Source organism: Parasteatoda tepidariorum, chromosome 10 (genome assembly GCF_982258835.1).
Source record: "Parasteatoda tepidariorum strain Cologne lab strain chromosome 10, Ptep-v5.0, whole genome shotgun sequence".
Classification (NCBI taxonomy): domain Eukaryota; kingdom Metazoa; phylum Arthropoda; class Arachnida; order Araneae; family Theridiidae; genus Parasteatoda; species Parasteatoda tepidariorum.
The window spans coordinates 46,329,867-46,474,045 of NC_141764.1; the positions used below are offsets into that span (position 1 = coordinate 46,329,867).

Consider the following 144,179-nt stretch of genomic DNA (forward strand, 5'->3'; position numbering starts at 1 on the left):
AAATAGAAATCTTCTGAATTCAGAAAATTTATATTCTGAAATATAAAAATCTTTATCTTTTTCACGTGGGCTCGATAAAATGACATCTAGGTTTGCTGAAAAGCTCTCAGTGTTTGCCACTGTTTTTCTTAACTTCGTTTGCTACCTTATAAAACACTATAGTTAGAGATAATGAGGTTACCCGTGCTTTCACATAACGTTAAAAGCTAGGGAAATTTCCTTCGGTGGTTATTAGATTATATACAGTACCGATCAAAAGTTTAGTCTCACTTGTATTTATTTCAAAAATAGTTAAATATTTCTGACTTATCATACATCAAACATAAACTTCGCAAAACGTTGTTTCCATTTAAAACTGTTAATTATTTTTTCGTTTTATAAGTAGTATTATTCTATTCTGTAGTTGATTACGAAATGAACGAAAGTGCATGTAAATATCTATTTTAAAATAGTATAATTTATTAAAAAAAAATTTTAATAATTTTTAGTCTATAAACAATTTACTTTTAATCTTCTCTTGTAAGGTTTCTCATAAGTTAAGTTCATAACACATTTAAAATATTGATATAATAGGTTTCATTTGACAGAATAACTGGTACATATAAAAAACAAAAGTTAACATTATTTTGTACAATTTGTTACAGAAATATGGGTCAAAAACCAGAAATAGGTGTAGTTATTATTGCACTTCATAGAGAGGGCTATTCAGGTAGACAAATCGCCTCTAAAACTAATATTTTCCAGACCAGAGCTTTGCAAAGGAAGAAAGAAACTGGTCAAAATAAGAACCGCCAGCGATCAGGGAGACCTAGGATAACATCCAAAAGTGAGGATAAGTTTATCTGCATTTAAAGTTAGCGGCATCGGACTGAAACAGCAGCAGAAAACCTTGTCAGTAACTACTGTAGAAAGTCGACTTCGTGACTATGGTTTGAAAGTTTGTGCAGCTCCGAGAAAACCTCTTTAAAAAAACATAGTTAAACGACTGAAATGATATAAAATAAACATGTAAACCAGTCTTTAAGACGGTAGTCAAACGTTTCGTTTACTGATCGAGGAATCAAAATTTGAGTTACTTGGAAGCAAATGAAGGCAGTATGTTCGACGTTTAGCTGGTGAACGCATGATAAATCAATGTTTACTACTAACTAGGAAGCATTATAGAAGTTCAGTCATGGTTTGGGGAGTTTTTCCACTGACAAAGTTGGAGATCTTGTAAGAATAGAGAGAATTACGGATAAAAAATATTGTCACACACAGAATATTGCAGCGTTACGCTTTCCCATACATGGCTCCCTCAATCCCAATATATATTGTGGGATTCACTCGATTGAAATACTAGAAAAATGCGATGTACCAATCAAAACAAACTTAGGAAATCTTTATTTAGTTGCTGGAACCAGATTTCAACTAGAACATTGCAAAAACTAATAGAAAGAATGCTAAAAATATGTGCTGCTTTGATTAAGGCTAAAGGATATTTCGAAAAATATAAGATTGGACGAAATTCATAAAATTATAGTTCTTAGCGCATAAGTGTACCTATAATTATCAAAATAAAGTTAATTAGTTGTGATTTTCAATATAAGAACTTAGTTATTTCTTCATTTTTAAAAACTCAAGAGTGTGTCTAAACTTTTAACCGGATTGTATATTTATAAACACCTTCCACCTAACGACTCTTTATAAATGATCAAACTTTCATCTAACAGACTCTTTCTATCTTACTATTTTCAAGTTTTATCAACACAAAATTCCAACTGAAAATAATTTCTTGATGATCATAAATATATATTTTAATATATTTGCGCTAAATAATTTAAATAAATAGCTTTTTCTTTTCCGTTCTTATATCAAACATCTGCTGTTATATTACAATTTCAGCAAAAGGAAATTTCAATTATAAAGTTATAATTTAAATATAATATAAAGTTTTTATTAATTATAATTATTACTATCTTTAATAACTATTTGAAAGCAAGGGAGCCACCGCTTAACAGAACCACATATGATCAAAATTGCGATGGCATATTCCATCACAATTTTGACATCCCTGGGGATTGTCCGAAGACATATGTCTACATAAATCAAATTTAATTTTTATCAATAATCTTTTACAAGAAGTCTTTTAAACACATATTTAAAAAAGAAATAAAAATTTTCTAAAATGTGACACGTATTTGTTTTATAGTATGTCAGAAATGCAATAGAATGGATTTAAGTTCCTTGAAGACATGGAATTTAATTTTAAATATTAGTTGTTTGTTCACTAAATTACAGTGAATTTACATTTTTCTTTCTCTTTTCAATGTACCTCTTATTTCACGCTTTTGCGCATAAAATAAACGCTATATGTCTTGTGGCAGATAAAATAAATAAAATTACAAATACATTTATTGGAACATGCCAAATAGTTATTAAAGAGAGCAATAGTTAATTACTACAATACAGGTCGCCTCGTTTACAGACAGGTCGTTCATAAAAAGTCGGTAAGAGTAATATCTGTTTGTTTTTTTTCATGCTGAATCTAATGTAACCTCTGAAGGAGATTTCCTGCACTTTTCGAATTACCAAAGAAGTAGAAACCACACCTGGTGGTTCTTCTACTATTCCTAACTATGGAGGTACCAAAAGCGCCAGTTCTGGATTTTGATTAAAGTGGTAGCATTGTAAAGAGCTTGTCTTGGGAAACGATAATGTCAATGGAACTACTCATCCACGGGCAATAGTTTTTGAGACACTCGCAAATGAAAAAAAGGGCAAATGCATGGGCGAGAACATTGCATCTTAGGATTCATGTTCCATCCAGGTTCTCCAGTACGATAAAAGTGCAAAAGTGGCATTACGAGCCGGGTCCAGAATTCGTATCGACCAGCCATTGTTGGGATTCGAACCCGGTCTCATTGAAAGGCGTACGCTCTATCCCCTAAGCCACCACAGCTCATTTCAATGGGCTTTTGAAACTCTGTTTCAAAAGTTAGCAAGTGTCAAAATAAACACAGCACATCTTGCCCTCCAGATGCAGATATATTTTCGCTGCATTTTTCGAACAGATGTTGTTCTGCTGGTGTGTTCTGAAAATCCACAATATGTTAAATCCTATTGAGAAAAGGATCACAATATTAAAAGACCGACAAACTGACCTTTAGTATGGTTGTTAAAAAAAGCTTTAAAAAACTTTTACCATGAGCTCCACTTTGGAAGAGTGAAGAGAAAATTATAATTGATAATGTGAAAAAGAGAAAAACAAATAAACCTATTCACTATGCAGCCAATATTTTGTATTCTAAATTTAATTGAGTAAATTTAACAAGTAAATCAAACTGCATTCACCAATTGGCAGTATCTGTACAAGACATGTCAGTAGAGGAAGTTCTATCGATAACTTGGTGGAATATAATATGTATCAATGTCAAGTTGGCCAAAATTGCACTGATAGAAGTAACTATGCCTTTAACAACAGCAGCAACAGAACAAGGTTTTAGTACTATACTGTACTTTATAACTTTTAGTACTATACTGTACTTTTTTAGTACTTTAGCTGTATTTAGAAAACTAAAAATAATAACACATAATTTATCTGCAAATATACACATTTATTTAGGAAAATGAGGATAACAAAATAAAAATAATTTTTTTTTAGGTTATATAGATTTTAAAATTCTGCAATAAACTAAAATATATATTACAATAATTATTTCTGAAAAAAAAATGGTTAAAAAATTTCACTTTCTTTTATTAAATTTTATTTGTCTTAGAATTTGAACTATTCATTAAACAGGTATTGTAAAACAATCATATTTGGTCACTTACTTCCATTTCATTAGCATCTTCAGGGTTTTTCTTCTTTCTTCCAGCGTTATGGATGAAATAGATTTCTTTCAGACAAAATACCAACCCTGATTTCAAATTAGCTCAAAAAAAAAAAAAAATAAATAAATAAATAAAAAAGGGGGATGCATAAATTTTTTGTATTTATACATATTTTATAGAACAATTTAGTTTTATTTTAGATATAATTGCCAATTGCCTGTATAACCAATGAAGGGAAAAATTGGAAATAATGTAAAATTATATTTTTAGGTTAAATATTCAAGCAATAATTCTAGTATGTTTACTTTGCATAATTTATGGTAGTTATAATATAATCTGTGTAATAAAATAGCAGATATATACAAATGTAATTTCCGTTTAAAAAATCACTCCTTTATTTTAAAATCTTCTTCTTCAAAATTAATAGAGGAATGTGAAATTAAAACTTAAATTAAATGAAATAAAAAATTAATGATTAAATGAAATTACTAGATAAAAATTTGTCTTTGGATTTCACTGGTTATATTGCAAGTATAGATATCAGCTCTAGTTAAAAGTAAGAAATCATATGCAATAATTTTGAAACAACCAGAATTTAATAAATGTTTGACTATATCCACAAGCATTCATATTTAAAATTGATAAAGGTCAACCAGTTTTATCCCAAGGAAATGATTTTTAGAGAAACTTCAGAGGGAGGAATAAGGACTTCAATACTTTTGCTCTGCGGAAAATTAAATCCCTCATAAAATATTTAAACTTGTGTAAAAAAAAAATTTCTGCGGAAATTAACGGAAAAATCTGGAGAAAAAAAACTAAAATCCATGGAAGAATCGCATCCCTGAATTGGTACAAAGTAGATTCATAATTATAAAAACAATTCACAGTAAAAGCAAGGAATTATAATGAAATAATTCAAAATACATAACTGATATTGAAATAAATGGGCATAGGTCTCATTCCTCTGGGCAGGGTTAACAGGGCACAGCAACCTGCTGCCCTCCCCCCCCCTCTAGATTTTCACTAGAGCCCAATCGAAATAGGACAAAATGAAATTTTGGCATTATAATTATTTTGGCATGTATAATTAAAAGTGAAATCAATTTAAATTAATTAGTTATTCAGCTAATTAAATTAAAAATATATAAATAGATAAAAAAAAATTTCATTAATTTTTTAATTTATTAAGCTATTTGTCATTTTTTTTATTGAGCCCCCCCTCTAAATTCAAACATATGGGCGCCCCTGAAAATAGCCATCACACCCCCTTGTTGCACATGTCTTTGAAAGTTTGCAGTTACTTCCACTATCATTAAATCATAATTATTATTAATTATTAAATCATAACTAGAGACACTCAAAAACATACATTTATTATTTTATTAATCTATACCTGCATTTTAAATAAATTTTCTAAGCTCATTAACTCGATATATATGTAAATTTATTAATAAAAATTAGTATTAATAAGATTGCTTTGCTACTTTTAGTAAAGTCTAAAAAAAAATTCTTTTACTAATTGACAATATTATTTAATAGGACATGCAATGCAAAGCCCATAGAAAGAAATTATTGCCTTTTTAGAATAATAATGCCCTTTTTTCTGCCTAGAATGAGTTCTGTAAGTAAAATGGCATATTATGGTTGAGCTAAGTTTCTCCACATAAGTTAGAATGTTAATTATCATGAAGTTAATTAAACACAGAGTCATATCACACATCGAATTTATTAAATACAATCCTTTTCCCTTCTACGACTTTTACTTAACTCAAACTTATAATTTTTTTACATATTTCATTATTTTTAATATTTAAAAACACTGCATTTCAACCTAAGCATTTTTAAAAGGGCGATCCACTTTGCCTGCCCTTTTAACTCTATAAATATACTCTCTGTCTTTTTTGAAAAAATAGACTGCATATCTCTTAAAAACACTGCCTATTTATTCATATTCTATTTAAAAGAATAATTTTTTTTAAAATAATAATTACATACTGGTAAAATTATCTGTGCTTATAGGTTTATTTCTGATTAACTATTACTAATATTCACTTTTTTAGGATTATTCTCATCTCCTTAAGTTTTTCTTTTCTCAGGGGAGAGATATTAACAACTTTTTTAATGGTTCTAATTTTTAAAAGAATTTTTTTTAACTTTAAAAAAGAAACTTTGCTGCATAATTAGTTTGTTTATGTTCTACAGGGCTTCATCTTGTCTTTGTGTTGAGTAACGAAATATATAGTGAAATAATTGAAATCTTTGCGTAAGAATATAGAATGTGTCACTTCAAATAATAGATACTTGACAAGCTTGGCTTACTAGAAATAGAATGGAAAAAACATTCGCTAATGTAAACAAATGCCCCATTACAAAAACCAATCCGGATCGAGATACCCACAGTACGTTACTTGCAGATATCCCATTATGAATTGTGGCAGTTACACTTCATGTACATGACAATTAAGCCCTGTGGCAGAATTTTTTCTGACTTTCTGCGACAAACCTAACTAGAACCAATATCTTTCTGCAAGATATTTTTATCGTTATAAATGTATGTGTAATGAATTTATAATAATAGATGAAATTCGTGTTTATAAAATAAGTCTACATGCATAGAATAAAACTGTGTAGATTTTTTTTCTTAATTTCATAATATAAGTTTTCATTTCTTAATAAGTTTAAATTGTTTAAGTATAAATTTGCATAATCTTCGATAATAACGAAAAGTTATAAATGTATAGATCTGCAGACAAAAATGCTTACTAGAGCATAAATAAAGATTACCCAGAACCTGTAATAAGATAGAACTTATAGAAATAGCTAAGAATGAACAAAAAGAATAAAGTTATAAAACAAGATAACTGAATTTGAAGTATCAGTTTAAAACAGTATCAAAATTAAATTATTAAAACAGTTTAAAAAAGTATGATTTAATGTTTCATTATAGTAGTTATATCAGGTACAGAAACAAATCAGGTGAAAAAATTAATATTGAAGTTGAGTAATCAAAGTAATAAAATAGAATTGACTATAACCGAATTCTAAAAGCAAAATAATTAAAGCAATGTTTGTTTAAATTTTTTCTACATCTAATTAATTTTATCTAATTAATTATAGATTAATTAGATTCGATTAATATTGTACTGACTTATTGAAAGATTTTTTTTTTTTAAAAAGGAGGTAAATAAAACTTTTTTCGTGATCAGATTAAGTTCAGAACGAAAAAAAATACACAGCGCTTGTGATTTCGCACTGTTTTGTGTAAATATATAGCATTGATTCCACACGAAGTATGCAGAAGCGGTTTCCGACTCAATATGCTCTCAAGTCTATTCAACATCTCGAAACGAAATAGTCCTTATCAGTACTGAAACATCGGTATTAGAGCCATACTCATTGGATACGATTTTTTTCGCAAGCGTATGGAAACCTGGTTGAAAGTGTTTCACCAGTAAATATTTTCCACCAATCTGGTTTTCATTCGCATGCCAAAAAATCGTAGATAGTGAGATATCTTTCTCCTTCCGCGGTACGCTAGAAAAAAAATATTTAAAACAATTCTGTAAGAAAATTTTTTTGCAGAACCATTATTGCTTCTGCAGAAATTTTTTGTTTCTGTAGAAAATGTTTTTTTTTGTTTTTGTTTTTTTTTGGTAAAACAGCCTCTGCTTCTGCAGAATTTTTTTGAGAACTTTTGTTTGTGGCAAACCAATAATTTTTATTTCCCAAATAAAAAAAATCTTTCTGCAAGAACTCAGTCGCTTTCTGCGACAATGTCGCTGTGTCGCCGTGTTTCTGCCACAGGGCAATTAAGTATTATAATTTTTTCATACAGTATAAAATTAAATATAAATAAAAAAATTTCAACAAAATATTACTAATTTTTTGTTTCAAAAACAGGGTTTACAATGGAATTGCTTATTTGTCTGGTGATTTTTAAAATTTTTTCAGCACTAGTAGCTCTAAAAAATACTGAAATAATAAGTTTTAGTAACAACCAATAAAACTTTATTTATAATTTAAAGATTTTGAATAAGAATAGTATTATCACAATCAGGCATGAAAAATAAAAGCAAATTTGAATAAAAATTATAAAGACACTCTTTCAATTAAATAAATATATTTTACCCTAAAACAATAAATTTTCCTTTGTTTTGTTCATTTATAAACTTTTATTTTGAAGTATAAAACTTCATTCCCTTAACTACAGGCTTCTCCTGAAGCTAAATTTTTTTTTGATGCAGCTTGATCAATAATTTATTTTTTTCTGGCACAGGCAAATCCAAGCCTTCTTTACTACTTGAGTTTTCACTTCCAAGTGCTATTAATCTTAGTTTGCTATCTGGGATTTTATTTTGAGATAGTATAAATCCGATTTTGCTATCTGTATTTTCATTTTGAGGTAATGCAAGTCTAATTTTAATCTTTGCAGTTTGCTTTGTGTCTGAAATAGTTACTATTTTTTTACACCATTTAGAGTGATTTTTGAGTATATCATGTCCAGTGAAACATTTATTGCAAACCTCACACACATATGGTTGTTCACCAGTATGGATTCTCATATGATACTTCAAATAATGCAAAGATGTATATCTTTTGTCACACATTGTGCAAGCATGTATTTTCTTTTCAGTGTGACTACTCATATGTGTATCAAGCAAAGATTTGAGTAAAAACACTCGAGGGCAAACTTCACATTTAAAAGAATTGTCTTGTTCATGGATTGCTGCTTTATGCAACTTAACAGAATATTCAGAAGCAAACACTTTGTTACAAATTTCACAAGGAAAAACCTTACATTCATTAGAATGCATTGCACGTTTATGTCTGAGTACTAAATCATTTCTACTAAATTTTAACCCACATATATCACATTCACACTTTTCATTAGCATGGGTACGAGTATGGCGTTTAAGAGTGAATATCGTTTTAAATTGTCTATTACACACTGTACAAATATGTTCTTCACTATCATCTGCAACATTTTCATAATCCTTAACTAGATATTCAAACTGTTTAAACTCTTCGAATTTCCTATGATGCGCTAGATTCGTTTTACTACTATAGTGGTATTTAAGAGCATTTTTACGACGAAAATTTTTATTACACATTTCACATTTATAAGGTTTTACTTTAGTGTGAGTGATCATATGAAGTTTAAGAGTGCAAGAATTTTTAAAGTTCATAGGACAAAACTCGCACTGAAAGGCTTTTTCAAGTGAGACATATTTGCAATGTTGGTATAATCTCTCTTTAGATGCAAATTTTAGGTTGCAATGATCACAAGGTATTAGTTTTTCTGTGGAATGTACACTTCCATGCCTACGCAGATCACATAATCTTCTAAACCATTTTTTGCATATACCACAAACATGACCTTTTTTTACCTTTAACGGTCTTCTTACATCAGAAGAAATTGGATTTTGATGATCTAATGTTTCTTCTATCATAATTCTTAATGTTATAATAGTATTTTAAAAAGATCATTACATGATAGATTGTTTACTACCTTTTTCTGCCCTTTTAAATTCTAATTCTATAATGGAATTTGCGATGGGTCTCTATCTTTTAAGGAATTGGTAACTAATTTTAAACCATAGTTTCTACTACAGAATGGCAACAAGGAAATGATAACGTCGGATCAATGGGCTTTTCGCATTGTGATTGGCTGTTGACTATCACTCATGGTTGCAAGAATTTGGGAAGTTATCGCGTTTATTGTGAATTAAAATAAAAATTTCAATAATTTTGTGCACGCCTATCAGTGTTCTCGCGTGATCTCGTATTTGGTGTGATAAAACAATTGATTCATTGATGGATTGTGTTTACATTTATTTCGTAAACAGACACTGGAAAAGAGGAGATTTGTGTTTAAAAAAGAAATTAGGCGAAAATGTTTTCGAATTTTTAGATATTTATAAATGTAACAATAAAAATGAATGTTTTCTTTGCTATGTTTATTATTTGTTTTTTAAATAAAAGTATGTCATTTTGATATTAAGAGTATGTTAACGGGTGCTCTTAAATACTTTTACATTAAGTATTCTCTTATAAAAGCTTAGCTGCAATATTTATATAATTTTCTTACGTTCTGTTGTAAGGAAAAGAAAATTCGGATCTAAATTAAAAGAATAATTATGCCATGTAATGTCTAATCATCCTATGCATATTTCCTAACATTTGTACTTAATTATTAAGCATTATAATTGTAACATAAAAAATAATTCTGGAGTAAAGTTCAAATTGATGTTTAAGTGTTTATATATTATGTTTATTCGACATTAAAAGTGTTTCTACTTCTAATATTTTATAAATGAATTTGTAACCCGCAGTTTTAATAAAATAAAATTATCGCTAGTTAATAAAACTATGGCAAGAGAAAAATTATCGGTAAAATTTTTATGTGGTTATCAATTATTATATATTTATTTGGAAGTAATGAAAAGTAATAATATATTTGTGAATCTAAGCACATCATGATAAGCAATAATATTGAAATGATAAAAATTCTGTGGAAATAACAATAATATTGGAAATGAATAAAATTCATGTTACATGAAATTTATTTTCGAATAGTTGACTACTTACTTTTATGATGATATATTAGATTTTTGATTACATATTATTTACTGCTGTGTATTAAGAGTTAGGTCAAATGTGCATCAAGTAGCTAGTATAAAAATGTTGCTTTTTTTAAACTTACCACTGCTTTATTAGAAAAACAATTTTGTAACAATCAAATAATAAATATATAAAAATCTATATTTGAAGCATATAAGAGTAAAATTTTTTATTTTTTGATTTAGAAACTATCAATCATAAAGATCCTTTAAAATTTGAATTATATTTATATAATAAGTAGAAAGAAATATTAGTAAAGGAAAAATTTCATAATGAGTCATTGAACAATATATCAATCACTTTTGAACTGACCCCCCTACTATTTTAATGAAATTTGGTGGAACATGCACACATGATAAAGTAAACAATTCGAACAGTTTTTAATTTGAAATTTGTCCAAGTTATAAACACTTGAAAAAATAAAATTTTCACTGAAAAAACCACTAACTTGCATACATATAAATAACTGTATTTTTTTTTTTACTTAAAAAAAGTTACTTTAAGAACTTTTATTTTATAAGTTACTTTTTTTTAACTTTAGAGGAAAGTAAATGGTGTTTAAAAAAAGATTTGAAACACCATTGCAATAAACCTTTCATTTGATACCTTATATGACTTTCTGAGGCTAGGTCAACTTTCAAAGCAACCTGATTTGACCTGTGATATGTGGTCTCAAAGAATTATGAAAGAAATATTTTTTGAGAAATTGAAATTTAACATAGAAATTGAAATTTAAAAAAAAAAAAAAAAACATTAATTATTGCAAACCAAAATTTTTATTAATTGAAAGTGGTATGGTGTACAACTTTTTTCCCCTTTAAGACATTTCATACAATATACATGGAAAACTGAGTAAAAAGCCTAAAATTCTTAAACCAATATATAAATCAATGATCATTCATATCAAAAGTAGTATTTATCCCATACTTTTGTCTCCTAAAATGTATCGAAAATAACATTTTTATTTTTAGCAAGTGTATTATATTTTTCTTATTAAAAAATGGTTTACCTTTTGATATGCAAAAAATATGTGAAATAGTTACAAGATATGAATAAAATTTATTTCATTGAAAATATTTTTTAAAATTATGATTATTAACTCTGTTACAATATGTTTTGAACAGAATTAGTAATTTTTTAAACATATAAGCATTATAAAATTTTATGAAATAGTTAGGAATGATGTAGTGCTATTTTTTTGTTAATTATTTTTATCTCATTAGACGGTATGAAAAAATCTTAACCTGTTGTTGTTAGTACTTCAACCTTCTAAATGATCTGTGATTTATTTACTTTCAATATCAAAGGCTTCTGTGGGTACGAGTATGACAGTGAGGGTCCATGAGGCTGTAGAAAACGTATCTTAACTTCTTCGTAGTTTATATTTACATCTAAAATACATCGTATCCACCATTGGCTGTACTGCAAAATTACAACATACCCTCTAATATCTTCTAAGAGCAGTTCTAAAGGATGTAACACCACTGACTGGATCTTACTTTCAGATGAATTTTAATACATTTTCGTTTTAATTGATGTGTGGCTTTCGTGTCTGTTTTCATATATTTTTTTGTGTACCGGAGATTGTATGGCTTTTCAAAAAAGTGTCTCTATTTCTCACAATCATAATATGATTTTATAATACACAAAATTTGTTTATTGAACACAATATTAAAAAGTGTAAATAATTTACTCTAATTTTTATTTCATCAAAGTTTTTTTTAAAATTTTTTATAGGATTGTTTTGTGTTGAATGAATATCTAATTTAAATTGGTCTAAATGTTGCTAGCATATATATATATATATATATATATATATATATATATATATATATAGATTTTTTTTTCTGAAAAAGTTATGTATGAATGCTGAAACATGAAGGAAGAAATTTTTTTTGCAGTACAACTATCGTTTTATGTTAAAAGGGCATTTATTTTTTATGCTTTGTTTAGAAACATAAAGAGACCAAAGAACATCTTAAGGGATTGTGGATCTCATTTCAAATCAGCTTAAGTAAATAGAATTAAATTGTTTTTTATTATTTGGATTAACAGTATTTGTTTATGCTTACATGGTTACTGCTACTTTATAGCCTAAAATAATAATTTCTTGTTTTGTAATCAAATGGAGAAGTGTATTATTTCTTCTTAGTCTAAATCAACTACAGTTTAAATGGTCATAAAAAGTATATTAAATTCTTAATTTATTTACCATTTGTATCAATGTTAATGTACTCAAAGTTTGGTATGAAATAAAACCTAATATAAAAAAGAAGCTGCTTTTGTACATAGTCTTAAAAAAAAGCTACAAGTAAAGTAAAGTTTCATTTTTTCATAGCATGTTACACATATATAATTTTTTTTTTCATTTTTTTATCATGGCTAAAATAAATTTTCATAAATTTAATACAGAAAATGAGATTTGTTAAATATTTAGTTAATTTTTTACTCATGAAAAAAAAATATATATATATATAATTTTTATTTTATTTGCATGTATAGAATTGGCATTTTATGTATAATCTGCACTAAGGCTCTTTCTCATACTGTTTAGCAGTTTTGGAATTTTGACATTTTTTTCAAAAAAATTATTGAATATAGCTTTTTTTATTTTATTTATTTTTGTCATTTCTTAGATGACCCTTTGACTATCCTTGGGCTGCAACCCGCAAACAGTAAGCCTGTACTTATCCCCATGATTCATGCATAGAATAAAAAGGCATACCCCATTAATTTAACAGTACTTTTTATTATTTATTTTTAATTGTTTATTTGTAAAATCGCTGTTTGAACTCTAATGCACCATTGAAAAAGATATTCCTTAGAGCATGAGTGGTGAGTTTTCATTGCTTATTACTAAGGAAAATAGTGAGGTTAACTGGTAATCAATAAATAATGTTTCAATTTTGATTTGCTACGTTTTATATATGAATTAATTGTATTTGAAGAGAAGTGTGCTTAGGATAAAGCTCAAACTGGACTGACTCTTTCTAGATGAAATTTCAGTTATAGTTTAATGACAGCATTACCAGAATCGACTACACTGTTCCAAACATCAATGATATTAAAGAAAGCTCATCAATATTTGCAACATGCCTGATAAACCTAGTATGAAACACAAGGATAAAAGCAGCAGAATTTTATTTATTTACTTTTTTTTTTTTTTTTCCAGAGTGCCTTCGACATTCTAAATGCTCCTCAATATCGTTTGAACACTAAGTTGTTCTTTTTTTCGTAAAATCTATGCAACTTTTTACAATAGCTCATTCTAAAGAGCGGTCGAAAATATGAGCACAAATGCTATGACAATTCGCATTTCCGTCGTATCTATGAAGTTAAATTCAAGAATTTAAAAATATTTTCACATTACAGTAAAATTTATTTGTCCAAAACTAATGTTGAATGTTAACCTTTAAGAATTAAATATTATTTGTATTTTATTCATTAATGATTATAAAAAGAAGTGTATTTTAAAAGGTATGAAACATTTTATATCATTCTTAACATCATAAATTTTCAACATAATTTTGAAGAGACGTAGTAATTACAGGAAGTTAAAAAATTATATTTTTAAATTTTAGGTATTAGAAAAGCTATTTATCTTATTTAAATTTGATTGTGAAAATTACCTAATTAATAATCACGTAAAATACTGTACATCATACAGGGTGTTCTGTAATTACATCTAACACGTTGTAAAAGCTGCAAATTGATATTTCATAGAGGAGAAAAAATGACAACGTCATCGTATCAGTTAAATTAATTGTTAAATAGGCGGTATGAAAAATAGAAAATCAGTTTGAATGACCGATGACACACGAACGTGTTAAGTTTTAATCGCCTTCTAAGTTTTGTTTTCTCTAGTAATCACAAGTTTTTAGCCAATCCCACCTTCATCAGTCATGATTCATTAAATTTTGATTTTTTTTTCCTTGCCTAATTATTAATTTATGACAATGTGTGTACTCGTTTTTTACTTAAATTTCATCAAGGATTTTAAAAATATACATTATGGTTGAACTTTATGAAATGCCCTGTTTAAGTTGAAACCTTTTATTGTTTTTAAATGAAATTATTACGACAACCAGTTTCGACAACAATGACTGGAGTAGGATGATTTGAATGCAGTCATCCAACTCCATCCAAACTCAAATATGTTATGCAGTTTAAGTAATGATATTTAAGAGCTTTAAATCTGACTCTAAAAAAAAATCGGGATATTATTGAAAAATGTGATTGGAGCGCGTGATTTTTATTTTATTTCATAATCGTCGTTCAACAGCCGACCCAATTTTGGGTTTACTGTTACCAATGTTCAACAACGTCGCCTTGTAATTTTGTACCCAATCCAGAAGACCAGGGAACTCTTGGATCAAGTGTTGGGAAAAATTTTTATTGAAACTAACCCGCGTTTGCGTTACATGAAGAAAAAAACCACGAAATCCCATAATCCGTCTACCGTGGAGGATATTTTGCATCAGCACTGTAGTAGGTGCGAGCCGGGTGCGGAATTCGTATCGACCAGCCATTATTGGGATTCGAATCTGGTTCACCTCATTCGGAGGCGAATACTTTTTCCCTTGGTTCCATCTTCACTGAGTATTAACTCTACAGGATGTTCCAATTTTATTGTTTTGTCTAAATTTAGTCATCTTCAAAATGTAAATAGCAATTCAAGCGTAATTTATGGAAATAAACGGTTTTTTTCTCTTAATCCGCAACGATTAATGAGAAGCAACCATGAGGGTTGATCAGCAACGTAAGCAAGGGGCGGAACTTTCCAGTTTTTAATTATAAAATTACAAAACTACGGAGTTGAACATTAGTGGTCGTAAACCCAAAAAATGGGTCAGCTGTTCAACGACGGTTATAAAATAAAATCTATATTTTAAATAAGGCGAGTGAAAAAGTCCACAGCCGGCCGAAGACTTCCCGTATAGTAAATGGTGACTGATGCAAGTTAAATCTATCGAGTTGCAAAGTCCTCCATGTTCCTATAACAAATCAAACAAAAATTTCCTTGTCTACTGAATTTGTTCAAAATTAAAAGGTTACAGAGTTGAACATTAGGAGTCGTAAACCTAAAATTGGATCGGCTGTTCGACGACGGTTATAAAATAAAATCTATATTTTAAATAAGGCGAGTGAAAAAGTCTTTCTCACAGTTCAAATAAGAGGGGAAATCAAAACTGTTACTCAATGCATGATTTGAAACCAAAAGTAGATTACAAGACAGGATGTGAATATTAAAGTGCAAAAGCGTTTAGTTTAGAATAGTAAATTAAGAAAAGGACTTCGACAAAGGAATAACATAAAAAGATAAGTTGAAGCGTTTTATGTCACACACACATATATATATATATATAGGGAGGGGGGAGAGACTCCCCCCACTCTATAAGTACTGCCGCGATCATAATTTTACTGCTTATTATCTTAGCTTAACTAAATTACGCCGAAGGAAAAAAAATGTAGCTTTAACTTAAACTAAACTCAGTGGCGCGACAGCCCCTAGGGGGCCAAGGCCTACTAGGCCCAACTCAGTTTTCTTGACATTGGGCTCTGGGGTGCAGGAGCAGATGTTCCAGTTAGGTGGTCAGCCGAACGCGGAACCCCCAGTGCATGTTCCCAAGCATGCTTGGTACTCATTTGTCTACCCACTAAGGGATGAAAGGCTGAGTCAATCTTGCCCGGCCTGAGGATCGAACCCAGGACCTGTGGCACGGGAGCGCGAAGCACTACCACTCAGCCACCGGGCGTCTAGCTTTAACTTACGATAATTTAAAATCTGTTCTCCTATTTATATCCAATTATGTTAGAGGCCATGTGTCCTTTTCGCTCGCACTCACTTGTTTTTTCCTATATTTTAAAAACATGAATGTAATTATAAATGGATGCAGAATTTAACAGAGTATTTATAGTTTGTCTAAGCTAAGAACTCCCCCCGCCACATGGTCTGAGACCGTCTGCTGCTATGGATACAAGAATAGCGTATTTCAGGGAAGGTAGCTAGCCGACCGGCCTGTGGAAGGGTTAGGGAACTGCCCTTGCACCAGAAAGGTTCTGGGATCGAATCCCGGGCAAGGCATGGATGTTCTTTTCTTCTCTGTACTATCTGTCCTTACTGTGGGAGCAACGTTGGCCCACCTAATATGGTGCCCTGTTAATGTCCGAATTGACGAAAAATGTTAACACAGGCGGGCATTGGGGGGGAGGGAAGGTAGCTTCTCTTCACTCTAGGGCTAACACAATAGACCGAAAAAAAAGTCCTCTTACTCTCACCGAATCTTAGCCAAAATCTGTCCTAAGCAATGACCCCACACTCCTTGAAATAGTTAGACCTCGTTACCATAGTCACCGCCAAGGATCTTGACAAATGGCTAGGCGAGTTTTTACTTTAGACAAACTATACGTTAACTAGTTCATTAAACATTTTTTTAGAAAAAATTGCACGTTGAGACATAAAGGTTTGCCACCCCTGGACTAAACCATCCGACAGAGAGCAATGAAATTTGGCATACTAATAGTTCGTCGCACGAAGGTTACTGTTGACATTAAAACATTCTATTACAAACCGTTCGAGTGAAAAACGGATTGGAACTTTCTTGCGTCATGTCCACTTAATTGCATGTCGGATAATCGAATAACCCGCTTACACGAATGGAACCAAATCATTTTGTATGCAACTAATGTTAAATTTCCCCGTTTAAACTGACATTCTTTGTTTTTTGTCCCCGCCTAATTGCATGAAGAAGAGGTACTGAAATGAAAAAAAAAAATTATTTTGGAGAAATGCTTCACTAACTAAAATGAAATTTTCGTTTTTCAGTTAAGATAAGGATACAATAGGTGGTCACTTCAAAAGGGTCCTGTTCATTAGTTGGTCTAAGCAGGTGTTAGGGGTAAAATTGAAAAAAAAAAATCAAATCTTGCTGCTAGTTATACATTGAAGTGAGCGACGAGTGTTTTACATCTCATTGACTTATAGTTTGTTTACGGTAAGAACTCCCCCCGCCACTAAATCTGAGGCCGTCTGCTGCTAAGGAAACAAGAATAGCGCATTTCAGGGAGGGTAGCTTCTCTTTACTTTAGGACAGTGTTTTCCCAAACTCATGGGCGGATCGGGATTTTGTGGGGCCCTGGGCTGAAACTTCTTTAGGGCCCTAATAGCCATTTTGTCAAAAAACTGTTTTCTATAGGAATGTAGATAAGCATATAGAAAAAAATTGGACACTAAAATAATTTTATTTATTTTTTTATTTATTTATTTTTATTTGTCTATACAAACAGCAATTGTACAACATTATTGCAAAAGAAATTGACAGGTTATGTGTAGTTATGTTATATAAATTATAAAGCAATCTTTCTGCATTTTGGTGCTGCAAATTCCTTTATTTGCTCATCACATTGTAAGTCCTTCGTTAAATCACAATTTATGGAAAGAACTGATAAATGATTTAGTCGATGGTTCGACATTGTTGTTCTATATTTGTTTTCTATATATGACATCCTGGAGAGAGAGAGGGCGCTCAGCTTCACAGCTAGTAATTGGCAAAGTTTAAAAAATCTTCTAAACAGTGTAGCAATTTGGGAAAACATCAACAAATTTCTTTTCATAAATTAGCATAAAAATTTCACTGCAAGAGGTGTAAGACTCTGGCTTAGACTGAAGTAAATAAGATTTTAACTGAATGCACTCATTCACTAAATGCTCGTCTACGTCATCTGGATAATAATCAACAATATTACGTACACTTTCCAGATCTATGTTTTCCATATTTTTGTCTTGCAAGTCCATTAAAAATTTGAATTTCTTACTATACATCTCATAGACTTGGCTCTTTTTATTTAAATCCATCCATAATCAGCTTATCCAACGCAACGTTTAGCGTGTCTCTTTTAAATTTTTCTGCGCCGCGTATACTGAGTATTTATTTGTAGACTTATCTGAAAATTTTGGAGTAATGCGTCTCTTGTTTATGTCATTGTAGTCTATTCCCACCCTAGTACTTAATTTTTTAACTTTCTGTTCGTATTCCTTTTGCTTCTGATCTGATTGGTGCCTTATGTTGTTCACGAAGTCTTTTAATGATACAATTAACTTGTTGCCTTCACGTGTCAACCACACTGACATTGATTTCTTATGTTCATCAGAATTTTCATCATTTTCTAAACAAGTTCCTATGTGTTTCCAATCAGAAAATCCGGTTGTGTATTGAGAAGGAATTTTAGAAAAAAGTTTGCAAGTCAAACAAAAAACAGTACCAACCCTGGTTGAATAACATAACCAAGATCTTTCCAATGATTGACCATTTTTCCTTTTCTTAATGAAATACTTATTTGAAAATGTTCTGTTTTGTTCTTTGTATTTCTTTATTGAAGCTGAATATATATTTTTCGGATCTTTATTTTGAAAGTCAGTCATTTCATGTGAGAGTATGTCATTAATAAAATCATTATTTAGCAATTCTGACCACAAGCCCACGTCAATATATTTCTCAAACTCAAACTTAATATTCTCTAAATTTCTTTCCGTCTAAATATCATGCAGGGCCCCCTGGCAAAGAAATTCTTTGGTCCCTTATCTTATAACATGTCATACTACTTAAAATCGAACTAAAAAATTTGAACAAATTTAAATACAGTTTGATTTAAATGTATTTAAATTTGTTTTTAGTAGACCCCCCCCCCCAAAAAAAAAAACTGAATTCACATAGAAATTTCATTGGAAGGTAGAAAAATTGATTTCGGTTTGCCTTTTTAAGTTTCCCGGTGATAAACTATTCAAATTATTGTTGTTTGCAAGATAATCAATCACTATTTGTAGAAAGAAAAGCAAAATACACATTTTATACAATATAATATATTTATTTTAAAAAAAATATATAAGGTAATTTTGTTTAGTCTTAGTTCTTTTTTAAACCAATTTATAAAAAGTGAGATTCCTTAGGGCCCCCTGAGTGCCTGGGGGCCCTCGAGCACTACCCGGGTGTGTCCATGCGTAAAGACGGTACTGTCTTGCTGAACACCAATATAGTTTTCAGTGAGATCAGAGGGTTTCTGGTAGTCAAGACAGTTATTAGTAAACTAAACAAGTTTGTCACTTTGACGACGAGAACAGAAGTGCGGGAAAAAAACAAAATTGCGATGGGCGTTAAGCGGCGCTGCGGGAAGTCCCTCATAATAGACGCGAAAAAATACACTGACCAAAAACAAGCGACGGGTAATTCCCCGTTCCGTTCGAAAGACGCGCACATGCATGGGTTGATTGATCTCAGGGTTGCCAACCTTATAATATATATTTTTTTTAATATTAGATTTTTTTTAATTCAAAATATCACCTATTGTTTCCAGTGGGGACTGGGGCCCTTTATATCCACGGGGCCCTGGGCTGTAGCCCAAAAAGCCCTTAAGTAGATCCGCCCCTGCCCAAACTTATGACTTTAGTGTACCTTTTCTAAATTTTTCGTAACGCTGTGTACCACTAATAAAAAATGAGTGCATTTTTTACTATAAAAAAATTGCACAAAAGTTAAAAATCACAACTGGCTGTTGACATCACTAATTATTAACTGCTAACTCCGTAAATTTTCATGACTAGCTTTGTTTTTAAATAAGTTTGTTTGAAATTTTCGTTTATTGCAAGATATTTCGCATAAGGACGCGTACCCTCGCTAAACTGTTCCCGTATCCCTGGGGGTACGCGAACCACACTTTGGGAAACTGTGCTTTAGGGCAATATGAAGAAAAAGATTCCCTCTCTCTCTCCCACCCGAGACAAAATATATCCTAAATAGTGACCCACACCCCTATTTGAAATAGCTATACCTTGTTACCATAGTCACCCCCACGGGTCCAGACGAATAGGGGAGTTCTTACTTTAGACAAATTGTACTTACTTACACATCATTTAGAATTTTAAAAAGGCACAGAGTGATTTGTTTTGTAGTCAAGATTTGTGGTCCCCTCCTGGTGCGCTATTAGCTTTCATAAGAAAAAATTTAAAAAACGTAACAAATCAGTATACAGTGTGTCTTTCTCTTAAGTAAGAATAATTATTGCTTAATCCAGAGAATAACTCTGAGAATGATTGCAAGTTCAGCGAGAAAAGGATGGATTTGACTTAATCGAGGGGGGGGGGCAATGAATCTGGGAAACGATATATTAAAAAAAATTCCAAACTAAAATAGCTCATTAATTTGGAAATTCTCAAGACGAGGTTAGAAAAAAATTTTTAAAATAAATAATCTGACTATGCGTTTGAGAGGAATACGCAATTATTCATGAAAGTCTTAATAGAAACTGAAAGGGAAAATCTAATTTTGATAAATTGACGAATTAAACGGGTATAAAAATAGTCTTCAATTATAGATTTTTTCGGAAGGGATCAAATAATATTTTAGTACCTATATATTATACTATTCACTAATATTGATTTATTTTTATATAACTTTAAATGACATTTATATTTTATGATACTAACACAGATACTATTAATCAAAATTGTTTATTGATCATAAAACTAAGTTTATTTAATCAAAACACTATAATTTGCATTAAATACCATTAAAAATAAAATTTCGCAGAAATTTAGGATAGAATATTGCACTATCCTTTTAATCGAATAACCCGCTCAATTGCATAGATTTGGCTGGAACTGATGATATTCCTTTAAGCGGGGTTGACTGGTTAAGCCTTAGCCGTTGTTTCCTCAAAAATCTTAAAGATAACATCATCGATACTTTATAGCTCTATTTAATAACAATAAAAAAGAGTTATTGCTTGTACTTTATTTAGTTTTTTTTTTCTCGCTACGTCATAATTTCAATCAACAACAGTTCCGCAATTGACTGATTGTTGTCACGTTCTCAGCAGATCACCGAAGTCGAGCATATCTGGCCGCTGTCAGCGTGCGGGTGAAAAACTACTTGGATCAATCTGTGAAGGGACCGAGGGTGTGAGGTATTGGTTCTCTTTAAAATGTTATACGTAAGTACTTGACTTCACGCGCATGTCGTCGGTCTATCGAAGCGAAGGGAGCCTCACCTCGGCAGAGTTCAAAATTGTGATGGCATGTCTTCAGATGATTGTCAGGAATGTTTACCAGACCGTTACCAATAGCCCATTGAGCAGCTTTAGTGCGACGTAAACAACAACAATGAAAAAAAAATTTACGTGGTAGCAATATGTCACCAAATTATCTCTAAAGTTATCTGAAATCACGTATTTAATTTGTCACGTCTGTCAAAATGTGTTTCGGTGTAAGTAAATAATTTAAAAACAGCGGTAATTAAAATTTAAAAAAAATTCTTTTGCAATGAAAGGCAAAATTAATGGGAAAGTGGTACTAATTTGCTTAGGAAAAACGTAGAAAATTACTTCAGTTTTATTAACCGCGGTCCCTCTTTTCTTTTTCTCTGTCCTTTTAATTCCTAGTAAGAATATATATATTTTTTTGGTATTCTCTCTTTAAAAATAAAAAGTCAAACAGCTGATGAAAAATATTTGTTAGATTACGGAATTATATATTTTACTGAAATATAAAATTCAAAATAATTAGTTTGGAAAAATCTTTTTTTGATTCATATTCGAAAATATATTAATGATTTTGTAAATTAAAGAAGTTTCAATTATAAATAACTGTTTCGCTAAGATTTAAATAACTGCATATTAGTTAAATTGTTTGGAAGTGAACCGCGTTTGAAATATTTGACTTTTTATGCAGGAAAAGACATGGTGTTTCACGTTATATTTCATCTCACCAAATATTATTAAACTTCTAAATTTATTTCTCACCTATCCTGACATGAATAAATAAAAAGAAATAATGAAAAAAAATATATTTAATGAAAATTCTGAGTCAAAGTGTTAATGCTGACGGTCAGTTCATTTAAGTAGTGTAATAGATGCATATTGAAATACTAAAAAGTAAGCCATTATGTTACAAAAAGCAACATTATGGAGTTCGTAAGCGTATAGATTAATCGTAAACAAGCGCCATACTATTATTGTCGCCAATGATGCTTAATTAATATGGGTAATTCCTATTATATAAATTAAAAAAATTACTTATTTACAAAAATTCCAAGTTAATGGTTAATTTCCTAATAAATATGCCTAATAATGTTGAATACAGTTAATCTCAATTTTAATGGGCTGAACAACAAAAAACAGGTTTTGTTATGTTTTTGCTTATTAATTTTGTCAGTATATACCGTTCAGTTTTGTCCACGATTTCATTGGGTTGTTCAGTACCGAGTTATTGTTTTTTTGATTTTATTAATCCTGTTCGAAGAGTGGATATTCAGCTAGTTGAAAATAAAAAAAAGTTGAATTACAGTTCGTTAAAAATAAGTTAACTAACGCTTTTCGTTTCCCGAAACTCTTGTTTTTTTCACAGGTCAAGAGCTAGCCCTTGTACAATACTTATCAATATTTTAGTCAAATAACTTCTAAACGTACTATTGGACGTATTTTCAAAATTTTAATTAAATATAGTAGCATTAAATTCTAACTTGAGATTCATTTAAACTGAAATAGTTGCAGTGTTATAGTAGTAGCACCTTGGATACATATGTACTATAAAATAGTATCTTTCTCTTGATATACATCTTCAAGAAAGAATAAATAAATGAGATAAATTTTCTTTTGAATATATTTATTTTTACAGCATATGTAAAAAGTATAAAAAAGGAAGAAAAAAAAATTATTCAAGTTGGATCTGAGAATTTGAAGCACGTATATTTGTTTTTGTTCTTACACAATAGACAGAGTATGGTAGCTAGCTTGACTCTATGAAGGTGCTTGCAGATGCAATCATATAAGGTCTATGACCACTATCAGTGGCATCATCCTGAGAAAAAGAGCAGCTAAGTCTTTCTTTATAACTATTGCATAGCTGCCAACCTTAAGATCAAAAATGAGGAACACTATATGCGACAAAATTATACGCACTAATTACGAGAGTAAGATAAAAATTTAATTATTAAATCATAACATTAATAGACATATATTTAAATATGTAAATTAGTAAAACAAAACTATAAACACTATCTTTTGTGGGAAACTTATAATATTAATGTTTTATAATTAGGAATACCGGTATAATATATTAAAAACAAACATTACCTATTAATATATAATTATTTATCTCCAAATTATAAAACACTGGTAAATAACAATCTACATCATAAACAAATATTTCTGATGCAAGTGTTTAAATACTAAAAAAAATTTTTTTTCCAAAAATAATAATTTAGTGAAATAATCAGCAACAGACAGCTATTGGAATAATATTTTCCAATAAAAAGCTACTAAAAATTACTTTAGCACAATAATCACAGGATGCATGCTTGTGGCGATCAGAAAAAAGGATTGGTTTAAAATCAAAAATTTTATGAAAATTCAGAATTTTTATAAAAATATCAGATTGGATTTAAAAATTAGGAACAAATCCGAAAAATTCTGAACAGTTGGCAGCTATGCTATTGTCTGCTTAGCCAGCCGTAAAATAAAAGCATTTTTCTAGATAAAAAAATAGAAATCGTGTTACTTTAAAATTCTACAGTGGATCAGAATCCAATCAAAGACTTCAGTTATATTAATAACTGACAACCGTGCCGGAAAATAAAGAGCTTAATTATTTTTATGAATTTAAAAAATATACAATTATATTTAATACATATAGCAAAATCAATGACTGAAATGTTATCTTGTTACGGTACAGAGATATTTTTCAAACTAAATGAGACTCTGCATAAACCATTGTAGAAAATCAAGTCCTGGTAAATATATCTCACAGAAAAGCTTTAAGCAGACAATGCTGTGAGACCATTCCCCGGGACAAACATGAATCATCAGCAGAATCCAGGCAAAAGCTAGAAGAGAACAAGTTGCTTCAAATTAATATTGTAATCAAGATACCTTGTTAAAATTTCAACCAATGGTTAAGTATATAGATAAAAGCACAACTCTTCAAATTGTGAATCTAATAAAGGATTGCATACATTAGTTTGAATCAATTTGAATTACAGAGTGAAAGAACATTTAGCACAGAAGTATAAGTTTTAAGTTATAAGCACAGATTAACAGAAATTTTTTTATTATTATTAAATCTGGCATATCCATCTTTTTCGACGCATATGGCATACTTGCGACACTTTCAGAGTGGTCTCACAACTCTTTTGGGTGGAAGCATCACTCAAACTCATACTCGGGGATTTGACACATCTGTCACTTTAAAATCAAGACATAAAAAAGGAGTGTAAATTATTGCAACATTAGCTTTGTTGCTCGATTTTTTCTTTTTGCAGATCCCCAATTTAGTCAGGTTACTTACATCTGAAAGAGAGGGAAAGTGTCTGATTAATATTATTTAATATTTCTATTGCAGCATCAATCAGGGTTTACATATAAAGACTAATGGCTTTAAGAACAAGACAATCACAGGACATTACATCACAGCATTTAATAGTTAGTCACAGCACAGATTTTATTATATTTTCTTTACACAACATAAATGACCCCACAGCCAATTGTTCAGTTGGTGTGTGCACTGTTGAGTCACCGTTTACCCTAGAGACAGCCACGTAGGCTTCTTAAAGGCACGAGTCCATGATGGATCATGGAATGTGCATGTTGTGTTATCCCCACGCTGACTTTTAATGATGAGCCAGTACATGTTGATGTGTTTGTCCATTGTTCAGGTTTGATTGCACTGTTCCCAGTTTTTTAGTATCTAATCATCTAAAATCTGTCGACATCACCAGTTCCTTAATGAATATTATTTTCTAAACCTTTTACAAGAATAAAAAAATAAAATCATAAATCAATTTTCTAAACTTATAAGTATCTAGATCAAACATTAAATTAGTTTTTATTTAGAAAGCAATAAATGCCACTGATAAAAACAAAAGTAATAAATATTTTTGAAATAATCAAAGTAAAAGAATATATATTATTAATAAAAGAGGAATATACTAACTGGTAGGGCACTGTCTTTTCCTTAACCACGGTGTGATTAAAGACAAATACTGATAAACATTAAAAGATCATTTAATTCATTCTGACTTTAATTATTTTATTAATACTGTAATAATTTATAAACAGCGCTGTACTAACAGTAAACAATCCGTACTATAACAATACAGTTGGGGAAAAAAACTCACAACGATTAAGGTATAATGCCACTGTTAAAAATATACAATTCTCCGAATAATCAAAACATTATAGTAATAAAAGAGAAAGATACTAACTGAGACACTCATATTAGCTTCTGTTGAGTCTAGATCTCATTTAAGCTAACAAAGAATAGAATTAGATCAATCTCCGTGCAATCTAAAATTTTTTATAATCTCTTTTAGTGTTGAACATATACCCATTGCTATTTAGAAATAGCAATTGGCATTATTCATTAGCGTTATTAGCATTATTCATTTAGTATATTTTACCAAAGGCATTTAAAGTGGAAGAGTATTTATAATTCAGGTACAATGCTCTAAACAATCTTCCCTCTGTCCTTTAAGGGTAGAACCAGAATCATTGAGAGAGAGAACTAGTCATAAAATATTCTATTGCAGCTAAAAAATTTTCTGCATTGTGTAAAGTAGCACAGATAAGAATATTAGAAAAAAACATTCTCTACTGAATATTTTTCTTTACAGCATCATAGTACTAAATCTGTTCAAGTACTGTCAGGGATCTGTCCAGACATTCTGTAAAAGGTCCGTATTTGTAAAATTGGGAAAAAATTACTTGTAATTTGTGAATATAAAATAAACGTTAAGTCACATTCTTTCAACCAGGGTCCTGCTTTTGTGAATTTGTGCAAATAGGGTCTGTTATTGCAAAAAAAAAAAAAAAAAAAAAACTTTTTCAAGGAGTTTTTAAATTGTAAAGACTTACAAGATTATGCCCAACACTGTAAAATTATAATTAAAAAAATTAAAATTTAAAAAATAAACAGCAATTGCTGCTACTAAATTAGAGATGCAACATACAAATATTTGGTATTTTGCCTATACTGCTGAACGCAGAATATTCATTTCGGACGAATAAAGGAAGAAGTGTCTGCCGAAGACAGAATTTATTTAGATTACATCTGTCGTTCTCCCCCCCCCCCGGGAAGGGTTTATTCGATTAACAAAACAATAATGAAGATAAACGAATTTGTGAAGGGTCTGAGTAAAGGATAAATTATTTTGTGAATAGTTCGTTAACGGACCCAAATCTCTTCTAAACAGATATCTGAATGTGACTACTCTTTCTTTGTATGGGATGAGTTCTGGTTATCTGGCTAAATGTCAAGACAAGATTACAATATTTTTATATTATTAGTATATAAAGTTGTGTATAAATACACTTCTTTTTTTGTCAACTTTGCTATGCATTCTTCAAAGATGTTTGCCAGTTGAATATGGCCCTGGCAGTTTAAATGTATGTGATCTTAACCAATACATTCATCCACAGATAAAGCTGATTCACAGAACATTAGTCCAAGTAAAATTCACAAAGTTTTAATTACTTCATTGAATCGCTTTATAGTGACGTTTTCAAGATTAACAAAATGTTGATGCATACACTGATCTTTCAGCAAGAGAAATTTCTAAACTCTTCGTTCGAGAAAAACAACTCAGAAATATTTCTGTATTGTGATCTGCCGTGCCAACTACAATCGCCAAGGTGCTAAACAGATTTTAAACTTGCAAATTTAATAAAAAAAAAAAAAAAACACATGTAGATAGTTGTCCGGGGGTGGTTACGAGTTATACCTTTTGAGTTCCCTTCTCTTTTTATTAGTTCCTGGCGGCTGGCTACCCAGAATTATTCTTCCACAGATAACCAAACCAAATCTCCCCAATAACCCCACAAATTTTATTAGTCACACAAGCCAGTTTTTTAAAGTTGGGCATTGTACCCAATTGCACATCATTAGTTCCTTTATTTTTAAGAAAAGCAAAATAAATTATTATTTTATAGCACAACCAAAAGTAATATTAATAAAAAAATAAATAAGTATCTGAATTAGAATAGTTACACAAGATACTAACAATGCCAACAAATGGTTTAGATACATAATCATTAAATATGTAAATAAATTACATTTCAACTTACCAACATGAATTAAGACAAAAACACAATCGTCCCTTCACAACTGCACACTTAATTTGTCCACACCGATTCCAGGGTGTGCAAACATCGATATCCCATTTTCATTCAGCATTTAAGTAATTAGCCAAATACTTTGCCAGGGAATCACCTAGTAAAAAAGTATTTTATGAAGAGAAAGAAGAAATATGAAAAGTTTGCTTTACATTGTCCACATAAACTGTCAAAAAACTTAGGGTAATGAAAAAAATACAATTATAGATATAGTTTGAGAAGTTAAATAATTGAAAAAATTCAATTTCATATTAATATCCAATAAAGATAACTTAAATTTAAGATAACTTGCTAATCTGAATTATCTTCTAATTTATTATAGTATTTGTATTTTAAATAAAACAAATTATTGAGTACAAATTGTTTTGCACATAAATGTGATACACCTATAGAATAAAAAATTTTTTTGAAAGTATGCATGCTCATAATTTATTCAATAGTTAAGACAACCTAAAAGAATAATAATGAATGCAGTAACTGTGAATGAAAATGATAAATATTATCTAAATTTGTTCCATTTCTCTCAGAATTTTTTTTTAGATTAGTTTACAATAAAATTGAAACAAATTATTTTAGACATGATCAAAACCCTCTTCACTATTTTTAAGAAAATTCAATATTAATCTTTCTATATACAATAAATTTTAATTAGCAATATATTTCATAGAAAAAAAAGATACCTCTGTATTATGTCACTAAAATAAACATAAATCAAGTAATTTAACTAAATGAAATTTCATTACTAAACTGCTTCACACAATTTCGGCAGATCAAACAAAGGATTTCTAAGGAAGCAGAGAAAAACTTTGATAAATGAATTTTTATAACGATTTTCTTAAAATACATACATTTTACAAACTATTTACTTTAAAATCTAACGCGTGGTATTCACAGATATGTAATAAAATTCATTAATCTTTTTAAAAATTTCATGTAATTTTTTTATATACTGCTATGAAACGTACACTAATATTATAAATCTTTAATTAATAAGAATTACCTGTAATTAAAACTTTCATGATGATAAAATATGAAATCCCGCGCAGACAAATACAGAAAATGGCTTCCTCTAACAATAGCTTTTGTTTAAACAACGCCAATTGCTTTGGCGAAAAAAATTGGTCACACAATCAATATAGGGTTATAAGAAGATTGATGGATAAAAGCTAGCGTCAAGCTCACTCCGCCCAGTTACCAATTCCTAAATTGACCAAATATCATTTGGGGTAGCACCACAACGAAAACTACTATTAATAAACACTTCTACTTCGAATTTATCTACAAATTATTCTCGCTGGTGAGATTTACGCAACTCTAAGCACTGACTAGAAGAGCGGTTACAGGAGTTAGCCCTTCTCCCTTCCCTCTCCTCCTCTTTTCAGTTATATAGGTTGTTGTTGTTAATTTACGTCGTACTAGAGCTGCACAATGGGCTATTGGCGACGGTCTGGGAAACATTCCGGAGGATGATCCGAAGACATGCCATCACAATTTTGATCCTCTGCGGAGGGGATGGCACTCCCGCTTCGGTAGCCCGACGGCCTGCTCGCGAAGTCGAGAACTTTACGGTAGAACAGTTTAACGAGGACCAATACCGCACACCCTCGGTCCCTACGCAGACTGATCCAAGTGGTCACCCACCCGCACACTGACCGCAGCCAGTGATGCTTGACTTCGGTGATCTGCTGGGAACCGTGTCTTAACGATCAGTCCACTGCGGGACCAGTTATATAGGAATGTACTAATTAATTTTCCCTTTCTACTTAATAAAAATATTTTCTAAAATTTCCGTGATACTTTTCTTTAGAACTATGTTTAATGTAGTTTTCAGTTCCATATAGTTTTTCAAGTTAAAAGATTTTAAATCTATATGAAAATCAAGAAAGAAACTAACGTACTTCCTTCCTCTATGACTTTCCACACGCTAATGGGGAAAGCAGTGAAGTGTTGCCATAGGAAAAGAGTTCTGCTCTACGCCACCTGCAGCCCATCTCGATCGCCAATACTTATAACCAATGGCCAATTAACAATCCGTAATTCGTTTAATTTCGGCAGTCAATATGAAATTATTTACCTGAAATTAATTTTTTTTCAATAACAATATATTATAAAATGAATGACAATTATTAAAAAACTAAATAAGTATTTTTCATCGATTATTTCAATTCAAAAAACAACAAATAACATCAAAAATGAAGAATTATATTTCTCTGATTATTCTCAATGCTCTCAAGTTATTTATTTTCCTTTTGAAATTCATTTTCGGCAAAAGCATACATCAAGATTTCTATCTTTCTCTTTTTGATAAGTTCACAGCTGTATGTTCAAATTCTAACATCTTGGAAAATCATGAATAATTTGTTATTCCATTCAAATTCTATTTTCAAAGGTAATAAAAAGAAAACAATCTTTGCTTTATTCCCGTCAAAAATCAGCCCCAACAGCAACAACAAAAAAAAAAACGGTCTGTTGCCTATGGAAACATTTTTATATTAACTATAAAAGATAAGTTTTTTCGAGATAACTGAAAACGATTCAATTCTTAATTCATTATTTTTTATTATAGGTTGCTTAGACGTGGAGAAACAGTAGATGTTTCTCTCTTGTCGATCACATAGTTCGTTCTCATATAATTTGTTAAGTTATATTTCTCTTCCAGTTACGGCGATATTATTTGGCTATATGGGGGAGGGATAACATCTAATATATATAACTTCCTAGCACCCGAATTTATAGCCCAACTTTTTCGATCCCCTATATTTAAAAGGGTAGGGAATCCGGGTATTTTAAAAAAAATTATATGTTTATTCTGAGGAAGTAGGTTTTTGCGTCTGTCGTAATTTAATTAATAGTTAGTACTTATCAATTTAGCATATTTGTGATCACCCCCTTGAAGCACTAAGATTGAAACCAGATCATTAGAACGAAAGTTATTCAGGGTGATATTTGTTTTTTTTATTTTGCGTACTGTACAAAATCATGCATTTGGTGTTTTTATTTCAATTTTCACTGTGATTAACTTCAATTGATTTTAGTAACGTTTTACTTTTCAGTCATTTAAATAATAATCTTCATTTGAAAATTGGTATTTCTCTTGCTTATAACTTTTTTATAGAAATACTTTTTTTTTCTGTCATAATCCAAAAATCCCGTTAAAAAAAAAAAAAAAAAGATTTTGTTTCTTAATTCAAATTAACTAAACCATTCAAAAACATATCATAGTAATTAACTATTCCATTTAACGTTTAATTCCAAAATATCCACTTTTGTTCCATTAGAGGACGCCAGACCGTGGAAGAAAATTTTCTTTCTTCATTACTAAATTAAAATTTAAAGTGTAGAAAAAGTGAGTTCAAACAAACCTAGAGTAAGTCACTGAGTTTCAAATACTGAAAAGAACATTTTAAAATATACAAATGAAAATAAATTATGAGATGATAACGTAGGATTACGCAACAGAGAAGTTCTCTTCTAATAATTTGTATGCATTTAAATATTTTGAAGTATTTTTTTCAACAATTGTAACTTCATGGTTACACTAGGTTTGCCTGAACTTACTTTTTCTTTCTTTTAAATTAGTAATTAAGGAGGAAGAGAGTTTGGCGTCTTCTTTAATATGCTAACTTGATAATAAAAAAAAGAACTGAATATTTTAAATATGCGTACTTAATTTAAAACTTAAGAACCTTACAACTTCATTTAACGTGTAAATAAGAACTTTATAAATATAGATTTAGTAATAATAGTTAAGAAGTGATTCCTCTCTTTGATTACCTATGATGTAAAAATGCAGTACGTTAGAATTATATATTTAATATCATAATTTAGCTGATTACAATTAATAATATTAGTATGGATTAAGTTATATGAAATATTTTTATCTTATTTTTTTTAAAATCCATATGATTAAAAAATATGTGAGGCAATATATGGTAGTTTATCTCAATAATGATTTAAAAAAAATAAATAATAATACTTGAAAATAATGAAAATTCACAAAAATGACGTAGGTTGCATATAAAATAGTAAAAGTAAATTTCAGTGCTAATGGTTTAATAATGAATTATGAGTAAACTACTTTTTTCCCCATTTATTTTAATATTATAGAGCTTTAGGTTGAATGATATCAGAGTAGTAGTAGTCCTGAAACTTCTAATTTTCCTTACAAAAAATATTTTGCCATTATCTGTTCTTTGATTTTAGTATTTTTTTCTTGATGTTTCTGATTTGTATATCCAGAACATATCATTTTCTAGGTATTCTAACGCAGTTCTTAAAATAATCGGAGTAAATAAACCAAAGAATTAGAATTTCGATCTTTTTATTTTAAGAAAATTCTTTTCCGTTCATCCAGAAAATTCTTTTTGAACACAAACGCTAAGACGTATATTCACTGTGTTTTCATTTCGAAATTATTGAAACCCCAAAAGTACTTGATTAAAGAAGTCATGAACTTGATTGCAAATTCTAAATAAATAATGATATTTAGAAATATTAACAAATTGATACTGATTATTTTTGTAATGAACAGTACCATTAAATTTTCCTAAATATTGATATCAAATTGTTATGAATCGTTCAGGGATTTTTCAATAGAATTCTACAGGAAAAAAAGTTAAAACTCCTTTTCTTTTCAGAATAAAGTAAGTTTGAAATTGAAAATTCTATAGTCGAGTTTCAGTAGTTTTTTTGCAGTAGAGAAAATTGTGATTTTTTTTGTTTATATTTTTTTAAAAGTAGTCTGGTACTTGTTTGCAATATCAAAAATTGTTCTGGTTTTTTCTTTAGCCTATCAAGAGGTCTGCGATTTGCTTATTAAGATGATGCAGATGATTAAATAAAATGAAATACAATGAAAATATTGTAAATGAACTCAGCCTATTTTCTGCTAAAATTGTTTTTTTAATAAAAAAACGCATTTTGTAAATACTATGATATAAAAGTGAATAAAATCACAATACAATACTAATTACTTCACATCAATAACAGAAAAAATTCTAAACATAAACTGAGAAGTAAGGTATGAAACTTAGAACAGCAATTTACTTCCATTTATGCTAACCTGTATGCAATATATGTAAATAAAATATATTTTTAAAATTGCGCATTATCTATTAATTGCATTTATTATTCTAATGTTGAAAGAGTATCAAGGTATCTATGACCTCCATAATAAATGAAGTATTTACGCACTTTTTTATATATTAAGGAACTGAATTAATTTTTCACGAAGTTTAAGATCTCATCTCATTGCAAAAAAAGCAATTTAATAAATATTTTTTTACAATAAATGCTTCTAGTAATGAAACAAACGCTTTCAAATTTAATTTTTTATACAGTTTTACTGAAACTTGTTTTAAGACTCAGGTAAACTCCAGGTTTTCAGTCTGAACTGACAAAATAAAAACACAGTCAAAACTTACAATTGTTTTCTTAATTTACTTTTAATCAATTCTCATGAAATCAGATACAATTAGATATCATTTATATGAAATCAGATATTTTGATAGATTCAGATAAAATTTAGGTAAGATGAATAAATATCATTTAGAGTTTAAAACTAGTGACATAGATCATTAAAGAAAAATCCCTTCATTTGTACATTTTTTCCCTCTTGAAATTATTGCACATATTTCTTTTTTCACTAGTGAATTTCCGATTACTTTAAAAATATCGATTATTTCATTTACAAGAAATTATTACTTTAAAGCATGATTGTTTTTTAGTAAATAATATGTCTTTGTCAATTTCTAAAAAAAAAAAAAAATCTTCACAAAAAAGTTTACATTATTCTTTTATCAAGATTGCTCTAATAGAGAATATCACTAAAATTAAACAGGTTATGTTTACTAACAATAAAAATTAAATAGAATTAATTCTTCAAAATAGCATTCCAAAGAAACATGGTGTTAAAATGTTACATCATTTTTTGTGATTGGTTCATTAATAAAATATTTTTATTTCCTCGCAAACACAATTCCTGTAAAAAAAAATTAAATCTGTTATATCATAAAACAAGATCGTTTTATAAAATATAAATTATTGTGTTTAATAAAATATAAATACAGTGTATTTGTAAAGTGATCCTCACAATAAAAAGGTTTTTTTCTTTTTTAATTCCCTAGGAAAAGGAATTAATGAGTTATTTTTACAACAATTTTTCATCACACACTAACAATTTAATTTCCAGATGAACAACATGAGCTTACATTAATGCAAATTGCATGAAAAAAGTTTTCTTTCATATATATATTACTTTAAAAAAACTACAATTCCAATTAATTTCTAAAAGAGATAAGATGAATAACTTGTTTTGAAAAATTGAAATTTTAACGAAAAACACCTGCAGAAGCGTTTATTAATTTATTTATATATTTTATTCATCATGGCTAGTCGAGGAGGAGAAATAGAATATCAAATTGCGGTTTAGGTTAATGTAATTATTTTGCTCTCCCACCACATTTACGTGTTATCATCGCCAATTGCAACTGCAATCGCCAAGTTTCCAATACGCAGTATGGTTTGCTTATACGTGTACCCCATACCGTCACCAATAGAGCATTGTGCAACATAAATAAAGTACTACAACCATATTTCCAATTACCAAAAAATTAATCATTGGCATCAATAATAGTTTGGCAATTTATAATTGATAATAGTTTCGCCTAATGAATTAATAATTTTGCTTTATTTAATACATAACTTATTTTTTGAAATTCAATTTCCGTTAATTTTAAGTAATTTTGTTTCGTAGAAACACATTTTAAAAGCATAACTAACTATATACAAAATAAACACTTATTTTCAGTATTATACTTTTATGGTAACCTAGTCCCCCTATGCTATCACGTTCAAACTCATCATTTAGTTTACCTGATGACAAATAAAAAATAATTAGATAATAAAGTACATGCAACAAACTCCTTTTAATATGATATATTTTATTTCCTAAGAGCTGCACAATCAGTCTTCTCAATGAGCAGACCTGGTGTGCTTTCCAGAAGAGGCATCCACTCTTTCAAGACCACCACAATGGGTGAGATACCATTGACCATGTTAATTTGGACGTCTAGTTTCTGCCACACTAGAAGGCAGCACCGAGACTCTATTTGGATGCTAAAGTGCACTAGGAATTTAATTTTGCCGAAAATGCCAAGAGCCAATAAGGCACTCCAGGGATCTTTTACATGCCGCATAATCATACGACATGGCCGCTGAGGATTTTCTGCATCCCGAAAATCCGGTGTCTGAGCCGGGGATTGAACCCGCAGACTTGGTTAATATGATATATAATATAGCGAACATCACTTATGTTAACTTCAAAATATTTGAAAAAAAAAAATAAAAATACAATCGTCTAACATTTAATTTAAAATGATGAATACTTAACCAGTTTAAAAATTCCATTTCTGAAAAGGCTTTATGAAACAATTTGAAAATTTTGAATGAATTTTGGGATCGGGGGCAAAATTTGCTCTTTGCAGCCGATGTCTAAATTTTGGAATGGTAGTGCAAATGGTTCTGAAATTATAAAAGGGGCAAACTCTTAATTTTATTATTATAGATTTAACAAATTTTGGGGAAAAATACATTATCGAATAAAAAAAGATGTAATAGAAACACAACAAAGAACTGAATAAATAATACAAATGAAAAAATTTACTTAATGGGTTTCCTGAGGAAATACAATCTGATTTGAATTTATATCCCCAGGGTTTTATTATATTTCTATTAATATGCATTTTAAATAATTAGATATCAGAAATATGATAAATATTTGGAATTAAATAAAATCCACACTTTAAATAATACTTATTTACCACCACCAATAAAAACATACTATCATCAATAATATCTAAAATCATCAATGCAGTTAGTTCTAAAAGTGGATTGTATGGCCCTGTTTGTCCTTTCTTGTTCATATCCCCATGGGCACTCAAATGAAAATATCTTTAGTATAGTGTTTTTGCAATACACGGGTTTTGAATTTCAGTTATCACTTTTTTAACTGCTGGATTTGCAACGATTCCCTCATAAATACACATCATTTTTATACATATTTTTATGCGGTTTCTCATTTCTTGATATTTTTAATTACAAACGAAGCACAATGTTATTAGCATACCCAAATTTTGGATTTAAGTGACGACTATTTGCTAACGCTTTACTCGAAAATCACTTTTAGAAACGCCAGATTTCATAATTTTTTCCCCGGTCACTTCTAATTGTTTTTTTTACTAATTTTGATATATTAAATACAATATTATTACAACAAACGTTTGTAACATTTTAAGGTATAACCTTAAATGTGATCTCTCTGCACAGATTCTATAGTAAATCTTATCATTTAGATTTTTTGTCAACCCTTTCAACATGGCATTTTCGATTCCAATATTTAATACTTTTTTTATAACAAGTGAATTTCGTTAATTTAGTAACATTAATTTTTAATGCCCGCAGTTGAAAGAGGGGGCCAAAGTCACGTTTTTCTGCTTAATTAATATTATTAGAGTTTTGGAGCAGCTTCAAGCAATTTTTGGGGAAAAAACAATGGCATTTGAGAGAAGAAATTTTATTTTGAAGCAATTATTCTAACCCTGCAAATAACTGCCTAATTTAGAAAAAAAATGAGATTTCATCAAAAAATTAGTGGGGTGCACCTGTAGGCCTTTACTACCCTCTTGCTGCAGACCTAACTGTGACTTACATAATAAAAAACACATAGATAAAACAAGACTTTTATAATTGGCATATATAGACATTATTTTCAATGGTGACATATTTAAATATATCAACAACACGATTGTGGCAATGTGGTCAGCACTGCCCACAGGCTGCCTTTACTTCCCGACAAGCTGTTACCTATCAATCCAAAGCTGAATGGGCTTCAAGCCACAGCTGGGGATCGAACCCCAGTTCTTCATGTCAGTTCAGCGCCTTAATCACTGAGCCATCACGGCTTTAAGTCTGTTAAGACTTTAGATAAATTTCAATAAGTATAAATGTGTATATGATTACATAGCAAAAACATTTACTTCCACATATCAAACATATTACACACACATACAATATTTGTAGAAACAATTTTAGTTTGACCTCTTGAAAAAGAATTTTTTACTTAATTTTCCTTAAATAATTTCTGAAATTGATTTTTCTGCACATAAAAATTTAGAGTGATTTTCAGTTCAATTTAGAGTGAAGTGTTAGCCAGAACTGTTGATACATTTAGCCAGGTTCCAGGCAAATCATTTTGTGAGATCCCTTTAAATATTCTCTTTTCACAGTACCACAATATTATTTGAATGCATATTATTTAAGAACTAAACTGACTTTCTATGAGTGTTTTGTTTTTAATAAATATTTATTTTCATCATGATTTACCTTTCGTAAAGATTTGCATTAATTATGATTTACCTTTAGTAAAGATAATTTTAAAAAAACAAACAGATAAATATTAAAATAAATAAAATATATGAGTGACCCTCAAAGGTTTAATTTCTGGTACATATTCACAAGCATGACTTTCCTTAGTAACTTGCGACTAGTATCGACTTTAGGGCTACCCAGCCCTAAATTAGATTTTTAATCTACTTTTTTGTGTGTATCATTTGTTGGAAGTAAACTGTCTTTCAATGGGTGGTTTTTCCTTGCATTTTTCATCAGGATTTGAAACGGACGAAAGATTAATTTCCATCATGATTTACCATCTGTAAAGAATTATTTTCATCATGATTTGCAGTTTGTGAAGATTTATTACCCCTAGGATTTACCTTTAGTAAAGAACTATTTTTGTCATGAGCTTTGTAATGCTTTTTGAGCGTTCCTAATCGTGAAAAAGTGTTATTACAAATTTCACATATATATGGTCGTTCTCCTGTATGTAACCTGGCATGAAACAGCAGACCACAAAATCGTGCAAAGGTTTTCTTACACACTTCACAGGCAAAAGGTTTTTCGTTATTGTGAATAATTCCATGTGCAATAAGAGTAGTTTTAGTTTTAAATTTTGCTGGACACACTGTACATTTATAAGGTCTCTCTGAACTGTGCACAACACTATGTTTATTTAACTGACTTTTTGTAATAAATCGTTTTTGACAAATTTTACAAATATGAGATTTTTCATTAAAAAAGTGATATGTTTTGATATGCAAATTTAAACCAGTTTTTCTTGTGAATATTTTATCACAAGATACACATTTATGATGTCTATTAGACTCATCATGAACATATTTTATATGTTTTGCAAGTTGTTTTGCTGATTTTAATTCCTTATTACACAATGCACATATTTGTGGACAATCGTTGTCAACAGGTTTATACTTTTCAACTAAATATTCATATTGTTTAAAATCTTCAAATTGCCTATGGTAATTTAAATATGTCTGACTTGCATAGTGGTAAAAAAGTGCATTCTTGCGACCAAAAATTTTATTACACATTTCACACTTAAAAGGCTTTTCTTTTGTGTGGGTAGCTAAATGACTTTTAAGAAGTCCAAGTTTTTTAAAACTCAATTTGCATAACTCACAATTGTAGGATTTCGTAAGTGTGAGATTCTTGAGATGTAATCGTAAATGTTCCTTAGTTTTAAATCTCTTTTCGCAATGATCACAAGGAACCGGCTTTTCTTTGGAATGCACATAACTATGTCTACGTAGATCACTTGATTTTTTGAACCATTTTTGACATTGTTTACAAATATGACCTTTCGTTCTTATGATAGGTGATTGCTCACAATCCTGTTCAGGAGATATTACATTTTTCTGATCAAAAATTCTCTCAGTCATAATGAATAAAATTTATAAACTACTTTAGATTTATAACATAGCGATGTATGAAAAAAAAAAAAAAAATCGAGATTTCTGCCAGAGCCAGGTTTTTGTTTATGTTTGTTGATTAGTGGCGCAGTGGTATGCTTGCAGCTCTGTGGATTTCTATAATTGATTAACCTGATAAAACTCGAAGCAGATGGCGTTAGTGGCGAGAATAATAAGGAGGATTCTAGTTTATGGTTCATGATTATTTATAAATTTCATGATTAGAGTTTAAGCCATCATTCAACTTTCAAGGTTTGTATAGATCTATTGCAAAACTATTCCAAGAGAGACTAGTGTTTTTCTGGCTTTTTCAATTATTTAAAATGATTTCGAGACAAAAGCTAGCAAACTATATATCGAAAGTTGTAAGGTTCTATATATCGAATGATGATTCTAATATCTTTAATTAAATTAAGACCTCACAATCTGATTAAATACATAAGAATCCAAAAAAATTTCATTAATGTAATATTAAATGAAAACTTAAATTCTTATCTTATTGATAAAATTTTCTAGAATATCGAGACTGCTCACACGACTTTTCCTTGTAAACACAAATCCATATTTTTGCGTTTATTTTCTAACAGAAGGTCGCAAAGTTCGTTCAAAATAATTTATTTAAGCAAACCTTTTATTCATTTGATTGGCTTCCATAGTTTTGAAAATTATTTAAGTTTCCAGGATTATAAATGGTTACCATCTCAACTTTTTTAAAAATTATATGTATCATAAAAATTAATTTCATTCATGTGAAATTTTTGTAGTTCGAGGCCCTGCATATGCCATTAAAACGGCCCTGTTTTTAATATGGGATAGATAAGGTGAGATAGAACGAGGAGTACCTGGTTTAAATTATGTTTTAAAAATAGTTCATTAAAAGAACTGCAAATGAACAGCTTATACTTTCATCCTAAAAATTAAAAAAATATTTTTTTTATTTAAGAAACGAAATATTTTTTATTTAAATTTTTTTTATTCAGTTCTCCGCCCTGGCCAAGATATGGGGCAGGGCAGAAGTTTAGTTTTTTTCCCCTTTCTTTAAAAAAAAACAACATATGTTTAAAAAATAGAAAAACATACAAATCTCTTAGAAACACATACAAAAAGTTTGACCTATATTTGGGTAAAAGTGTTAAAGAAACAATTTCAAAAGGGTCCAACTCTTCAAAACCGTGGTTATTAGAGAGTATGGGTGAGATATTATCAATGTATATGTATGTACGTGGTAGTGAATATATTTTAAACCATGCTTGAACTAAGAAAACATTTTCTGAGATACAAATTTCAGTTAAAAAAGGAAAAAAATCTCGAATTCACAGCTGTTTCATTATAAGAATATATAGATTGGATGAAGTACTTCTTCTTTCTGCACTAGTCACAAGATTCAGGTTAAAAAAAAGTAAGACCACTTCAGAAATATATGCAAATGAATGCTTACTACATAAATACCGATGACTCTGTACGATGATTCGGTTATCGGTACTTATGCACCGATGACTGTTACTTCGCATGTATTAACTATGATTGTAATGTTAACATGTATGTGCACATTACCTTGGTAACAAAATCATCGGAAGTTATAATACCAGGATTTTCAGTTTTTTTAATTTTACTTTTGCTTTTTTCCCTCTTTCTATAGGAGTTTCCTTCTTTTTTTATTTTCTCTTTTTCAGTCTACTGGGAAAAAAAAGGTTTTTAAAATTTTAATTTAATTTTATTTTTCTAGTTTGAACATGCTTTCTACAATGACAGTTCTTTTTTAGTCTACTTGCAAAATGTAGCTGTTAAAACTTTTATCTACTTTAATATTTTTCTCTAGAATGATAGCCTATTTTATCTTTTTTTATAGGTTATATTAAAAAAAAGGTTGTTTTTTAAATTTTATTTTACTATTTCGAGATTTTATATTCCATCGTTATAACAAAAGTATATTTTCTTTTCTTTTTTCAATATTTTATTTGATTAAGTAGTTTTTAAAATTTTTTAATCTATTTTATTATTTTTAGCTTCAACCTCTCATCTCTGTAATGATAGTGTTTTTCAAAATAAATGAAATCAGTGGGAGACAATGAGTACATAATTTGCTAATGTTTAGAAACAAGCATGAAAAACACAAAGGGCGCGGCTTTTTATTAATTCTAAAAAAGTAAATTGGGTTTTAAACAATGAGTTCTATAAAATAAAATTAATACAAATGCTTTGTTTCCAATGTTGACATTGTTGCAAATCTGAAAGGTGGGGAATTCTCCAGATTTAACAACATTTTGACATTTTAACAATTATGAGAGAATTCTTCCTATTGTTAAGCACTTAGTTACGTTTATTCAAACAAAAAGATCTAACATAATCTTGGAATTTTTGATAAAAACAACCTCAAAGCAAACACCATTTATTAGGATACAATAAAATGCTGGTAGATTTTTTAAGCGGAAACAGTAAACTTCAAAGTAGGTTCAAGTTAATTTAAAATAAGTTATTTATTTTAGTATAAAATATAATGAAATATCGAATATATGATTAACTTCAACAAGAGGAGGTTCAATTAAGATTAGATTAATTGATTTTAGCAAATATATTTAGCACACTTTTAAAAAAGTTGTACTGAAGTAAGATTATTATCGGTGAACTTTTTATTTTGAGAAATACCTCAAATTGCGTATTAAAGAATATAGACATAGCTTGATATGCATGTTAGTTGAAATGAATATACCTCTAAACAAAATGCCCGTTTTAAAATATGAATATAGGTTGAATGTTTAACGTTTCAAAAATAGATTAAGGATCATTCAAAGCGGATTAAATTTTTTTTAAAACGCGCTTTTCAGACAGTCTATTTCCTTAAATACACATTTTGAGCTATGACCATTTTATAAAACAACATTTCAAACTATGTTCATTTGAGCAGTGTCCATCTTTTCACATGTGCGTACCAAGTAGTTTTTATTTTCTTCAATAACGCGCTTTTTGAGCTGTATCCATTTTTTTTAAACGCGTGACGAGCCATACGCGAAAAGAACAATATTCTCCGTTCATTTTGACTGAGATATCACAATGTTAGATAAGAACAAAAAATATCTAACTGGAATAAATAAATTATTTAAATAACAGATTTCGCTAAACTGAGACTCGTAAAATTTGATCAAAGTTGCATTGCTTTAAAGAGTATTTTGCCTAATATACAACGAAGAGCCATCACATTATGACCACCCTGCTAATAACATGTAGGACCACCTTTAGCCCTCAAAACTACTAGCATCCGCCGTGGCATTGATTCCACAAAGTGCTGATAGGTAGTTTGAGGTATCTGGTACCAAGCACTCACCAACTGGTCCTGCAATTCCCTCACATTGTGAGGAGGTAGCGTGGCAGCACGAATTTGGTTTACCAAGTAGGACCACAAATGCTCTATTGGATTAAGGTCAGGTGAATTTGGGGGCCAAGACATGACTTGAAAGTCACTGGAATGTTCCTCGAACCAATCCATGACGATTCGACCTTTATGACGTGGTGCATTATCCTGTTGGTAAACACCATTCCCCGCAGGAAAAACTGTTGCCATGAATGAGTGAACCTGGTTTGCAACTATGTTCAAGTAGCTTACAGACGTCAGGGATTGTTCTATGAGGATTATTGGTCCTAATGTGCCCCATGAAAACATTGTTCATGGGTGAGAAACCATGAAAACCTGGGTGAGCCCATTGTTATTGATGGAGGGTGGTCATAATGTAATGGCTCTTCGGTGTATAAAGCTTATAGTTACATTAGTTTCCCAAAATTAATTAGTTTTATTGTTATGGTCTCAATAGATCTACACCGATGCGCTGTCGGCGACTAGTATTCCTTTAATTAATTGAAAGTCCACAAAAGGGCAATATTTGAGAGTTGTATGCGAACAAAAGATAAAAAAAAGTATGATTCAGATAATTTATTGCCTTATGAAATAAGTTAGGATCTGAATAAAAAAAAATTAAATAAATAAATATTATAAGCAAAGAGTAAATAGTTTTTACTTATAGTCCTTTGATCGATGCATTACATCTCTCCTGAAGTTTTACTCAGGTTGACTTAAAACACTGGGAAAAAAATACTCTTAACTAGTTAAAATACTAGATTAAAAAAATTAATAAGAAAAAAATTATTTTGAAATTTCAGAACCCTGTTAGTGCCCAGTTTATTTTTGGGAACGATTCGAAAAATGCATAGTGGGCAGTTTTTAACTGCGATTCTATTATTCGATTTCATGTCTGTGTGGTTAGAACCGAGCAATCGAACTTTTAACTACCTTCTGATTCGCTATAGCATTCAAAATCGCAATAGCGCTCTGCACAACCAATGACAATTCAAGTTTCATTCGTTTTCTGAACACAATAAGCAGATTTTCTAGCGATGTTATCACCAAAGAGTATTTAGCATCAACAGAAATTTCAACTAGTTGGAGCACTCTTAATTTTTATTGGAACATTAGCATCACAGATTTCAATTGCTTTTATACTGTTAATCTAAATCAGGGCTCGAAGAAAGTCAGAAATTTTACCCGTCCCCGAGGACGGTTTGTCCAACAATGTACCCGTCCTCCGTTGAAACTAACCCGTAGCTTCTAAATAAATAAAAATATAATTTTCTCTTATTTATTACAAACATTTATATAAATTGTACAATGAATTAGTAGTTACTAGGAATACAAATACTAGGTTACTAATAGTAAAACCTAGTATTTATTTTATGAAATAATTTATTTCTTTTATGAAATAATTTAAATGACAAAGGTCAAGTTATCTGGAATGTCAATTTATCCGAGGGTACTTCGTTTATTAAATGAAACAAATATGACGTTTGCCAGTTCCACAATCAAGCCAATGATTTACAGAGGTTTCTGCACAGAAATCTGAAAGGGGTTTTCCATTTAGGTGGATGTTCATAATTGCGTTTAACGCTTCTTGTTTAAGACCAGTACGTAATGTGTTTTTTTGTAAGTTCATTGCTGAAAAGCCTCTTTCAACCACTGCAGTACTCCCAGACAGAGAAAACATCAATTCCACCAAGCGCAGTATGTTGCTGTAATTCTAGATTATAGGGTCATTTTAGAAGTGAGGCGCTAGACTCTTATTGAAAATGTATCACGAATATTAATGGGAAAATGGCCGTCCGCGCGGACGTCGGATTCGAGATATTTGTTGTCCCAGGGAATTTTTGACCGCCGAGGACGGGCGGACCGGTGGTTTTTCGAGCCCTGATCTAAATCATTTACGATCCCAGTGCATTTCAAGAGAATCACTTACTATAATTCCACCTCTGTCAATATGCATGGGTTTCCAAATACTTATCACGTATACTTAGTGCGGTGATTCATCGAAAAAGCAGCATTATTACACTCCTATTTATTCCATTCAGGTCCCACAGTGGAGTCTATAGATAGCAAGACACAGTTCACTTCAAGTATCACTGACAGCGGTCAGTGAGCGACCACATTATCTGTCTGTGAAAGAACTGAGGGTGTGCGGTATCGGTCCTCGTTAAACTGTTCTATCGTAAAGAACTTGATCTCGCATGCAAGTCGTCGAGCTACCAAAATGGGGGAACCCATTCTTTCTGCAGAGGTTCAAAATTGTGATGGCGTGTCTCTGGAACAATCACTAATAGCTTATTGAGAACACCGACCACAGTGCTGACATAAAAATATCCTCAGAGGTAGACGGATCATGCATTAGAGTATCCTTGCCGTCAGGCTAACCGTGGAAGGTTTTCATGGTCCTCCTCCCTATTTAAAGCAAATGCGGGTTAGTACCATCAAAAAGTCCTCCACGAAGGCAAATTTCTCTTAATTCTAGATATAGGAGTTCCCTTGTCTTCTGGATTGGGTTCAATATTACAAGGTTACGGAATTGAACATTAGTCGTCGTAAACCCACAATTGGGTCGGCTGTTCAACGACGGTTATAAAATAAAATAGCCTATTGAGAGTCGTGTAGGCTCAGGGTATAGAGCATTCGCCTTTCAATTTGGTGAATCGGGTTCGATCCTAGCTATGACTGGTGGATACGAATCCCGCACCCGATGAACCGACAACAGTGCTGAAGTAAAATATCCTCAGTGGTAGTGGGTTAGAGTCTCTTTGCGTCAGGCTAACCGTGGGAGGATTCCGTGGTTTTCCTCTCCACGTAACGCTAATGCGTGTGAGTTCCATCAACAAGTCTTCCACACAGGCAAATTTCTCCCAATATTTGATCCAGGAGTTTCCTTGTCTTCTGGATTGGGTTTAAAATTACAAGGCTACGGAGTTGAACATTGGTAGTCGTAAACCCAAAATTGGGTCGGCTGTTCAACGATGGTTATGAAATAGCCTATCGAACAGCTCTAGTTCGATGTAATCATAGCACTGCTACAACTACTTTTTCTATTGAGTCTAAAAAAAGAACAAATATACCTTTTTTTATTCCAGACCTTTTATGATAGCCCCTTCTTTGAAATTTCTCTGCATTTATATTCTTGTGCTTGGAGTTATGCAAATTTTCGTGAAATGTGCGGCTAACAAGCTAGATTCATCTTGGGACATCAGAGAAGAACCAAAACTTGGAGATATTTATCTCACAGTTCCTTCCGAAAGTGATGAAGAAGACAGATTTCCGATTTCAGAAGAAGAAATTGTACCTACAGAAACTATGACCGTCGCTGCGGATGAATTCATCGGGCTTCCCACAGCAAGTTATGAAGAAAACAACTATGTGACGGAAGATACTACCACATCCGAGAGCTCTTCATCTGTTACCCTGAGTTGGGCAGAATTATTCATGATTTTGCAAAAAAAGGCCTTTCCTTCAGAAGCAAAAACTTTGCATCACTCGTCGCAGCATTCCCTTACGATGTCCACTACTGAATCTCGTGAATCTATTGCAAGCACTGAAGTTTTAAATGATGTTCAAACCATCGTGGAAAATCTTCTGAAGTACAATCGTGAAACTGGAGAGCAATTAGTGAAGTTGAAGAAAGCCCTTCTCACGTAAATAAAACAATTTTTAATCTATTTGTTACCATATTCATGCCATATCATAAAGATATGTCATATTCATAATGATTACTCTTAATATATAACTTTACAATCCTAGTAGGAAAGGAAGTCAAAGAAAAAAAAAGTTATGCACAATTGTGATAATTAACTTAAGTAATTAGATCAAGCAAAGCACTATTTAGCAGTACATCCCATCAAAACAAAGATTAACTGAATTTAGTATCACCTGGCATAACGCTGATGCTGGAGGCATGATATTTAAAATTTACGACAATCAAGCTTTCTCCCGTACAAGGGGATGTAAAAAATCTATCACAAAAATGTGTAGTATACATGCAGCTGTTATCGGCACCAATTTTACTCATAAATTGCTATGTATCGATCTGCGCCAAATACAATGATGGCAGTAGTGCCTGTTACAAAAATTAAGCATGGTCGTGTCAGCAATAATATGGCAACTCTTTACGGTTCCCCGTAACGAATAAGTACATTTTCTCCATCCCTTTTTATTTCATAGCTATTTTTTATTTTTATTTCATGCGAATTCCGCACCCGGTTCGTACCGACCAGTGTTGACGTAAAATATTCTCAGTGGTAGGCGGATCATGGGTTAGAGTCCCCTTGCCGTCAAGCTAACCGTGGGAGGTTTTCACGATTTTCCTCTCCATGTAACGCAAATGTGGACTAGTCCCAGAGAAAAGTCCTCCACGACGGAAAATTTCTCCCAATACTTGATCCTGGAAATCCTTTGTCTTCTGGGTTGGGTTCAAAATTACAAGGCTAAGGAGTTGAGCATTGGTAGTCGTAAACTCAAAATTGGGTCGGCTGTTCAACGACAGTTATAAAAAAAAATGAGTACCTATTACCAAAATTAATTAAGCATCATTGACGTCAATAATAATTTACATTCTCTTAAACAATATAATTACATTTCTCCGTTAGTATATAGCTAATTATTTTATTTCAATAAGTAACTATTACCATAATTAATTGTCATTTACGTCAATAATAATCTTGGTGTTTTTTTTTTAGAAAATATTTTTTAATGGTAATGCAATTTTTAATAAATTATAATTTTTTCCATCATTACATATAAGTGATTTCTGTAGATATTAGATATATCAGGGTATGTTCATGCTCCGAAGTGTTGATAAAACTTTTGTACAAATATATATACGTTTTAAAATTTTCGACTTCAGTTCTCTATCACTGATAAATATATTGCGCACAAAGCTGAAATGTTGAAGAGTATATCATAAAAATACTTTTCTTAAAAATATATTCTTATTTTTTGTCATATAAGTTTGAAGTCAGTAACTTTTTCTAGAATGAAGTTCCAAATGCTCCTTTACAAAAGCCCTTTAAAAATGATAGTCACACAAAATATTTTTCACGCATTTCCCTCTCTAAGAAATTTTAAGCAAAGTTTTTCAATTTATAAGCGATTTATTAGAATAATTTTCATTTTCAATAGTGATTATTTGTTTTTTGATGATTTTAGTAATGAATGTAAACTTCACAAAGCGTGGCCGAGATAGTCTGGTTGGTAGGGCGTTGGGCCTATGTCCAAGAGGTCGTGAGTTTGAGAGGTCGTGAGTCTCCCATGTAGTAAATAAAAATCTGTCTGGTCACAAAGTCCTCCAAGCTGAATTGGAGATTTATCGTTCTCTGGTCCAGGTTAAAATTACGATCTGTGGATGTATGAATGGGTCCACCCTTTAAAACGGGCTGTGATGTGTGTGTGGCTTAAGACCTATTCTTGACCATAGATGGCACCACTGAAAAACAAGAAACGCACCCTCTACCTTAAATTCACGTGTTTTCACCAAGCAGACTTACTGATTAATTGGCATTAGAAACAACAATAACTTTACAGTGCTAAAAAAAAAATTAATGTGATTTATTTCAAATTTAGATCAAGAAAACAAGGAAAGAAAACACCGAGAATCAAAATAAAAATCAACGCACAAGCACCAGTACGTATTAAGACTGAATATGTGAATGGGAAGAATGTTCTAAGTAAAGGAATTATCTCTGTTCTCAAGACGACTCCAAATCACCAAACAGTTAACAAGTAATTCTTCCTTATTAATTTCTCGTGATTATTTCGTTAGTCTGTTTTATAACACATTGTAGACTTGCTATAAAAAAAACTTTAAATTTTACGCATTTGCACGAATACATTAATCAAATTATCGTTCAACAAAAATGAATGTCTTATATAAGTTGAGTTATTAGTAGTAGGATCTGTATATACAGAGTGCTCCAAAATTCGATCATAAGGGTGATAAAGAAAGTCAAGAAGATGAAACTTACCAAACTACATTGAGTTGCGAACCAGTTGTTGAGAGGGTGAAAATCACGAAAAACGCATGCAGGCTCATAGGGCAGATTGTCCTCGCTAAGACAGACTTTAAAAATATCTCTGACATCGTTTAAAACGTTCAGGAATCGTTTTTACGTTGTCGTAGACAGCGCAATGACGTCACTACTTAGAGTAACTCTTCTAATAACTAATCAAAACTTTATATGGTAGGCAGGTTTGTAGTATGCCGAAATCTTTTTGCCATTTTCATCTTCTCAACGTGAAAGAGATGAGCTCAGGCTTGCTTTTGGAAGGTTTAAGGTTTGGAAGGAATTTTAATCCAAGCCCGAGATACATCGGATTACATTGCGCCAGAGTCTCAGATATTCGCTGGATAAAGGCCAAATTTTGCGATCTTGTCACTTTTATATTTAAACAAGGAAATTAGTAAATTAAAAACTTTTCTATCACCAACCTGTGAGAGGAAAAGCGAAGAGAAAAACTGAACCAACTGAAACTCCATGATGACTAAAACAAAAATTAAAAAAGGAAATCAAAACACTAGGCTAAATTAAAGTCATTTGACAATCAGTGCACAATACCTCAAAAAGCAAAAGCTTCCAACAAAAGAAGCAGATCGCAGAAATTAATTTTATAAATTTTTCATACTTAATAAAGAGATTAAAAATTTGTTTAAAAGTTGATGAAAATTTAACCCTGAAACCGAGCTCACCCGATACCTTTTTTCAGTAAGCAAGCCCCAGTTGGGACTACAACTTCTAAAAGGGAGAAGGCCTCATCACGGATCAATTTAGTAGTCTGACCTAAAGAACATAAAGTGCGCAGTGGGGATAAAATAAGAAAGTTATAACTACGTTTCGGCTACTAAGCTGCGCAGTTGGGGTGATTACAAAACATGCAATTACGTTTGGACTACCAAAGGATCAAATTTCTAGTTTATGGTAACAAATGCTGAGGCCTTCTCTCTTCTAGGTCTGGTCCCGGGCTCAGACTGACCACATCACAAAGTTTTATACCCCCTTTTGAATTTGTCAGAGAAGTTTTGGGACATCCTTTAGTTAATCCACTAAAACAATTTTTTTTAGGAAAGAAAAATTAGAGAAGCAAGAAACAACAATAATCGGTCCACCTTTAGAACAAGAAACGAGCGGTGAACTGGAAAAGGCCAGAAAACAGTTCATCAAAAAGGGGGCAATATTCCTCCGCCATGCTTGGAACAGATTTCTGACACAGAAACTAAAACATTCTCTTCGCAACGAAGAACTGGAAACAGATAATTAAAATGAGATTTCTAAATGAAGCATTTTGTTATTATATTTTCACATGAAATTTACATAGTCTTTTTATAATAGCTGTAATAAATACGAATCATTTATTTTATAAGAATCAGTTTGAGTAGTGGTCTGATGACCAATAAATAAAGTTCTATCTAAATCAATACTTAATAATTATTTTAATCTCGGTAGCAGAATTTATAGTCAATATGCAATACTATCTTCAAAGTTGCCAGCCACTTTAACTCAGTCAGGCAAAGATTATATAATAGTAAAAAGTAAGCTTAATCTAACATATATTTAAGCACAATTTGTAATTATTAAATTAAAATTATTAAATAATAAATTTAAATTAAATTTAAATAAAAAGTTAAACATAAAAACTTAATGTAGTTTAAATTTAATTTTATGCAATCATACTTTAGCTTTGCTTTAACGGAGAAAAGACAGATGCTTATACAACGGCTGAACTTAACAGATAAGTTACAGAACTACTTGTCTTGAATAAGCCCAATAAAGAAATCAGAAAGAAAGGATGAACGTTTAAATATTAAAATAAAAAATTTTCATTTTAAAAATAAACATAATTGTAATTTATTGTGTTCTGATTGATTAAAGTTTCTTGAAATAAAATTTATACCCTCACAGGTATTTTACAGATAAATAAAACAGCCAAAAAAATAAACATTGAGTATCATTTGTCGGTATCGAATTTAAAAAAAGGAAAAACTATTCCATATTTTTATAAATGAAAATAGAAAATTCTTTTTAATTTTATTGATTTATTTCACCTGCTCTAGGTTTTTTCTGTTGACATTTTTTTAAATTTACTAAAGAAAAAAAAAATGAGGTGAAAAATAATTTGTAATATTTATTCATTATTTGACTCTTACATTGAAAATTATATCTCAAAACCTATACCTCAATACTTATAACATTTTGTATGAGAAATAAGAAAAATTACATTAAAGTTTAATTTTATAAAAGTGCATAAAATTGGCACTTAATGCAAGAAAAAAAATTACTTTTCATACTATTTTAGGAAAATATAACATAATTCCAAACCATGTCTTGTCTATACATTGTAATTTTTTATCATTAAAAAAAATGATTTCTTTTATAATTAATGTCAAACATTAGCTTTTGTGAGAAATAGAATATAACTAAATAAGAATGTGGATGTTTTGCAACCAGTAATTGCAAAATATTAGAAATATTTAACTTAAAACTCAATAACTGATTAACGTTACCAACAATTCAAAGATCAGCCTTTTTTGTAAGAATATTGTAGGTATTTTTTTAGGTTTTTGTACAGCTTTTAAGAATTATAATCAAATTCTCTGACTATTCCAGGTTTTCCTTGACTTGTGAAGCCCTATTACAAAATTTAACCCTTTCCAATGTAGTGCTGCTAGTCTGGTTGCACTTAATGTTACAAACCACTGTAAATGTAAAACTATTTGCAAACACTATTCTTTGAGCAACAAAGAGTTAAAGTATGCTTAACTAATAAAGTATGCCTAACTAAAATTAACTGTTCCACAATGAGTTAAATACAAAAAAGCAAACCAAAGTTACCCCACTATATAAAAAAAATAAAAACTCAGAAGAGATTCCAATTAACATTTATGAAAAAGTTAATATCTCATGGTAATTTAGACTATACAACATAGATTTAACTAGCTATGTCATTAAATTTCATAGAGCACAATGAATAAAGTAAGGAAGTATTTGTTTTTGGAATAGAATAGTGTTTAAAAGGCATTTGACAACAATTAGTCAATGACAACTTTAGGAAGCCAATTTTTTGATACCATATACTTATACAAAGAGTGTGATTGCTATGCCAGGAACAGTTTCAATAATTTTGCCAGTTAAAAGCTCAATCAAAGTCTAAATGCATAATCTTTATTTTACACACATTTAACAGTGCAACGTGAAAATTTTAAAACTAATTAACCCAAATTAGCTTAAAGTCATTCTCCACTTTCATTGGTTTTACACACGAAATATAGATAAAAATTGTTTCAGTAAAATTATAATTATTTTCTTTTTGTGAGTCAACTGTTTTTTTAATGCTAAACATGCTGGGTGGGTGGACACAATAGACAATCACATTATTTCTTTAAAAAACAAGAAAGTTCAAACAAGTTTTGTTCCATTCAACAATATTAGTCAAAAATCATCACTGTTATTAAAATCTTTTAATCAAGTTTTAGGATGAATGCGGGAAAACACTAAGTGTTTCGAAAATACAGTCGAACCCCGCTATAGTGAACCTGGGATATAGTGAACACTCGGATGTAGTGAACTTTTTTAGCGGTCCCGTCCGTATTCCTATTTAAATAATGTTATTTTTAACGCTTATAGTGAACAGCTTAGAACTTAGAAACTCGGTTATAGTGGACTCAAATTCCATTTCTTTAAATATCTTTTTCAGTCCTCCATCTTTAAACTTGTAGGTGTTGGGACTGAAAATGAATGCCTTCCTATAAAATGTGTCATATTACTCTCCTTTATGCTTATCACTTTTAACTATACTGTAATAAATGTCAAACAGATCATTTATCTTATACTCCCCCCTCCCTGACAAGTCTCGCTTTCTCTCTTTTCCCCAAGCTTGCTCTACAACTAGTTAACTTGGCCACCTGCTGAATTTTTGGAATTTTCTTATCTGTTCAAACCATATTCTTTACAAATCACCCCTTGACAATCAAAAAGGGGAACAATTTAACTCATTCTACAGCTGCTCTCTTCATATTCTTACATTATCTATTTGAGACAAGATTTTTATTTCAAAAGCAGTGAAAATGGCAAATTCTCTAAAGAGAAAAGCGTTTTCGATAGACGACAAAGTTAAAATTGTAAAGCGTATTGATGATCGAACCAATCAATCGACACTGTGTAAGGAATTTTCCTTGTCAAAATCTACAGTTTCAAACATTTAGAAAAATCGAAGTGCAAATCTTGCGGCATACGACAAAAACATGATTTCATCGAAAAAACTGCGTGGAGCTAAAAGAGAAAACGTAGAAGATGCTTTGTTAGGATGGTTCGAAATCTTGTTCAAAATGTAAAAATCTTACATTCTTTGCACATTGTAGATAAGAAAATTGATGAACTCAATTTAAAATCAAATTGTGTTCAATCAAAAATCACAAATTTTTTTCATAAAAAGTGAAAATAAAACTAATATTTAGCGACGTAATTACTTTTTCCATCAATTTTTGCTTTATTATCTGTTAATTAGTTAATAATTTTTTAAATAACTTATGCAAAATTGCAAAGCCAATTTTCAATCATTCAACTGTCTTATGCAAAAAATATTTTTCAAAAAATTTGGATATAGTGAACCATCGGTTATAGTGGACACATTACTGAGTCCGCAGACGGTTCACTATAGCGGGGTTCGACTGTATATATTTTTTCCTAGGTAAATTTATTGACAGCATAATAAAAATATATTTATATTCACTTTCACGTTATTCCATAGAGTTTGACCTACTAATTAAACAAGAAGTTATATTAAACAAAACAAGTAATGTAAAAGTTCTTTGTGAGGGCATATAATCACTTCGTAAAAAACTCAAAATAGTATCAAATTTACTTATTTAACAATACTTATTTTATTGTAGTTTTGTTAAATTAAAAGTAACTGAAAAGCGATATTATTAAACGAAAGATATTTTATATGTCAAAAAAACAAGACCAATGACATGAAAAACCAATTAAAGAAAAACGGTAAAAGATGGAATCAAACAGTTTGATGTTTAACCAGTGGTTTTATTCTTGCCAAGTTTCACAATTAGTTATAAAGCTTATTGACAAATGGCACTTCTGGTTAAAAGATAATTTTTAAGTGATCTTAACAATCACCATTTGTAGCAGGAACATGGCAGAACAATTAAATTAACAAACAATAGTGCAAATATTTTAGCTCGAATGGTTTGATAGGCATCTGAACATTCTTTTAAACATATATATTTAATGAGTACCACACCTTAATGAACTAATTTTATAACTTGGTAAAAATAAGTTTCATAAGAAAAGAAAACAAAAATGTCTCTCTTTGATTTTTCAAATCATTTCCATTTTTGGAACAACTGAAAAAATAAGATTCAAATAGCAAATATCAAAACATTGAATGTCACAATTGTATTTGCTTTCAGTTTATCTGCTTTCTCTGGCTAAACATTTTAGGTAAATATAATATTTACACAAGAAACGTTAAAATTAGCTTTTTACACAGGTTATAAACTATCAATAAAAAATTTACGAACAATTATAGAATTTCTTAAAAAAATATAAAATGTTACGGACAGGCTCTACAGATTTTCCCTCTTAAATAATTTTAAATAAAATATGACGTTTCTTAAGCCACATCTCTACTAGTTCCCCCCTCACAAAAAGCAAATTTTAACTTGTTAAAAAAAAAATTAAAAAATAAATAAATAATAATAATTAATAACACAGAGAAAATAATTTAAACACACAGAGAACTGAAGATCCCATATTTTATTGATTGATCTGATAGATATGCAAGATAAAATATAATTGTAAAGTTTGAGATTCAAAATTTAAAAGCTACAAAAAACCTAATTTAATAAAACAATACAAAATTTATCGAATTTCAAAACTGATCAACTCAATATTTGGTCTTCAAATATAAAAAAAAATATTAACAAATGCATTAAGTGGTTTGAACATGTACAAATATAGTTGAGAAAATTATTAGACACAATACTAATGTAAACAGCATCATTACAATTAAGTAGTAAACGAATATCAGACCTATTTAATATTTAAAAAGGGATGACATAAATGATAAGCTGCACAATGAAAGCAAAATTTGTTCATCAAGTATAAAATATGAACTAATACTAAAACAACAAAATGCAAAATAAATATTAAAAAAATTGGCATCTAACGTAGTGGATAGTAGATATATGGCAATTCAATGTAATTATGTTGATAGAATTTTACATTTTGCTTTTTCCTTCCTGAAGTTGCTGATCAAACAAAAATTCTCCCATAGGAGTGTCCATTCCATTCAAAATGGTGATGAATCTTTGCAATTGAGAAATTGATTTAACCTGCTCATCAAGAAATTCTCCCTCAATAAAATCCATCAGCTAAAAAACAAAAATGTGTATAAAGTATAGCTTTATTATAAATATTAAATACTGACTAAATAAAAACTTTTTTTAAAATATCAATAAAATACTAACCTAAAATTAATGACTTTAAAATTTTACAGAAATTGCAAAAAAGAAAATGCCAAAATACATCTTCCTCAATAAAATATCATACCTCAATATATATATATACAGTGAAACCTCCGTTAAGCGGACATTCATGGGACCATAAAATTTGTCCGTTTATGAGAGTTGTCCGTTTACGGGAAGGGTACCCTAATAACGAAATTTAACACCGTAAATTGATTTTAGAATATTCTCAAAGATGTAGAAATAATTAAATAATATCTACAAAGATATTGTAAATATCTACAAGAATATTTATTTAAACAATAAGAATGATAAAAAAAGAATATATAAAGAAGTTTGATATAAATACATAATTCTGGATGTAGCTACAGATTAATAAATATAATTTTCCTATTAGCATAGATACTCAAGTTAGACATATGATACCAAATAGGAGCGTACTGTCCTCAGTCCGCTTCAATTATTAGGTGCACATCCCCTTACACCTACTTATTATTTGATAGGGAACATGGTTAATACCTTCTTGGAAAATAAATCTCCCATGATTCACAGAAAAAAAAGTAATGCATACCTGTGAGTCATGAGGACCTATGGAGATGATTATTCGCAATTGATCAGCTATCAAGTGTCTGAATAAATGTTTCATTTATATAAACACCTTAAAGATTATACTTCTGTTCTCTGTTTTTTACCCCAGTTGTGTTAAATACAGTCTTCAAATTGATAAGAAAATTGATGAAATTTTCAATGGGGAAGAAGCATTGAGAGAAGTCATTTCAACTTGAGGGGTCTCATAACCTGTGTGGTCCAGATGAAAAGATCAAAAAATGCCGATGTCAGAATTATTTCAGGAGTGCAGTACCATTTTCTCTCCTTTCTTTACAAAGATAAGGCAAGGTGACAGGAGAAAGATTGATTTTTCGGTGGGAAAGCTTAACAATATTTTTAGTTATGGATAAGGCAAAAAGTTTTATTTGCATGCTTTGAAAATGGTGAAAAGTTGCATTTTTTTAGCTTACAATTTATTTAGAAAAAGTAGTGTCCGGTTTGTAGAGATAAAAAACAACGTTTCAGGACCAAAATGACTGTCCGCGTCCGATTACGGGAGTGTCCGCTTTGCGGAGAATGTACGTAATGGTTTATTCATAGAAGATTCCCGGGGAATTAAAAATATGTCCGTATTGAGAGGCGTCTGTTTTGCAGGAGTGTCCATAATAGGAGGTTTCACTGTATATATATATATATAAAAAGCTTTAGTTTTAATATTGTTGATAAAAAAACTTGTTGATACTAAATTTATAACTAAACTATAAACTATAACTTGTTGATACTATTGTTGATAACTAAATTTATAAAAAGTGCATTAAAATATTTCTAACCATACTTCATATTTAAACAAACTGGCTTACATGTTGATCAAGACACTGTAAAGTTGCAACATCATGCAAGGTATGCAATTTGTTGTTCACATGTTTCTCCAAGTTTAGAGCATCTTCCAAAGCATCTAAGGCTTTATTCCACGATGTTTTGCCAGGCATCTATAACAAATTGCATAGAATATATTAATCCATTCAAAAATTCAGTTAAAAAAAATACAAAATTATTATTTTGGTATAGAAGATTGTTTAAGTGTGCAACTTATTTACATTGAAAATATTTTGGTACTAAAAATTAACTTTCTAACAATGATAATTTAGTACTGCAAATTACAAACAACTAAAATTGTAATTATTTAACAAATTAAAAATAATTTCAAAAACATTTTTACAGGCTTTATATTGAGAAAATTTAATGCTCCACATTATTTAAATTGCTAAAACTAAAAAGGAATGCTTTAAAAAAAAACATGAAATGAATTCTATAAAGCAATATCTATTTGTATAATAAAATTTCTTAATTGAAAAAATTAACTTAGCATTTAAAATTTACAATTTATATTACAAATTCCAGCAGCATTAATACATTTCATTCAAAAATTAAGATTAATGATCATAAATAATTATATTGAGTTAATAATTATATAATGAGTATTCAGTTAATAATTATAATAATAATTATGTAGTTATTTTTGCAAACAGGTCAGCAATTTTGATTTTTTGTAAAAAAATACACAAAAAGTAAAAATGTCTTGATCTTTGAATCCTTATATTGTTCAGTACATATACAAAACAATTTTAGATATGGGAAACAGTAATTAAGGGAAAGAATTAAAAATAAAAAAAACTTAATTATTGACATAAATAAAACTGTCATTAGTTTCCAAAATAATAAAATCAAAGCCTCAAAATACTATAGTTTAAAGTTCTCAAATACAAATTTATAAAAATAGTAAAAAAGTAATAAAATAACACAGTATTTTGATAATTAGTGGTGAGAATTTTAAGAAATTACAGGGAGACTTTTCTTACCCTTAATGTATTTTTTAAAAATCCTTTCAAAAATGAAGCAAACAAAAAAGTACACAAAACAACATGTAAGAGTAAAAAAATAAAATAAATAAATAACTTCCTAAAGAATTACAGCTGACAAAGATTGAAAACATCAAAACTGGTTTGATTGCTAAATTAAATTTGAAGGTGTTTTTAATCATGGCACCTCAACTCCCCTCACTTTACTTTGGCAATTCAAACAGGTTATGGGTGATTAGGGTTTAAATGATACTTTTTAATTTAATTGTTTCAAAATAAAAATAAAATACAGAGAACTTTGGCAGAGCTGCATTTAAAATATTTATTAAAATTATAAACTATAAATTTTTTTATAGAAAAAGTGAAAATATCTTATTTTAACTTACTTTAACATCAAATCCTGAAAATCTTGCCCCTCGAGAAAGTAAGTAATCAATAAATTTTTGTGCATGTTCACGTTCTTCCATGGAATTTTCATTGAAAAATTTTTCTAAACCTTTTCGTGCAACTTTATTGTTCCCAAAGTGAGCAGCCTGTAAAAAAAAAAAAAAAAAAAACACTCTAAAAATTAATGAACATATACATAGTTGACATAAAATAACACTAAACAAGAAAAAATAGTTCAAGATGCCAGAGAGAATTACTCAACTCAATGAATCAATTTTAAACCTTATCCTTTTACAGAAATTAAAAAATTCTATTAATTCAGTTATTTAAACTCACCCGTGATTTTTTTTTTTTTTTACTAAAAATACAATAAATTTAAATAGTATTATAAATACATTCTTTTCAAGAAAATTTTGTATTTAGAATAAGTTTCAAAAGAAAATTCAGATTTTTTTGGTATGACTCCATTTAAAAAAAAAAAAAATTACATTTCAATAAATTCATAATTCAATAAATTATTAGTGCAATATTGGATTTAGACTAAGTTTTATGTCTTTTCTCCTTAAAGATGTAGTAACTTTCTGGTATGCTTTTTTAAAACTTTTAGAGATATTGATTGCTTTAATTTTTATAAATATAGTAGAATATTTTTTTACGAATACTTAAATTTAAATTGCATATAATTTAAGAAATTTCTTGAGTCTAAAACATTTTTCTTGTTTTTCTCATTTTTTAAAATAAAAATTTAAAGATGTTAACAAGCAATATTTTTTCTTGTATCGCAATACAAGTTTAATTATGCTTGTACAAAATTATTTTTTGTTAATTGAAATGAAATATCAGTAGTATATATTGTCAAAAAATATTATGAAATATTTGAAATTTAATTTTAACTTTAGTTACCATGGTAGCATAAGCCAAACTAGCATGCATTTCTTCATCTATCTGTTTGTGAATAGCTGCTTCACAACTTTTATGGAGAACATATTTATCCTTATGAGGTTTTGGAGGTTCATTATCTAGAATAAAAATTCGATGAAATTAGAAGCATAAAGATAATAAATAAAATTTTTTATCACACATGAATCAAATTCAAAATATTATCATTAAAAATATATAAAACATTGCTTTGTCTTTAATAACGACGTCATTAATGATCTATAGATACATGCTAATATATAGATGTCTACTAATTTTAAAAAATTAAACAAATAATGATTATCTTTTACAATCAATAGAAAATTGTGCCGTTTCATTAGTAAAATAATCAGTGTTTAATTTTTTTTAAAAAAGAAATCATAGATTTGTTAATCAGTAAGAATCTGATTTATTTTCTAAATGTTTCTGTTAAATTTGTTAAGGAAAGTTTTGATCGAAATATGACGAGAAGATTTCCGTATCGTGATTAGCAGCAGAATAATTGCTAAGTCTGGGCAGCTTCAGAACAGCGGCTCGCGAGAAACTAAAAAAGAGAAGCTTCAGAAGAGTACCAACTCAAAGGGTATAATTTGCAGCCACCCCCAACCAAACCTGTACATGTTTTTATTTTAAAAAATTCAGAAATTTAAAAATCATTTGGTGCCTTGGTGGTTTTAGTTGGGGCAACAGATCACCTTATAAAAACTATCCCCTAAAACTTTGTGTTTACAGAATAGCATAATATCTAGGCTACAACATTTTAATAAAATGCTACAGTGACTTAGTCATGTTATCGTTGAACTTTTGATGTGAGGAAAATTTCTGTATCGTGATCTGTGGCAAAACAATCCCCAAGTTTCAGCAACTTCTGGGCAGCATTCTGCAAAAAACTTAAAAAATAAACATTACAGAGGGACTAACTCGAAGAGTAATTTATAGCCACTCCCAGGCAAACCTCTACATGTTTTTTTTTTCATAAATATTTCCAGTTTTAAATCAAATTGGTACCTTCGTGATTATAGTAGGTGCAGCAGACCATGATATGGAAATATCACCTTGATCTGAACAGTGCATACATTAAACATGGTAAAGAATTTTTGAAACAAGCATGAAAATCGTTATAGTTAAGCTCTAACCAATATTAAACAATTATATATAAATAAAAAAAAGAAAATGATTTGGAGTTTACAAAAGAAATATCTCAAAATAATCCCCATTTAAAGATTGCATAACATAAAAGAAAGTTTATATGAACTGCATGTTAATATTGCAGATGGCATTTCAGCTGTTATGCAGTTTAGTAAAAGCATTACCTAACACATGTTTAAAGTGCTGAAAAAATGCCAGATTTTTTAGCTACTTTTCTAATTTTAATAAATCCACTAAATTTCTCATCAGACTTAAACTATTACTTAGAAAATGTAATTAATTTATAAACTAAAATATTCTCAAAAGTGCTTATCCTGTCTTTTTTAATCATATTTCCCCCCTTCTTTATTAAATAAAAATATCACTTAATTAAACAAAAATGGATTTTAACATATTAATTAATATATAGATTAGATAAAACATTCCCAAAAGATCATTTTAACGAAACTAGTTTACAACTAATTGCTTAACTTCTAAAACATAATTAAAATTTAAAAACTATTTTTTCATAAAATTTAAACAATGTACGAAAGTTTTTCCCCCTGCTATGATAAAACAGCATTGATAGCTGACTTCTGTTCACAATTCTACCTACAAATAAGCATTAAATACAAATTAAAGGAACATAGAGGCCTGTCAAAAGATATAATGATGCCTAAAGCTATCTTACCAAAGCTGCCAGAAAGGACAACATTAAAAGTCAGCAAAATTATAAATGCACACAGAAACTTCATTTTTAGGTGTATAGGTTGCAAATTCTCACAAGAAAAAGATAGAATTTGTGATATTGATTGCTGATAAAGAAAAATCAGATAAAAAATGCCTTTGCACGCACTGGTACAGAAGGCTAGGGATCAAAGTTCCTATGAGAAACTTTCTAACTCAAGCAGGAACTACGCAATAACATTCTAGAAATTTTGTTGTTGTCAAGCTGTCAAATTTTTGTTGCCACTTCAGAAATGCTTTTTATTAAATAAAATGCTGAGCCTGAGATGGCCTAAAATTTCTTCTGAATAAAACACGAGGAATGAATATTTTCTCGTTTTAAAAAATAAAATAAAAAACTGTAGGCAAAAACATTTTATATCAACTATTTGAGCATTTTAATGTATATAGTACAGTCTCTCATTTGAAGAATCTGCACCCGCGCCATGCCACACATCAAATGAAATCTAAGTTAGTTTACCTCTTCACACAAATTGTTAAATTTTTAAACTTTTGGGTTGCTGTGAAGTTTTTGGTTCTCAGTTTCAAAAAAGAAATGAGTCTCACTGTGAACCGATTGTAGGACACTGTTCCCAGTAGACCACCTAAAGGGCCGATTTCAATGAATGCGATATTATAGATCACCGTAGGAATAATTCGAAAATCTGATTGGTGAAATTTTTGCGGGAAAATAATTTTCACCAATCAGGTTCTCATTCTGCCCTTGACGATTAAGTGAGTGAATCATGATGATTAAATGCGTGATTGATCTGTAAAGTGCTTGACTTCGTTTGCAGATCGTCGGGCTAGCGGGGTAGCCGTCCCCTTTGCAGAAGATCAAAATTGTGATGGTATGCTTTTGGATCATTCTCAAGAGAAATTTACACTGGATGCAATTTTTTTTCTTCGCAACGAAAAAAATGCATCCTATGCGAAAAGTTCCCCTGGGATGTTTCCCAAACGATTGTCAAGAAGTGTCTGGTTCATTTCATCAACAGACCATTTAATCGACCTTTCGTCGATAGGGTCATTTCGTCAATCGAAAATTGTCTTTAAAAAGATAAGGGTCTTATTGTGGAAAAATAACTCCTTAATTTTCACTTTAATTGCAATTTTAGACTTTTAATTCCTCGTCTTTAACAATCGGAGATATTATATTATGAATGAAAATGCTTATTATATATTTTAATAGTCACATTTAAATTGGCTTTTTTATGTTTACCAATAATGAGTTTAAGCTAACTAAAGATTACACTAGGCAAATGTGTACACATATGTGTAGAGCTACTGTGAAAACGACAATATCAAAAGCTGGGAATTTAGCTCGAATTTCTTTTTTTTTAAAATACTATTTTAACGCTTTAAGAAATCTGGTTGGGCACTATTCTCAAATTTTTTTTTCCTTACAGAATAACTCATAGTGGTGGTCAGAAATTTATTAAATAATCTAACTTAATCTTATTTTTGTTTCCACTATCAGAGTTCTTAACGCATGTTATTTGACGGATGTTACTTAACAGAAAATCAAGTCTGGAATTCAAACGTAGAAATAAGTAAATATTATTTTACAAAAAAGAAAAGAAAAATCTTGCAATCATAATTTTGACAAGTTCAAGTGCTCAGAATTTAACTGGTCCTCTGTACTGGGTGATACTGATAATACAATATTCAAACTCTTTCTGACCCTTATAAGCAGAATTTATCGTTAGTCGAAATTTTGACTATAATTCGGTCTAAACAAGCCGGGAGACACAAGACTAAAATGCAGAAAATATTAAAATAAAAAATTTAATTTATATGCATTTAAAAAAAGAAAAACACGTTTTTTTAGTACAATAGACTAAAAACGAGAAAATAAATGATAAAAAAATTTGACACACATAGAAAAAAAATAAAAAATGCTAGGGCAAAATTTCACAATAAACTTCTATTACAATTTAAATATTCACTTTTTTCATTTTAATGACGAAAATTAACACTTATTTTTCATTTTTAGTATACTTATAAAATATTTTAACTTCGGGTTACACTTTTGAAAAGGACTTATCGGAGCTATCCTTTAAAAAATATGTACTCTCTTACTAGGAATTCCCACCCCCTGATCACTACGCTCACCAATCCTCGCAATAGCCTTTCATTCTTCTTAGTTCCCCTCCTTTAAAAAACAATATTTAAAAAAAAAAAAAAAAGAATTTTGGTTATGGAACATATGATAATTGAAATTTTATGCAAGAAAATTTTGTCAATATGCTAATCGTAAGAAAATGATTGATTACTTGCATATGAGAAAAAAATCTATTGTATGTGAAAAAAACTATTTTAACTAAGGGCTTGATGCAAATTATTTATTCTTTTTTCAACAGTTAATTTTTTTCTGTAAAATGGCCTGTTAACGAAACATTCCACTGATGCATTAATTCATTGTCATTTTTTTCTTATTTTCTCCTTTCATTCACTTGCTATATTAAGAATCATTCATAGCAGTTATTGCAATTGCTTTTGCGATGCCAATCTATAATAATGTCCTTTAAAAGTTTGACAATTAATCTTAGAAATAAATATATGTTAAATACTATCAGAACACCGAATGTAAAAAAAAAGGTTTCGCCTTTTACTCGTGATGTGAAGCAAAAAGTGTAGAAAATTTTCAATTTGAAAGAAAATGCTTCTTTTCTGGCAACTACAACATACTTTAAAAATTTCTTGCAAGGGACAAAACGCGTAATTTAACAAATCTTAAAAATAGTATTAGAATTACGCATGACTACGTGTACGAAAGGACCTCGTCTAGGAATAGATCCTATGGACAAAATAACTTGTCGACGACATATCGCATATTATAAGTTAATTTGAAATATAAATGAAGTGAGAAAAATACTACCGTGAAACTTGTGCAAGCCGACCAGTTGTTTTGTTGTCGTTTTCTATTATCTCTTATTATTCATCTTGTTTATGTAATTCTCTTTTTTTTTACTTAAAGATAAAGGGAAAAGAACGGTATGTCCATGAAAGGTGTTTCTGGGGAAAAAAATTAAGGGCGTGCGCGGAAAGAAACCGTTTTTCTTCAACATATCCCATCTTCATTGTGTAATAACTCTTGGGAAGAACCAATTTTCCTCTTTATTGTTTTGTCAAAGCGTAGTAATTCTCCAAATGCAATAAGTGGCTGTCCGATTGCCACTTTGGTGGGAAAATGGACATAAACTGCCCCCTTCACCTTCAAATGCAATTTTTTCTTCTTTTCTAATGCAAATTTTTGTGAATGTATAATGAAACATTATAACAATGAAACTACGAAATTGATTTTTGAAAAATATTTATTAAAAATGATTTATAGACAACAGGAAGACATATACTTACAAACGTCAGTGTAAATTTCGTGCATTTAAACTTTTAGATCATTCACATCTTACAGACAGTCAGCATTCTTACGGAGTTAAAAAAAATAATAATGTAGCATTTCCAATTGAAGGCAAATCTTCTAAGATTACCTTTTATTATAAAACTGAATTTAAAAAAAAAACAGACACAAGAAGGAAACAACAAAGAAAGAAGACTTATTTAAATATTGTTGTGAATACCAAAAATGCATAGAATCTTCTTAATTTTTGTAAAACTTTTTGATTTTTTTTAAAGACCGAACAAAGCTCTGAATTTTGTTATTAAAATTATTTAGTCCACTTGACATGGAATTAACGTAATTGATTCAAATTATAATGATGGTGGTAATTACAAGAAAATTTGTAATTAACTCAGTCATTTATATGCATATTTTCGGAAGCATTCAATTAAAGTTTTAAATATAAGAAACGAAAAGTTCAATGAGATTTTACTTATTTCAGCATTTAAATTGTAAAATTTCTTTCCTTTCATTGTAAATTTTTTTTTCATTTTCAAATTATTATTTTAATAATAGTTTACTGAGCAGAATAAACTAAGAATTGAAATATTATTTTTCTGTTTTGGCATTGTATCATATTGGTGAAATAATTTATTTTTATTTTTACGTAACTACACTGTCAAGCCTAAAGTTCTGGGATCAAATACAGCTCTCGAATAATTCATGTATGGGCAATGCTCATTCGAACACAAATTGAAAACTTGATTATTTGAATGATTTTCTTTTATTGAGTTTATGTAGTGAGATGCTTATTATAATACAAGCACTAAGGGAAAAATTATATATATATAAAGAAAAAAAAAAAAGCAGGCAGTTATTTTTCTTCTTCAAAAATTCTAGTACGCTCCAAACATTTTTTGCGCTTAATAATTTAATAATAAATTAAAAATGAAAAACTTTGATTAAATTAAAATAAAAAAATACTAACAGTTATAAACTTGCTACAGTGTAACTTTACTTTAAAAAAATCTATTTTTTCATTTCTTAATTATTATACATACTTTGTAAATTACTTTATGTTATTTTAGTTTTTGTGTATTATCAATTGATGTTAACAAATTAATAGCTAACAATTTTCCTGTATTTTTGTACTAAAGTGGTATCAAAATTAAAGCTTTCATAAATGATTCTTGGTTTAATAAATTTTATTTTGTAATCATTTTAACAACATCTGAAAAGAAATAAGTGAATAATATATAAAAGACTTGATAAACATTTAATGATGGCGAAATTATAAAAAAAAACACTATTATGAATTCCTTTCTCATTTTATTAGCTCTAGAAAACTGTTTGGATTTTTATTTATTTATTTAGTTTTTTGTAAATCTAAAATTTCATAGCTATAAAATTGTACTTCATTACGGCCCACAGAAAATCAAATTTATTTTCTACATCGGTCCTGCTCCAAGAAAGTTTGTACATCTTTAAACTAAACAGATTACACTAGTGCTGAATTAAAATATTATATATTGGAATAAATTGTATTAACATGATATATGAGGTTATGAAAGATAATGAAGTCGTGAAATTTTTAAATGACAACGGAAATTCTCAAATTTGTAAAAAAATAAACAAATTAGTTGCCTAACATATTCTGTTAAAAGCATAAAAGTCTATCGCCATGATTAATTATATCAGTATGCATTTTTTCCAATTAACCAATAAAACATGAATTTCAGTTACAGTTACATGAATTTCACCATGGAATATTTTAAAGTAGGAACAGAATATTTTATTAATAATAGTTAATATTCAAAAATCACCATTACAAATTTACCTTTCACTGCATCTTGTAATTTAATCCATTACTAACTAAAATTTTATCATAATTTTAAAGAAGAAAAAAAAATGCTAAAAACTATAAGGAAAAAAATGCATAATTATTATGCATTTAAATTTAGTTCTATACATATCTACTTCTCCTATAGTTCTTAGAGTATTTCAATTTTAAGTAGATCTATCATACATAAAAAATGGCACTGAACTCATTCAATCATTTGGCCTTTTAAAATTTTCTTGCTTTTTAAAGACCACAAGGCATTATAAAAACATAAAAATAAAATTTCTAAAAAACATTTTTTACATAAAATTTATAAAGTGTAAAATTATTACAATTTCAGTCCATAACAAGACATTTCTCTCAAATAAATACATACTATCATAACTCTTGATAATTAATAAACCAAGTTCATAATGTATTTGTTATAATGAACAGTAATATATAACACCATACAATATTACACCGATATGGTGTATTGTTTTTAACTTAGATGTATAAAATACACTTGTATAAATTAGTTTCAGTTTCTTGTACAAGTTGTCTCCATTGTAGCTTTGGAAAGCATGCATAAACCAAATACATCTTATAACGTCTATAATAGGATGTAATTCATGAATATATCCAGTATTTTATCAGTCACGAATAAGATTGTCTGGCACCGGATGCAGTATTTTTTCAGTCACTAACAAGACTCTCCGGCCATGAATCCATTATTTTATCAGTTAATTGAGCCGTTATTTCTGATTAAATCAAAAAAAATCTAGTTGAGCTGTTAATTCCCATAGGTGAAGTTTTTTCTTCTTAAATAGATATTGAAATTTGTTAAGTCTGTATGGCTTGGCTTACAGGCCTGTGCTCTGTGTTGGAAAGTATCAAATCAAGCATACTAATAAGCTCTCATTAAGTATTAAAACTATGAGACTCGCCCTCTACTTGATTCGCTCACCAACTCCCACGATTGCTTCATTATAATTTTTGTTTCTTTAAGCAAATTGCTAATTCAAAGTTAAGAAGTATTCAGTCAAAATACTACTCATTAGTAATAAAAGAATATATATATATATACTATTGGTTTATACCATTTTTAATTATATATATAAATTAATTATATGGAATATAATCAAAAATTGAATAGGTATTTGAAAGTAAAATTGTAGATAAAGTTGTAATGATAATCGAGCAAAGGATTAAGTTCATATTTTATCCCAATAAAACTGGGAACTAGGAAAGAAAAAAAAAACATTTTGGGATATTTTCATCGGAATTTTAATTTAAATGTAACAATCTGTTTATCGTCCAGAAAGAGAAAGAGAGAGAGAAACTGTAGCAATTGTAAGGTTTGGCAAGCGAAGGGAGCAGGTGAGAAAACCTAATAGTTTTACATACCTGAAACATACACAATTTGATGTAAAATGTAGCGTACGATTTTGTTATCAAAATAATTTAGTCCACTTGACAAAGAAACAAGACTTTATTGTTGTGAATACCAAAATGCTTAGAATATTTTTGATTTTTATAAAACTTTTTGATTTTCTTAAAGACCGAACAAAACTCTGAATTCTGTATCAAAATTATTTAGTCCACTTGACATGGAATTTAGGTAATAGATTAAAATTACAATGATGGTGATGGAAAATATAAGAAAATTTGTAATTATCACCGTTATTTATATACATAATTTTGGAAGCCTTGTTAAACGTAGCACTTTAAGGGCCATCATTTATTATTAAAACAAAATAAGGGGAAAAGGAAAAAGGAGAAAAAAGGAGGAGGAAAAGGGAAAACAAAACGTTATTGAAATCTAAGAAATCATTAATAAATAAAGCAGCATTAGAAGCATTAATACCTGTTTGATTGCGGAAGGAAATAGTAGATTTGAGATGCGATTATTAGAAAAACAAATTTCATGCAGCAATCAAACTGATTTCGTGATTTTATTCCCGGATTTCTCAATAGTGATATGTTATATTTGATAATGTTTTTAATATTTTCTCACTAAGATATTAATTTTCGACATTTAATGCTCATAGCTTGACTTTAGTTTTGAAAAGAAATCTAACAAAAATACAGCGTGTTCTGAAATTCGTATGAAAAATTCAGAGGGATGATAAAAAACATCAAGAGGATGAAAACTTACTCTAGAATATGGGGTCGCAAACCCCATTGCGAGGGTAAGAACCGAAAAAAAAAATGCAGGTTTTGAATCTAGAGAAAGATCTGTCAAAAGCATCTTCGAGCACATTCAGGAATCGTTTTTGCATCATTATAGACAATTCAAGGACGTCATAGGGAGTCACTTTGAACAACTCTTATAATAATTGACCAAATAAATCTTTTAGCAAAATTATAGAATTTTGGAAGTTGTTTTCCAGCGTGATGTCGAAACCTGCATGGGTTTCTCTCGTTGTTTGCCCATATTCTATGGTAAGTTTTCATCCTCTTGAGGCCTTTTATAACCCTGCTGAATTTGTGAATCAAGTTTGGGAACATCCTGTACAAATGTTAAAAACAAAACACCATGTATATTTTTTTCGCTTAGATAAGTTCAACTACCTTGCTGTATCTAAGTTGAAAAGTTTTAAATTCTGTGAGTTTGATTTTGATACTTTCCAGTGAAAAATTAATACAGAGATTTAAGCTCTTTTTTCCCGCTATGCAATAGTCACTCCCAATACAATTCCTAATATAACACCAATAGTGACCACAGCTAGGATAATCCATAGCACAATCAAATGTCCCTTGCAACATATTTGATCTACACTGTAGACATCGTCTGCTTTTGATCCCGCGTATCCTGATGCGGGCGGAGTTCTTAATTTGAAAGGATCCCTAACAGGTAGTGGTTCCGCCCCTGCAGGGATCACGAACGGTCTCGGCCGCATCATCGGTGGCATTAGGTACGGATTAGGAAACACTTGCATCGATCCATGGAATGATTTCTTTTCTAGGTGTGATGGCGGAGGTGGTGGATATTGCAGAGCTGGTGGGAAAGGTGGAGGGTGATGACCATAATATGGCAATCGAACGTCGAACAGGGAACCGTGTCGCCTCATGGTGCCGCTATTGCTGTGCCCTATGGGATGGTGCTGGTGATGGAATAGTGGTAGTCCATGGCCATGGACCGGGCATGGCTCACCATCCCATGTTGCTAATGCAATAGCTGGTACACTTCTGGTTGACCTATAATGAAAGTAGTAAAATTGCAGTCAATTCAGGATATATTACAATCAATCAACTGAATCAAATAATTCAAGACATATTACAATAGTCAATCCAAAGCACTGGATTTTTAAATAAACACATAAATGAGCAAAACAAAAAATTGATTCTTTGCTAGCTGCAAACTCGTATTTTGTACAGGTTAAAAAATTAGTAAATTATGAATGAATCGGTGTTAATTAACACTACGCAATCATGCATTAAACTAAAAAGGATAAAACGACGTCATAAAGAATATAAAATTTAAATAATTCTGTTTTTTTTTTTTAAATTATTTGTTACATTTATCAGTGACTTTACATTGTTAAATTAGTCTTAACACGTTTTCAGAAGTTTACATCATCAAGAGACATATTAATTAATTATAATTGCCCAGTTTTAAAGACATTAAAAATTGGAAACCGTAAATGATAGAATTGATAGCATACAATACTTGATAGTAACGATTTATCACAAACAAGCGATCACATTAACTGACACTTAGCACACAATGTAAGTTTTTTTCTTCTATATCACATATTGTTGACTTTATGTTTATAGAAACACATTTCAAAAGCGTCACTATAAACAAAATAAATATGTAATTCCATATTGTTTATAAACTACTAATTTCTTGATTTATTATTTCAGTTACTCATTTTAATTAATTTACCTAAGAGTTCCGCCATTTCTGAAAGGCGGCCCAACAACACCAGGGTAAGGTTCTACAGCTGAAAATTGTGATTGGCCATCCCTATGATACCGGGCTGTTGTCCGGCTGTTTGGTCTTCTTAGTGGTGGCCCTCTGACCATTGGAACTTCTTCTCTCTCATCAGATGAAGTTGTAGTCACAGACGGACTGGGAGGTGATCTGTGATGATGGTGGTGATGATGACCATTTCTCGGTCCATTTGGCAATGTCATATCACGATGTCGCCAAGCCAAAGGTGTTCGGTGGTCAGTCATATATGACCTCATTGTTACTATAGTTGGCACCTGCAAAAGTACAGTTTTAGTTTTATAATTAATAGCTCAGGAAGGTGCAATGTCATACATTATTGAACATAACACATTATACTCATCTAAATCTAAAAGTTTCATACTTTTTTCTGCGAAAGTTTTATAGGGTTCTATTGCTTTAACAAATCTCATTCGTTTATTTGTTCGTTTCAAATTTTATTTATTTATTGCCTTAAGAAATTGCACATGCAGTGCCTCATGTTGGTAAGCTATAATTTACCACCTTAAGAATATATATTCTTTTGAAATGGTGCGATTTGTTCTGCTGATGCAAAATGTCGATAAATATATATCTATTAGAAATGGCACCATTTTTGCACTTGCAAAATTTGTATAAATCAAAATGAGCAGAAAAAGTTAGAAGCTTCTTCCCTTCTTAACACTATAAATATAAAAATATTATTTTTAATAACATCAAAAACTGGGTATCAATAAAATAATTCTTTTTATTAGGGCTTCAAAAACCAAGTAGTTTCGCCGTTTTACCAAATGCTTTGCAGTGTTGAGGTATTGGGTTCGAATCCCACTGCAACACTGAATGTATCGATATGATATTCTTCCTTAACTTGTGCTATCTGTTCTTATCCATAAGCCGTACTTTGTATTATGTAGATGTTAAAATAAATAAAATATTATTAACTAAAAACTTTTCCTTTCCCTTTCCAGTTTTTAATTATCCGCCCAATGATTTAGTTCGCTAAAAATTAAGAAAAATAAGTTGCTTACTGTAACATTACATTATTTTTTAGAATAGGGTTGAACTTTCAACAATGCACCCAGTTAGTGTACTTACTTTACGATGAACTTGCTTAAAATTTCTGGTATTAAAAAGGAAAGAAGCTTTCAACCTTTTTCTTCTGAATGGTGCAACAAACGGATAACTAGTTTTAGCATATAAAGCGTCGTACGTAAAAAGTTAACTTTCTCCTCCACTCATTTTGATCTATACAAATTGTCATACCATTTCTAAAAGCTTTCATTGTGATCTCAAAAATTGGCAACCAGTTTTACTATGTAAAAATTTTCAGAATATTTGCAGCAAAGAGAAGGGCTGCTTCCATATACCTGGTAAAGCATTGTCCATATTATTTTGTTAAAAATAATATTTTAAATGCATGTATAATCTCTTCTAAATCATTTGTATTTGTGATAACATATGAATTATTAGTAACAAAGAGCAAAATCAAAGAACATATACCATACAAAAAGTTCTATGATACGATTAAGGGAGAAAATTATTAGACTACTCACTCTATCTTTAAAGATCAGCTATAAACCAGTTCGAGTCATATCATTGTATACTGTGTCATGTACATATGCAAACTAATTGGGACAAGCTTTTTTTTTAATTTAAATTTTTAGTAAGCAAGCTGTAAGTGTGAAACTGTCAAACACACAGCCTGAAAACAATTTTTGGGGGATATTTTGCTCAGCAAATGGCGCTGTAATCTTAGTCCTTGATATTAGGTACAACGAATTTAACAGAGAACACATAATTAATGCGTGGGATTATTCCATGCATGCAGACGTTTGAGGGACTTATAGCATGACACGTCACCTGGTCAAAACTTCAAAATGGGCAATACTGGAAAATCAAAATAATGATACTTGATTTTCCTAAAAAATTCCCTAGATAAATCCAATTAAGAACTTGTGGATATTTTGAAGAGTTAAATAAGTAAGATAAATCATACTAAAAATAACATATAGATAATTCTATGAAAGTCTGGCTGCAAAATGATGATGCACTTAGGTATGGAGTAACAGGAAAACGTCTTTTAGAGTTCGATGCTAGTACTGTCTATCACTCACAAGATAGGCCTCCGTTCTCACTGAAAGCTCAACTTAAGATTTCCAAGCAGTAAAAGAGACAATGAATGTAAATACATAGTATGAGAAAAAACGCACTGGTTTTGATGAAAAATTTTTTTTTTCTCACTTTCTCATAATTACTTTATAAAGTATACTTTAAATTTAACTATAAAAACTTAATATAGATATAATAATAAGATGAGCCGTTGTTTTTTAATAGGATTTTAGTTTTGGATTTTCATAGCATTAATAGTTCTAAAAAAATTCAATCATTGCAATAAAAATAGAATGAAGACAGCAGTGAAGGTGCATTTAATTCTCTACGCTTCCCCGACGTATAATTAAGGATTCCATAACGGTTATCAAACTATGCAACAAAATGCTTAAACAAAAAGGTTAGTTGTAGCCATTGAAGCATGGATGATGGAGTTCCATGCTCATAGGTCATGCATGCAGGACATGCATAATGGCTGACTTGAATAAGCAATGACAGTCCGCTATGACTAATATGACTCCAAGGACGATTGTTCACACTGGTATTCATTAGGCGGCTAGGATGATTAAGGTACTTTTCTCTTTATAAAAGTCAGATAGAGATGAGATTTTTATGAACTCTTTTATGGCCATTATTTTCCCTCAGCCAAGTGGAATGGAGGAGAGAGAAAATATCGAAGTGATGCTTCATCAGAGACAAGGTTAAGTGAATGCAGTTACAGTGAAATGAATTATGGCAGCTTATTATTTATTTATTATTATTGTTTTATGGAAAATGAAAATGGTAGAAAAGACTTCATTTGAAAGGGAAATTGATGATCTGAGGGTTCGTAATAGAGGTGGTGTGCCTTGAAAGGTTATCTTTCCATTATTTAAACAAAAAAATATGACAAATAAAGGTTAAATAGAAAGTGATTTATTAGTTTTCAAAATAAATGTTCTTAAACTGCAAAAGAACATTATTATGCTAATACTACTTGTTCGTTTGCACAATAACGTTATTTATTTGTAATTTTTTTTCAATGTAACACGTCTTGAAAGAGCTTTGATCTTAACACGTACTCACATGATAGGATCAGGATTAGCAATTGTATGACATGTCACAGTTTTAAACATAGATAAAACCGTTTTGCCAGAACTACCCTGCTAACAAAAACCAAAAATGGGATTTTTGTTTACTACGAACATCTTAAATTCATATTTTTAACAAATTAATACTAATTGAGTGATTATTTGGAAAATGTTTGAAGCTTGATGCCATAAAACTCATTAAATCTTCTTGTCATTTTTACGAGTTTACTAGTTTTTGACTCCCAAAAGCTAACTCTGATTAATATATTAGTACTTCGAGAGCAACGTTACATTTAACATGATATTTAGTCTCCCAGGCCAGTGTGGCATTTCAAGAGGTGTCCATCTGCATGTCTGTAACGTTTAGTTCTGAGGCGCCAAATGCTATCTTTCCAATTATCAGTATTAAGTATTATTTACCGTATGCAGAATATTTTAAACAACATAATAAATAAATTTGATTAAAAAAAACATATGCATAGAAACATATGCATATACATAACATTTCTCTGTTTTCTATTTGTCTTTTTTAAAACAATAGAAGCAACAAACGTGCGAGAACACGAGAATATATCTTATTATCTACAATTTATACATTAAAAATATGTATATTATACTGGGTCGTACAGAGAGACGGGAAACTTTTAAATAATGAAATTTGCAGGAAAAAAGAAGACAGAGGCAAAATCGGATAAAATTGAAGTACTGACAGAAGGAAGTGCATGGATTAAGTATGTTGATTGTTTACGTTGTCAAAATAAAGTCAATCTGTGTGTTTATTAAAGATGACATCGGGAGGGACTGAAATAGCCTGTTTTAGAAAGACTGGAATGCTTGGGCGTGGAACAGATTTTTTGTCATCATTAATCTTCGCACGCAGAATTTTTATGAAACATATTTTTCACATTTTTTTCATTGTTTTGTATTGATTTAGGTCAAAATAAGAGAAAAATAATATGTTTAGAGTTTTAATAATTTATAATTTTGAAATACAGTATGAATCACCGGGGTATTTTTCCATGTTGAATGTAAAATCTTTCAAGCAATATTTTTTTCAAATTTGCACTTATTTTCAGTTATTAGATCTAAGAGAAACAGTTATTCATAATGGAAATTTCTTTAATTTGCAAAATAAATTATAAATAAATTTTTGAATATGAATGAAAAATAAATTGTTCAAACTACTTTTTTTGGATTTTATATTTTAGTACAAATATTAGACTATTAGATATATATCCGTCGTTGAACAGCCGACCCAATTTATGGGTATACGACTACTAATGTTCAACTCCGTAGCCTTGTAATTTTGAACCAATCCAGAAGACAAGGAAATTCCTGGATCCCCCAGAGGTATTGATTTGTTATGGGAACGTGGAGGACTTTGCGACTCGACAGATTTAACTTGCATCAGTCACCATTTACTACACGGAGAGTCTTCGGTCGGTGAGGATCGAACCCATTACCTCTTGGACGTAAGCCCAGTGCCCTACCAAAAAAATCTTAGTTTCTTATAATTAAAAAATAGCAAAATATATTTTTGCTTGTAATTAGAAAAAAAATATATATATAAAAGGAACGCTGATGTTTCATCTGCGTCAAAGAGTTAAAGTAAGGGATCAGTCAGTGGCATTTTGTTATGAAAACGTAAATGGCGTACTGTAAACATGTAATATCATTAATAAGAAACGTTTTTCCTACTTTTATTTGTGCTAATTACATTACTTTTGAAATTTCACATTTCCCAGCGTCACTCAGCTTATCCCTACATTATTTTAAAAGATTTCCTGATCGAAATAAATAAACAAATAAACGGTAAGAAAACACTCAAAAAGCATTTCTGCGTATGCCTAAGCCGCAATAACTTTTATCCTCCAATTAATCTATATAAATCCGTTTTTCAACTTGGAGGAAATGTTTTGTGATGTTAAGAAGATAATGTAAATTTCATTGAAAATAATCCTGAATGAGATTTCATCTGCCAAAATAACTCGCTTCGGCGAATGATTTTTATCTATTGAATACATTTGCATGACAAAATATTATAGCAATGAATGCATTTATAATTTTTATTTATTTATTTCCCCCCTCAACAATTTCACTTTTGAAAAGACGGTGGCTGTTTGGCTGTTGCAATGCGTGAACCTCTTTGGGATTCAAAAAATTCGATGGAAAAAAAATAAAAGGAGGTAGCTTAAATGTGGGCATTCTTAAAATGTAAAACTAATTTTTTTCGTTTTCACTTTACTTTTAACATATCTAATTAATAATTATCAAAATTGATCTGGGTGCCTGTGGCAGTTTAAGACCTTTTTTCCAATCCATCTTGATGTTTCAACTTTAAGGTAACCAGAATGCAAATTGGTGTGAAAAGAATTTTAAATATTTTGCACTCTATATAAAAACGCGTTCCTACAAAAATATGCAGTCGTCGACTTAAGGTATCAAATGCTTTCTTGCTTTATTTAGAAAAACTGGGCACCTGGGCCGCGCAGTGGCCCCTATCCCTTGAAAATAGAAACATTGAGGTAAAAACATTTTGAATTTAGCAACATTGGGGTAGCTAAGGTATCAAATGAAAGTTTAACGTATAACTATATAATTTTTATTTTGAAAAAATCCCTGCTGAATTAAATATGTTTTTATTTCAGCGTTTATATAAAATTTTATTTCTTTTTATTTTAGCTCCCAGAAATAAACTACTTAAGAAATATTTTGGCTAGCAGTTCTTTTTTACCGTGATTGTCATCACTTTAAGAATGCATATATAAATCACCTTAAGCGACGATGTTAATATAAAACTATCGTGATATTTTTATTTATTTTATTTATTATTTTCCTTTTTTTACCTTAAGCATGCTTTACATATTGATTTGTTGTGTCCCCCAATATATACACTTTTTGTCTTTTTTTTTCCAATAAGGATTCTAAAAACATACATTAAGAGTGGTCTTCACTGAAAACCTTGTGCATCAGACAAGTGACCGAACAATCACTGATCAAATTAGGTTTTGAGAGCACAGCGAAAAGTATTTGAGCAATCTTGTTCAATGGCTAACTCCGCACGGAGGAAATAAAATTGAAAATTATAATTTTACGTAGGTTTTTTTTTGTTGTTCTTCTGTGAATCTAAGTAAGAATAGTTTCATATATTTAAATTTGATTCCATGATATTTTAGCCAAAGATACATATTTATGAAGTATTTTTGGAGAAATAAATGAATTACGAGTCACGAATACGATGAAACTGGGAAATGGCCCGTTATTTAATAGTCAAACTGATGATTTAAAAAAAAATGTATACGCATGCAATTCATTTTTATTTTTCGATGTATATTCAAATTGAGAACTGTTGAAAAGAACTGTTGAAATTAAAAAAATAAAAAATTAAAATAGGTAGTAATAAGGAAAGCACAAAAGGATGAAATATGAAATGAGGAAATAAGAAATCCAGACACTTTAATCTACTTTTCAATAGAAGATGCGATTATATCAAAACCTTCACAGCCAGACAGTGGTTTCTTGTTTAACTAATAATGGAAGAATGAAGGAAAATTCACGCGGTAATTTTTTACTTTTCGAACGATAAAGTTGTTTTCGTTAATCTTTTGTTTCTCAATTAGAGCAGACTTCTGTTTACAAGGAATCCGTATTACAGTCTGTATTGTTTTTCGGTATCACAGCTTTTAGAATAAATTTATTTTTGAAAAAAGACGTAAACAAAGCTAAATTATCAGTTTTCTGATCGTAAAGTATACATTTTGAATCAGTTAAAGAAACAATGAAAGGAGATGAATTTAATTTATCTTAGTAAAATGTTTTTTTTTTACTAAGACTGACATTTGAAGAAAAATATTACATAATGTAAATTTTTATCATAAATAGTTTATAAACTTCTAATTATGCCAATTATGCCTTTATATTAATTTTGAAATTAATATAAGGGAGACAGAACTTTCTTCCAGTCGCGAATGGCAGATGATACAAGAATGTATCACGATTTTTTTTTAACACATGCAAATACGAATTTTTTGTTAACTTTACAATATTAAATAATACGAGATTAAATAAATAATTAAACTATAATTTAATAACTATAAAACTAATACAAAACTTTAAGAAAAAAATGTTAAAAGTCTTTTTTCTTTTATTTTAAATTTTTATCTTTAATGTCCCCATTCAGTCTTAAAAGTACGTGACTCCAAAAAATTGTAATTTTTCAGCCATCAATTTGGCAAACCACCAAAATAAATTATTTAATTACTCAAAAACTAATTCAAAATTTAAGCAATGTTAGAGGTAATGCTCACCTAAAGACATTGCAGAACAAATTTTTTTTTCTAAACTGAATAACGCTGCTTTAAAGAAGTCCACTTAGGTATAAGAAATGATGTCCTTAGCAATTAAATTTAAGCATCAAAATATTTCTTAAACATTTCTCTAAAATGGTGCCAAATTTCATAAATTTTTATCCATAAAGTTTTTACGTTGAAGGATTCAAAAATTTAGTAAAGCATCAGCATCAGCGATCCTAATGATTAATGAATAACTATCAATCAAAATAAAGTAACATTGTAACATTAAATGTAGCAATAAAGGAAACGAAACAGATAAAAATAAAAATATAAATAAATGACCACCGAAGCCGACGTCTTCAGGGGGTACTGGCTCCGGTAGCCATAAAACAAAACCTTTTCTACTGAGAGAGAGGGAAAATGCCTAAATTAACTCCCTCAGTACCCCGAAGGTTTTGTATAGAAGTCCAGGAAAAAAGCATGAAATACATTGAACTAATTCAGAAAAAAAACTCAAACAAAATCATCAGAAAATAATTTTTTTTATTTTTGGTCATATTTTGGTGATCATATTTTTATTTTTATTTCCTTCGTTTCCTTTATTGCTACATTTATTCCTTCTTTTTTTGAAATTTCTGCTGCTTTTAAGCGTGTTTTTTTCAAAAAGTTTTGTCAATTTAGAATTAAATTTTTTGTATTCTTTTAGTATTGTAACATTAATGCATTTTTTTCAAAACTTAAATAATAATTTTTGTGATAAAATAATTGATACTATTTATTATTTTTTTGACAATAAAACTTAAATTTAGTTAATTTTTGAAGGGAAGGAAACTTATGATATTAAAATCTTTGTCTTCTTTAAAACTAAAGTTCTTCAACCTTTTGTTTCAAGATGCCCTATCACTAAATAAAGAAACCCCAGAGATACACATTTGTCACATAATATAATATAGCTTATTAGGTTTTATAATTTTTAAAATGAAGGTATTTGGCTAAAAATTGATTCAACAGTATAATCTATTTATTTAATACGGTTTCGTATCGTCTGGAGCGAACAATACTAAAACACACGTTATACTACGATACTATTTTAGACCTAGTTTGTTTGACAATCTTTTGGTTTAGTTGAAACGTATCATGTAAAAGTATTTGTCGATTAAAATTCCTAAAAAATAATCATAATGCTAATCTGTCAAGCATGTTTTAGTTTTCGACTTCAGTCTTTTGACCGAAGGATGCGATATCAGCTATGAATTACGAGTCACTAGTTTTCATCGTAAAATAATCATTACGGCTCTTTTTAATTTTCTCACTAAACTATTATTTTAAATTGTTTGATGGGGTTATAAAGCGGAGTACAAAAATATTATCGGTGGGCTGCTTGTTGAAGACCTTTTTTTGAATGCTCTGGTTACTGTAATTTATTCACCAATTTATTATTTAACACGTTCATTGCCAGCCGAGTGCAGGTGGTTAAACTATGTATGTCATTGAAGAGTGGTAATGTATCGTAATGTAAAGATGAAATTAAAGTTTATCGTTCGTTTTTAGTTTTTAAATTGTGCAATAAGTTTATTTTGATAAACAATTTGGTATTTTCATGAGAAAACATATTTTCTGCAAAAATAGATGATAATATGCATCCTGCTTTAATGTCACAAATTGTAAGGAGGGTTTTTGTTAGGTGATATCACGTAATCCTTCAGCGTACGTGTTAAAAACTTACCAAATGACTTTCTAAGGAAACACATGATATATTTTTTGACGAATTGTTAACGCATAATTTATTGCTGCCATTTAATGCAACGTTAAACGATTGTAAAATATTTATTGCATAAAATATATATTTTACACATTATAATCATTTTTAATAGTTAAATTTCCAATTATTTAACACGTTAATTGCCTGCCAAGTGCAGGCGGTTAAACAATATATATTATTGAAGAGTCGAAATGCATAAAGATAAAATTAAAGTTTAAATTTCGTTTTTAGTTTTTAAATTGTTCAATAAGTTTATTTTGATAAACAATTTGGTATTTTCATGAGAAAACCTATTTTCTGCAAAAATAGAGGATAATATGCATCCTGTTTTAATGTCACAAATTGCAAGGAGGGCTTTTGTTAGGTGATATCATGTAATCCCTCAACGAACGTGTTAAAAACTTACCAAATGACTTTCTGAGGAAATACATGAAATATTTTTTAATGATTTGTTAATGCATAATTTAATGCTGTCACTTAATGACACGGTAAACGATTATAAATTTTTATTGTATGAAATATATATTTTACACATTATAATCGTTTCTAGTTACCCATTATAATCGCTAATAGTTAAGTTTCCAAGTCTCACGATAACAACGAAAATTTAAAAGAAAAACTTTAGCGAAAGAACAATGATCGATATTAGGCTAAACACATTCTGATTTTAAGTTATCTAAAACCTAAGAAATGATTTTTTTAAATCGTTCTATTATCATATACTTAGTTTGAATTAATAATATTTTTTTCCTATAAAAATTGACATAACTCTGTTCATAATATAACTGTAACGTTTCGTAGAATATTTAATCTTCCTCCATAAACTTAACGAATATTAAGAATATTCCTTAAAAATAGTTTTAATTTGTTTTTATAGTGTAATCTTAAGTTCCATGAAAGTTAAATTAGATGAAAGTTGATAAATTCTATGAATTAATCGACTTTCAATAAACTAGTTTTTATCGACAGTATTAAATATTGAAGAAAATAATAAATTGGAGGAAAATTTTATCTGTATTAACCTTCAATTTTAAACTTTCATATAATTGATTAGCAGTTTTGTGATGAAGCATTAGTGGTATGGTTAAAAAATAAAATAGTTAACAGTACCTCCTATAATAAAGATGAAGAGATGCATTTTTAAACATGATGAATTTTTTTGTAAATTTATTACGGTCGGACTGAGGGGCAAAACACCCAGGCTTAACGCCAAGAATTTTTAATAAGCAGTTACTGAATTGTTTCTAATGGACACTTAGAAGCATGGGATGATTCATAGTTGGCAATTTATCGAAAGATAAAATAGCCAAAAACAAAGCCAACCCCAAGTTATTAAGATTAAATTTTAACTAATTTGGCTACGCTTAATCCGTGTAAAGGCTGTGAGAATTAATGTAATCCAGTAACAGAAACATTTTTGTGACTAGGGAAATAAAGTAGCTGAAGGAATCGAGTTAATAAACAGATTTTGATATTCAGTTTTGTCGTGACAGTGAACTAATTAGTTGTATATTTGTATTGAATTAAAAAAAGTTAGCCGTTACATTGATTCTTAAAAAGAGAATTAAATATTTATATTTGTCTTTTATGAAATGTAATAAAAATTAAGTCATTGGTTTAATTGAATTAAAACTGGATTAAGAATCTTTTAAAAAAATTAATTTATGAAATTAAAGAAATTTTTAAAAGCTATGAAATATGTAATGCTTATAATGAGAACACATTTCTATTAAAATTTCGAAAATATTCTTAGAATATCAAAATCCTGGCTCGATTAATTATTATTTCATCACTACTTATTTTTGTCTCACTTGAAATCGCTGAAAAGTATTCTTTTCTCATTTTACATTTTTGATTTCTTACCAACCAAAGACTAATTTCACAAGATGAAATCTAATTATGGTAATGACAGTTTACAATTATGAATTGTGTTTGAGATGTACAGGACGTAGATAAAGTTCAGTTGTCACAATTATTCTCTATTAATAACGAGATATCATTAGCTGGAAACTATTTAAAGTGAATAAAAGGTTTTCGCGAAGACAAATGATTATAGATCAGGACATCCTCATTAACAATGACATCATGCATGCTTGTCATAAGTCAGCAATCAGCTCATGTGCTTAGTGATTCTCAAGTCTCCATTCTAAATACGCTTTAAATCCTTTTTATTTAATTTTCATAAATAAACTGATGATGGATATTTACTTCATTTGGCAGTATCTTTGGATACATATAAAATACAAGGCAATCGCCGCTTAATTACAATTTGAGATGTAACACGTGCGGTATTTTAAATTCTGCAATAATTTTTTGTGAAAAAATACAATTCTGCAATTAAAAGTTTTTTATAATATAGTTAAATAAGTATGCAGTTGCTTTAATTAGTTGTTGAATTTAAATTCAGTTACTCAATTTTAATTTTAATGGCTGTAAGATATTTTTGTAATGCTTTCAAAGTTTTAAGCATACTTAAGCTTAAAATTTTAAATTCTTTATTAAAATCAATTAAACACATTTGAATGAATAAATTGTTGCAAAAATTATTCAAAAATTTTTAATAAATAAAGTTTTTAAATAAATAATGAAGTTTAACATGGAAGAAATAAATCAATATTATCTGAAAGAAATTTAGGATGTAAAAAGTTCACTAGTTCTTAGAGCTCGAAACAAATCACTCATTCCAAAACTCGCCAGGCGTAAATGATGAAAACAAAACAGATTTGAAAAAATTAAACTCAAAGTTACCAATGTTGTTATTGTCGTAGGCCATTAAAGCAGGGGGTGCAATTGTTCTTATTTACTAGTGGCGCCATCCATAGCCCAGAATTAGATTTTTACTACACTCATACGTCACGCACGTTTATAGGGTGGGGCTCCATTTATACATCAATTAATTCATCCACAGATTGTAGTTTTGACCTGAACCAGAAAACAATTAATCTCCAATTCAGTCCCCCCAGAGGTATGATTTGTTGTGGGAGAACTTTGTGACGCAATAGATTTAACATGCACCAGTCACCATTTACTACACGGGGAGTCTTCAGCCTGCGGGGATTGAACTCACGATTTCTTGGACAGGGGGCTCAACGCCCTAAAAACCAGGCTATCCCGGATCCATATCTTTGTTTAAACAAATTTTAAGATTGTGTATGTAAACTTTTCGATTAGCTACATTAGTTTCGGGGCATATCTAGATACGCAAGTTAAATTAACATTAGGGGGCTTGCATTTTAGATTGCTCTCCTGTCTAAACTTTAGGGACCATAATTTTCAAATTGCGGCTACCTTTTGAGGGTCAAGATCACATTCGTCACAGAAAGTAAGTTTTTATGCTTAATCTCGTTATTTAAAATACCATGTTCTGAAATTGTAACGTTGGCTAACAAATTGTTAAAATAACTTTTTTATGCAAAGTATAATCGAGTTAAATGAAATGGAGACAATCAAACGTAGCGACAAAACAAAGAGCAGAGAATTATTTACGAATTATTGAATCGGAAAATTCATATTGCGAATAATTTTAAAAATAAATAGCCTTCGCAGTGTTTAAATAGTTACAAAATATAGCAAATATTTCTTTTCAACCACAAAGTACAATTTGCATGTTCAAAATGATTTAGCTAATATTTATTCATATAAAAATCTAAAGAAATTCTCACTCACAAAATAGCGTGATACGAATGTTTAAGAGGTTATGTTAATTTTGATTCAAATATTCAATAATTGTTTCACGCGGAAGCGATGATATGTTGTATTATTGATGAGGACGGATACCTTTTTGATTTTTTGGATTCGAATCAACTTCATAGCTTAATCGAAGGTCTTATTGGGGAAGCCACAAAACAGAGAAAATGAAAAATAATAGAGTGGTAACCAAATTTGGACAATATGTAATGGTTTCTTGTAATGGTATTTAATGTCCTGTAATGGTAATGGCTTGTAATATGTAATGGTATGGTTTCTCGTTTTAGAAAGCACTTTTATTGTGAAAAGTTATATCATACCTAAGATATATATTTAACATAACCTCTACAAAATATACACATAATCTAACGTAAGAAATCTTCTAAATTATTTCGGAGTTATAACATTTAAAGAAGTCATATACTTATTTCTCAAGAACTATTCCACCGATTCTGCCTAAGTTTTAGTTTAAAATAAGTTTAGTTTAAAATCTGTATTATCTGAAAATTTATGCAGTGCAATGCAATTCAGCTTCTTATTGGATTATTAATAAACGGAATAATAAAGAACAATTAAAAATAATTTTTCACTTCTGTTTTTTTTTTTTTTTTTTTTTTTTAATAACTGTGTTTTAGCCATGATGGCGCCCTCCGATGAGGTGAACCGAGTTCGAATCCGATGGCTGGGAGATACGAATTCAGCATTCGGCTTGCACCAACCACACTGCTGACGTAAAATATCCTCAGTGGTAGACGGAGTGAGTTAGAGTCCCCTGCCGTCAGGCTAGCTGTGGAAGAACTTCGTGGTTTTCCTCTCCATGTAATACAAATGTGGGTTACTTACATCAAAAAGTTCTCCACGAAGGCCAATTTCTCTCAATACTTGATCCAAGAGTTCCCTTATCTTTTGGATTGGGTTCAAAATTACAAGACTACGGAGTTGAACGTTGATAGTCGTAAACTCTGAAAATTGGATTGGCTGTTCAACGACTGTTATAAAATAAAATAAAATAAAATAAAATAAAATAAAATAAAATAAAATAAAATAAAAGTATTTAATAATTGTGTGCGAAAATCTTTTGATTCTCTCATCAAACGGTTAATGGGATATGACGAAACACGCGAAAATAAAATAAAATTGAGATGCTCGAATTTTTGACTTCTCATCTGACAAAAGTATTGGAAGCATATTTAACCAGATTTCTGAACTGATATTATTTACCAGGTTGCATCAAAACACGGAATTAAAAAGAAGAAAGTAAGAAATCAAATATATTTCAAACCTCGTTTTTTAGGTGAATTTAAAAGGAGAAAGTAATTTAATTTTTGTCATAAGCAATAAATTAACTCTTATAAAACTACTGAAAATTTCCCTTGCATTTTTCCTAAGATATATATCTAATAAATCCAATGTCTGATATAAGGCGGAATTTTTTCAAAATAGAATGTTTCAAAATTTCATGCAAGCCCTCTACGTTTTCTGTTTTAGGAGAGACAGAAATAAAGTTATTATTATTTTCTTCCGTTTTTAATTCACTCGAAAAAGGTGGTTTTAAAAGACCTTTTTTTCTCGTTTTGTTATTAAAATGTTTCTTCGGAAAATAAGTACATGATTTGAAAGTAAGGAGGACCTAGGTCATGTATAAATGTTAAAAATAAACGTCCTAGTTATTATTTTTTATAATAATCAACTTATTGCAATTTCTGGCCTTAATTCTGACGTTTCATGGTTTTAAAAAATGGAGCAAATTTCTGTCTCCGTTTTCAGTTATCACAATTTTATTTTTTTGGGGACGTTGCTACCATTGGGAAGAGCAGCCAAGAAGTATGGGTTCATGACAGCCAAGACGCATGGAAAATTTTTTCTTAAAGATAGAAACGTTCATGTTTTTAAATATTAATCCCGGTTTTTAAAGTTTAAAAGAATACTTTTCCCACCATAAAAATCCAATAATTCGAAATATGTCTGATCGATTAGTTGGGCAGTTTTGCGAAGTAGATCAAGTTTTAGACAACTCTTCCCACTTTTCAACTTTACTTCAATTCTAAAAACTTGCCCAGCAACTGTACAATTTGACAGTTATACAAAAATAAAAAAAATAATAATAAATAAATAAATAAATAAATGAATAAAGGAAAAAGCGTTTCATTTGATCAACTCATTTTAAAAATTAAATTCGCTTTACATTTGAAGATAACATTTGTTTCAGCTCTAGTCCTTCAATAGACAGTGCTGATATTTTTAAAATCCTTTAAACAACAAAAAAAAGGTCAATTTATTCAATAAAAATTTTAAGTTTGAGTTATTCAGTAAATTATCAATTAATTGTGTGCCTAGATTGTTTATTATGCTGTGAAGTTCATCCGAATTAAGAACCAATATTCTCTCAACAACAACAAAATAAACAATAAAAAAATGGTAAATTTATTCAATAAAAATTTAAAGTTTGAGTTATTCCGTAAATTATCAATTAATTGTGTGCCTAGATTGTTTATTATACTATGAAGTCAATCCGAATTAAGAACCAATAATCTCAAGTTCCATAGACACGGTTTTTTGGCTTCAATGTCTCGTAATTGTAGGCTTATTCACCAGTTCTATCCCATTCGTTTTAAGATGAAGTAAATACTATTAGAGTTTGGGTAATTATTCGTTGTTTCAAGCAATTAAACTCGCACTTTCGCACGAAGATTTCAAGTAATCCTTAATCACTGACTTCTGGGCACATTATACTCGACAAAAAAGATTCCATTTTAACTCTAAGGATTAGGTCAAATTCCGAAAACATTCCAGTTATTTTAAGTAGTCTGAAGTTGCTTGAAATTTGTAGAAGACTTGGCGAAGAAGGGTCAAGGCGGAGGAAGTACGTCATGAGGAATTTTCCCTTGGTAAAGGGAAAATTGGAATTGATAAACCGTCTCGTCCACCATTTTAGCTCACATAAATGTCTACTTTTAATAATTAACAATAATTTTTTTCTTTCATGTTTGTCACCAATTACAAAACTTGAAATACTTATTCTAGACTAACCAATTAGAATTCATTATCCGAGCATATTGTTCAGCAGAGTTTTGATAAAAATGACAAAAAATAAAATATATAAATAAATAAATAAATAAATTAAGAAAAAAATAAATAAAAAATAAATAAATAAATAAATAAAAACTAGTTATATTAATAACAACGAAAATTAGCTACATGCTACGAAAAATAGGTAATGCGGAATCAATTAAATAAAAATTAGAGAATAAATTGAAAGTGTTGTTCACTTTTAATCCGAAATCATTGTCCCAACATACTACTGGCTCTGTTGTGAAAGAACAACATTTAGTAGTGATGAAAAAAGTACTTTTATTACGAAAAGAAAGAAAAAAGGAATAAAAAAATGTGGCCGAGCATTTATGCTTATAAATTTGATATTTTGAAGTATCTGTTACCACTCTTTAAAGTGTTACATAATTTCAAATTAACTTTTCGTTTTTTATTTCATATTGTTAAATCATGGTACTTTTTTTTTTAAAAGATTCAAATAGTTGAATTACCAGTCTTTAACTTCGTGAAATACATTTGGAATAATGAGAAATTATTAGGTAAAATTTATATGCCATGGGAGACTAAAAATACAAAAAGTGGTGAGTAATAAAATTCAAACTTTTATTAAAAGTGATAAAAATTAGCAAACTTTTATAGCATATTTTTTCAGCTCACTACTGAAAACGCATGCAAAGGATGTTTTTCTATTAAATATGAAAAATTTGAATTGCAAGTCGTAGCGGTAGTAATGATTGAATAATTAGAGAAATAATAAATACATCAAAATGAATTGAGTTTCTATCACTTTTTACATTTTTAATCGCCTGTGGCATCCATTCAGATGTAAGAGTAATTAAAAATAGGTTAAACTTACAATTATTATATTATTTATATTATTATATTATTTATATTATTATATTATTTATATTATTATATTATTTATATTATTATATTATTTATATTATTATATTATTTATATTATTTATATTATTATATTATTTATATTATTGTATAATTATATTATTTATATTATTATATTATTAATATTATTTAGTGAACGTCAATATCAATATCTCTCTTTAACTGGTTTGCGTCCAGCATCTCATTTATAGGAACGTTTTCTTCTTCAAAACACATGTTGTGGTGATATTATTTTTTCTGTAACTTCATTTGTATAGGAAATCAATCAAAAAATTCTCTCCCACAGCAATTTTTTAATGATTTAGGTATCTCTGACAGATCTGGAGCTTTTTTTAAGGGGTACGATGCTTAGATAAGAAAATAGTAACTTAATTTAATATCATTCATTATACTATTTTCTGCATCACTTAATTAAAAAAAGTCGTGATAAAGCTGGTTTAATATAATGTATGTATAATATATTATTATAGCATATATAAACGGTATATATTTTCCTTTTCAACAAAAATCGTTGTAATTTATCGAATTTTTAACTTTCTGTTATTATTTCAATTAAATTATTTAAGAAGTTTCGTTGACCCATAACGTGTCAAAGCTTTCATTTCTAGAGCATGACTTTTTTTCCAACAAGGTAAGGACATCATTAAAAGAATGACAGTACATTAAATATTTAAAATAATATATTTTTATTACGTTTGTGTTATGTTATTTTATGTAATGTTATGTTTTTAATGTTTACGCTCGAAACAACTGTCTCTGTGATCATTGAATTACGAATTACTTACAAAAATTCGTAATTCAATGATTACAGAACCAAATTAAAAACATGTTATTAACGATTTACAACAATGGATAGGTATTGTTTCTTGAATACAAATTTAACAAAGGAACAATTATGCAATTTTTTTTCTTAAAAAAAAATGTTTTCAAAAAAAGACGATAATAATAAGCAAATTTACAAAAAGGCGCCAAGTAATCATTTTACTTTAAAACCGACGTTGAATTGCTGATCAATTCTTGGATTAACGATAATCAATATTCAAGTCCGTAGCCTTGTGATTTTGAACCCAACCCAAAAGAATAGGTAATTCCAAGATTAAGAATTGGGACAAATTGGCACTTTTATTTCTGAAACGAAACCACTATTGCGTTACATGGTGCGGAAAACCACGAAAAACCTCCCACGATTAGCCTGTTTGCTAAAGGTTGCTTTTAACCATGCTCCTCTATCATCGAGGATATTTTATGTTAGCATTGTAGTCGGTGCAAATCGAAAGTTGAATTCGTATCGACCAGCGATTGCTGGGATCTGAACCTGGGACACTTCGTTGAGAGGCGAGCACTCTAAGCCCCCGGGTCACCGTATTTGACTAAGTAATCATTAGAAAATAAGTAGAAACTAAATGCAATTTACTCTCTACCTACTTGAAACATGCTGAGTAACATACTAGGAACCCAATCTCCGAATTTGGAAAAGTGTCTTTTTATCAAAAATGTAAGAATTGATAACTCAATTTTTTCATTTCTAAAACTTCATTTTGGGCAATGAGAAATTTGCATTCCCCATAACATATTAATAATATAAATATTTTTTACTTCCTTCTTAAATCATACCTATACAACTACTTTTGCAAAAGTTAACGAGTTAACTAAAATAAAAATATCCACTTACAGCAAAAGAGTCTTAACACTTTCACGAATGTACTTTTAATATAATTAAAAAAAGGAAGAAATATAAGGTTAACATTAATTCTAAAATAATTTATAAATTCCAATTACAAACGCAAAATATTACGAATATATATAATGGAAAAATAATAACATATAATTAAATGATAGTGTAATAGTAAAAAACAAATCCTCATAACGCGAAATTCAAAATGATTCAACTAAATGTCTAATATAATCTGACCATAAATGGCAGATATCGAGTCTTGCTAGAAGTGAAGTATACAGTTTCTGGTATGTTGTGAGCTCGCTATGGCCATTCATCAAAGCAACCATCCGAATCTATTCCAGGAACTTCTCTTACAATTACTTTTTTCTTTATCAAAAAATTTCTGGGCTCGTTAAGTAAGGGTCATGAAAGAGTCGACTAACTGAAAGGGTTTTCCACTTAAAATACCGGTGACAAAGGCGTGGTGAATCTCATCCATGTAATAGCCGATTATGATGATCTTAATCTATAAGAAAAATTATGAACAGTGTTTTATGGAGACATTGAATTTTGTTGTTTGTGTATAAGATTGCCGTGATAAAGTGCTTACTTATTTCTTTGTTTTTATGTATTACAATTGTTTTTGTCTATCGCAACAAAATATTCTATTTTTTCCCTTTAAATAAACAGATCTATTATGTAATGGTGGAATGCGTGGTAAGAAAGCAAAGATGTGATAGAATTTCTTTGCTCTAATATTTGATTTAACTATCATTTCTTAGCTGTCAAAATATCGTATTTTATTTTAAAACCGCCGTTGAACAGCCTACCCAATTTTCGGGTTTACGACAACTAAAGTTGAACTCCGTAGCCTTGTAGTTTTGAACCCGATTCAGAAGACAAGGGAACTCCTATTATCACCAATAACGAGGAATATCTTATTATCACCATGCATTATTTGGAAATTATTAGAATATATGTTTATATAAAAGGCATTCAGAGGTTTTACTGTCCGACCAATCTCACCTGCCAAGTGCTTTTCAGCGCGGAAGTCACTGGTTCAAATCCTACTGTAACCTGGACCCATCTTTGTAATGTTCTTCTCCAACTTGTGCTATCTGTTCTTCAACTTAAAAGGACTAACAGAGCCGCACATTGTAATGAACACACAAGCCTGTTTATGTATTAAAAAAGATTCTAAATTTCCAAGTCTGCATGTGTGTAACAATAATTATAGCAATACTAATACTACTACTAATAATAATATTAATATTAATAAATAATAATCTTAATAAATACTAATAATAACATCGAAAATTTTTAGAGTAGTTCTTTTGAACGAGAAACTGAAAGGAAAAAGCTGAGGCGATTTTGGTAATTTAAAATTTTTTTTTGTTGGCTACTGTTCTTTTGCTCCTCACTGTTTACATTTTAATCACAATGGTAATGACGATAATGATTATAAAATAAATAATAGAACAAATTAACGAAATCAATTTCATTGTCAATAGTAATTTCTGAAGTGTTATTAGACAAAAATAATCATTATTATAGAAATAATTAAAGTGTAGTAAAACTCTAGTTAAAATAAATCGTGCATTGAACGATATAATAAAACTTCTGTAATTACTATTATTATTATAAGTTTTCCTAAGTCAGATCGATATTAAGCGAATTAGAAAGGTCTATAACCCGAAAAGAATAAAATTTATACCTAATTTTTTTATTTATTTATTAATCAATAATAGTTTTGCAACATATAGCAGCAGCAATGAATATTGTCACTAATACTTTAGGAGAAAAACCTTGGGTAATTAAGCCATTAATTTATGGGCCAACTTCCGATGGTAATTTTGGGGAAGTGATTATTAAAGTATAGGCAAATTTTTTATTTATTTTTTAGCTAGAGTTCTTACATGTCCTCTTAGGATTATTATACATTTATATGCTGGATCGTCCGAAAAGTTTGCACCGACTTTCGATAGGTGGAGCCTCCAAAAGCCAGTTAAAAATATTCAAGTGGTACTATTAAAAAAAGCAAAAAAAAAGAAAACATCATTAAATCATATTACATACATAGAAGTCTGATGCATGATGAACATTATCTAAGTCAACCTGTTAGTGCCCAGCGTCATATTTATAGGACAGATTTCTTTTTCAAAAACATATATTGTGGTAGGACAATTGTTTCAATTTTGTCTTTTATCTAGGAGAATTAAAAGTTTCCCTTCCACCATAATTTATTAGTGATTTGAGTTTCTATCACTAGATGTATAACTATAAGGTGCAGGGACATTTCGAACTGAAATGGTAACAAATAGTTGATATTAGTTATTTAGTTGAATAATATATTATACCACTTCTTTTATAAAGTCACTTTTTGCACCACTTCAATATTAAAAGTCGGGATAAAACGGGTTAAAGTGGTTGCGAAATAGGGCAAACTTCAAACTGCTTTGATGAGTAGTTTGCAAGCACTTGAATATTTTTGGGGGATTTTTGGGAGTGTCACCTACCGAAAATCAGTATTATCTTTCCGGACGATACCAAACCCTTTATTTATTCATGTGTAATAGTGTTCAAAAACGTTTTGAGCTAAATTTATAATGCGAAGAATTAAAAGGAAAAGCAGATATTTTTTTACTATTATGAAAATAAAAATTTTCCGAAAAAATTTAGAATAATTATTAGCTATGCGTAAGCCCCACAAAGCAGTCATTCTCTTAATTTTTTCCCAAAAGATAAAAACTGGTAACTTAAACGTTTCTTTTATAAATATATTTCGGGGAAGCAAAGACATTATTTTTCAGTAAAATATGTTAGCAATGTATATATCGTTATAATTTGATCTCAAATTGAGCGTTTGAGATATTTTTTAAAAATTATAAAATTATTTGGTTGTAACAACAGAAATTATCAATTAGCTTAAACGCTATCTCTCGAGCTTAATTTTTTTTAAAATAAGGTTATTTTAGTCGGGTGGTTCAAGGGATAAAGCACCAGCCTCCTAATGAGGTGCCCGGGTTCGAATCCCAGTAAATGGCTGGTCGATACGAATTTCTCATCCAGTTCGTATCAGCAGTGCTGACGTAAAATATTGTCAGTGGTTGACTGATCATGTGTTTGAGTCCCTTTGCCGTTATGTTAAACGTGGGAGGTTTTCCTCTCAACGTAACCTTATCAAACGATGATGACGTACATTTTATGAGCATTTCCTCTCTATGTAATGCCATTATCAACGATGAAACTAACGACGAGTTAGTTCCATCAAAAAATCCTCCATGAAGGCAAATTTCTCTCAATGCTTTATCCAGGAGTTTCCTTGTCTTCTGGATTGGGTTCAAAATTAAAAGGTTACGGAATTGAACATTAGTAGTCGTAAATTCAAAATTGGGTAGATTACCCAACGACGGTGATAAAATAAAATAAGGTTCAATGACTTTAAAGAGTTCACAAAAGCACACAGCAAGAACTGGGTTAACACATTTGTGTAACGTATTGTAATTAAAATGCATGAATATAAAATTTTCGTCCTGCCAACTTTGGCACATTGGCATTTAAAAAGAAAATTCCTAACAATTTTGCATACGTCTAAGACTAAAGTAAATGGAAACCCTTAAAACCAATTAAGTTTTCACTTCAAATGGAACTAAGCATTAAATAAAGTGAATCTGTCAATTTTCCATCAATAGCGTGCTCTTGATAAAAACCATGTCAATATAACCATTCTCAAAATGATAAACACGGAAAAACACGCGCTTTCATTTCTAAAGCTCAAACCTTGGTGAATACATCGAACATTCAGTTAAACAAAGAATACAACAAAACGCTGAACATCAACGAATAAAGATGCGTTTTTTAGAACATACTCAAATTTATCGATCGTGCTTTTGTTCTATTAGTTGGTGTCCATCCACGCCACTGATCCACGCACGATTCTCTTTCCCTTGACCCGTAAAACCAAAAAAAACAAAAAGGGAATCGCCATTTACAAGGAACCGGCTTTTGTGGATGCCTGAAAATGGCACGCAACTTGATTGCCTTTTGGCATTAGATTTCTTTATTTCTTTCAAGAAGAGATTTGTCACACGAAATAAAAATTATGCTAAGTGAGTGAATATCCGAAATTTTTTTTTCCGCTCCAGAAAAGTCGTCAATGGATGCACGATCCATTTCTGTCAATTTTCTCAGTTATTGACAACTGAAGTGCGTGCAAATTGTGATGATTAAAGAGGTCGTTTAATGGTTTTATTTAAATTGTGAATGGGACACTGTTTAAGAATCATTATTTTCAATGTTTGGAGCTTATAACGAACAAAAAGATACGATGACTTTTGTATTGTCGTTGTTTTTATTTAAGTTAGATATACTCTTGCATTCAAATTTAGTCTTAAATTTTTTATTCCTACAAAAACTACATTTCTTTTGAATTCCGGAAAAAAAGATGGCAGTTAATATTGCATATCTATCTTGTTTTTGGGATAAGTGAAAAAACCTTGATTACCAAGGCTTATTAGTTAACTCTCACACAACTATCTACTGATGAGAGAAATAATTATTATAATTAATTAAAAGTATAATTAATAATTATTAAGAAAGTATAATTAATAATTATTAAAAAAGTATAATTAATAATTATTATAATTATTATAATTAATTAATTTTAACACAAATAATTGTAATTAGCATGTAAGCTTGTGAATGTAAGAATACACTAAAAGAAAATGTCGCAATGACTTTTACAACAGGGTTAGAGATCCATGATGAATGATAGAAGGGCCGCAAGCGGCTCCATGGGCCCAATTAAAACATCGGGTATAATGCCAGATCTAAGGGCTTATAAGCCGTATTTGAAATAAGCACCCAAACCTGCAAATGTATGCAACAAAAAATGAAATAAATAGTCAAAACACACTGTGAAGATTTGTATTATTCCTCATTATATTTTTTTTTACGCAAATGTTTTTTTCTTTCGAAACAATACTTTAAAATACGCTCAGAAAAAAATTGAGAATGAAAGTTAAGATAATTTACTGAAGAACATTTCAAAAAATATAACACTATGAAAACTTTTGGAACATACCATAAATCTACTACAAAAAGATTCCAAGAACAGAATCTACGTTGGATTCATTAACGCTGTCAGTGCTGTAATTTTTATTTATTTTAAATTTCAGAAATGTTCTTATTTTGTTTCAATATTCATTAGCGTTAGGGTTATTGCTGTATGTTTTTCTTTTAATTCTAGAAATGTTTGCATTTAGTTTCGCCAGCTGGTGACTTATATACCCGACATGACAGAAATTTGCTATCTCGTGATCAAAAATAGAGGGTAGACTTATACGTAAAGATATATGGTACTTCTGATTTTTCCTATAATTCCTTTTTAACCACGAGATTTCAACATAAGTGGCTTTGCATGGTCCTATGAAATTCTCACTAGTAGAATAAGAATGATTTTATTACTAAAGAACTACATTATTTTACATAAATTAACGATAAATGTAAATTATTCATTACTAGTGGGCTGCGCCCCCTGCTCGCTAACGCTAGCCAACCCCGAAAATTGCTACGCAATCTTATATGGTTTGCTTCGCAAACCAAGCTCGCTTCGCTCACTACTAACTTAGGTACATTGCAAATGCACAAAATTCTAAGAATTCAAAACAATCATTCAAATCCATATAACAGATTTTTTTAAAAAAAAATTACATCTTTTTAGTAAATACTAAGTAATTAAAATAAATTTGAATTCAAATAAAGACTCATTGACTGAGACTCATTTTTCAATGAATAACCAATAACAATAATAAAACAAATGAATTCGTGATATAAATCAAAAATCGTCAAATAAATTCGCAATATATAAATTCGAGAAAAAAAGCGCTTTCGACAAAATACTAAAATAGAGATCTATCGACAAAGACTACTCACTTCTGCCTAGCTTAATAGTATGAGATTGCAGCAGCTGAATTGTTATTTCAGTTTCCGTTTCTAAAAGCGCTATATGTTGAGTCACCTCAACTAGATTTGGCATGTGACATTTTTAGCGGCAATCATTGGTCGATTTTCTAGCGTTGCCATTCGGGTAGTTGTAATGAGGCTTTTTTTTGTCACCGTGTAAGAGTATATCTATAGATGTGTGTATCTATAGATGTTTAAAATAGTATTCAAATTTCTTGAGATTATATAAGTTAACATTATAGCAACATTTTCGTGACATAGATTCCAACTTTTACGCTTTTTGAGAAAGATATTTAGTAGTGGTAAAAAAAATACATGATTTAAAACTAATTTCTTAGTTTTTATTTAAATGGTATATTTTAACTTCAATTTTAATTGATTCACTTCTTGAAGGTATAGCGTAATTTTGATCAAAAAGTTATGCTTTGCGAACGTAAGTAACTTTTACTGATGGCATAATTAAACTTTACAAGAACAGTTTAAAATTTCCACTTAATATCTTAAGTTGGTTCAAGGTAGAGTTTAAAGGTATTAAGTCGGATACAATTGTACTAAAAATTATTAATGATCGAAATCTAATTGCATAAGGTGTCATTCCATGAAAAAGAAATTCTTTCAATTGGATACCAGCAAGTGACATCATCGTAGTTAAATCGTTGCATTCGTCGATTCAGAAGCCAATCAGACTTGACACACATCACTTGCAGGCATCCAATTAAATCTGATTTAAATCACATGATTAATCATAATCATTTCATTTCGTCTGGAGTTGAAAGTACCCAAATGTAGCTATTCTTTAAAAATTTACAGGAAATTTTAATTTTCGGATAATATTTCCGATCTACTAAAATCTAATTTTTGGAAGAAAAAAAAATTTTAATGAACGCATTATAGTCGTCCCCTTCTACCTTTTTTAAGTCTATTTTGACTAAAAAATCATTTTTCTGTTTTAATATTTTGCACATTTTCTGTTTTCTATTTATCTATTTATTTTGCATAATATAAAGCTGTGATTTTTTTTTCTTTCTAAAAGCGTTTGAGTTTTATTTCTGCGTAAAATCGAGCAGAAGTTATGATGATTTTAAAAAATTCCTTTATTTCTGTTAATACATTGATAATTGAGCCAATTTTGTTCCCTCCCTAAAAACTTTTCTCCGGTTATTTTAAATGCTATGTCTGAAAATATTATGGTCTGAATTACCTGAAATCTTGCATGAATATATATATATATATATATATATATATATATATATATATATATATATATATATATATATATATATATATATATATATATATATATATATATATATATATATATATATATGGCTCAAAAATGAATAATTGCAGCTTTTGTCCCAAAAGGCATCGTTAAAGCGTAATCTAAAGTTAATTTTTTATGAATATTACTCGTATAAAGCAAGAATAATGAAAAATAAATAAATTTCAAGGAAGCTATGTGATTTCGAAAAGAGGTCAATTTCGGTTGTTTTTTTTAATCAGTCCCCCCCCCCTCCCCATATTTTTATAAAAAGAAATTTTCATAATTTTTTGTATTCATACCATTTTTTAGTGTATAATACACACAGATATCTAAGTAAAAAAATAATTATAAATTTCAAAATTTTTATTTTAATCTAAATTAAAAATCAATAATTATAATCTAAATCAAAAATTAATTAATCTAAATAAAAAATTTCAAAATTTTGCCTCCTAAGATATTCGGGTACCTTAAATGTGCTCATCTCGTACATCCAGTTGTTTTTAAACATATTCCTCAACATAATTTGAATGTAGTTTCTAAAATCATGTTTTGCCTACATTTTAGTCTGAAAATGGATGTGAGGACAAATAGTAGGTGTTAAGAGCATATTTAAATAAGTACCCACTCAGTTAAAGCAAATTGAGTAATGATGCGTTTCCAAAGACCGGTCTTCACTCCTCCAGAACTCTAGGGAAACTTTCTAAGTGCTTATTTTTTGCATAACTTGTTTGATTAATTAATGCATGATGTAATCATTATTAATTACATCATCTAATGTGTATATTTACTAATGACTAACATCAAAGGATGCATCGTAATGTATAACACTGGCGAAATTTTTTTTACACATTTTACTAACATTTTTCTTAGATACTTTCATATCGCAGATTTTAAATCTGGAATTGGTTTCTCTTGCAAACCTGCAGTTTTTAATGACATTTTTAGCCAATTTTTTGACGAAATGTACGAGTTTAAAACATTACATATAACAGAGAATTGTGTAAATGTTGTGACAAACTTCTAGGGGAGTTAGGGCATATCATTAGCAGGGATCGATCAAGACAAATTCAGGCCCAAGGCCCACAAAATTTTATGTACCCCTAACAAAATATTTTGAAATTATATTTCTGAAGAGTAGTCCTAACAATAAAAAGAATCTATTGAACTGCATGATTCAAGAGAAACATTCTAAAAAAGTTTGAAAGCAGACAATTGAAGATTACTTTTCTAAGATAAAGTTTGTCCATCTAAATATTAAAGCAAAATATAAAATGTGCGAAAATAAAAATATTTTGGTGACCACATACAAGTGAAATCAGTTATTTTTGGTAAAAGTCACTGATTAGCTGAATTATTTTAAAGATTGAAGCCTTCCATCTACAGCTTTACATATTTGTTAATAATAAGCTTTTAGTTCTTGTTAACATTAATCATTTATTATAAAAGACACTTCTAATATGCATTCTTGTTGCATTTGCTTAAGCCGTTGGAGTAAAAATTGCACCAATTAAAATTCAGCGGTTCTTTCGAATTTGATAAGTGCAATGTTTACATGAGTTTGGTTTTTCACAATATGAAGAAAATTTGAAATAAAAAATGCCTTTTTTGAGAAAAACTGTTTCCTTCAGTATTTAAAAAAAAAAATTAATTTGTGGACTTTTTACTAATTTTTGATGCTTCCCAGAAAGTGTGGGCCTAGGCGATAATCAGGCCCTGATCATTAGGATTAAAATTGCGTAAGAATTCACGCTAGGGATTGTTGTCATGTTCCGCTGGGGCTCTTCTGTATCATGAGCTGTTTTTTCGGGCGTTCCTGAACAGGTCATAATAATGGATGCCCTCCACACCGCTTACGCCGGCATTTGCGAGCAAGGTTCCCTAATTCCTGATGACATTTACGGGCATGGATTCCTAAGCCTGGTGATGTGCCGTGACTCCCCTAGAATTAATGTCACAACTCTTATGGCGACCTTTTGTTACATACTATGTTATATTCTGTTACATATAAGCTTGTAAACTTGTACATTTAGACAAACAAAAACAAAAAAAATACACTAAAAATACCATTTTAAATACAATCTGTAGTTTTAGATGCAAAACTAATTTCAGATTTGAAATCCCTACAACCGAAATAGGCAAGATCAAGTATTTGGATAAATGCAGTAAAATTTGTTCTCTAGTATAATCTTAGCTTTAAGCCTATTAGCGCCTAATTTTATTGAATATTACATTGATTTGGAAAACGTTATTATAAAATAAGTTATAATTTCATTGATATTTAAATTTAGTGGATATTTTCGTACATGAGCTACCTTTAATTTTTTTAAAACTCAATTGAATTGTTGAATTAGAAACTTTATACTGCCTGTACATCTATTAGATCAAAATAAGCATGTTTAGTCAAGATAAAATTAAGAATAAAATCATTGCAAGAATAGTTTTTTATATTTTCGTTAAAAAAAATAAATCTGGCAAGCTCTTTTGATCAAAAGAGGTTAAAGGGGTGCTATATCAAGGGAGACATTTTTCATTACAAATACTGCTTCACCTCCATGATTAATTTAAAATTCAAAGAGAAGAAAATGGAGTTCAGGAAAACCTAGAGTAAGCATTACAAATACTGCTTCACCTCCATGATTAATTTAAAATTCAAAGAGAAGAAAATGGAGTTCAGGAAAACCTAGAGTAAGCATTACAAATACTGCTTCACCTCCATGATTAATTTAAAATTCAAAGAGAAGAAAATGGAGTTCAGGAAAACCTAGAGTAAGCATTACAAATACTGCTTCACCTCCATGATTAATTTAAAATTCAAAGAGAAGAAAATGGAGTTCAGGAAAACCTAGAGTAAGCATTACAAATACTGCTTCACCTCCATGATTAATTTAAAATTCAAAGAGAAGAAAATGGAGTTCAGGAAAACCTAGAGTAAGCATTACAAATACTGCTTCACCTCCATGATTAATTCAAAATTCAAAGAGAAGAAAATGGAGTTCAGGAAAACCTAGAGTAAGCATTACAAATACTGCTTCACCTCCATGATTAATTTAAAATTCAAAGAGAAGAAAATGGAGTTCAGGAAAACCTAGAGTAAGCATTACAAATACTGCTTCACCTCCATGATTAATTTAAAATTCAAAGAGAAGAAAATGGAGTTCAGGAAAACCTAGAGTAAGCATTACAAATACTGCTTCCCCTCCATGATTAATTTAAAAGTCAAAGAGAAGAAAATGGAGTTCAGGAAAACCTAGAGTAAGCATTACAAATACTGCTTCACCTCCATGATTAATTTAAAATTCAAAGAGAAGAAAATGGAGTTCAGGAAAACCTAGAGTAAGCATTACAAATACTGCTTCACCTCCATGATTAATTTAAAATTCAAAGAGAAGAAAATGGAGTTCAGGAAAACCTAGAGTAAGCATTACAAATACTGCTTCACCTCCATGATTAGTTTAAAATTCAAAGAGAAGAAAATGGAGTTCAGGAAAACCTAGAGTAAGCATTACAAATACTGCTTCCCCTCCATGATTAATTTAAAATTCAAAGAGAAGAAAATGGAGTTCAGGAAAACCTAGAGTAAGCATTACAAATACTGCTTCACCTCCATGATTAATTTAAAATTCAAAGAGAAGAAAATGGAGTTCAGGAAAACCTAGAGTAAGCATTACAAATACTGCTTCACCTCCATGATTAATTTAAAATTCAAAGAGAAGAAAATGGAGTTCAGGAAAACCTAGAGTAAGCATTACAAATACTGCTTCCCCTCCATGATTAATTTAAAATTCAAAGAGAAGAAAATGGAGTTCAGGAAAACCTAGAGTAAGCATTACAAATACTGCTTCCCCTCCATGATTAATTTAAAATTCAAAGAGAAGAAAATGGAGTTCAGGAAAACCTAGAGTAAGCATTACAAATACTGCTTCACCTCCATGATTAATTTAAAATTCAAAGAGAAGAAAATGGAGTTCAGGAAAACCTAGAGTAAGCATTACAAATACTGCTTCCCCTCCATGATTAATTTAAAATTCAAAGAGACGAAAATGGAGTTCAGGAAAACCTACAGCAAGCATTACAAATACTGCTTCACCTCCATGATTAATTTAAAATTTAAAGAGAAGAAAATGGAGTTCAGGAAAACCTAGAGTAAGCATTACAAATACTGCTTCACCTCCATGATTAATTAAAAATTCAAAGAGAAGAAAATTGAGTTCAGGAAAACCTAAAGTAAGCATTACAAATACTGCTTCACCTCCATGATTAATTTAAAATTCAAAGAGAAGAAAAAGTGAGTTCAGGAAAACCTAGTGTAAGCCATAAAGTTTCAATTGCAGAAAAAAATTCCGAAACATCAAAATGCAAACAAATCATTACAAGAGAATTTCTCCATTGTGAAAGCCCAGGATATCCTTTCATAATTTGTTTTCATTTTGATATTTTGAAAATTTCTTCTCAGTACTTGAAACTTCATAACTTATTCTTGATTTGTCTGGATTCACCTTTTCTCTACTTTAAATTGCTAATGGCGATGAAAGAGAATTCGTTATTAAAAAAATTTCTCACCCCCCCCTTCTCTCTCTTCCTGCAAAGGGGTTCGTGGTTTTCAGGTAAATGCTGTTTTCTCGACTAGTCGATAGCCTACTGATCCATCTACCGTTTTTCTTTCTTGCTTTCTTATCGTTTTCTTCTTCTTTTTTTTACAGTTAGAGATTAATATTTAAAGAAGTGGTAGGCAAAATTTTATCATGCCGCTAAAGCTACAATGAAAATTCAATTTCTTTTGAGACGTTATACGTATGTCCATATATGTCTTCTGAATCTAGGCGTATATATCTTGGAAATCTTAAATATTGGTAGACCATGTTATGAATTATTTACATTAGTAGTAAAAACGAATGAGCTAATGCTTTGAAAGAGAAAGTGAAACTGAAATAGTTTTAATACCACTTTTGAAATTGTCCTACATTATTTAAAATTAGTATATTTGTAAATTTTGTTTCTCTAAATAACGAAATCCTTTTTTCCCCGATGCGGGAATGCCACGCTCAACTAAAAATGTAAAAAATGGCAGAAACTCAATTCATTTTTGTTCATTTATTATCTCTGCAATTATTCAAACGTAATTACCACTATGACTATTTTTCATATTTAAAACAAAAAGACTCTTTGCTCTCAATCTCAGTAGTAAACTGAATAAAATATGCTTGAAATAGTTGCTAATATTAATATCTTTTTAATAAAAGTATGGATTAGTTTTTCTTTGTCTTTAGTAGCCCTGAGTGGGCAACCCTGCCGATGCAATAGTGTTCACTCGAGCTATATGGAAACAACGAACTTTCTTTAATGCTTCGTAACTCTCCTAATCCTTTTCCCAAATCAAATGCTATATATTAACGAACATAGATACCAAATATTCCGCGTTATAAGCGACAATAACAAACTCGTAAGAGCTTTCACCATTCGAAATTCGCTGAAATTGCCAAACTTTCTTATTGTTTCCGATGCTCTTTTGGAAGATGGAACCTTCCTCCCAGAACAATAGTTAAATTTCAAAACAAAAGGATGGATTAAGGGAGTGTTTCCTTTCCCTTCCACAACTACTCTTTCTACAAGAATAGAATAGGGAAGAAATGAAAAGGATGAGTTAAGGTTGACCTCATTTCAGCTTCGAATGTGTTGGAACGTTGGAAGTAGGGGTGAAGCGCAGGTGGGCGAGACCTTGGTCAGAGTCATTTCTTTTGTTGTCCCATTCTGAAGCAGGAAGAAAACTAGATCGGGTCATAGCCACTAGGTTTAAAAGTGGAAATTTTATTGCAAGTCGGTGAACGTAAAAAATATTTGTCAGCCGAAAACTTGTAGCTGGAAGTTTAAGGACAAGGCCTAAAAATATTAAATGGATCACAATTTTCATGTCAAACTTAAAACCTCAAAATACTTTTTTTCCTCTGCCAAAAGCAATGATAAAATTGACTTAAATCGTTTTCGACAGAATGAGTATAAAACAATTTCAGTTTATGGAGGACGAAATACAATAGAAATCTGAATATCTAAATGTTTAAGTTTTTGTAGAAAATAAACTACAGACTGTAAAAAGAATATCCTACTCATTACCAGAAATGTGTACTAAAGGATTTTTTAATATATTAGCATACCTGCCAATTTTTACGCTTTTCAAAAAGATGTTTCCCTAGTGGTAGGGTAAAGACAATGAAATTAGGATTGTATGTTGGTGTTTCGTATAAATTTAGCCATCAATTAAAAATACTATGAGAATCCTAGCATTTTAATTTTATTGGGCTCCTGGGGGGCAAATCGGCCCCTATCTCATTCATCTGGAATTTTAGCACTATTTTGGTTGAGCATTGAAGTAGGCAGTCAGGGGAGTGACTATAAGAGAACTGAACTGAACATATTACACCAGTTGGGCACTTGGGCCGCGAAGCGGCCCCTATCCTATCCATCGTGAATTATTTAGCATTGTGAGAGTTCCTTGTGGTCAGCAGGCAGTGTAGTAGCTATGAGGGGGATTCAAGCATCTTGCTTGAATAAATAGAAATAATGAAAATAAAACAAAGCAGTTTGCTTTAAACTATGTGTGGCTACAGAACTGAATGCAGGCTATTGGTCGCCGTGGGGAAACGCTTGATAGATCTTTCAATATTATTGAATCTGATGCTATAGGTGGATCTGTGATTAAGAAATTTGTTGAGGCTATTATTTAATTTGATGACTGTGATATGAGGCGTCGAATGTAAAATGAGGGGCTATTGGTCTGAATTTTTTTTTTGTTGTAGTTTTTGAAGTTGAATATTTGGTTGAAGTTAGCTGTGACTATAAGAGAGTTAGCAAGCCTATCATATATGTGTTTCAATTATTCAAATCAAATGTAATGGTAGTCAAAATAATTTTAATCCCAATTTATTTAATGAAGAATAAAATGTGATTCTATAAATTTTGTCACCACTTTAAATATCGGGAAAACCGAAAGAATTGGCAAAGTATGCATTAGTATTCAGTTTTAAATGGGGTAGGGGCCGCTGCGCGGCCTAGGCACCCAGTTTTGTTTAAATAAAGAAAGAAAGTGTTCAGTTTTAAGAAAATTCTCAAATTTCGTGTCGACGATTACCAAAGCTACTAGGCAGATTTTAATGAAATTAAGGTTAAGCTTGGGTTGATTTAATTATCAATAAAAGAGCCATTTGATAGTTTTAATACACTCGCATGATCAAACTCATAACCAGACCTGCCAACTTTTACTCTTTTCGAGGAAGTGTTTCTCTAGCGGAAATGAAAGATTAATTGAAATGCAATTGTAAATAAAATCAACTTTCCACAATTGCTACGACTTACATTTATTTTCGTGTCATCATCATAATTATCAAAATTTATCTGAGCACCTGAGGCCGTTAATGGCCTTTTTCCCTTCCATCTTGAAATTGTATCCTTCAAATGGCTCTATCTGGTAACTGGAATGCAAGTTGAAGTGAAAAGAAAATTAAGTATTTTGTATTTCAGATAAAGTTGCGTCGCTACAAAAATAAGCTGCCATTGGCTTATTTTCGTGTCTATATCTGGCTTGTATACATATAAGATTGATTTATTTGCATTTAGTTACAGTCAAAATCACATGAAATAAAATTTTTAAATCCTGGAATTAGAAAGAAATTTATAGGATTCATTACCACTTTAAAAATAAAACTGAAATACTACGACCCCGGAGACTGATGGATAAAACTGTAATCACGAAATCGAACAAGAAAAAGGATGTACTCATAGCTGTTGAATCCCGATTTTCGCAGGTTTTATTTTTTAAAGTTCTAGCAAAAAATGTAAATTAACCAGCATTTTTCTCGAATATTTAAAAAAGTAACTAATGTTATGCTTTATTATTTGATTTTTAACCCCTCGGGATCTGATCAGGGGTAAGCTAATCCCTGTAACTTAAGTGTTGAGAGCAACCCGGCACGAGTGGTAATTACCAGGATGGCCGGGTCTCTACTTTAACAGAGCCACACTTACTTACACATATACACACATCCTCACATTCCTTTAACTCGCCCCCCTTTTGTATGTATACCCAAACTGTAAATACTGTAAATATTCATTAGTGCTTGTCATTCATTAGTCATTGTTCTTTAATTTTACCTTTTTTTTCGTGTACTTTTTTATTACTTGTAATTTTGTTACTACTTAATAATGGCAAAGAGCCATTTTTTCTTTTTTCTCTCACGAACTCCATTTTGCTCCCCAAACTTTATTTTTGCCATGTATGTTTCTTAGTCTAGTTTCAGGATGAATCGGAAAAGGGTCGTAAGGCCTCAGACTCCCAGTTCCACTACAACGAACGAATGAGCTATTTGATTTTCGATGACATGGATTTGATATTCAATGATTTGTTCACCATGACATACAAGTATAAACGATTTAAAGAAATATATGAGACGTAATAACAGTGCTGTACTACAATTTATAAGCTGTGGACAATTTTTTTAAAAAATAATTTCTCATTACCTTAACTTTCATTGCACGGTGTGCAAAACACAAAACGCACCACTCTGAACAACTTTTGATCTAGTGATCAAGCAATGGTTCAAATGGGTGACCTCAAATATGCTAATTAATTCGTGCAGACGATATTTTAAGTAACGAAACCAGACCCTAAAGCGAACTTTCTTTGAATAAACCTTAATTCTTAGAACCCCTTATATTTAGAGGATCAGAAATCCGTATCCGTCGACAAAAAAAAAAAAAAAAAAAAAAAAAAAAAAAAAAAAAAAAGCTATGTTTATTTTCAGAGAAAGTTTATTTTTGTATTTGATTTCGTAACTTGAATGCACTAATCGTCCTCGCCAATTAATTATCATATTTGAGGTAATCCCTCTGACCCATTAAGATTGAATCCTATAACGTGAAAGAAGATCCGATCATTAGATCAAAAGTTATTCAGGCTGATCGGTTTTTTATTTTGCGCAATGTACTTTAACTTTGAATATTGTTAGAATTTACCATTTCCTTATAGGTAACTATATAAATACTGTGTCAGGAACGTTACAGTTCAAGGTAAAATCTAATAAAAATCTATAATGGTAACGAAAAAATGATAAACTTAGATAATTTAATACATTTGCGACCGTCAATATACGTAATTACGTTCTCAAGATGTCTTTTATTACGTTATACGATCTCAAGGCTCGTAAAATTTTAAATTTAGGATCTATTTGGGTATTACAAAATTATTTCAAAAATTTATTTGCAATCGTATATTTACTTCCTTCAAATTGAAAATACTTTGACAGAACCACCAAAACCTCCCATGGTTAGCCCGATGACAAAGGGATTCTAACCCATCATGCGTCTACCACTGAGGATATTTTTATGTCAGCACTGTGGTTGGTGCGAGTCGGGAGCAATTGGTATCAACCAGTCTCCGCTGGGATTTGAACCCGGGTCATCTCATTGGAATGCGGACGCTCTATACCCTGAGCCACCACTACTCGTCCAGTTACATTGGTATCTTAAGGGGATGACATTAACTTACTACCACTTCAAAATTCGTGGGAACCCTGTTAATATTCTCAATAGCCCCACCATTGTAAGCCTCGCGAAGTTTCTTGTTTTCATATGAACCGCTCAGTTGAATAATATCAGTCGGAACCGGTGACATTTTCACACACGTCCACAAGCGCATCGAAACCGTTAATCTCTTTATTTATCTTTTTTTTCAAAGATAGCCTGAGCGTTAGTGATATATTAAATTGAATGCCCTAATGATCACGACACGGAAATGGTACGCAGATCATCTTATTGCCAAAATCTGTTTACAAACTTTGATATGGAATAGCAGATTATATTTCTACTTAAAAAAAGAAGAAAAAAAAAGGAAATCACATATCTTTATTCTTTTTCAGTTTCAAAAGTTGAATATTAGTAACAAATAGTTGTAAACTCATTGACCGAAACAGTCATTTGTGCCAATAATTGTTCTTTATACCCATTGTTGATACTCATTTTGTAGTAAACGGTACGGTTGTGGGGAAACTAAAAAAAGTCTGTTGGCCGGATCCAACAAAAGATTCGCATGAGATGATTTTTTACTAATGGCCAAATAAAGGGAAGAAAAAAATAAAAACATCAATCTAACTCAATGTACTGACATTAAAGAAAATGTTTAAGTTGAAAATGGCGCTAAATAGAATCATGCTTTTCAACCAAATTACCCCTTATTTTACGGCTAATGTATCGTTTGGTATCTTCGAAAAGTTAATCGACGGATGATAAACATTTGGGGGTATGTGCACAGAATTACTTTACCTTCTAAGAAGTTTTTTCTCGTAAAAGAAAATTTCAATTTTCAGTCCCGACTTATTGTTCGAAAATTCCATTATATCATCTTGGTCATCACTTCGTTGCTCAGGTGAAAGGAAAATGGAAAAGAAATGATATTTTCAATGATAATCAAAGGTGAAAGTAACAGGATGTAAGATTTGAAAGGTGAAAAAGTTCGACGATCTTTATTTATGCATTTATTCATTGATCTGAATTTTACCACAAGTTCTTTCAACAATAAAAATGCGCATGATTCGTTACTTTACAGGTTTTTAAAATGAGTTTATCTCAAGAAAAATATGATGGTGATTTTTACTTTGCATTTTTCATTGTAAAACCAGATTCTATTGACGCCGGAAAGATACGCTTTTGCGTTTTCGGAATGTAAGCAATTTTGCAAGAATTCGGTTTTCTTTTCTTTCATTTTTTTTAAACGCTGCCCCACTGCCCCAAAATGAATCATATTTTAAAATATGCCTATAAAGTTTTATTTATTTTTAGGTAATTGCGAAATCACTTGATTAAATACTTTATTGGCTTAAAAAATATAGAAATGGAAATCAAGCGCTTAAAAATAGACATCCCTTCCCAAAACTTGCTAGACGTGATGATTAGAAGCAAAAGCGATTTGAATTATAAAACGCAAAGTTGCTGATGAAAAATAGAAAAAAAGATAACGACATTCGTTCCTCACTACCTCTGCATAGCGCATGGAAATACATTTTGCCCTGATTTGTCCCTCTCAGCCAGAATGGTTTTTCTTATTTTGTTGCGCATCTTCATTTCCCATTTTCGTTTTATATTTTAAATCATTGTTGTTTTTTCTCATTCAGCTATTTAAACATCTTGAATTTTTTTATTTCCATGTGCACATTTTTCCAGTCAATGAATTTTTTTAACCATGAAATATCTTACCACGTCAGTTTCTTGGGATTATTTATTTTATTCAAGAAATCCTTCCAATTTGTATTGCATTCGTTACATATCCTTCTATGTTAACTTGTTTAAGCCAATCTTCATTATACAACCTGAGATACCTGCCACTGTATGAAGTAGCAGTGGGATTTGACAATTGAATTATAATTGTAGGCAGAAATTATAAAATTATTTTTTATTTTGATAGAACCCAAGCACACGATCATCTGATGAAAAGAAAAATCTGATCTGAAAAAAAAAAGGATCTAGATCTATTTACCCAGAGTTATAAAAATATTCTAGTAATTAACATAATAAATTGCAATTTTTTATCGTAAAATTACCACCCCTTCTTAAATTTCTTCAGGTTGTGCATGAACCCTGGTAATAAAATCATATTTCCAAAAACATGAAACTTTATAATACGGTAATAAATTAGCAAATATCGCACAAAAAGGCTAGAGATTTTTTTTCCATTTACTTTTTAATAAGATTTCATCCAAGAGAAAAGGTCCATCAATCTCACCATAGCATGTTATTAGTGTTACAATATTATACTTGTGCTCAGTTTATTTAACACTAATCAGCCACAACTAATCCATCTATTATGGTAATTCACAAATTAACCAAGGCTGACTAATTTTCCAAAAAAAAAAAAAACTAAACTCAGTGGCACGACAGCCCATAGAGGGCCAAGGCCTACTGTGCCCATCTCAGTTTTCTTGACCTTGGGCTCTGGGGTACAGGAGCAGATGTTCTGGTCAGATGGTCAGCCGAACGCGGAACCCCCAGTGTTTAGTTCCCAAGCATGCTTGGTACTCATTTATCGAGCCACTGAAGGGATGAATGGCTGAGTCAACCTTGCCCGGCCCGAGGATCGAACCAGGGACCTGTGGCACGACAGCGCGAAGCACTACCGCTCAGCCACCGGGCGTCTGACTAATTTTCAGAAAATGTAAATTCCTAATTGTAGGAACATTAACGTTCTACTTTTTTTTGGGGGGGGGGAGGAGAAAACTATTCGTGATTACCATTATACATATTATTCGCCATATATATATATATATATATATATATATATATATATATATATATATATATATATATATATATATATATATATATATATATATATATATATATATATATATATATGTATGTATGCTGAAAAAATATATAATAGAATACTCTTATTACCAGTGCTTCGGAAAATTTACAGCTCAGTAGTCAACATAAACTAATGATCCACCTATCGTGATAAGAGACTAATTAACCTAAACTAAATGATAAACCTATCTCCGAAAATATTCTATGCAATCTCAGTAGAGAAAAATTAGACTTTTTCTCCATCCTAACTACCATTGTTGCTTTTTATATTCTTGGATCAATGATTCTTCCTTTTAAATGATAAAGGCACATTGCTTCTGAAAATAGTGTTCGATTTCCGTTAATAATTCTAAAAATAATACCATTTTATTGCTTCCAAAAACAAAATGCGTGATAGCCAGCTTCGAGACCATAGTATCTCATCAGTCTACCTTCTGGTTTTCTTTGTCTGACTCTCCAACTCAAGAGAGATGATTGGAATCAACTTTCTACAAATGAACTGATTATTTTAATCGGTTCCAATTAAGTCTGGTGGCGGTAATTTGCTTTACGACAGAGACTGCTCGTCTGTGAACTTTTGTTTTAGACATCATGTTATCGAATGTTGATAGCGCTAGTCATTCTTAGAATGGCTAGCATGGAGTAATTTAAACAGCAACATGAATATTAAATATTATTGTTTTAGGTCGTCACTCTTTGTGTAAGTTAGAAGTGATTACTAATTAGCTATTAAGTTTGCGTAGAGTGCTCAGAGTAGACAGATTATTTGTTAGCTCATTCCCAGACGAAAGGGCATACATTTAACAATTTGTAGTGCTTACAAAACTGTCTTTAAGCAAATAGACGGATGTTAAATTTTTTTAAAGAAAGTAGATATTTCATATTATCAGCTATCAACTTTACAAAAAAGAAGAAAGAAAAAAAAACATCGCAGTCTAAGGATTCCTCGTTATAGACAGACATATTTGATAATAATGTAAAGAAAAAAAATTGTAGGTAATTTGCTCTGAATCTAATTTAATAATTTCTAGTGCTGACTACTCATTTAGCTTTAAGAGACATTGCAACCCTTTAATTTCAGTTCAAAGTAATCATTTATATTATTAATATATTTTAATAAATGCACAAATGTCTTGTTTTTCAAGATGACATGAAAAAATTTGCGAAATTAGTTTTTGTTCTTTTGAGAAAAAATTTGACCCTTATTAGTGTAATTAATTACAATGTAATCAGGTATTAATCACTGTGTAGTTAGCTTTGTAAAAGAAAAGAATTGAAAAGTCTTAAATTTTCCGATTTACATTCTGACCACTCATTAGAGGTTTTTATCAGATATAGCACTACACATTGTAGAAATGAAAATACATAAATACATTAAAAAGATTGTAGTTTTAACAAATCTCTTCTGAAACAAGAATAAATTAATGCGTTACTAGATTTCGTGATTTTTGATATCCTTACATTTAGATGAAAATATTTATACATATCGTTTTAATAAGTGTCAACGAACTATCAATGATTCGAATCAGTAATGCATTGTTAGTAGAAATCATCACGCTATTGATAAAGATACACGAACACTTTGTCGCACATTTTTAAGATACTTTACACGTTATTCTCCCATCAACAAACTATAAATAAATGCTACAATGTAGAAATTTGTTTTAAAGAACAGCCATGAATATTCTCTAAAGTAGAAAAATTGAAGCGAATTTCCCTTTGTTATCATATAGACCATGCAAGATATCCGTGTATAGTTTTAAATAGGTTAAAAATCTGCATTTGTAATTAAACAATAAATTTGTAAAAATGGTTTAGTATCAAGAAAATATACGCTTGTTTAACTTACACCAGAATTGCTACGATCAGGATAACTTTTTTAAGTTGTAGCAAAACTAAAAAAAAAATATATTTATATATGTAGATGAATTTAAATATTTCGTATCCAGCAAAAAAAATCTGTTACTGTGTAAGACGAGTGCAAAAAAGACTTCGGGTAGTTTTTGTAAGAAGGTTTTTATTTAGTTTTTTCTTATAATTTACTTTCTTATTATTTACGTTTTTTCTTATAATTACTTAATTTACATTCACAATAATTCCTGATAAATTATAATAAAATATGAATATGAATTCACAGCCAATGATCTATTATTAAATTTTGAACAATCACTCCTTGAGTTTTATAAATCTTTTGCGTACAATAATAAAACATAAATTTTTACATAAATATATTATATTACAACCGTCGTTGAATAGCCGACCAAATTTTGGGTTTACGACTACCAATGTTGAAGTTCGTAGTCTTGTAATTTTGAACCGAAACCAGAAGACAAGGGAGCTCCTGGATCAAGTATTGGGAAAAATTTGCCTTCGAGGAGGACTTTTTGATGAAACTAACCCGAATTTCCGTTACATAGAGAGGAAAACCTCGAAAATCTCCAACGGATAGCTTAACGGCAAGGGAACTCTAACCCATGATCCGTCTGCCACTAAAGATATTTTACTTCAGCACTGTAGTCAGTGTAATCCGGGTGCGAAATTCGAATCGACCAATCAGCGCTGGGATTCGGACCCGGTTCACCTCATTGAAACGCGAGAGCTCTATTCTTTCAGCCTTTTACGGCTCTTTTATTTATATAATCGTTTTTAAATATGATTGCTTTTTATATCGTAATTCATTCGAATTCGAATATAATTACTTTTTAATCGTAATTCGTAATATCCTCTGAAATGAAATTGTACATCCGAGATATAAGCAGTCAAAGATTTTAGTCACGTTCGGAAACAATTAATTAGTTTTGGTAAAAATAAATTAAAAAACAAAAAATGCAAATGTTGACACATAAAGAGATATGAGGATTTAACATGTGATGCAGATCTGCATTACTGCTTAGTTCACGATGAGCAAAAATAAGGGCTGTAATGGAGTCCTTTGTCAGCATGTAACAACTTCCCACACTTTATGTCCATCTTTCATACTATATATGTTGCTGTTATCATTTTAATCATTTCCCCTATCTATTATCCTTTCAAATCATTTTAATCGAGACTCATTCAAATCATTTTAATCGAAATCGCGAAGTTCAAACATTCGGCTGCCACTTTCACGTTTAGAATAAATATTACGGACTCTAATAATCTGCTATTTATGTTTTCATCGGGAAAAAAAAAAAAAAAAAGACCTATAGGCATATAAAATTTTTATTGCTTTGTTTATTGTAAACATTAAATTTTTTTTTTTACTATTCTATAAAAAATAATTCCTTTTCAAATGAAAGAAATTAAACATCATTAAAATTAAGCTATTAATAAACATTTAAGCTGGAATGGAAAAGGAAATTATAAAAATAAAAGCAAAAGAACAGAGGCAGAAGTAGAAAACAATGCATTCCAAAAGCGATCAAACCTCAAACAATAATATGAAGTGTTTAAATAAATTACAAAGATAATTGCTGAAACAACAGTAGTAATTTTAATCAATATAAAACATAAATATTGAATCTACATTGAAAATAACCACTGCCTCCCATTTGAGAACAAAAAAATAAATTATGTCAATAAATTAATTAATCTTTTCAAAACAACACAGGTGATAAAAATAAAATGCAATTTAATTATCAAAATAAAAAGGAATTGTGTAAATAAATGAAGGGGACGATCATCACTTTTAAATACATTTTTCACATTGATAGCTTTCTCATCTCTCTCATTGCACTTGGAAATTAGTTTTTCGCATTTCTACTAACACAAGGCAGGATAAATTATTTGGATATCATAAGTATATTATCACCAATCTCTTGTATTGGTTTATAATTTAGTTAAAACACATCAATGCTTGTTGCTATGATGTTAAAACTGAGTTTACGAAAAAAACTAGTACGTAGTGCATGTTAAAACTAAGCTGATATTTTCTTAATGTGGATTTATGTGGATTAATATATAATATTTTTGGGGTGTAATATTTTCTTAATATTGTTGGGGAGTAACAATAGTTCTCAAAATTTTAGGAATTTATTACGTCTACTAAATATTGACAAAATAATAAATTTTTATTTAATTTTTTAGCTTATTTGTAACTTAACTAAATTTAAATCAATTATGATTTATGAATTTATTTTTATTTTCGTATGAAATACTTAGGGGACTTTTTGAACTATTTAATTATTGAGTAAGACTAACTGCGACCCGGGCTAACGAAACTCATGATTATACTAGAGGTAACAAACTTGTTCCTGAAAAAAATAATACTTGTAAAGCACTTGCACCATCTTTTTTTCTTCAAAAAAATAAGTAAAATTTAATAAATAAATTAATTAATAAGTAATAATAAAACTGTCCCAATAAAAACACTTAGAGTAGAAATGGGTTTGCTTTTCCAACATTAAAGGGTTAAGATTAAATTTCTACGCTATCATAAAATCCCTTGTGGATTACTATATAATCCTTTTGCTTGACGATATTCAAGAAAATTTTTTTTATAATTTAGCTATCAACTCAACATTTTATATATTAAAGAAAAAGAAAAAAAATATTTTTAAATTTTTTAATCACGTATTTGAATCCTTTAATTTTTTCAAATGTTCGATCGATGTTCGAAATGTTCGAAGCGAGAGAGATATCCAATTTTCTTTTTTACCGCAGACTTAATAAAAGATTTTCTTTAAAAAATTACAATTCCTGCAATATGAATAGAAATAACCTTTTATATTCTCAAACAGTTCGAGTTCGAAATTCCATTCTTAGAACCGCTGTAGGTCACACACCGGTGAGGCCCGCTAACTTCCAGCAGGCCATCCGATCCAGGAAGTAAAAAACCGAAAGAACTCTCACAGAAATTCCCACTGCAAATTTAAATGGTAGTTTCACTTACCTGTTTACGAATTATAGTATTCCTTTTGGCTTTGAACACCTAACTCATATTGAAAACATGTAGTAAGTTTAACGCCAACAACTGAAATAATCCAAGGTGTTTATCACAACTTAACATTCTTTATTAAAACACATCGAGAAGAACCACAAAGGTGGACAGAAACCTGTTGGATACTCAGGCGGGCTTATGAAACTAGTTTGCTCTTGTTGTTCGTTTACCGCGTGGACAGGTAAGGAAAGGGAATAAAAAGGATAATACAAGTTATAGATATTCCCCAAAAAAATCCCTACATTTTTCAGGGTTAGGAATTGGGGATGAAGAGAAAAAGCGCAGGTGATAATTTTCTTTCTTTCTTTTTTTTCTTCTTCCCTTTCCTTTCCTTTTATTTTATTTATTTATTTTTACGATTTTTTTTTAGCTGTGTCGTAAAGCTGGGTAGAGATATTAAAATTAATTTTATTGAATGTAAATAATGTTATTTTAATCACTTGTTTTGCCCAATATTTTGTTTACAGTTTTTTGATTGTTTATATTTTTGTCATAAAATAAATTAACACCATTAACTCAGGAATTTTCCTGAAAGAAGTACTTTTAATTTGAGTAAAATGTGAAAAATTATAGCAAAATTACTTCATACATCGCAAAAGATTATTTCTTATTGAAATAACATTGGTCATTACTGCAGTAAAAATGTTTAGTATTTGTTTGTTGAAAGATGGTAATAGTTGAAAGATGGTAATTTGCTGAAAAAGTAAACTGAGAGCTAAATTATTAGGTGAATGATTGAAAGAATTTCCTTGAGAACTAAATGTAAGTTTTCAATTTAAAATTTTTTTTTAGTTCCACCATTTAAACACTTTTTTCCTACTAGGAGAGATTCACAGATCTTGTAGTACATCCCAGGTAAGAAATACTAAAGTGAATTAAAAGAAAGTAGCTAACTCTGCAGTTCCACCATTTAAACACGTTTTTCCAGGTATGAGAGATTCACAGATTTTGTAGAAATTCTCAGATATTTATATACTGAATTGAACAAAAAGAAAGTAGTTAATTCCACAGTTCCACTATTTAAATATAATTTTCCAAGTATGGGAGATTCACAGGTTTTGTAGTAATTCTCAAGTATAAATATATTGAAGTGGACTAAGAGAAAGCAACTGATTCCAGAGTTCCACCATTTAAACAAATTTTTTTTCAAGTATGAGCGATTCTCAGTTTTTTAGTAATTAACAGGTATTTATATAGGAGAGTGAACTTAAAGGAGAACAGCTGATTCCAGAAATCAGAGTCTCATAGATTTCGTAGGTTGTTTAAAAATACTGATGTAAATAAGGGGAAAGCAGTTTATTCCAGATTTGAAAGATTCTAAGATTTTGTAATACACTAATGAAAAAAAAAAATGAAAAAACTAATGTACGCAAAGTATAATTTTGTCGTCGTTTTTTATTTTTATTATTATTTTTTTTTATGAATTTTTCAACTTAATGTTAGAGTATGGCAATAAGTTAAATAATAAAATTAATAAAAATTGAATTTGAAGTCATAAATTAAATTCCTAGGTTAAGATATCGGGCTTCTCCAAGTTAGTTATTACTAGAGCCCGGATTTTGATGACCTAAAAAATCTCATTTAATGCAAAAAATGCTCTAAAAATGCGAAAATTGCGCTAAAAATGCCTTATGACATGACTTAAATAAAGTAAAAATACTGAACTAAAACAATATTTTACTCTTTAAAATTATTATGAGTCATTTCAAAAAATATAAAGCAACGCAATACTTGTTCTACGTTCATTAAAGTTTGAAAAATATGTTTTATATCCTAAAATAACAACAAAAAAAGGAAAATATATTGACTCCAAAATATTTTCATTTTGTATAGAAACTTTAATGAATATAACAACTTCCCTCTCATAATATTACTAAATATCAGAATTACATTGGATTATTAAATGTCTTTTGATATTTTGAAATGTAAACGAGCGTCTCTTGTCTGAAAGTAAATTTTTATACCTGGAGAAGCTTCTTTCAACGTCTACTGATGTTATTGGTGCTTACTTGAAAAAGACGGTCTCACTTACTGACAATTCTTCTTCAATTTGAAAAGATGTTGCTTCACCTGTTAATATTCTAGAGATTTTCTTCATTGTTTGAAAGCCAGTGTAATAATAAAAATTGATAAAAAATAATACAAATTGGAAAAAATTAACAGAAAACTTAAAAAATGCCTTAAAATGCAAAATACGCCCCAAAGTTTTTTTTTTAAAAAATGCCCTATAAATCTAAAAAAAATGCTCTAAAGGACAAAAAATGTCCAAAAATGCAAATGTCATCAAAATCCGGGCCTTAGTTATTACTTACCGTTTTTATCCTTTTTCTGTAATGTCGGTCACCTGTCCTTACTTTCTCTTAAAACACTTACCATAGAATAATGAATCGCTGATTACGTTTGTTAGATTTCTAATAAATTAATATCTTGAGAGAAAATTTCAATTTAAATAACCATTCAACATAGATTTACTAGGTAGATAATGACATCTATTAATATTGAAATCCATTTTTAAGATGTATTTATTTTTTAATAATACATGAGTAAATGGAAAATTCTCCATTTACAGTAAACTCATAACATTGTTATTGTATTATTGTCGGATTTCGTCGTAGAACTTATTGTTTGTTTAAATAGGTCACCATCTAAAAGCTACGAAAACAGCTTTTATTTTAGTATTGTTTTAATAGGAATTGTTAAAAGTAACATATTTTTTAAGAAACTGTTTGGCAAGCCAGTGCTGTTATAGTCGTGACACATAATGTTGAATATCATTATCGAAAAACATATCGAAGGAAATTTTAATTTTAGCATTTCAGACAATTTACTGAAATTTGCGTGATTAATAGCACAAAAACTGAAAAAGACATAAATAAACAATATTCTTTATACATAAAATTACAGCATGATGTGAATTAAAAACGTGGATGCATTATTAAAATTATTTAAAATAAATTTAATAATTTGAAAAATTAGTTGTAAAATATTTTATTTTAATGACACCGTTTATTGAGAGAAATGGTATATTCTTTAATGAGGAAGAAATGGATTATTTACTGAATTTGAAAATAATATTATATTAAAAGAGCTCTCTGAAGAATGTTAAAAGTGTAGAAACTCAGCGACTTTAATATTTTTATTTTTATTTTCTCACTACCAGTACCAAATAGAGATATTATATGTGATAAGTGAAAAAATTGACACTTAGCTCCAAATTTTTATCTTGAACACAAATGAATGAGCTAAAGCCATTAAATTGGCTGGTACTCAGGTAAGCATCTTATATAGGTATAGGCGGCTACGAGTAGTAAAAATTCTACTTGAATTCTTTTTTTTCTCCTCATTAATTGTTGTGTTGACAAACTATTATTGTAGATTATTTTGTAACCCGGAATATTTAATTATATAACTTATTAGATTCGAAAATAGAGCAGAGAAGAAATTTATTTTAACCTTTTCGAAAAAAAAAATTCTGAAGAGGAATATTTTTCGAATACCTTTCTGGTGCTGAAAAAAACTAATCTATATAAATTTTTTAGTTGAGTAATACATAATTCTACAACAATACACTGTGTATTACATAATACTACAATACAGATTGTAGTATTATGACGTAACAACTTTAAAATAAAAAGCTTAAAAAAATCATATAATTTAACCCCTTCGGGACGGGTGATTCATAAAAGCATTCGCACGAAATCGGAATCAGGATGTAAATAAATAAGAAACGGTAGCTTAAATGTAGGCGTTGCTAATTTGACAGACTTACTTTGCTTTTACTTTAATTATTGTTAGTTAAATCATATATATAATCATTGTTAGTTCAAAGTATAACTAAATAATTTTATTTTGAACTAGAGTAATGGTGAATTAAATAAATCAAACAATTATAACCCCGCCCACAAATAAACTGTTAAAGAACTTTTTTGGTTACCAGTTTTATCTTTTTACCCTGATTGATACGGCTTAATGCTGGCACGTATTTGTGACAGTCGGCGCGAAAGGGTTAAATCAATGGCATTGCCTACTTACTCTAAATTTTATATCTTTATTAGCTTTTTGCTTTTTAATTATTACCACTTAAAATGATTATTTATTCAATATAATATTCTATTAGAAACTTCAGTTGAAAAGGCTACAATGCTCCTCCATAATTCTCTCCTCCTCTAAGCATGCATTATAATCTTTTTCTAGGAGAAAAGCATGCCGTCAAAAGAAATAAGCTTGGTATTTTTCAAAATATTCAGTATAAAACCGCGGTTATAAAGGGTACTCTACGGATATATAGAAGCATATATATAAACAGGTTTCGTACAAAAAAGTTATAACAAAATTTTTAAAAAAATAAGTTGCATTTTTGTAAGTTAGTATTTAACACAATAGGTAATATTTCCAAATAAATTAATTTAATTGATAAATGTTATTTATCTAATTTTTAAGTGAAAACTAATAAAAAGAAATTCAGGACTATTTTATAGAAATTTTGACACCACCTTTTGGTATTTCGATTTGACAGTACGATCCCTGAAAATGTATCAAAAATTCTCTAAGTGGAAATAGAAAAAAAAAAACTTTTTTTTTTAAAAAAAAAAAAGAAAGTATTTAATTTTATTTTTTATAGTAGTATACTTTTATTTGACATATTTGATATTTAGTTTCATTAAAATAATTTTAACTCTAATATTTAGTCTACGCCGAATCTATTTTATAATTAATAAATACTGTTTAAATTTTACTATTTCTTTTAAAACAGAGAATTCTTGTTATAAAATAGTATTTTTCCTTCCTAAAAAGATACAAAGAAAATCTTAAAAGAAGAAGAAAAAAAACCTACTGTCCTATAATATTGTATTTTAGTTAGACAACAAAAAATCTTTAAAGAAACAAAATTGTCCTTATATGTTGCAGTAACATATTAAAATATGTTGCGCTCCTAAATTTTCAATTTTTTTTTTCAAATACTGGGAAAAAAAGACCATATTTTCTAAATTTTTGCACATTTTTTTTCATATACTGGGAATATATTGCTCTCATTAAATTTCAATAAATTTTTTTTTCAAATACTGGGAAAAAAAGACCATATTTTCTAAATTTTTACGTATTTTTCCTTTTATGGAAAAAGCCCTTTTTAATTTTTTTTCTAATGAAATCGGTCATATTCTCAGTTTCAGTAATTAATATAAGATAAATCTCTACTGCTCATAAGCAATTATTCTAGAATGTTTTCACTGTATTCTCGAAACTTAAAAAACTAGCAAATAAAATATAAATGAAATTTTATTTATTGTGTATGATGCTTTCTAAAATCTAAATTTTTCAGTTTTCATTAAAATACTACCATTTTTTGAAGCAGATTAAATATTTAATTTTATTTGATGAACTATAGAAAACCTATAATTTTTGCAAATGTTTTAAATTTATATAAATATATAAATATATATATATATATATATATATATATATATATATATATATATATATATATATATATATATATATATATATATATATATATATATATATATATATATATATATATATATATATATATATATATATATATATATATATATATATATATATATATATATATATATATATATATATATATATATATATATACACTGGTTATCATAAATTAAGGAAAAATCACAAAAATAGCGATAACTCTTTCAAAAGTAAGCCAAACCGTGCAAAATTTGCATATGTTGTCCACTAAGAGTAGCTGAGTAAAATTGCAATATGCAAATTAGTGGCGCTGCACTCGGCTTACGTCATCTGCCTGGAGCATAAAAGTCCAAGTTTGAGAGAAAGCACACAAATTTTACTGTGATTGCGACATTGAAAATCTGAGATAGCCAATTCGTAATAATGACCTCTAGGCATCATTTGCCTGAAGAACTACGATGGAGAGCCATCGGGAGACTAGAGGCAGGGCAGAGTCAATCAGAAGTGGCCAGATGGCTAAATGTGAGTCCATCTGTGGTTCATAGACTTTGGAGGCAATTTCAAACCACAGATTCGGCATCTAGGAGGTTCAGTCAAGGACGGCCAACTGTTACGACCAGTGCCGATGACCGATATTTGACATTAAGTGCACGCAGGAATAGAACCGCTACTCCGACACATCTTAGATCCTCTCTTGCTGCAGCCACCGGAAGGTTGGTGTCAACGTCAACTGTGCGCAGAAGGCTCCACGAAGGTGGTCTGTATGCGAGACGACCAGCCATTTGCGTGCCGCTCACATCACGCCATAGGAGAGACCGTTTGCAGTGGGCCCGACAACATGTCCACTGGACGTCAGATCAATGGAGGCCTGTTCTCTTTACGGATGAGTCCAGGTTTAGTCTAGAAAGTGACAGTAGACGTTATTTGATATGGAGAGAACCTGGGACCCGTTATCATCCATCAAACATCCGTGAAAGAGATGCATACGGAAGAGGCAGTGTCTGTGTTTGGGGAGGCATATCCTTAGGAGGGCGCACATACCTCCATGTCTTTCCAAGGGGAACCGTGAATGCTCAGGTTTATCGAGACAACATCCTTGATGCTTATGTGCGCCCATATGCCGGGGCAATTGGTGATTGCTTCCTGTTACAGGACGATAATGCAAGACCACACAGAGCTCGCATTGTTGATGATTATCTTCAACAGGAAACAATTACTCGCATGGAGTGGCCAGCTCGATCCCCGGACTTGAATCCTATCGAGCACGTTTGGGATGCTCTAGGGAGGCGTGTATCTGCCATCAATCCGCCCCCTCAGACCCTTGCCACGCTTGCAACTGCTTTACAAGAGCAATGGCTCTCACTTCCTATTGAACTGATAGACCGCATAATTGAAAGCATCACACATCGCTGTTTGTGCTGTATTGCTTCTAGAGGCAATCATATTCCATATTAAAGGTACTTTTTCTATTGCAAACCGATACTTCCAATTTGTTTATTTTATACATGTGCTAATTTCTATACTACTATTAATGTCTGATAATTTCTTTTTATGTTGTTTAATACCTTACTATGTGTTGTATATTGTGGGTAAGTTTCATAAAATTCCATGTGTAATTTCTTGAGTTATCGCGATTTTTGTGAATTTTCCTTAATTTATGATAACCAGTGTATATATATATATAGATGTAAATACCAATTTAAATAAGTGTTTTAAGTCATAACTTAAATTAGTGATTTAAATCACTACAATTCTGGAATATAAATAACACTCTGAATACAGAAACGTTTAATGTAAATGTCTTAAAAATACGCTTAAAAGGATATTCTACTAGAGTAAAAGAACTATTCATTCAGCAAAACGTTTTACATTCATAATCACAATTTACAGTAAGATGATGTGAAAAAAATAAATAAAATAATATAAACTATATACATTTGTATAAACAAAAAGTCGAAATATATTCACTTAGTATTAATCCCTAAATAATAATAGAAGTAATATCCTTTGTTCTCAAATTTGAAGAGGAACAAAGTACCGGAAATTCTTATTAACATTACAGATTCTTTTTGTGTTTTCAGCTTCTCTGTTACATCTCTGCAAACGATTAGCTTCAATGCACAAGGCTCCGCTCCAGCGATAAAAATCTAACAGCTGATGCAATAGAGACCAAGTCGGCAACAAGAGAGTTCATTATTTTTCTCCTGCAAAGAAAACGATAGTTTTTCCTGTCTCATTAGACTAATTACGCCTTAAGCAGTAAATTATGTGGTGTTTTAAGGATGTGCAGAAACTGATACAGCCTCAATTATACTTCGGCTATGGTATTAAACAGTTCAGAAGATTATGAAAAATTGTTAGCTAAGTTTTTACGATTAAATAGTTAAATGTTACTGTGATAATTAATAAAATGCAGGTTAGCATCTCTGGCATTTAAATGTTACTCTATCAACTAGTGAAATGCAAGTTGACATCTCTGTAAATCCAATGTTGTTTGCAGAGTGAAACTCGTCATACACTTATTTACGTTATGAATACGTTATACGTCAATAATAAAGAGATGGCAAAAATATTTTGCTATCAGTTTATTTCAGAAAAATGATTATATATTGATAGGGTAAAAAAACAAAACAAAAAGAAGTATAACTATAGGTATGCAGGGTTCGTATGGTCTTAAAAAATTTTAAAAAGTGGTAGCTGGACCGAAGTTGCGTTCTCTCTACATGGACTTTAGAATAATTTACATTAGTGGTGTGGAAAATATCATTTTTAATGAAATTTAAGAATCAAATTATCATACATTTAAGCATAAACATAGCAACCACTAGAAGAAATTTTTCCAAAACGCGCAGAAAGTTGGCAGCCTTGTACCGTAATTTGTCGAAATAATGAAAGAAATATTAGGGAAACTGACTGACTGATACATTTAAATCAGAGTACCTAACCCATAGGGTTAATTTCTCCTTCATCTACTTTGATAATAATTAAGAGTTGGAAGAAGGGAGGAATTATTGCTATTAAGTGATAAGGTGAGAAAGTTGGAAAATATAATAATGTAATTCTTTTTTTTAATTAAAGTGGTAGCAAAACTCTACATATTTAACTTTAAACGAATTTTTATTTATTTATATTTTTGATAAAATCCAATTCACAGGGTTTTTCTTTCATCTCTCCCTTTATCAAAAAAATTTTTGTCAATCATTTATTATCCGTTAAAAAAATATTGTAATATTTTTAACACGTTGGATGCCATGTGGGTCACCGGTGACTGGCACTGAGTTTGTTTGTAGCTCCACGGGGTCACCGGTGACCGGCGAAGCTAAGTTTATTAGAAACACATAATTCGAGTAAATTTTTAAATTAATGAAATAGAAGACACAAAAACAGTTTTATTTATATACACAGAGATACCAACTTGCTCCGGACAGCGAATAAATATTTTCAAGTGGTAGTTTATTAATTGTGATTCTTGGTTTAATAAATTCAATTTAGTAGATTTTTAACCACCACTATTTCTAAACAATTCATAGGCATATATAATTCACCACTTTTTTCAGACATGTCATGCTGAACCTTTTAAAAAACTAGCAAAATCTGCATAATATTTGCAAATTTAGTTTGTAGTTACTTAACGTGTGGCCGGACGGGCAAGCCATGTAAAATTATCGCGGCATTCAACGTGTTAAATGCTGATCTAACTTTCTTTTTAGAAAAATTACAATTTGTTACATTTCGATTTCGTAAAATATGTTGTGAAATCATCATGATTGAATCTTCGTTCTTGCTGAAAATGAAGCTTTGTTTGATCCTTCATAATTTGTTAAGTTAATCCTTTACAGTCCCAAGTTTAATCTGAAACAAGAATGCAGGGATGCCAGCTGGTCTATTTTCTGCCAAAGTTTAATAAATTGTAGAATAGGATCAGTTATGCCTGCTCTTTAAAAGTGACACCACGACGTAATTACAATAATGTTGCATTTCATATGGTACCTTGAATTTTTGATACGTAGTGGTATGAAACTAATTTAAAATGAAAAATACTAAACTAAAAACAACTAAAATTTCGATACCACTTGAAATATGTTTTTGCAAAGTGGAGTAAGCTGGCCTCTCTGACAATGTTAGAAATATAATTCATATTATTGTACTCTTAACTTAGACTTTATTCATTCGTTGCCTATGGCAAAAAAAACTTAATTGAAGAGGCAGGTGCAGTAAGGCAGACACCTCGAAATTTACGTATACATTAAAGCATCAACATGTCCGGGATAGCCTGCTCAGTAGGACGCTGAACCCAAGGCCGAAAGTTCGTGGTTTCGAACCCCGCCGGCCGAAGATTCCCCTTGTAGTAAAATTGTGACTGACGCACGTTAAATCTGTCGAGTAGCAAAGTCCTCCATGTTCCCATAACAAATCTATACCTCTGAGGGTACTGAATTGGAGATAGATTCTTCTCTGATTCAGGTCAAAATTACGATCTGTGGATGAATGAATGGATGTATGAATGGGTCCCACCCTATAAACGGATGTGTCGTATGGGTGTGGCAGAAGTCGAATTTTTGGCCGTAGATGGCGCCACTGGAAAACAAGAGCAATCTCACCCCTCTGCCTTAACAGTCATACGCCAACAACAACAACAAAGCATTAGCAATGTTAGGAATGAAATAGCTACCAATCTAACTCCTTTTTAAAAACAATTTTAATCAGCTTATTTCGTGAGGTATAAAAATAATATGAACTTAAATAAGAAAATACTAAATTTAAGTGATTATAAAATTAATTGTCAATTAAATTGTTATTTCACTATTATTTTATTATAATTGTCACTTGACACGGTTAGTTTGAAAGCAGAAATATTTTGAGATTTCTTCAGAGCTTAAAATTCGTATCATCATCATTGGCATTTATCTGGGTGCGTATGGAAAAAGTTCTTTTAGTGGTAGGAAAGTTTATAATTTAAAGCATGACTTTCTGTTTAGCTAATTTGATTTCAATTTATTTTCCACACCATATGATAATCATAATGAATTATAATTCATATGAAACGACTCCTCATTCAATTTTTTGTTGTTGTGAGGCTTTAAAAATGTTTGAAATATTACCCAAAATTCTGAAAGCCTTAGCTTTTGATAGTTTACCACTCTATAAAACTATAAAATGTTTAGTAAAAACCGTAGTAGTTGACAGTCCTGCATATACACGAATATATATATATATATATATATATATATATATATATATATATATATATATATATATATTCGTCTATATACAGGGCTGTCAACTACTACGGTTTTTACAAAATATTTTAATCTGAAAAAAATAATAATAGTCTTAAATAACTAGAGCCTCTGAATCAGATGACTTTTAGATGTTTTAAACATATAGGTTAATTATTTTCATAGAGAAGTGATCACAATTATTCTAAATCATATTTATATCATGCAACAATGAAATATCAAAGCATTAAGTTTAATACCACTTTTCACATAAAACTAAAATCTTCCGTAAGTACTGGAAGAGTTTGCAGCTATGCTGTCCCGAATTCGGGAAAAAATAATTGAAAATCTAAAAATCAAATCAATAAGAAAATTTAAAAAATAATATTTAAAATATAAAAACAAGAACTGAATTGATTTTTATAACAAATTTCTGTCTCCACGTGATTACGATAGCATTAAAAATGAAAACATATTTTTTAAAAAAGATGCCGCCTAAATCAACGTTTTCCATGATTTATAATCAAAATTAAGTAGGTCATTAGATTTAGCCGTGCACGGACTTTAGATGCAAACTAACACAATGGGAACAAAAGTTATAATACATTTTTATTTAGGCACGCCCTTGGTAGAAAGTTTTGTTTTTCTCTAGAAATCAAATACACCCTTTTGAAAAGTCCATTAAAATTAAATGACAAAGGTCTTACAAAAGAATTAAGGTCTTCTATGACCTTGTTAAAAATGTTTGCATTTCCATGATAATGATATTGTTTTTATTGTACTCCAAAAAGGCTATCTAAATCACCATTTCTTGAAAAACTTTAATTAAAAATTAAATTGAAGTTTGCAAAACCCTCGAATAAACTAGATTTCATTTGTTAAAACACCATTTTCAATACTTAAATAGTACTTTTATCGGTTAATTATTTTTTAAATTAAAAACACTCAAAAACGTTTTAAAAAAAGATCGAAGAAATTCTACTTTTTTATTTTAATTCTAACGTAAGACAAATCACAAAAACATTTGAATTAACTGAAAATCGAATTAACCCTTTACAAGCCACTTATTTTAAAACGCTTTTTAAACTAATGTAAGCACAAAATCGTTTAAAATTACTTAAAACAATATTTTTATATCATGGGTCAGTAAACTGACACGGAACTGTTAAATCACGCTCCAAACTGTTTTGACATTGCCTTTCGAAAACAAACTGAAAAGTGTAATTGAATTTCACCTGAAGAGAAGAGTGGAAATATTCTTTTGTTCTCTTATTGTTATAAATAAAAGATTTTGTGTAGCATTCAAATGTTTAGAAAACAAACTTTTTATTTAAATACAAAATATTTTCGAACGCTGCATTGACATTATTTTTTCTGTCACGCTCTCATCAAAATAAAAATTCATATAAAACGTATATTTAAAAATTGAAAATTCGATTGGGGAATGTTCCCTAAGTTTGTAAAAATCAGGAATTGTATTTTATTATTCTTTAACATTTTAACTTTTTTACTGCAGTTTTGTTTTCTGAAAGATATACTTAAAATATTGATTCATATGAAAATGATGAATTGATTCAATCGAAAATTCAACCGTTAAATGATTAACAACCGTTAACGGTCAAACGATTAAGTTCATAAAAGATGAACATATTTGAGAGAGGGCTCAGATAGCTCTGTGTCGTGGAACAGACCCATTAACTACTAAAAAAAAAAAAACTTTAGTAGCAACCCTGATCCTTCAATAACACACTTTTTTTCCACTTGCAGTCCTATTTCTATTCATCATGGACTTCTAGTGTTGTTGTTGTTGTTTTTTTAAATTACGCCGGCCGTCGTCTTCTCAGAAATAAGGCGTCTTGCAGTTCAATACAATAGTGAAGTAGGTCCAGAAGGTGAGAGGGCACGAAAGTCATCAGGGGAACAAATGTCAAGAAGAGAGGGGCAATCAAATAGATGCTCCCCAGTCATAGACGAAGTGTTACAGAGCTCACAAAGAGGTGAATTGACCAGGTTAATTTTAAATAGATGAGCCTGCAAGTAGCCTCACCTGCCTGGACAGCAATACCGGAATACCTCATGCAAAAGCTCAATCAATGCCAAAACAAAATACTAAGAAGAATCACTTATGCCAGATGGTTTGTCAGAAATGCAAATATTCACAAAGACCTCAAGATTCCGACCATATCACAATATATTCATAAATTAAATGCAAATTTCTTCGACAAGGCCGAAAAATGTAATGCAGCTAACTTTAACCAGATGTTTAATTTTAAAAACTGCAAAAAAGATTTAAAATACAGACCAATATCCGCTCATTTTACATCCGACGCCTCATATCACAATCATCAAAATAAATAAAAGCTTTAACAAATTTCTTATCATAGATCCACCTATAACATCAACTTCAACAACTACAATATTAAAAGTTCTATCAAGCGTTTCCCCACGTTGACCATAAACCCGCAGCCAAAACTCAAGTCACACTTTGTTTAGAGCAAGCTGCTCCATTTTATTTCCATTATTATTATTTATTCAAGCAAAGTGCTTGAATCCCCCAGACAGCAACCACATTGCCTGCTAACCTTAACGAAACCAAACAAAATTACAAATACCACACAATGAATTGGATAGGGGCAGCTTCGCGTCCCAGGCTCCCAGATCCAAAGCAAGACAAGTTGGCGATTCCCGATTACCAAGCTATTTTTCAAACCTAATGTTGATTATGGGTGTTTGGCTTTATTTTTAACTAAGTTATTTTTCGATAAATCACCAACCATGGATCTCTTCTCATGATTCTAACTGTCTATTGGGAACAATTCACTTACTTTTTAATGTGGCGTTTGATTAGGCAGGTCATGGGGGATTTATCTCCCAATCGCTTGTCCTTATTAATATTATTATGTAAAATGTACTTAACCTAAAGTCTTATGGATAAAACTTATTATTTGTATCTCGAGCTCTACAAAAATTAAATAAAAGTTTTATAATTATGATCCAGTTTTTCATCTTCAACTGTTATTTTCATAATCCTGTTTCCTGTTTTCATTACAATCTTCAATTAGTCAATTATATCTTACAACTTACAACCTCACCTGAATTTCATCCCAATAGTTACTGTTGCTTTGGAAGTCGTGATTATGGGTGACTCTTCATATCGCGATTGAAAAAAAAGAAAGGTAAGAGTTAAGGAAGAAATTAAGGGAATCGATGAATCTGCATAACAGACAGTTGGCGAATTTGTAACAATGTATCAGCTGGAGTCGTGGTGGCTCAGGGATAGAGGAATCGCCTTCCAATGAGGTAACGCAGGTGCGAATCCCAGCGGTAGATGGTTGATACGAATTCTGCTCCCGGCTCGCACCGAACACAATCCTGAAGTAAAGCATCCTCAGTGCAAAGACAGATTATAGGTTATAATCTCTTTTCCATCAAGCTAACCATGGGAGGTTTTCGACATTTTCCTCTCCTTGTTACGCAAATGTCATCTTGGTTTGCTTCAAAATTACAAGGCTGCGGTGTCAAACATTGATAGTCGTAAACCCAGAATTTGATCTGCGGCTAAACGCCTGTTATAAAAGAGGTCAAATGAAACAGAACATCAGTAAATTGGTGAATGGGCGAATCGGTGAATCACATTGTCGATGAAGAAATGACCGTCATAAGAATAAATGGGCCAATGAGTGAAATAACATAAATTAAGTAAATCAACGTATTGTTAATTGGGATAATTAATGAAGCAGCTTATTAGTGAATCACTGGCACGGCGAATTAGTGATTTAGTTTTCTCAGAAAAAAGGTTAGAAACCCAAATCTGGTGCCGCGGAAATTTACTTAGTTTTAAAAATAATTATTTTCAAACTATTTATTTATATTGAGAGAAAACAGATTCTTGTCAAATTGTTTACATTTAATAATGTAAGCATTAAGTATTTTGACAAAAAAAAAATACAGTATAAATTTATATATAAAATTTGAAAAATTCTGTATTGAATGAAATAAAGAGAAACACGCAACTGCGATTAGATTTTTTGTTATACTTATTCTATGTGTTTAGAAAAATATATAAAAACCTTACGCATGGCTAATTTTGCGGAATTATTTGAGAACAATAAACAAAATTTATTTTCTTATTTTCAGTTGTCGGGGAATTTTTTGAAATTGCCACGATACTCTATCAATCATGTTTTATCTTCATTGGCGATTTTAATAGGGATAATATATTTATTTTTTAAGTTGAAACTATAATAATAAGGTTATTTTATGCATAATATTACAGTACCATCTAAGAAATTTGAAAATAAATGATTTAAATATTATTCCTCGTCAAATAAAAAAAAAAATTTAAAAAAAATGTTGGTAAAAAGCTATTTTTTAAAGGAAGTAATTGTTATTTTTATTCAAATACTAACAGAAAATACACTTAAGAAAGCATTTTTTATAGTCTTTAATTATAATGAAAATTTAATTTTGAAAATCAATGATTTGAAATACATCAAAGTTAAAAAAAATGCAAAGGTAAATATTTCTAAAGTCAACATTTCTTTTTTTTTTTGCATTTAAAAATAAATTAAATCTTATTTATAATGAATTTAATATTTACATTTAATAAGATTTCGCATTCCAAAAGTCAATTAGATGTGAACCATTGCATATAATTTGTGAAGCAAATGATTCGCATGTTTTACATATTTCTTAAAATTATTTATATTGATTTTAACTACCATTAGAAGTTATTTTATCTTTAAGGCAAAGTCAGAGCTATGTTTCCTTTTCTTTTTTTTTACTTAGAAAAAACTGGCGATAGAATTGCTTTATTTGTTTGCTATGATAGTTGATACCTCCGAAACTATCTTTGATGAAGGTAACCTAATTTTTTTCATAGATATTTGCAAACAAAAAAAAATTTACCTCAAGTACCTAAAAAAAAGAGTAAAATAAGTAATTAAGGGGTCACAGTACCCAAAAAATGACAAAAATACCAAAAATTTTTTTATTGCTTATAATAAAACTTCAAAGTATTTCAAATGTACAGAAAAGAATTCATCTCTCTATCTACATTTTTAAAAAAGTTATGAATGATTTTAAATTGTTCTAATACAGAAACTTGCTCAGCTGCCTGACTTTAAAGTGCTTTTTCGCATAGATGAAAATTTTGTGTCTTAATCTTAATTAAATCCCTAAGGAATTTTTTCTATTTAAGATAAAGCTTTGAAGTAAACTTTTTTATCTTGAGTATAATACACTTATTCAAACTGTGCATGGAATAAGCATTTTATGAGGTATTACAATTTTTACGGCATGTTATATATACCTAACAGGAATTTTTACCCTTTTTTTTCTACTTTTTTACAAAATAATCTATAAAAAAAATTCTAATTGATAAATCAACAAATGAATGCACAAAATTATTAAGATAAATATTGCAAGCACTATGAAAAAAACTTTTTTTGAAAATATGTTAAAATAAAAAAGCCTTAGGGATTTAAAAATTTAGAATTTTTTCAACTTTTTTTAAAATTTTAAAAAAATTAAACAGTTTAATTACTTTTTGAAGATAAATTATTGATTCTTACTTAAATGAGCATGTAAAGCATCCTTAAAATGAATGATTATACCTTTATTTTAGAAAATTGTTGCAAAGGTACTGTGACCCCTTAAGCCTACCAATTCCTATGGCTTTTATCCGGATATTTCTAATATTATTTTTAGCGTTTGAAAAATTCAAGCCTTAATATAAGATTTAAATTGATTTGGGTCACCACGACATTTAAAAAAAATCATAGATATAGATAAAAGCTTGAATGTTTAATTTTTCTTTCACTTCCAATATAAATATTCTGGAAGTATGCCACTTTCGAGAATTACAGAATATTACTATCAGAAGCTTTTTTTTCACCATCTATAGCTAACAGCTCACTTCAATCACGCTCTGAGCTTTCTAACAGTTCGGTTCAGTTTAAATACTTACGGGTCAGCTTTCCTCAAAGCGTTTTACACTGAAGAGCCAAAAAAACTGGTATACCTACCTAATATCGTGTAGGGCCCCCGCGAGCACGCAGAAGTGCCGCAACACGACGTGGCATGGATTCGATCAATGTGTGAAGTATTGCTGGAGATAATTAACACCATGATTCCTGCAGGGCTGTCCATAAACCAGTGGGAGTAAGAGGGGTTGGGGATATCTTCTGAACATCACGTTGCAAGGCATCCCAAATATGTTCAATAATGTTCATGTCTGGGGATTTTGGTGGATTTACGGTATACTCGTGAAATGGTCATACGTGAAAAACCAAATCTCATTGCTATCTTGGAGATGCTACTCCCCATCTCCCGTGCGCCGACTACAACACCACGTTCCAACTAACTTCAATCTGTATAACCTGGCATTGTAGCAGCAGTAACCGATCTAAGAACTGTGCCAGACACTCGTTGTCTTATATACGCGTTGCCGATCGCAGCGCTGTACTTTGATTGACTCCATACCCCTTTATTTGTATACTCATGCCTGTACCAGTTTTTTTTTGGCTCTTCAATGTATAAAATTGTAGAGAATTCAATACTGTATTTTGTAGAATTTTTCGAACAATGTTTTGCAAGTGGCTAATGTCAAATTATTTAAGAATAAAAATAATACTCCCTTCGTCCTAAACTAGTTGTTACATTTTAGCCGAAAATTTTGTCTTCAACTAGTTGCTGCCATAAATAACTACTGTTGCAGTTTAGTAGATCGATACCAGTAAATTTATACCACTAATGAATTCACGATTCATATGCTAGAAAGATAGTTTGATGTGATTACTGGTGGAAGGGCACTTGGAAATGGGGCGTGGCTTACGAGAGTGCGAATCCTGGATTTTTCAAACTTATTTGGTATTAATTTAAGGCGAGAGTGCTTGGTAAGTAAATGTTTTGATTGATAGCATAGCACCCTGAAATCGCTGAAAAATGTTCAACAATCACAAATAATAATCAGTGGAAAAATATTCAAATGAAGCTACTAATTTGAAACAGAGGGAGTAATATTTTTTGATGAAAATTTTATTCCGTTGTTTTACCAGAAATAATTACTTAAAAAAGTAATTTCGTAAGATAATTGAGTAATAACTCGAAAAATTTTGACGAGTTTACAAACTCTTCCGCTGATTGAAGTCTTATCAAGAATAACCTCAACTGTGGTAGATTATATACAAATCATTATCGTGGTCATCTTGTCAATATTCACTGTCGAATCATGATGCCACTAAGCATCTCACAACAACTGTAAAAACTTTTTAAAACAATGCCTGGACTATGCTTCTATTCAAATCCGGTTACTAGTGAGCTAATTTACATAAGTTTGCGTTCGAAAACAAATGGTTGTAAAATGACAGCTTGTGGAAAAAACAATCAAATTATTCCTTTTTCATTGCCACTTTTCAAACCAAATAGTTCTAAGTGTTTCCTCTCGTTTATTACAAACACAGTGACCTCCTTCTTTAAACAACCGTTGTTGATTCTGTATCTTGGGGGCTTTTATTTGTGCATGCATCCGGCAATAATTGTTGTGCACTGAACCAAGCCCCGTTGATTGCATTTGAAAATTGCAGCTATTTAGTGTTAACCACGGAATGAGAGAAACAGTGTGGAAAAGTAAACGTGTTTCTCAAATATTGTGTTAGTAGTTACACAGCAGAATAGTTCTGCTAACACATTAGATTATTAGCAAATTTTTTATAAATGTTTTATTTAAATTAAAACTAGGTTAGGAATAACATTTTAAATTAGTTTTTAAACTGCTTTGTTAGAGATATAAGTAATTTCATCATGTTATTTTAAAGACAAAATATGCTAAATAAATATCTTCTTGATTTTCATGGAAGATTTTTTTTCCTTTTTTTAATGCTTTTGAAATGTGACTTTGAACTACTGTGAGGTGCCAGTTAATCATCAAATGTATGTAGTGAAACCTCTTGGAGGTGACTACTATCTGCTCCTTAGTAAAATGGTAGCCAATGGAGGTTGGTCTTAGAGGTTACCTTCACTAACTTTAAAAACATGAGAAGAGGTTTGTTTATTTAAGATACTGAAATAATGAGATCTTATTATATATATATATATATATATATATATATATATATATATATATATATATATATATATATATATATATATATATATATATATATATATCTGCATTTTCTTTGACGGTCATTCAATATACGTTTTGTTTCTTTGTAATAACGTATCAATTTGAGACATAAATATAGTTTGAGAACGTGTCTGAAAACTAATATAAATAAAAACGGAAAGGAGGAAATGCTGCTAAAAAGTCATTTCATTATAGCTTATTTACGAGAAAATAAAACTATAAGGGACAACTGAGACATTTTTAAGCGTTAAACCATATATAGAGAGAGAGCTGTTGTTTTATTCTTTACTTAAGATAAAAGTAAATAGTAATAAATACTTTATAAATAAGAATAATGAGAGATTTCTATACTCATGCTGAAAACCTGTAAGCTGTAATTGAAATGGCTACCAGTTTTTTTTCCTCCCCTTTTCAGTTTTCTTTTCAGCCCTGTATGAGGACATTGTACTCTCAGATATATGAACGTTAAAGTGGTGTCTTAAAAAATAAAATAAAAAAGAAGAAATTCCTTCATGTGTTAATGTGAATTTCTTACATCTGTGAATTATTCTTGGTATCCCTGTAATAGATGTATGTTAGATTTATAAAAAAAATATTCGTCTGTATAAATCTCTCAACAACTTTTCTGTTTGTGCATTTTGATGTGATTCTGACTTAATGCACACCTTTACATGTTTGTCATAAATGCCTTGAATATCTCAGTGATTATAACGTAACCCTCTGAAAACAAGAAAGAATCTTATCACGATGCTCTCCTTTTATAACTACGGAAGTGCCATCAAGACAACCGTTCCACACCTACACGCGATAGAATCTTTATGTCATTTGCAGGGTCATTTCCTTTTATTTCTTCTTCCCGCTGGAGTTTATCACTAGCTTGATAAAGCTGTTCTTAAAAGTGTTTGAGTGTCGCTTTCGGTTTTTGTTCCAGAAATACGGCAATCATACGCTTCACTAACTGCAAAATTATGTGCATCTCAAAAGAATACTTTCATCATAGAAAGTGATTGTTGTACATTGGTTGTTTTTGGATTAAAATTTGTAAATCTTCTGCTTTCGAGAAAATTCTGAATAATATCTATTGATTACTCCATTAAGTATTTACCAAAATTTAAAGTATTAAATTGCATCGTTTTCATCTATTATCAATCATGATTATATTACAGTTTGACTTTTAAACTAAATGGCAGTTTGTTTGCGAAACGTCCTGTTCTATTTATTTTAAATACAAAATATTTACTGTTTTGGATTTTAAAAAAATTTTTGTTGTTGAAATTATAGTGTTTGATAAGGTAATTGTATAATAAAGCTTATAAAACGTATTTCTTTAAAACATTAACAATCTTAATATCGTTTGCAGGGACAATTATTTCTTATCTCTGTATTTTTCGTTGTTCGTTTCTTGTTCTTCTAGAATTCATTACATGATTACTATTCCTAAAAGTGTTTGAGTGTCTATTGCGGTTTTTGTCTCGGTTTTGAAATATACCAATCCTATGCTTCACTAACTGCAAAATTATCTGTATCTGAAACGAACACTTTCATCATAGAAAACGAATGTTTCACATTGGCTGTTCTTGAATTAAAATTGGCAATTTCGAATACTTTCGACTGATTTTTACATTAAATCTATTGATTATTTATCCAAAATTTAAAATAATATGATTTCGTTGCTCTGTATTAACAATTCTAACTAACAAATCTTTCAAACTTTATTCGTAAAACAACCAGTTCTATTTATTTAAAATGCGAAATATCTGCGGGCTTGGATTAAAAAACATTTTTTAAACGGTGCAGTAACTGAAAATGTGATTCTAAAGTTTGATTGTATTATAAAGTTTATAAAATTTATTACTTTGAAATATTAAGAATCTTAACATCTTTGCGTAATTGAAAAGCAGTTGTTGCTGGGTCATTTTATTTTATAACCGTCGTTGAACAGCCGACTCAATTTCGGGTCTACGACTACTAATGTTCAACTTCGTAGTCCTGTAATTTTGAACCCAATCCAGAAGACAAGCGAGCTCCTGGATCAAGGATTGGAAGAAATTTGCCTTCGTGAGGGACTTTTTGAGGGAACTAACCTGCATTAGCGTCACATGGAGAGGAAAACTACCGAAACCTCCCATGGTAAGCCTGACGGCAAGGGGACTCGAACTCATGATCCGTCTGCCACTGAGGATATTTTACGTCAGCACTGTTATCAATGCGATCCGGGTGCGGAATTCGTATCGACCAGCCATGGCTGGGATTCGAACCCGGTTCACCTCATTGGAAGGCGAACACTCTATCCCTTGAGCCACCACGGCTCTTGCAGGATCATTTAGTCCTGAAAAGAGTAGTTTGATACTATATCTGTCGCAATAATCAAAAATCATTATAAGAGCAATAATGTATGCAATGTAGGCACATAAGGCACAATTAAACTCACTATCATGGAAAGTAATTATAACACATTGGGTGAACTTGTATAATATTAGGGATTTTTTTTTTTAACAACAATTCTTTGACTGCAGTTGAAGGTATGTTTTTAGAAAAGAATTGAAGTAACGAAAAAAGAAAAAGAAGGAAAGAAAAATTTTGAACTTCTGAAATAAAATATCAAGTTCAAATGAAAGGTAATTATTTGTCACATAGAATAGAACTTGTATTCCTACTCATTCAGCAATTAGAAACCAAAGGAAACACGTTGAAAACTAACATGCTAGACGTGCAAAGCTTTCTAAAAATTGTTCTCTTCTGTCTTCCGGGTAGATGAAGAGTGTCACACTCAGTCGCTGACCTCTCCGTTTAAAATTGCGATTTTAAATACTTAAACTTTCATCTATAGCAATACGGGAAAGAAAAGCGCCATCTGTTGTTGGACAAGAATTTTTTGCCTTCGTTATTCACTCATTTTATTTATCTATTTTCAGATTAATTTTATTTTTATAACTCTTCTAAAGTGACGCATGGCAACAACTTGGGATTTACAACAACTACTCACGCAAATGATATGGAGAACCATAAAATAAAACAAATATTTAAAATATGTGTTTATTTATTTCGGAAAAACTATGAGAATTAATAAAAAAAATATTTTAAATGATTCGTAATTATCAACCGTGAAATGATCGTGCTATTTTTTTTCTACATCAGTTCTTTCTCGTTCGTCAAAAATACATGCTAACTTTTAATTTATTAAAATTTGGGGGAGGGGACTGTGCATATAACGTACATGGATAAAGTATTTGAAATTTTTCAGGTATTTGATTTTCTTAAAAAAATATGCATTAAAAATCTTACATTGTTCAAAATTTTTTTTATTGTTTAAAGGTGTCCTGAGAGAAAAAATATCCCATTATCTGTGTGAACCCATTATTGTCCGACTACCACAATGATGTAAAAGGTGTGTTTACAAAAAAATTGATATTCTGAGGGTTCGTACAATCCGTATACATTTAAAAAGTGGTAGCAAAACAAAAAACAAAAATTTATGCATTCTACCAAGTTTGTTTTCAACAATATTCTTAATATTTCCAAATAAATATATCTAGTCACAAAATCATTGGTATAGAGTTTTCAATTTTGAATTGGAAGCTAATAAAAAAAATTAAGTCATCAATGGATATTTGGGAATATTTTTAAATTTCCTGATTTAGAGAAATATATTTTATGGAACTTAGCAAGTACGCTTAGGACATTAGCAAGTACGATCTTAGAAAGCGTATTTTAAGTTAAATGACATGCTTTAGCTTTTTGTCATTTAAGGAATAGAGGGTGCTAATGGTTGTTAGAAGCAGATAGATTTACATTTCTAGTTGTTCGCAGCATCTATTTGAATTAATGTTGCTAATCTGGTTATACTGCACTGAAAAGCGTTACAGTACGTTGCCAAATAAAATCTCCCTTAAAAGTCACAACCAACAAGAATCATTTAGACGCAAATAAAATTTATTGTTTTTATTTCGTCTACAGCCTTTTTTCTCCCTTTTACAACGTTTAACCGAAGTCTGATTTCAATCTTTACAAGGCTTTGATTGAAGATATCTAAAATAATCTACACTTGTTTTGAAATTACCAAACATACTGGCAGATATAGCCTACGGGTCGAGCACAGTCAAAATCGTTCCAGAGGTATTCCATTTCATTCATCATTTGCACACATTGCTGTGTACCTCCGCTGTCGTTGGGTTGGTCTGGACCCCAAAAAGTCAGATTCTGCAGAAGTGGTGCTCCATTATCATAGAAGAACACTCCTTCTCTTTTTCTGATTCCAATCCATGATTGTAGAATATTGCCTTTTTTCATCATCGCTAAAAATCAATATCAATACTTATTCTCTTGCTTTTTTTTAAGCTAAAACTGCTGGGGAAGGAACATTATACATTTTTGTTCCTAACTAGCATGTAATATGAAAAATTCTTTATCCCTGACGTTGAGTTTGACCATTAGAACATAGCTAAAATCTCAGTGCGCTGCAGCGAAGTGGCATCAATTGATTCGTCGGATTTTTGAGACATAATGGGAGAAAGTGTGAAGCAGGAGTAGAATCGGGGGAAGAGGGGGGGGGGGCAAGAACCAAATAGTAACAGTGTTGCCAGATTGGGCTACAAATAGCGGATTGGGCTACTTTTAAAAGTCCCCGTTACTAAAAATCGAAATCGGGCTACCCGCTACTTTTTGGGCTACTCATTATTTTTCGAACGCTACAAATCTTAAAAATGAGCAACAAACAAATCTTAAAAACCTTTTTTTCTTGCAAAAATATATATTTTTTAATTTTTCTTCCTTCCCATTATAAAATAATTCTGACAGTCTTTTTTTTTTTTTTTTTGTCGAATCCGCTACTTTTGGAGCTCCCACTCGCTACTTTTTAATCTTAAGTTCTGGCAACACTGAACAGTAAAGCCTATATAGGGAGATCAGGCGGTTTGAACATGTGTTGAAATCAACATGAAATGAAGCATAATTGAGATTAAACTAGATTAGAATGTAATAATATTTACAAGGGCCAGAATAATATTAACATTTACGCAGGGGTAATAAGATAGAGAAAATATGTGTGTCTATTTATATATTAACACGAGATTGACAAAAATCTGTCAATTAGAAAGAAAAAGTTATAGAAGCGATAGATAGTCCGGCAAATACATTGTTTGTGACTCTGTTATAGAGATGACCAAGGCATCCTAGTCATACCACTCGTTTTTGGCTTACTCATCACAGTAAAGTTGCCAATTTATCGTCCCCACGGCTGCTACCCATTTGGGTTGCTCGCATACCATGGAGGCGATGAATTGTCGTGTTTTAAACTGTGAATTGTTTTTTGAGATTAAATTAATGGAGTGATAGTTTAGGGAAAAGGTCTACGCGCATCACCACAGAAAGAACGATGTAAAGGGGCTATATTTGGTCTTGTAATCTATAAGATCAATGTCCAGCAATTAAGTATAAGTCACTTGTTGTGCAATTGTATGTGTTTTCGTAAAATTTAGAGTTGAGTTTGTCCTTAAAGAGGTTTTTATAACTAAATTAACCATGACTTTGTCGAGGTGTAAAAAAAGACTTTTTGAAAAAAATAATTGGTAGAAAAATTAGTGCTTAAACAAATTTAATAATTTCTAATGCTACTGCTACTTTATATTGCAAACGTATAGTTTCTGATCATAATATAACAATTTATATTATTAATATATTTAAATGAACAAAAATGTCTTTGTTTCTTTAAAATAAATTTAGAAAATGAGATAAATGAATCATCTCTTTTTATCTCTTTGAAAAAAGTACACGAGAGTTAGGGCTGTAAATGGGATAATAATTAAAAATATCGGTTCAGTATTTTTGTGTTTAAACAATTTTTAAGACAGAAAATATTTGATTGTTTGAGATCGTATTTTGTTGACACCTCGATAGGAGTTGGAGGCTTAACGCTGTAAACGACCGCAAGGGGTTAAATTGCCAGCACCTTTCTAAATCAACCGCTTATCGCCAACGTTCTCATTTAGAAAATTTGTTCCTTTTAAAAAATTTAAAGGCCGATGATTCAACCTTACTCGTTGAATTTATTGTACATAAACAAAACATATATCTGTATCTGCCATAATATATTTATAGTATTATAACTGCATTTTGATATGAGTTCATGTTACGTGATGTTTTTCCTCAATACTGAAATGTAAAGTGGTAGCTAATGCTAGAAGATGCTCACTTGTTTTGAACGCTTATGTCGGACCACTTTTCTTAAAAAGGCACAATTTACATCACTACAAAATGCCAGATTATATTTCCCATTATGTTTTGTTTCTGAGAAGTTAAATCAAAAGTTTTTTTTTTAAAATCTATAAATTTGATCTCCCTAGCTTCCTCTATTTTAAAACTACTCCTAGGAGGCTAATTTTAAAGTCTTTGTTTGTTCTGCGATTTTAATAATATAGATGTTCAGGGTATCTAAGAGAAGAAAAGAGTACTAGTTTTAAAATTAGAAATATTAATTCTTAAAACAAAAATTTAATGCTAATAATATTTTCCTGAAAAAAAATTATTCATAAAACATTGAAATAGATAATGTCTATCATAAACGCTTTTAAAAAGGCAGGGCTATCATAAAAACGCCTATGAAAAAAAACCAAGATTGTATACAAAGGCAAAACAGAAAAAATAAAAATCAATCTTAATTTTTTTAAAATTTTTTTAAAGCAAAACATTTTAGTTTTCCAATTACCGTATTTTCAAGAAAAGATTAAGATTAAAGTCTAATAAAAACCTGCTAATTTTCCAGTCATAATACAAACGTCTACAAAGATAAACGTTTTCTGAAAAAGGAAAAGTTAGATAGAAACTAAAACGAAAATCGTTCCTAATTTTTGAGCGAATGATTTAATGCTGAAATTCTTAATTTAACATTTTTACATTGCCGAGAAAAAATTGACCGTAAAAGAACAACGTTTAATAGAAAAGCTCTTTGAAAATAAAAGCTGTCATAATAAAAACGCTGATAGAAAAGTTAATAAAAAAAATCAACAGAGAAAATTTTTTCTTAATTCTGAAATATAACTTTACAGTTGAAAAGCACAGCTTTCTATGTTACTAGTTTTACCGTAAGAAAAAAGTGACAATAAAAGAATAAAGTCGATTAGTAACACTTCGTTAACATACTTCTGTTTAGTTGAAACTGAAAAACAAGCAAAAATGAAACAAAAAAAGGTTCTCAATTTTTAAAACATAAAGTGTTGAAAAAAATAATGAAATTAATTAGCCTGAATATAATTAAAAAAAGAAAATAATCAGCATATCAAAACTCATGGTTCAGTATAAAGTAATCTAGTTTGAATCCTTCAAATTTCGCTTTTCCATGTGTCTTTCAAAATATTAGTTAATAAATTTTAGGACTTAAAAAATATATACAAAAATTAGTTCTAATAATGTACAGTAAACAATACGATTTTTGATTACTCTTTATTAAATCTATTAAAATTCCCCCGAAAAGAAGACTTTCTCGAAAAATAACTTTCCAAATAATACTTTACCGAATATTTGGCTAACCGAATATTCGGCAAAAGGTCAGAATACCGAATAATGGCCGAATATTCGTTACATCCCTAGTACAAATTATATATACAGGGTTATTCATAATTCCCTTCGGGGTTTCGAAGCGTTATAGTAAAAAAACGAAGATGAATATGGCAAAAAAGAACATATGAAATTATTCCGAAAGTATTCACGTTTTAATTTAAGCAGTTGCCGGTAGATGGCAGTAACATGTACCCCTGAAGCCAGTTGTAGAAAAGAAAAATGGCGTTTACAGGCGGAGGGAATTATGAATAACCCTGCATAATCCAAAACGAGTGGAAGAAATTGAGTTTATTATTCATTAAAAATATTCATTAAAAATCTAAAAATAATTTTTCTTAATATCATAATCTTAAAGAATATATTCAAAATCAATGGGTTTTACAAGATTTTTTTTTTTTTTTTTTTTTTTTAACTTTCAGAGCTTATTTTGGTTGATGCAAATTTTGTATTAGTTAAAAATAACATCATTTCTAAAGACTTTAATTCATGATCTATTAAAATGTGCTAGCAATTTAATTAAACAAAATTTTTCATAACATTTGCAGTTGGAGGCTGTTTTCGTTGAGCTATAAGTATTTCCATATTTATTATTCGTCCCTGTTCTGAAAAATTGCACTTATAATAAGTTCATTCATAAAGTTACGTTCCGCAAAGAATCATAAATAACACAATTTTAATATTTTTTTAAAACTATAGTTACTTATTAAAACTTCATGATCATTCCAAGTCTTAGGCATAGCTAAGTAGGCCTGTTCTGCTCTACAAGACGCATGAGCTTCTTGCCAAGACATTGGCATTTTGAAAAGCTTGAATTTCACTGGAAAAAAATATCGTAACAACAGTTATATAATATTACTATATACACCGAAGAGCCATTACATTATGACCACCCTGTTAATAACATGTAGGACCACCTTTAACCCTCAAAACTGCTAGCACCTGCCGCGGCATTGATTCCACAAGGTGCTGATAGGTAGTCTGAGGTATCTGGTACCAAGCGCTCACCAACTGGTCCTCCAATTCCCTCACATTGCGAGGGGGTAGCGTGGCAGCACGAATTTGGTTTTCCAAGTAGGACCACAAATGCTCCATTGGATAAAGGTCAGATTAATTTGGGGGCCAGGACATGACTTGAAAATCACTGGAATGTTCCTCGACGATTCGACCCTTATGACATGGTGCATTATCCTGTTGGTAAACACCATCCCCCGCAGGAAAAACCGTTGCCATGAATGGGTGAACCTGGTCTGCAACTATGTTCAAGTAGCTTACAGACGTCAGGGATTGTTCTATGAGGATTATGGGTCCTAATGTGACCCATGAAAACATTGTTCCTGGGCGAGAAACCATGAAAACCTGGGCGAGCCTATTGTTATAGATGAAGGGTGGTCATAATGTAATGGCTCTTCGGTGTAAATAAGAGCATCTTGAACAATGGATAATTTAATTTTGAAATCAAGGAAAACTTATATTTCATAATGTCAGAGAAACACGAATCTATAAGTTTTTTTTTACCATATCTTATTTTGTATAATATCTATTTATGGCAATGCGAATATTGTTATTTTTCTAGCTTTTTCGTAAAATTTAATTTTTAAATTGTTCGTTCTAACGAAGATTTTTTTTCCGTGACAATTTCCGTGGACAAAATCTGTGGATGGTTAAAAAAATTACAAATAAATTAAATAAATAAACAGATTTTTTCTTACGCTCTATTATCTAATATATAGTATTATAACAGTATATTATAATAATCTGAATTCATTATTAATGTGTGCTATGAACAAGTGTTCGATTAGCTAAGAACAAAAATATAAATAAGTCAAAAAGTTGTTAAATAAATTCTCTCTGTTAATATTTATACAAATAGTTTTCCTTATAATTTCTGATTTTTTTTAAAAAATATATAAGTATGAATAAATGAATGAATACACAAAAATACTTACAGCATTTTGCTGAACATTTTCCTTTTGCTGCACACTGCTTCGAAATCATGAATTCTGCCTAAATGATAAATTTAGAAAATTTATAAGTGAGTAACTCCTCAAAAATTACCAATGTTTATGAAAACTTGTTTTACGGATTAGTTATAAATATTTTTGCGTCTCTTCGTTACGAAATACTCGCAATAAAACTATTTAAAGACAAAAAAAGTGTAGTCCAATATCTTGCACTAGATAATGATTGCTGCAAAATTTTTATTTTGCTTTATGATGGATGAAAACTAAAAACTGAGTACTGTATTTCCTAAATTGCTATTATATAAATATAATAGCGATAATGAGTATTATATAAATTGCTTAAAATAATTCTTTTTATCCATTGTAAAAAGAATCAAATTTTTTTTGTTGCTGATGTGTACAAAATAAAATTGTGTATAATAATCAATCATTAAATGAATAAATAGCTTTGATTACATCCAACCATATTACAATCATACATAAACTTGGTATTAGGTTAATATTTGCTTTTCCTCCCTATACTATTAGCAGTTTAAAAAAAATTCTGGTAACACTTCAATGTCCTGGAATTCATAAGTCAGGAAAATGACAGCCAGGATAATGACAAATTCGCCATTTTATAGCATATAACTTTAATTTAATATTTTGGCTTAAGACGTTTACATTCTGCAGAAAACAACAAGATTTCTTAAAATAACTCAGATAAATCTATTTAGTTTATGCTATTAATGATTTCAAGAAGCCAGGAAAATGACAACACAAAAACCTACTAATCTTGAAAAATTTTTTGAAATAGATTTTGAACCAGAAAATTGGTTCTTTATTCATGCAACAAGACATGTTCATATAGGAGGGCATCTAATCAATCTATTAACATAAGATATTGATAGCTGGCTCTATCTATTTCGGTTATAAACCACTAAATAAAAGTAGCCAGGAAAATGACAGATTCTCTTGGGACAAAAAATTATTGACAGAAAAAAAATTTTTAAGCGAAGTTTTTTTGTAAATAATACCCTTTGCGTATATTCTAGAAATGCTTACACCGCTTGAGATAAAAAAAATTAGATATTGAAAAATTTGTGTGAAGTTTTGAAGCTAGTTATTATTGGAAACATTGTTTGGGACATGCCAGGAAAATGACATTTTGAAGTTCAATTAAATTTTTTAACTATACAAAACAGTCAATGCTAGTGCAAAGTCATTTTAAAATGCTAACAGCAATGCAATTTATTAATATTTTTAGAAAAAAGTCCTTTCAGTATTATAGTATTAGATCTTGAAGCAAAGGACAGTGAATTGTCATATTTCGGGATAATCACCCATATATTCATTCGCTTTAACCCCTGTTTCGCATCAGAACAAGAAAAAATTTTGTTTTTATTGTTATAAGTAATAAAAGAGTAATTATAAAATAATACAATGATAGGCATAACTTACAAAATATAAGTATCCTTTATGTAAAAATATGTTTGTTACAAGTCATTAAAACTGAAATGAGGAACTGTGCGTTCATTTAATCAAAAATTCGTAACACAATTTTTTTTAGTTGCCCATGTATAGCTGTCTATCTGGATGTCACCATAACTATGGATAAATTTGACTTCTCTGCAAAGATAATTTTAATCCAATTAATCTTGATTTCTTTACTTCTGCCAGCACTCGAAAGTATTCCGGCTTGATTATCAAGTCTTATATATTTGTTTTAAATATTTATCTAAACTGGCGGTCACAATTATTTCAAACAAAATTTATTAAACTAAAAATAAAATGTTGCAGCATAAAATTTTGCTACTGCTTTTAATAATGAAGAAAATTTTCCGGAAAAATTCGCTTGCTTGAAAATGATTGGCTAACAGTAATAAAGCCTTAAAAAATAAAAGTATCAATTTGCTACTGTTGAACCGAAACGTCCTGTTGCAAAGTAATAAATTGTTAAAAAAAAACAACAACCTTAACTTGCAAGCAAACCAAATTTTTGCTCCACAAGGTCATCATTTTAGTTTCAGAGATATGGAGAAAAACGCGCAAACTTAAAAGCCCTTTTACTGATGAAACTTTAGAAATGGTATTTTATATGTAGATTGGCGCTAGAGCCTGTACTAATTAATTACCATATTTTCCTTTGGAACAAATAAAATTGCATTTCCTTACATGAAAATCCAATCCTCAGATCAGAAAAATTTTCGAAATGATTTCGAATGATTTGCACAGCGTGTTTTAGCGATTATAGAGCGGGAAAAAGTAAACACTCAGAATAATTTATCTAATGATCTGATTTTTACGCACTAAGGAACAATCTTAATGCATCGAGGGCCTTACCTTACATATGCTAATTAATTAGTGCAAACGATGTTTTAATTTATGAAATAAAGAACAAAAATGTGCTTTTTTTTAAATAAACATACCTGCTTTTCGTCGGTTTTTGGTTCCTGACCTTTAAAATATGGAGCCTTGGCCCATATTTTCCGGATTGCGACTACCCGCATTTTTCGCGGGTGTGGAATCCGAAAAAATGTATTTATAAAAAAGGTATGTTTAATAAGAGACAGTACGTTTACGTCTCTGATTTCGTAACTTAAAATATCGTCTGCACTAATCAATTAACATAAAGGTTAAGCCTTCGAACTATTAAGAATGATTCTTAGCACGTGAAAATCTTATCTCTTAAATCGAATGTTATTCAGAGTGTTTACTTTTTTTCCCACACTGTGCATTTAATTGAAAATCATCTACTTTGTTGAAATTATTTATGCATGTTCACAGAATTCAAACAGCTCTTGAAAACTTGAAAAAAACTGACCAAATAATAGAACAAACATGAATATTTTAATATTTTTTAGACTTTTATTACTCATTATTTTGCAAAGAAAAATAGCTTAACTGGTTCGGCTGTACAAGCTTCTGAAAGAAATACTTTATTGCATAAAAGCTGCAAAGCCACTAATTTGTTTTTCACCACTCAAGAAAGAATGATTTTTCTGCGATTCTCCTTCGATATAGCTCGTTCACCAGGAGTTGGCACTTGGCTCCGCCTTCATCACGTGGTATGCGACGATACTATTTCGCTATTTTTGGGAGAAGGTTGTGAGCAATCCTGAACAATGTTGCTATTTGGCGATCGTTTGGCAAGAATATTTATTTCGCAAACTCTATGTGCATTTTCTTAACAATAAATATTTCATAAATTTGATGATATTTTGCACCATTTTTTATGATATTTCTTTCTTTTGAGTGAATAGTTTGTCCTTTAAGAGCCATTTCGCTGGGAGAACAGCAGTTTTTAAATTTAAACTATATTTAATTAGTTAGTGTAACAAAATGTATAATAGCAGATGATAAAGCAAAGTAAGTGACTGAAAAAGAATTCACTTTTTGTGTTTGGTGCAAATTAAGGGTTGTCTCAATTTAAACAACGGAGATGTTTCGCTTCTAACTCCCGCGCTGAAATGAACTCTGCGTCCGAGGAGGTGGAGCCAAGTCTCAACTCCTGGTGAACGAACTATACTTATTTTATGATTTCGATTTATTCCATTATCTCTTTGATAAAAACTCTATAATAGGCTTATTTTTTTTCACCGTTAGAGAACTTTTACGAAAAAAAAGAAGAAAAAAAAGCTCTGTCATTTGTTGCTTAGATTTCGAAAGAATACAATGTTCCTGACTTCCACAACTTGATATACAAAACTTTAAGACAACCATTTTTTTCTAGAAAATGTTTTATTTTTTCCAGAAGCAAGCTAGAAAGAATGTGATTTTATCGTCTGTTAATTTAATTTTTATTTTCCAAATTGAAAGCGCAGTTTTATGTTTAAAATAAATAAATGTTTAGTTAAAAAATAACTTTAATTTGATTAACTATTTCTTGTAAGTTATTTTTTTATGTTTGAGATTTTTCGGTGTGTTAACACTTATCACTCCTACCAGCAGCAATGCTGCCAAG

At 30.1% G+C, this 144,179-nt stretch overlaps 5 protein-coding genes and 1 long non-coding RNA gene across 6 annotated transcripts in view; 1 reads left to right on the plus strand and 5 right to left on the minus strand.

Moving 5' to 3' along the window:
* Nucleotides 1-7,798: 7,798 nt before the first annotated feature.
* Nucleotides 7,799-9,558, minus strand: LOC107437729 (zinc finger and BTB domain-containing protein 41). The gene has a single exon (XM_087153633.1). It carries the CDS (start codon nucleotides 9,261-9,263, stop codon nucleotides 8,037-8,039), a length of 1,227 nt encoding a protein of 408 aa, XP_087009759.1. The 5' UTR covers nucleotides 9,264-9,558; the 3' UTR covers nucleotides 7,799-8,036.
* Nucleotides 9,559-24,575: 15,017 nt separating this feature from the next.
* Nucleotides 24,576-28,769, minus strand: LOC147802539 (uncharacterized). The gene is made up of 3 exons (XR_015429867.1): nucleotides 28,592-28,769; nucleotides 27,544-27,688; nucleotides 24,576-24,771 (listed from the first exon to the last, which is right to left on the minus strand). It is a non-coding gene; the product is annotated as an uncharacterized LOC147802539 (long non-coding RNA).
* A 16,141-nt stretch (nucleotides 28,770-44,910) lies between these two features.
* Nucleotides 44,911-49,042, plus strand: LOC122269413 (uncharacterized). Its single transcript, XM_043042367.3, has 3 exons — nucleotides 44,911-45,407; nucleotides 47,332-47,490; nucleotides 48,828-49,042. Exons 1-3 carry the CDS (start codon nucleotides 44,911-44,913, stop codon nucleotides 49,021-49,023), a joined length of 852 nt encoding a protein of 283 aa, XP_042898301.2. The 3' UTR covers nucleotides 49,024-49,042.
* A 4,474-nt stretch (nucleotides 49,043-53,516) lies between these two features.
* On the minus strand, nucleotides 53,517-59,863 carry LOC107448650 (ferritin, middle subunit). Its single transcript, XM_087153903.1, has 5 exons — nucleotides 59,774-59,863; nucleotides 57,940-58,055; nucleotides 57,036-57,182; nucleotides 55,651-55,779; nucleotides 53,517-54,148 (listed from the first exon to the last, which is right to left on the minus strand). Exons 1-5 carry the CDS (start codon nucleotides 59,835-59,837, stop codon nucleotides 53,996-53,998), a joined length of 609 nt encoding a protein of 202 aa, XP_087010029.1. The 5' UTR covers nucleotides 59,838-59,863; the 3' UTR covers nucleotides 53,517-53,995.
* A 6,231-nt stretch (nucleotides 59,864-66,094) lies between these two features.
* GV1 (nuclear protein GV1) lies at nucleotides 66,095-112,072 on the minus strand. Its single transcript, XM_016049817.4, has 3 exons — nucleotides 111,879-112,072; nucleotides 68,860-69,182; nucleotides 66,095-68,168 (listed from the first exon to the last, which is right to left on the minus strand). The coding sequence occupies exons 2-3, from the start codon at nucleotides 69,162-69,164 to the stop codon at nucleotides 67,640-67,642; spliced, it is 834 nt and encodes a 277-aa protein (XP_015905303.1). The 5' UTR covers nucleotides 69,165-69,182; nucleotides 111,879-112,072; the 3' UTR covers nucleotides 66,095-67,639.
* Nucleotides 112,073-134,648: 22,576 nt separating this feature from the next.
* LOC107447146 (uncharacterized) overlaps nucleotides 134,649-144,179 on the minus strand; it is a 17,463-nt gene continuing 7,932 nt past the window's right edge. Inside the window, exons 3-5 of the mRNA XM_043042365.3 lie at nucleotides 140,222-140,279; nucleotides 138,976-139,092; nucleotides 134,649-135,016 (exon numbers count right to left, since the gene is read on the minus strand). Of these exons, the coding sequence (XP_042898299.1) occupies nucleotides 134,778-135,016; nucleotides 138,976-139,092; nucleotides 140,222-140,279 (414 nt within the window). The 3' untranslated portion in view covers nucleotides 134,649-134,777. The remainder of the gene's footprint in view (nucleotides 135,017-138,975; nucleotides 139,093-140,221; nucleotides 140,280-144,179) is intronic.

Excerpts from the sequence above, each read along its gene's own strand:
- LOC107437729 (XM_087153633.1), bottom strand. The coding sequence starts at position 9,263 with ATGATAGAAGAAACATTAGATCATCAAAATCCAATTTCTTCTGATGTA.
- LOC122269413 (XM_043042367.3), top strand. The coding sequence starts at position 44,911 with ATGCAAATTTTCGTGAAATGTGCGGCTAACAAGCTAGATTCATCTTGG. Across the intron at positions 45,408-47,331 it reads TTGAAGAAAGCCCTTCTCAC|ATCAAGAAAACAAGGAAAGA; the intron begins GTAAATAAAACA and ends TTTCAAATTTAG. Across the intron at positions 47,491-48,827 it reads AATCACCAAACAGTTAACAA|GAAAGAAAAATTAGAGAAGC; the intron begins GTAATTCTTCCT and ends AATTTTTTTTAG.
- LOC107448650 (XM_087153903.1), bottom strand. The coding sequence starts at position 59,837 with ATGAAGTTTCTGTGTGCATTTATAATTTTGCTGACTTTTAATGTTGTC. Across the intron at positions 57,183-57,939 it reads GTTTGGCTTATGCTACCATG|GCTGCTCACTTTGGGAACAA; the intron begins GTAACTAAAGTT and ends TTTTTTTTACAG. Across the intron at positions 55,780-57,035 it reads TTTCAGGATTTGATGTTAAA|ATGCCTGGCAAAACATCGTG; the intron begins GTAAGTTAAAAT and ends AATTTGTTATAG.
- GV1 (XM_016049817.4), bottom strand. The coding sequence starts at position 69,164 with ATGAGGTCATATATGACTGACCACCGAACACCTTTGGCTTGGCGACAT. Across the intron at positions 68,169-68,859 it reads AGAAATGGCGGAACTCTTAG|GTCAACCAGAAGTGTACCAG; the intron begins GTAAATTAATTA and ends CTTTCATTATAG.